Source organism: Acomys russatus, chromosome 4, assembly GCF_903995435.1.
Source record: "Acomys russatus chromosome 4, mAcoRus1.1, whole genome shotgun sequence".
Taxonomy (NCBI): domain Eukaryota; kingdom Metazoa; phylum Chordata; class Mammalia; order Rodentia; family Muridae; genus Acomys; species Acomys russatus.
In genome coordinates, this window is record NC_067140.1 from 58,231,373 (window position 1) to 58,373,835 (window position 142,463).

Here is a 142,463-nt window from a genome sequence, read left to right on the forward strand (position 1 = left end):
GTGCTGTCTCTCGTGCTTACTTTCAGTCCACCTTCATCCATGGATGCTGTTTTTATAGATTGTGGCTTCTCACTTTAAAGATGCTGTATAAGCCGGGCGCGGTGGCGCACGCCTTAATCCCAGCACTCGGGAGGCAGAGGCAGGCGGGTCGCTGTGAGTTCGAGGCCAGCCTGGTCTACAAAGCGAGTCCAGGACGGCCAAGGCTAACACAGAGAGACCTTGTCTGGAAAAACCAAAAAAAAAAAAAAAAAAAAAAAGCTGTATAACATTTTTTGAAAGATCACCTTATGAAATGTTTATTTGTGGACCAAACATACAAAATAAATGGAAACTATTAAGAGAATGGCTGATCACTATCTTTTAAGACTTTACTATTAGTATATTGGGCTATTAATTTAACCAACAATATATCTAAACCATCTAAACCTTTTTGTTTGGTTGGGGTTTTTTTTTTTTTTTTTTTTTTTTTTTTGAGACAGGGTTTCTGTGCGTAGCCTTGGCTGTCCTGGACTCGCTTTGTAGACCAGGCTGGCCTCGAACTCACAGCGATCCTCCTGCCTCTGCCTCCCGAGTGCTGGGATTAAAGGCGTGCGACACCACACCAGCTAGTCTCTTAATGTCCCCAGTGGCAAGGGAAATTTTTTTTTTTTTTTTTTGCTCCTTTTAGGTTGTTTATCATCAGTTTACCAGTTCTATTGCACTCTGTCAGGTGAGGACCACAAGCCTTCTGTCTAGCCGAAATGCACCGGAGCATGTCACTGGCTTCTAAAACTTCATCAGTGCCTACAGCAGGCAAGAAAATTGCAACCTCCACCGTCGTTAATGCTGCCTTTTAACATGTAACCTCATAATGCTTTTTCTGTTGCAGCCATCGCACTGTGTCGAAATCTGTTTACATAACTATTTTGCTACCGGTTTGAGACAAACTAGAGCATACGCCTAACACAGATCACGGAATTCCGAAATGTTTTCGCCAAAGAATCACCGTGCCTGCCTCCGGGGGCTCACGGGAAGAGAAAACCTTGGGAATTAGGTGTGGACTTCGATTTAGGGGCCAGAATACTAGGAGGATGCCGTAGGACCGCCCTGACCGCTCCCTCCGCCCCGCGTGTCTGCTCGTCCGCCAGCTCCCAGCCTACTAATGATGGGCGACGCCCGCAGCCAAGCGAGCACCGCCCGACTCACGCGTGCGCACTTCCTTCTCCTACCCGGGGCCGCGTCTCCTCGCTTAGTGTCGCCCCGCCCCGCCCCGCCTCGCCCTGCCCCGCCCCGCCGCGCGCGTCGCCCGAGGGGGGTGGAGCCTGGGCTGGGCGCCTAGTCAGCCACAGTCCCAGCCTGCCCCGCGCGGGCCAACGAGAGCCACCCCAGTGACTCACCTCTGCCGCGCTAACTCTTCGCAGGTCTTCCCTTCACACACACACACACGCTCACCACCGCCCCCCACCCTCTCCCCCTCAGTTCGAGATGGCGGCGGCGGCAGCGGCGGCGGGGGACTCAGATTCCTGGGGTGAGCAGAAGTTCCGGCCCGAGTGCGGGCTGTGGCGGCCCCTTTGGCTCCCACGCGTGTACTAACGCGACTCGCTCTCTTCCGTAGACGCGGACACGTTCTCTGTGGAGGACCCGGTGCGGAAGGTCGCGGGCGGCGGCACGGCCGGCGGCGACCGCTGGGAAGGCGAGGACGAGGACGAGGACGTGAAGGTAGGTGCGGGCCGGGGCTCCGGGCTACGCGGGCGGGCGGGCGGGCGCGGGCTGCGGGCGGACTCGGGGCCCCCGGGGCGCCGCCCGGGCCTGCGGGCCGTGGGTCCCGTGTGAGCGTCGGGCCGGCGGGGCGCTGGTCCCGTCGGCTGGCCGGCCATGTGGGCAGCAGGCGGCGGCTCGCCCGGCGGCAGGACTCGGCCGAGGGCGGGCTTGGCCCGGGCTCCGGCCCTTTGCTGAGGGTCCCCTCTCAGGCCTGGAGCCTAACTGGCGGCGAGAAGTGACAGCAGCAGTCGGGGTCGGCCCACGTGCTGGCTGCGCAGCCCCGAACCTCCCACCGGAACGGGGCCGAGCGCATTGGGAACTCGGCTTCAGTGTTTGTCCCATATGGGAAGTCGGGAGCCCCCGTCTCTGCCTTAGATTCTAGCTGAGGTCTCCCGGTGTCAGGAACTTGCGAGGGACCCTGAAGGCCGGTAGCTCGTTCCAGCGGTGAAATGCAGGACTGACTACCTTGGATTTTCTAAGCTAGGACGGGAACAGTGGAACAACTTTTAGCTCTTCCCTTCCCCCACCCTGTGGTAAGAAGGATGAACCGAGCGCTGAGGCACCCAGCGGGTTGGTGGACAGAAACCTGGGACAAAACTGAACTGTGGGGGAAAAAATGGAGAGTTAACACTTCTTCATCTACACTGGGACAGGCCTAGAAAAATACCAAAGATTTGGTGTTTGTGGTAGACCAAGGGCCAATGGTTTTTTTTGTTTTGTTTTGTTTTGTTTTACTTTTGTCTTGTAAATTCGAGTCTCTATTCACGGGCTCCCGCGGGCTCATGTCACAGCCTAGATGTCATTATCTTCTCTGATCATTAGAAAAACAAAAAACCCCCGCACAAAAGTCTCACCTCCATAATTGTAAGACTTACTAGGGAAGTCTTCAAAGTCTTGTTATATTTGTGCAGACAAAGTTTTGTGTGAAATGGAAAACCTTTTTTTTTTCCTTTGATAAATCTGGTACCTTGTAAATTTTTCTGCTGGTGCTCAAATTTTTGAGCTAGGTAATCATTGTGAACTTAATAGTACTGTTTGGATTTTTCATCTTTTCTCTGAAGTTTGTTGAAGTGTATGTCCACCTTACCAGACAGCCTGATTTTGAGGAATGAAGTGAGCTTTGCATATATTGAAACTAATAATGGCAAAAAAAATTGACTGGCTACCTTCATGCTCTGGTTACCTGTTCTGTACACTTGGGAATGGTTTGTTACCAGCCTTTTGTTGCCACATCATAGCAGATTGTCAGTTTTGAAATCTCACTTTTCCTAGGTAGTGGAAGTGAAGACATTTTATGAAGTTAACACGGTTAAAAATAAGGAATGGGAGTCGGTTCAAAACAAAAATAAGAGGGTGAGGGGATGAGGTAAACTGGGAACAAGTTCCAGAAAGTTGTTTCAAATTGTCTATAACGATGCCATATGATATCTACCTGCGATTATGGAATCTAAATGGTGCTGATCCTGATGTTCGTAATTCTTACCGCCCACAGTGTTCTCACTTTCCTAATGCTGTGTGTGACCCTTTAACTTGTATTTAACATGTCATCGTGCTGTGGTGACCCCCCCCCCCACCATAAAATTATTTTTGTTGCTACTTTATAACTGTAATTTTGCTGTAATGAATCAAAATGTAAGTATCTGATATGCCAGATATCTGATTTGTGACCCACGTGAAAGACTTTTTTGAGATCCACCAGTTGAGAACCACTGTAAGTCTAAGTGTTAGAGCTAATTTTTTTCTTTGAGGCTTAGAAGTAAGGTACTATAAAGACCACGCTGTCCAGTCACTCCTCCAGTGCACACTTACTTTGTGTACGTAATCATTTTTTTTTTTCCCCTCTCGAGACAGGGTTTCTCTTGTGTAGCCTTAGCTGTCCTGTATTCACTTTGTAGTCCAGGCTGGCCTCGAATTCACAGCGATCCGCCTGCTTCTGCCTTCCTAGTGCTGGGATTAAAGGCATGAGCCACCATACCAGGCACCATAATCATTTCTTTTATATAATATTTGAAGTTGATGTTTCAGATTGGAGCTGATTTTGTCCTTCATGTTGTAGTGTTGAAATTTGGTTTATCTCTGTCTTCATGGTACAGTGTATAAAAATAGTTTTGACTCCTGGGTTTTAGAATCAGATAATGTTATTTTGGCATTTTCTAGATTTGTGGTCATAAGCAAGTTATACTTTCTTAATATGTAAATGGTCATAAGGAGACCTGCATTACGTAGTTACTTTGTTGTTTTTTGCTTGTTTTGCTTTGAGACAGTCTCCTTGTGTAGCTCTGATGGTGTAGAGCTCACTCTACAGACCAGGCCTGCCTTGAACCTCACAGGAATCTGCCTGGCTTTGCTTCATGAATGCTGAGATCCAACATCAGAGTTACTTTGTATTTTAAATAAGCATTAAGTAATGCTACAATAAATACGAACTTTCAGTGATGTTTTCCTTTTTTCATCCTAATGGAAATATTTAGGCTGGTAAAATCTAATATCTGTGGTTTGCATTATGCCACATTTTATCATTTCTTTTTCTTTCTTTTTTCCAAGACGGTTTCTCTTTGTAGATTTGGCTGTCCTAAACTCCCTTTGTAGACCAGGTTGGTCTTGAACTCACAGAGATCCGCCTACCTCAGCCTCCTAGGGTGGTGGGGTTACAGGTGTGTGTCATTACACCCTGCTTAAGTATTTTTATAGTGTTTATATATGAATTTTGTGTGATCATGATTATTGAATGAATTTTTGCCTTTCAGAGGTTTGCTAGACTTAAAATTTGTCACCTTGCAGAGCATAAGTTATACTACCAAACTTCTGAATTCTGTTGCTTTAGTGTTTAATCTCTTTGTGGTAGTATGCAAGCAAGGCTTAGTTTTCATGAAGTCAATTAATCATAGTTCTTAGACAATTCAATGTATGAAATTTTAAAATATACTTTTGTTTGGAGGGGTGGCAAGTGCCTGTGGTAGCACCACTGTGTGTGCTCTATAGAGTAAAATTCTACACCTGGCTTGTAGACCACTTGATATTCATGGAGGAAAAGGATAGACTTTTTCCCAGTAAAGAGGTGAGACTGCCAGTTGTGATGGTGCACGCCTTTAATCCCAGCACTTAGGGAGGCAGAGGCAGGCAGATTGCTGTGAATTTGAGGCCAGCCTGGCCTTCAAAGAGAGTTCCAAGACAGCCAGGGCTATTATACAGAGAAACCCTGTCTCAAAAAACAAAACAAAAAAACCAACCAACCAAGCGAACAACAACAAAAAAACCAGGTGAGAACTAGTGGCTACAGAGATGGCTCTGTGATAAGAGCAGTGGTCTCTTCCTGAAGGCCATGATCAAATTCCTAGCACGCCCTGTCACCACTCCCTGTAGCTTTAGCTCCAAGGCGCCCAGCATCTGGCATCTCTGTCTTTGTATAAGATAGGTAGATACTTTTTTAAAGTGAGACCAAAGGAGCATGGGTACATATCCGGTGTATTTAATTTAATTAGACCTTTTCTTACTATCCTGACATGCAGAGGTAGTGGGAAGAATGGTTTACTTTGTGTATATGACTACAGTGATAGCACAACTTTAAAAGCATTTTATTGGATTCCCTATGTTCCAATTGAACAGGTTACAACTTAGGTTTATTCAAAAGGTGTACAGATTTTTAGAGGAAACTTCTGGCTTCTTTCAGCTGTCTCGGGGCTTTCCGCTCCCCCCACCCCCTTTTTTTTTCTTCTTTATGTTTTGCTTTGTTTTTGTGTTTAATTGTTTTAGGCATGATTTCATGTGACCCCAGGCTTGTTTCTACCTTTGTGTGTAGCCAATTGAATTCTGTGACCTTGAATTCTAATCCCCCTGCTTTTATGAATTTGAGTACTGGGGTTTCCGGGCATGTGCAACTACTCCCATGTTGTGCCAACTTGGGGATAGAACCCAGGGTGAGCTGCCACCTGAGGTACATCTTCAGTCCTCAACCATGTGTTTTTCTAGCTGCACTGTAGAATTTATTGCACAAGAACTCAGAGAACTGGCCCAGGTGAAAACCAAGCATTAAGCATTTACTTACTCATTTACTTTAAGGATCTATCCAAATTAATAGTGTAAATCTGGAAGTAAGGACATTTTCAAATATTTTAGCACTTCTGAAGAACATGATCTATATTTTATTTTATTCATTTTGTTGTTGTTTTGTTTTTGTTTCTCTGTGTAGCCCTGGATGTCCAAGACTCGCTTTGTAGACTATATTGGCCTCGAACACACAGAGACCCGTCTGCCTCTGCTTCTCCCGCCCCCGTGCTGGGATTACAGGTGTGCACCACTGCACCTGGCTCTTTTGATTATTTCTTATATCTTATTTTTGGGCCAGGACCTCCAGTTTGGATCCTCCTGCTTAAGCATTCCAAATTCTTTGATTATACGTGCTTGCCACTTCGAGATCTATGTTTTAGAAAAAAAAAGTGTGATTACAGTAAGTGACCTTTGCCAGAAAATAGGTATCTTTTTTTGTTTTCTTTGAAACAGTTTATCTTGTAGCCCAGGATAGTGTCAAATGAACTGTGTGTGTGTGGGGGGGGGGGGGGTGGTGGTGGTGGTGGTGGTGGTGGAACAAAGCCCCTGGGCTGGGTGGTGCACACCTTTAATCCCAGCACTGGGGAGAGGCAGGTGGATGGCTGTGAGAACAGCCTGCTCTACAAAGTGAGTCTAGGACAGCCAAGGTTACACAGAGAAACCCTGGTTCAAGAAACCAATAGATAGATAGATAGATAGATAAACTGTGTACCTAGGGACGGCCTGGAACTATGATCTTTTGGCTTGGACTTCCCGAGTGCTGGGATTACTGGTATGCACTATTGTAGAGGCATGTTAATTCAGAACATGGCTGTTTTGGCAAAAGATCACATCCAAAGGTGATCTAGGTCTATGTGATCCTGCTGGAATATAATCCAGGAGACAAAGGCAAACATCTGAGTTCAAGGCCAGTCTGGTATAGAGCAAGTTTCAGGTAAAGAAAAGCTTTGGTCCAGTCGTGGTGGCCTTTAATCCCAAACAATCAAGGTAAGGTTAGTTTGTAGAAGGAAACATTCATGTTTGAAAATGATGTTAAATTGAGTGGCTGAAAAAGTGAAGAATCAGAGATGATATGCCCAACTCTCAAGAGAGAGAAAAGGTAAACTACTTGAGGCAGTTTTACACTTAAAAAGAAAGAAGGAAAGAGGTTTGAGGCCAAGTAGAGCAATCCTAGGCCGATAGAGAAGCCAGATTAAATAAGTCAGCCAGGTGTGTAAAAGTTACTTTTACATACTACATGCCTGGTTTATGTAGTCCCAGTAATCAAACTCAAGATGTCTTGACACTACCAACTGAACTATATCCCCAGCCCTGTTTTGTTTAGGAGGTGGGAAGGGCAGTCTGTTTGTATATAGTAGGCTGGACTCGAACTCTCAAGCTTCTCCTGCCTCAGCCTTTTTAAAGCCTCAGCTGGAATTACAAGTGCATTAGCACTATGCTTGGCTAAAAATTTGTATCTTGATGAGAGTTGTGTGTGTATTTTTTTTTTCTTTCTCGAAACAAGGTTTCTCTGTGTAGCCTTGGCTGTCCTAGACTTGCTTTGTAGATCCGCCTGCCTTTGCCTCCCAAGTGCTGGGATTAAAGGCATGTGCCACCATGCCTGGCTGAGTATATATTTTTTTTAACTTACTGAAAATTACAAACATAAGTAGTTTAATAAGCTCTTCATGGAACACCTTTCTCTGCTCAACTGAATGACAAGAGTTATCATCCTTTTTTTTTTTTTTTAATTGAGATAGTCTTAGTCTGTGGCCCAGGCTAGTCTTATAACTAACTCATGGCAATCCTCTTGCCTTAGCCTCCCAAGTGCTAGGATTGTAGGAGTGAAGGAGCCATCTGGCCTTCAACCAAATTACTGTGAAGAAAATCCCAATTATTTCAGTACTGTAATGATTTTTGTGAAATAGCAAGTTTTGACTTAGAAAGCTTTGTTTTTGTGTGTGGGCACACATGCCACATTTTATGTATAGCAATCAGAAGATCACTTTGGAATTTGTTATCTCAAGAAGTATGTTTCTTATTGAAAAGTATTAAACAGTATTTATTTATTGTGTTTGTTGTACTGGGCCATTGCAAATAAGTTACTTGTTTAGTTTTGGTATTGGGGTTTTAAAGATTAATTTTATATGTATGTTTTATCTGCATGTGTATATGTGCACTGTGCGTGGTGCTCATGGAGGTCAACACATGCTATGGAGCTGGAGTTAACAGTTGTGAGTCAGGCCCTCTATGAGATCGACACGTGCTCTAAACCATTGAGCCGTCGCTCCAGCTCCAGCTCCAGCCTCAGCTTATTTATTTATCTATTTAGTCTGAGACAGGGTTTCTCTGTATAAGCCCTGGCTGTTCTAGAACTGGATTTGTTGACCAGACTGGCCTCTGCCTTTCCAGCACTGGGATTAAAGGTGTGTGCCACCACTCCTAGCCAGCTTTTTTATCTTGATCTTGCTTAACCAGGAATTTAAAGTAATTTAAAGTAGAATTGATTGGTAATCACTCTGAATTTGAGACAGGTAGACATTGAAATGGAACAAAACTGGATTAAATGGAGTAGAATTTACTGAAACAATTAACTTTGGTTTAAGAAAGATGGGGGGGTGGGATGAAGGGAGGGTGGAACTGGGAGGTGAGGAGGGATGGGGCTATGGTCAGTAAAGAAAGTAAATAAATAAAAATTTTATAAAGGTAGAACCTTTAGCTTTCTTTTAAAAACTGAATTTTTATAAGAAGGCTAACCCTGTCAGTTCTGAGGCCGTGTAAGAGCAGAAATTACATAATTTAGAGACTACTAAGAAGTTGGTTTTTCAGAAAGAAATTATGTTGTATCTTGTGGGATTGGGGATATAGCTCATTTGGTAGAATCTTTGTCTAGGATACAGGAAGCTCTGGGTTCTATTTCCAGCATTACATAAATTAGGCGTGTTAGTGGGGCCCTCTTACAATCTCAGTACGCGGGAGGATAAATTCAGGGTAATCTACTCAGTGTTTGAGGCTTCTCTGCCTTATATTCAGAAAGAATTTTTGCTGCATCTAAACCAATTTAGGGAAAAAAGAAGTATATGTTAGCTTCTGGGCTTTTGGTATGGGGCAAAGCAGTTTCAACTGCTCTTTTGAAGCTTTCCCATTTCATAATCTATAAATATGCCTTGCTGCAGTTGAAAAACATTCCCGCCTTCAGTATGTTCTCTCATTGCATGTGACACCTCACATTTTAGTATTATAAAAGTGGCAGAACCAGCCAACTGCCAGGTACAATATTAGAAAAATTTTGTTTTGTTTCTGTGTAATGGCTCTGGTTGTCCTGGAGCTCACCCTATAGACCAGGCTGACCTCAAATTCACATAGATCACCTGGCTCTGCCTCACAAGTGCTGGAATTAAAGGCATGTGCCACCACTGCCCAGCTCAATATTAGAAAATTTAAAAAATAATATTTAAAAGTTTTGTTTTGCTTTAGTACTTGGTTGTGTTTGGTTAGGAAATAGGTTTTGAACTTGAAAGCAGACACCTCAGAAATGAATCAAGGCCGGGTGTGGTGGCGCACGCCTTTAATCCCAGCACTAGGGAGGCAGAGGCAAGTGGATCACTGTGAGTTCGAGGCCAGCCTGGTCTACAAAGTGAGTCCAGGATGGCGAAGACTACACAGAGAAACCCTGTCTCGAAAAACCAAAAAAAAAAAAAAAAAAAAAAAAAAAAAAAGAAATGAATCAAATGATGTTGGGTGTACATTTGTAGGACATGAGTATTATGTACATGAGTAAATTATAAACAGCTTCTCTTCTAAAGAAGCTGGCCATTCTAGAAAGGCAACCTGAATGTTTTTGTTGCAGTCTCATAGTTCAGGCTGGCCTAGAACGCCACAGGTACCAGAGGATGACCATGAACTCCCGATCCTCCTGTCTCTGCTCTCCAAGTGGTGGAATTACAGGCGTAAACCACAAGGATACCTGAATCACATTCCTCAAGGGTTTCACGTTTGTTTCAGTAATGGACATTGAATCCAGGACCTCATGCATCCTGTGCAAGTGCTGTATCAGTTGAGCGATATCCCCAGCTTCTGGGAAACGTATTTTTAAAAGGATATTAATAGGTTGTATCTTGAACCACTTAGGTCTTATTTGAAGTGATGTCTTGGAACACTTTTGACATTTTATCTGAAAAACTTGGCAGCATTTACAAAGTCCTCATGTTTACAGAACAATCTGCCCAGTCTTGCTATAGCAGTTGTGGTAGACATTATATACTCTACATTTACTTTTCAGGAACTGCTAATTTCATAACTAAGGAACCAAAATTTTAAAAATTTCTGTGGAAAGCTGCCAAGCCCTTTCCAATAATGCCAGCTATTTGTGTGTGCGCCCTCCCCCTCCCCCCTCCTGAATGCTGGAAATAAAGGCAAGCACCACCACGCCCAGCTTTGCTCTCTTAAGAGAATTGATATGTCACTCGGGAGGCAGAGGCAGGCGGATCGCTGTGAGTTTGAGGCCAGCCTGGTCTACAAAGTGAGTCCAGGATGGCCAAGGCTACACAGAGAAACCCTGTCTCAAAAAACAAAACAAAACAAAAAAGAGAGAGAGAGAGAAAGAGAGAATTGATATGAAAGTTTTTTTTTTTTTTTTTAGCAATTTCAGGGCAGGTTTTTTGTGCATATATGAGGGTAAAAGACATGCCTTGCTTTTCATGGTCTTTGTGCATTGAGGCAGGTGTCAGGACTATGCCTAGAATTTATTTACAGGAACAGCTTCTTCTGTTCCTAATATCTATTCTGGCCTCTTGTGATAGCACATGACATAGATCCCAGCATTCTGGAGGTGGAAGTAAGAGGATCATGACTTTAAGGCTAGCCTAAGCTACACAGTAAGACCCCACTGCAAATAAAGCCCCGCCCCCTCCAAGCCAGAATCTGTGATGAGATGGAGAATTTTTAGGTAGCCTCCTGTTTGCTTGGATAGGAGCTGGGTTTGTCTTGTGTTGTGGGAAACCAGAGAGTGATAGGGACAGGACATAGTGATGATGTGGATGAACTACTAAGGGGGTGCTTCTCTGTGTTGGTGGATTCATCAAGGTGGTGTTTTTTACGGTACCAAACAGAAGCTTGAAGATCAGTATCTTTAAGTTTTTAAGCAAAATAAAATCTACTGTAGGCAACTAATATCTGGACATATTTTACATATTAGCATGTACCTTTGTTTTTTTTTAAACGAGATTCCCAACATTTAGGGAGCTTGCTCTAGTACTAATTGAAAGAGCAGATCTTAGAGGGTCTTAGAGGAGGGACTGGTTTTTACTTACTTTATATTCCATGACTCAGGGAAGTTATGTTCTGTGTCACTGGTTCATTCAGAGCAAGTCCCCGTAGTGTTTCTTACTGAGATAACATGTTGGCTATATCTGGGCCAGTTTTCTTTTTCTGTAAAATGAGATGCTGCCTACTTTTAGGAGTGTTATGAGGATTAACTTTAATGTTCCAACATGGAAAAACTCCTAGCATAACTGTGAGTGCAAAGTAAATAAATGCTCAATATGTGCTATTACTGCTGTTATCTCAGTTTTAAATCTGCACTTCCTAGAAATACACATGGCCCTCCTATCTGAAGCACCATCTAAGCAGCAGCATGTTAAAGACTCTGGAGTAAGTGATAGTTAACTCTTTTTAGCTCTTCGGTTCCTTTTGTACTACAGTTTTGATGTAAGAAGTAAGGTACAATAATAAGATAATACAAACATTTGATTTGTAATTTTTTGTTGTTGCTGTTTTGTTTGTTTGTTTTTATTTTGTTTTTTATGTTTTGTTTTGTTTTTTTGTTTTTCAAGACAGGGTTTCTCTGTGTAGCCTTGGCTGTCCTGGACTTGCTTTGTGTAGACCAGGCTGGTCTTGAACTCACAACGATCCACCTGCCTCTGCCTCCCACAGTGCTGTAACAGGCATGCATCACCAAGCCCGGTTTGAATGCTGGATGTACACATTTGTCTTAATTGATGTTTAGTGTATATGCCTGGATTGATTTAGATCTGTGATCTGTAGTGCTATAAAGCTAGAAGCTTGTATTTGTGTCATAGTTGTGGCATATTAGTCAGTCTTTGCCTCTTCTATTAGCATTGGGGCTTCCTGCTTTGCACCTTCCTTCTGGCTCATCTTTAAATGACGTGTCATACTGTACTTGGTGGTGGCTGAGACTGTTCTACCTATAAAGCTCAGTTTAAATTGAGGGCTGTCTACATGCTTATTAAATTGGAATCTTCATAATTCTATAGTCTTTAGGAATTGTGTTTGATAATAGGTTTATATGATTAGCCAGGCGGTGGTGGTGCACGCCTTTAATCCCAGCACTTGGAAGGCAGAGGCAGGCGGATCGCTGTAAGTTCGAGGCCAGCCTGGTCTACAAAGTTAGTCCAGGACAGCCAAGGCTACACAGAGAAACCTTGTCTCAAAAAGCACCCCCCCCCCAAAAAAAAGGTTTATATGATTGAGTTAGGCATAGAAAAAGTAGGGTGTAGGTCTACTTCAGAGTACTTTACCCAACTTAAGGATCCGGAGCCTTAAAGGTCTAATTCTTGACTCATCTTTAATACTTTAAAGTATTATGTAATTTGATTCATAAACTGTGGTTGTGTTGTAAACAATACAGCTTGAAACAGTGACCACTCTCAGTTTGACTAGAGTGGAATACTTGGTCTATTTGATAGACTAAAAACTGTTAAATAATGTGGTAGTATACACATGCCTGCAATCCCAGAATGCTGCAGTAAGGGAAGGCAAGAAGATCATGCGTTCAATGCCATTCTGGGCCACATAGGTAAGACACTGTCCAGAACTAAAAATAAGACAGCAACTGATTTTAAGGCTTATACATTTTAGCTTGGTTATCTTTTGTTTTAATTGGTGTGCTTTTTATTGCATTAGATAAGTGGATATAAATGCTTATATGGAAAAACAAACATGCTAGGGAAACATTAAAAATCCTGAAAGGAGGAACAACTCCTAGCAGACGTTAAACATACTATAAAACTTCTGTAATGAAAGCAGCGTGGTACTAAGTGGGGTGTTAGTTACATCTATACCTGTTTACTGAGGAGATAGAGGGAGGAGGATCACTACAAATTTTAGGCTAGCCTAGCCTATATGGCAGGTTACAGGAAGGCCAGGGCTGTATAGTGAGACCCTGTCTCAAAACATACAAAAAGCCTCCTGATAAATGAAGAGGTAATGGGTAGCTACACTAATGGGTAGCATAAGTTAGGAAGTCAGAAATAGACCTTATGTTCAAATTTTTAGTATTTAATAACAGTAGGGCAGACTTTTTCATAACTGATGCTGGGCAGCTTGCTAATTGATAAAACTATGAAATTAGATCTGTGGTTTCTTTACTCTAGATAAATCAGGGATGCAAATTTAAAAAATGAAACAATATACATTCTAGAAGAAAGCATGCAAACTCTTTGTTGTGAGATTTTCTGACAGTGCAAACCCAGAGGTAGCAATAGCCGATGACTCCTAGATTTTACTGTATTCAGGGGACAATTTCATTAAGAGAAGAACAAAGCAAAGGTGCCTAGTATCTCTGTTCCTGCTCACTAGTGTGCTGGAGATTGAGGTAGTACAATTAGAAGGATTAGTCACACTGGAGTGGGGGCCTGTGTGTCTTTGATCCCATCACTTAGAGGCAGAAGCAGGTGGATCCGTGAGCTGAAGGTCAGCCTAGTGTGTATAGTGCAACCCTGTTTCAGAAGCTGTTCTCAGGTGATATGGTGCAGGTTGTACAGTATATCCTTAGCCAGAACACTGGGGGCCAGAAATATTTCCAGTTTATGATTTTATTCTTTCAGATTATGAGGTGTATATGTATGTGTGTAATGATAGGTCTCAGGTGGGACCCAAGTAAGCGTTAGATTCTTTTGTTTTAGATATACCTTATACATATAGCTGAAAAATAATTTTATACACTTTTTTTTGTTTTTGTTTGTTTTCAAGACAGCGTTTCTCTGTGTTATCTTGGCTGCCCTGGACTCGCTTTGTAGACCAGGCTGGCCTTGAACTCATAGCAATTAGCCTGCCTCTGCCTCCCAAGTGCTGGGATTACACGTGTGTGCCACCACTGCCCCGCTTTATACACTGTTTTTAATGTTTTTTTCTGTTTTAACCAATGATCTTTCAATGGGTCAGAATTGGAATTTTCAGTTGTTATTATTTTTATTTTTTTTGGTAGTACTGGGGAATTGAGCCTAGGGTCTTGTACAGACTAGGCAGGCATTTTACCATTGAGCCATATTCCCTAGCCCTCTATTTTCTCACCTAATTTTGAAACAGGATTTCACTAAGTTGCCCAAACTGGCCTTAAACTCACTTTGTAGAGGTAGGCCTTGAACATCGGTCTGCCTCCCAAGTAGCTGGGATTACACTCAGCCTTGTGGCACTGGGCTCAATTTTGAAACATTGCAGATTTTTCGATTAGAAAACTGTAAAGAATTGATGATATATCTAACAGAAGTGGTAAAATTACTGTTCAAAGACTGGGTGTGGTGGCATGTATTCCTACCACTCTGGAAGTGGAGGCAGAAAGATCAGGAGTTCAAGGCCAGCCAGGGCTATGCTGGACTTCAACTATTAATGTTCAAAACCTAGTAACATAAATATATATATTATAGAGCTTGATTGGGGCAAGGGAAACCTACTTAGAAAAGCAACATGAGAGCTTACAGAATACTAGGAACAAACCAAAAGAGAAGCCTGTGAAACTTCTTACACTCCTGAAATACAAAAGTAGACTTGGAAAATGGGAAGATAAACCCTTAGCTATGGCCTTACTGCTATAAAGACTGATACCAAAAGAACAAGTTTTTCTATAAGATTAGGTTAACCATAGAGATCACATGAAAAAGAAAAGTATGAAATTACTAATGGAGGTTTTTGTCTTCAGGATAACTGGGATGATGATGATGATGAAAATAAAGAGGAAGCAGAAGTAAAACCAGGTGAGCCATTGGTACTCTTTCATTGTTTTAACCTAAATATATCTATTTATTTTTTTCTTTTACCTGCTCTTCCTCTCAATCAGATTATATACTTGTTAGCTTTCTGCTTGACTGCTGGATCTTGTAGGGAGAAAAAGAGGAGAGGAGATGGTATTATTTGAACAATCTTATCCAAAGGAAGTATCAGGGAGATACTTGGATCTTTGGGGATCAGATTTGAAAGGAAAAGGAAGAGCATCAGCACTTCCTCATTTTCAGAATATCACCATATGACTGGAAAAGTAGGGAAGGTTCATGACTGCCTTAGCTATAGACTAGAAAGTATTCAATATAATTGTAAATAAAATATTTCTTTCAGAAGTAAAAATTTCAGAAAAGAAAAAAATAGCAGAAAAGATAAAAGAGAAAGAACGGCAGCAGAAGAAAAGGCAAGAAGAGATTAAGAAGAGGGTAAGTTCTGTCAGTTTTCCTAAAATGCCTATAGAATTCATATTTTGTAGTTGTATAGTGTCTGAACTGGCTTTAAATAGTGCCTAGCAACTTGAAGGACTCTAAAGACAAAATGGACATACCATAAGATAGGAGAATCCTAGAACAGATTGGTGACTTTTGCAAAAATAGGATTCAAAAGTCTTTTTTTTTTTTTTTTTAAATAAAAAAAAAAAAAAATGTCTTTTTACATGGGTGCTCTATCTGCATGTACACATGCAGGCCAGAAGAGGGCATCAGATCCTAGTTTAGATGGTTGTGAGCCACCATGTGGTGTCTGGGAATGGAACTCAGGACCTCGAGACAAGCAAACAGTGCTCTTAATTGCTGAGCTGTCTCTCCACAGCCTCAGAAGTCTTATATATGAAAATACTTTAAGTTGCACATTCAGAACAGTTATATTATGCAGTGACTGCCCTTAAGTTTTTTTGCTTGCACTTATTTTTTCTTTCAGTGCTGGCATTGAATTCAAGGCTTCTTGCATGCAAGTGATCCATCCACCACTGAGCTGTATCCCCAGCCCACCTGCTGCTGTTTGTAGTCAGTTACACACAGTGAATGTACTGAGCAAGACATCAGAAGTCTCTGTTCCTGTGTCTTGAGTGGTTTTATTCTTGATTTGCAGCAGGATCCAGAAATATTGCAGTATCAATTCTTAATCATTTATTTTGTTTATTTGTTTGTTTGCTTTTTTGAGACAAGATTTCCCTGAGTAGCCCTGGCTGTCTATACTAATTTTGTAGACCAGGCTGGCCTCAGACTCAGGGATCTCCCTGTCCCTACCCTCGAAGTGCTGGGTGTGTACTACCATGCCCGGCTTTAATCTTTTTTAATAGGAAACATTTTCATAATTCAAACATAAAACAATTATTACAAAGCAATCCTAAGTCTTACTTATTCTTTCTATCCCAATGTAAACATTGTCCCTTATCTTTCCAAGGTTATCTTTATGTTTCTATATGTATTGTTTCCACATCTTTTTGAGACAGCTTTATAACCCAGGCCTTGAACTTGATTTCCCTGTTTCCACTTCTAAATAACTGAGATTACAGACCTACATCACTAACTGGCTTTCTTTTCTTGTATAGTTTCCACTTGCTTTTATGTACTCTATTGTAGAGATGTTTTCATATGTAACATGGAAATACCTTTAGTAATTTAATTTGGCTGGGAGAGTTCAAGACGGTTTTTCTGTGTAGCCTTGGCTGTCCTGGATTCACTTTGTAGACTAGGCTGGCCTTGAACTCACAGAGATAGCCTGCCTCTGCCTCCCTGAGTGCTGGGATTACAGGCATGCGGCATGTACCCCGCTACTTTCTGTTTAAAAAAAAAATCTTCGAGTATGAAAGTAGAGAAAATAACTAGTCATGGTGGTGCACTTCTATAATCCAAGTACTATTGGAAATCTGAATTAGAGGACTATAAAATTCAAGACTAGCCTGGCCTGTGTTGTGGGGCCCAGTGTTGTAAAGGCAATTGTGGTGGTGCCCACGCCTGCAGTCCTGGTGCCTGGGAAGCAGAAGCAGGAGGAGTGCTAACAGTTGTGTGCTAGCCTGGTCTTTGTCGCAAGTTCTAGTCCAGCCAGGGCTACATAACTATTATAATTAATACACATTTTACCTTTAAGCCCTGAAAGGAGATTTTTTTCACGATTGCATAAATACAACTTGATATTCTAGAAATTTATATATATTTCTAGATTTCAAGCTTAATGTATGTGTGTATAATACACACACACACACATTTATTCCAAGAAGTGTTTTAGATTTGTTCTGTTGAAGCAGGGAGCATGCATGTATCACACTTGGTTGTTAATGTGCTGGCTCCTGTAGTATTTTTTTCTTCCCCTTTCCTAGCTCCTTCTTCTTTGTTGATCCCTCCTACTGCCTCCTCTGTGCCAGTTCTCTTCCCCTTGTTCTACTGACAGCGTTAGAGACTCACCTGCTAGTTGTCTTATAGAGAGAGCATAATACTTTACCTATGTCTGATTACTGCTTCATAACTTCACTTAACTCTAAAATGCTGGTTATAAATAAAAATTTGCCTAGATTTAATCTTACGCTTGGAATCTTGGCATATGCATCATACTGCCTCACATCGGGAGTCGTGTTCTGCCTGCACTGTGTTTACTGATGCAATAGGTAACTGAGATGCGATGAAGACAAGCCTGGTTCCGTCATAAACTTATATTTTTCCTCACATTAGTTTTTTACTTACCTGTTATGGTATTATTGAGGATTATTTCTTAATTATTAAGAGACTTTTCATTTATGCTGGCTCTTGATTACTTTTGATAATGGTTTGTATTGGAAAGGGAAACTTAAGTTTGTTTTATCAGTGTAAAAAGAGATGTAGCAGTAAGTCACTGCTTGAGTTAGAAATGGTTGTGAGTCAACATGGGTGTGCTGGGACTTGAACCTCAGTCCTGTGGAAGAACACCTAGTACTTTTAACCACTGAGCATCTCTTCAGCCCCCATCTCAAGTTTCTTATTTTTAGAATTGCTTGATGAAAGAGAGGGGGCTACTCTCAGGATGTAAAGTGAATAAATAATAAGCTTTTTTTATAAAAAAAGCATGTAGAAATATTTAAGATGCTGATACATGTTTCTGTATTGTCCTAGAAGGGTTGTTTAGTGTCTGTGGCAGTATATGACAATGGCCTTTCATCTTGCTATAATCTCATCTACTCTTTAAAAAAAAAAAAAAGCCGGGCGTGGTGGCGCATGCCTTTAATCCCAGCACTCGGGAGGCAGAGGCAGGCGGATCGCTGTGAGTTCAAAGCCAGCCTGGTCTACAAAGTGAGTCCAGGATGGCCAAGGCTACACAGAAAAACCCTGTCTCGAAAAACCAAAAAAAAAAAAAAAAAAAAAAGATTTATTTGTGCTTTTTAATTTTTGTTTTTGTTTGGTTTCCTGAGACAGAGTTACTCTGTGTAGCCTTGACTATCTTGGACTCACTTTGTAGCCTAGGCTGGCCTTGAACTCACAGTGATCCACCTGCCTCTGCCTCCCAAGTGCTGGGATTAATGGGGTGTTCCACCACTGTCGAGCTTTATTTGTTCTATCTGCATGTATGCCATTATAAATGGTTATAAGCCACTATGTAGTTGCTGGGAATTGAACTCAGAACCTCTGGAAGAACAGACAGTGCTCTTAATCTCTAAGCCATCTCTCCAGCCCAACAATGGATGGGGAAATAAATAACCTTTACCTTTTTAGGTTCAAATCTGACCCCTGTTAGATGTTACTTCCTGTTACTATGGGCAAGTTGATTAACTTCTCTGTATTTGTTTTATCTGTACCATTGAACTAATATCTAAAGTGTTTATAAGAATGCTGAAATCCAGAAATCACTTTGTGCTTGTTTCTTCCCTCCCTCCCTCGCTCCCTCCCTCCCTACCCCCCTCTCGTTTTGTTTGTTTGAGACAGGGTTTCTCTGTGTAGCCTTGACTATCCTAGACTTGCTTTGTAAACCAGGCTGGCCATGAACTCACAGAGATCCACCTGTCTCTGCCTCCTGAGGGCTGAGATTAAAGGCGTGCACCACCACACCCGGCTTTGTGCTTGTTTCTTTATGTAAATGCTGACATAAAATTCATACGCTATGAAAATATACTGTATCCACCATAAGCCTGGCTTTTGTAAGTGAAATTCCTGTTTTGTGTTTTTGTTTTTTAGTTAGAAGAACCTGAAGAACCTAAAGTGCTAACACCTGAAGAGCAGTTAGCAGATAAACTTCGGCTAAAGAAATTACAGGAAGAGTCAGACCTTGAGTTAGCAAAAGAAACTTTTGGTAAGATAGTGGGTACAATGTTGAGCTACTCTAGATGAGAAATTCTGCCATCTTACTACTTGTGAAAGATCAAAAGCCATGTTTTAAAAAGACACATAGATTCTAATTGAAATTAGAACGAGTTTTAAGCTCTTGTTTTTATATTTGAGAAGTTTTCAGATTTTTGAGTAATTGTTTAGAGTATCATACGATTATTAAATATAAGGAATTGTTGTAACAGATACTTATAATCCTAACACTTGGGATGCTAAGACAGGAGCCTCAGAAGTGGAGGCCAGCTAGGGCTATATATAGCAAGACTGTGCCTCCCAAAGATATCAGTGGACCATTAAAGTGTACTCTTACCTAAAATTTATGAATGGATAGATTCTGCAGTCTGTAGCTGTGAAATAAAATGCCAAACTGTTTATGGGGTCATCCTGTTGCCATAAGTCTAGATAGGTCTTGAGCTTAGCACGTTGGTCCATTTAGAATATCTAGTTTTGGCTTTGCCTTCTCTTTAGGTTTGTTTCTTCTGTGATTTTTCTTAGCCTTTACAATACCCTCTGTGACAAAACATCAGACCAAAGACAAGCTGGGAGGAAAGAGTTTATCTTATAGCTTATATATTCCATCATCCAGGGCAGTCGGGGCAGGAAGCAAAGCAAAAGCAATGAATGGAGGATTGCTGCTTGCTAGCTTGTCCTTGTGGCTTGTTCATTCTGCCTTCTTAAAGAACCCAGGACCCAGGGGTGGCACTGCCCACAGTGAGCTGTGCTGTCCCACGTAAATCAGAAGCCAAGAAAATGCCGACCTGATGGCATTTTCTCAGTTGAGGTTCCCTCTAGGTTATGTCAAATTGACTTAGAACTAGCCAGTACATGTAAGAAAGGGTTTCTCTGTGTAATAAGCTGTCCTGGACTGGCTCTTTAGACCAGGCTGGCTTCAAACTCACAGAGATCTGTCTGCTGGGATTAAAGGCCCTGCTTCAGGTTTTAACACTGAGAGAAAACTGCTGGTTATTTTATAGGATCCCTATTTTTTATCCTTTCCCATCTTTGTAAAAAGTTTTGTCTTGTTTTGACATTCATTGTGCTTGTGTACCCTAGGATGCCTCTGGAAGTCAGGGAACAACGTGTGGAGTCGGCTCTCTCTTGCCATCTGGGTTCAGGCACTTGAATTTAGGCAGTCACACTTGGTGGCAAGTGTCTTTACCACCTAATCCTTTTTAATCTTTTTCTTGGGCAGATTTTTGAGAACATCCTTCTTTGGACAGCTAGTGAATTCTGTGGTCCCTTTTTTGGTATGGCTTTTGTTTTTGAGATAGGGTTTCTCTGTGTAGCCCTGGTTGGTCTAGAATTCACTGTGTAGACCAGAACTCAGAAGCTTGTCTCTGCTTCCTGAATGCTGGGATTAAAGGTGTTTTCTACCATGCCTGGCTGTCTTTTGTATTTTTACTGTTTTTCAAGTTTTTTTTTTTTTCCCCTTTCTTTCCTGAGACAGACAGGATTTCTCTGTGTAGCCTTGGCTGTCCTGGAATTCACAGATCTGCCTCTTTCTGCCTTCCTGGGTGCTGGGACCACTGTGCCAGGCATGTTTTGTTTGTTTGGTTTTGATTTTCTGAGACAAAGTTTCTCCTAGTAGTCTTGGCTGGCCTTAAACTCAGAGCTCTGCCTGCCTCTGATTCCCAAGTGCTGGGATTAAAGGTGAATGAGCCACCACTGCCTCTCAAGTATGTTTTTAGATGAATAAATAAATGCTAAGGTCTTTCTTTTTTTTCTTTAAACAAAGGAAATCTGTTAAATTGAAACAGGAATCAAATCACAAAACAAATCTCATGACAACAGAATTACGTGTTTTTAATTTTTAGTGCAGGGGTTTGAACTTGGGGCTTCACACGTTAGGCAAACACTACCTACCTGAGCTACATTCCCAGCCCATAGGTTTCATTAATTTATTGGTTGGTGGCTTTAGTTTTTTTTTGTCTTTTTGTTTTGTTTTTAATGTTTTTGGTGTTTTGAGGCAGGTTTTGCTAGGCCTTGAACTTTATTTTGAATTTAAAAGTCTCCTTCTGAATTCTGAGAACTCTAATAGGTCCAGGTTTTTAAAAAGCCCAGTAGTTAAAAAGGAAGTTTCATAGGGCTGGAGTGGTGGCTCCGTGTGTAAGAAGTCTGATGACAGCATGAGTTTATCCATATTGGTGGAAAGAGTTTGAAAGTTGTCCTTTGATTTCCACATGCAGGTCATGGTGTGTGTATGTACACACACACACTGATAATTCAACTTGGTTCATGAGCTTAAACATTTTTGTTATTATGGGGAAGGGCATGTGTGAAGGTCAGAAGACTGATTTGTACAGTCAGTTCTTCTCATCTTTACATGGTTCTTGGTAAGCTTTTACCCACTCACCCATTTCACTAGCCCCTCATTGATAAACTTAAAATGTTTGTATCTTTCTAATGTTTCAGGCCTTCTCTTACAGGTGTTAATAATACAGTTTATGGAATAGATGCTATGAACCCATCTTCAAGAGATGACTTCACAGAGTTTGGAAAGTTACTAAAAGATAAAATTACACAATATGAAAAATCACTATATTATGCCAGTTTTTTGGAAGCCTTAGTTCGAGATGTCTGTATTTCATGTAAGTGATTCTGATTTCTACCCCTTTTAATTCCAGGATTTAGGAGGCAGAGGCAGGCGGAGCTCTGTGAGTTCGAGGCCATCCTGGTCTACAAAGCAAGTACCAGGACAGCCAGGGCTACTCAGAGAAACTCTGTCTCAAAACTAAGTGGGGGAAAAAGACTACATGAACACCATACTTGGGGAAAGGGGTGTTGGGTTTTTTGTGGGTTTTTTTGTTTTTAAGTGTTTTAATGCTATGTAACAGACTTGAATGTTCTCCAATTTGAGCATTTGTGGTGAAGATGGCGGCAGGCTACTTTCATTGTTTTGTGGTAGCTTCCCAAAGAGACAAAGAGGCCACAAACACTGTTCTTTTGATCCAATTATCCCCTAAAGGAGTACAGAGTATCTATAGAAGGAAGGGACTCGGGGATCCTAGGGGCTTAGAGCTCAGTGTGACCCCCCGGGAGCTGTCCACTTTGCAAATGGAAGACTGAGATGCTGTCCAGGTTGCCCAGCTGAACTGGTTAGGATTGGTTGAAGATGGAGAAAAAGATCATGAATTAGGAGTTGTATTTTCTTTGAGGAATGATCAATCTAAGCAGAGGATTCTCAATGTGATTGATTTACCCACTGGTGGTTCTTCATTTCACATGTATTGTTTTTCTTTCCTTGGGGATTACTAACCAAACCCTAATATTTTCTGTAAAACTTTTGTTGTTTTAGTTTGTTTTTTTAATAAATAAAGGACATGTTGTCCGCTAAGTTGTTATAATTCCTGGACTAGAACATACCTGGGCAGAGGCTTGTCATGTGTGTTTGATTATTGCATGTTCATGTAGCTGCTGCTGGATGAACATAGAGGCGGTGCTCCAGGAGGCCGTGCTCTTCTGCCCTCTGTGTAGACTGAGGGAAGATGTTAAGAAGCAGTTTGAGCAGAGTCCACAGTTACAGTTCTTTATAGTCTTGAGTTCAGCATTGTGCTTTAGTGAGTTATAACGGAGCCTAGCCATAGACTGAACAGTTACCTGATTATGTATGAAGGAGAAATCATAAAGTTACCTAAGTTTATTGTTTCTGTTTTTTGAGACAGGGTTTCTCTGTGTAGCCCTGGTTGTCCTGGACTTACCTTGTAGTCCAGGCTGGCCTCGAACTCACAGCGATCCGCCTGCCTCTGCCTGCCAAGTAGTGGGATTAAAGGCGTGCACCACCATGCCTGGCCCCCAAGTTGGTTTTGGGTTTTTTTGTGTGTTTTTAAAGATTTTGTTTATTTTATGTATGAGTGCTCCATGTACATGTACGCCAGAAGAGGGCATCAGATTCTAGTACAGATGGTTGTGATCCACCACGGGTGTGCTGGGGACTGAACTCAGGACCTCTGGAAGAGCAGGCAGTGCTCTTATTCATTGAGCCATCTCTCCACCACCCAAGTTACCTAAGTTTAATACATACAAATGATTTTAATATGTTAGAAGGATACCCAATTTGACTATTTTTCAAAATGCTTAAAAATTGAAGTTAATACTATGTTTCTCTCTGTCTTTTAAAGTGGAAATTGATGACTTGAAAAAGATTACCAACTCATTGACTGTGCTTTGCAGTGAAAAACAGAAGCAAGAAAAGGTAAGTGCAAGCTGTGCCCACAAATGACTTACATTAGAGTGGAGTGTGGGCAGGCTTCTCTCCACATAGTAAGAGCCTATTTAAATTTAAGTTAGAACAGCAGCGTGGTGCCTGTTGCCTCCATTCACAGACATCATTCGTGGTTTTTTTTTTTTTTTTTTTTTTCTGAGACAAGCATTGCTGTAGGTTAGGCCTTTATAGAGGCTCTGGCATCTTTTCTTTCTCATTCATTCATTTGGTTTTTGAGACACAAGAGTTTTTCTGTGTAACCTTGGCTCTCCTAGACTCAACTTTGTAGACCAGGCTGGCTTTGAACTCCTAGCAGTCCACCTGCCTCTGCCTCCCAATGCTGGGATTAAAGGCATACGCCACTTGGTCATCTTTTCGAGGGCTTGCTATATGGCAGATGAAATGGCCCATAGCAGATGAAAGTTCATGAATTTAATTCTTTGTTCATTTTTAGCAAAGTAAAGCCAAAAAGAAGAAGAAAGGCGTGGTTCCTGGAGGAGGATTAAAGGCCACCATGAAAAACGATCTGGCAGATTATGGTGGATATGATGGAGGATATGTACAAGACTATGAAGACTTCATGTGACATTCTATCTTCTCCTGGTGTCTTCTTTCTGTTGCCCACAATCCCTTCAACATGTAGCACAACCTCCTTTCCTTTCAGTTCTGCCAAATGCTACAATCAGACGTGCAGTATCTTTCGTGCTGGTTATTTAACCCCTTGACACTCAGGTGCTAATGTGCAAATGAGGGAACTTGGATCTTGTTGCCAAGGGGTTAAAATTGGGAACCTCAGTTGCTACTAAATCATAGTTGAAAACAAAACAAAACAAACCTAATAATGTTGTCATTGTTGCTATCTGATTCCATAGCAGCAGTCACTAAATTGGAAACAAAGGTTGCAACATGACAAAAAGATTGTGTAGTATTTACCAGCACCATCCAGTAATACAGCCTTAACCATACCTCCTTGAACTACTTCATAACTTGTCAAGAAAAGCAGTTTGCAGCAAGGGCATGTGGGATGCACCTAGTATTAAAATTGCTTTGTCTTAAAATTGAGGTGAGGATATTAAAACATGTTGTGAAGAAGACTGCTTATCTCAGAGTGAAGATACTGTGGCTGAAGAAGTACTAGTTTGATACTTAAGATTTTAATGACCAAAACCCTCCATCTTTGAAGCTGAAGAAGGTAACCCTCTCCATTATTACAGTGCTCCACTGCAGTGGACGCTCCACTGCAGCGACTGCCTAGCTATTGACCAGCCAGTCTCTGTTGATGGAGGAGGACTTCAGAGGGGGGGGCGGGGGGAGCTCTGTTTCTATCTGCCTGATTCAAGTGTGAGAAACAAATCTTGTTCTTCTAAGCTACAATGGAAAAAACTTTTTAACAGGGTTTTGGCATTTCTTTTTCTTTATAAAACATGCTCAGCAAACTGCACCAGTTAACTACAGTTTGGTAAATTGTTATGTTAACAATTATGACATCTGCAATGTTTTATAAAGCAACTAATTTAATAAAATCACTATTGTGAGGACTTAAATTTTGTGTTACCTCCCAAGAGATAGTTGAGAGTATAGGCTGCCACTCTTGGGCTTCATGTAGTTACAGCGGTGAAGCAAGATGCTTGGGTCTTCAGTAGTTTAACTGTAGAGCAACAGAGGATGCTTCCTTCCTCCCCTTGTTTATGTGGAAAATATTTTGTTGTTTAGATGCTGAGGCTCAATTAAGTACCTAGAACTATTTATTTGGAGTAATGGAGCCTACTACTCAGGTTATTGCTGTGAACAAAAGTGGATGGTCATAAGTAATTTAACCAAATTTGTGATTAGGTTCCTCCCCGCCCCCCCCAATTGTTTTTAATTTCTCTTCTGTAGGCACTAGGAACCTCAAAGCTCTGTAGACTACCTTCTAAGTGGAAAGCAGGACCATCTAAATGACTTGAATTAATAGAAGGCCGTGACTACACAGCAATAATTACAGTAAATACTGTTGAAGGCAGACAAGGGCTAAGATTTCCTTAGCAGTAATAATGACAGACACTGAATAAAGCCTATTTTATTATAGAAAGATCAGTTTCTAACTCATGAAAATGTATCACCTGTTCCTTAACTGTGTAAATAAGATTAAATTGCTTTGAAACTGGAACCTGCAGGCACAGGTATTCTTTAATCACTACTGTTTTTAATGCAGAAGCCATTCTAAAAGAAGCTTTTGGTCTTAATACCAATTTCTCCTCCATTCCCTACAGCCACAAACGACTGGTGTGGTGTGGGTTATCTCTGGGCTTTCTCCTCAAACAAGGATAGAGATCTTCAAACACGTTACGACGGAACGGCCCTTAGAGCTGTAGAGGTACAAATACGCAACCAGGCACCTTCCAGATCTTCTAACCTGCGAGCATATCTTTAAGACAGCATCCTGTTTGAGGGTCCTTCAGAAGCATATTTACAATTTCAAAAAACTTGTGTTCATATGCCAACTTGTAATACAGATAAATATCTTCACAGTATGAGAGTAACTTCTTCAGGTTTTCTGTGACCCTGTCGGTAGGCTGGTGTTGTTTATATCTACACAAAAATATGTAAAATACAGGTTAAACATATTAACAGGGGATCAGCTCTGCCACAACTATCTGCAGAGGTTAGGGTGTTATAGCTTAGGAAATTGTCAAACCTAGTACTGGATCTTTATGAATTAGTTTCATTAAAAGTAATTAGTTCTACTGCAAAAGGCACTTTTACTAGGGTTTCTGGCTCATAATCAACTTTTTCCTTTTTTAAAAGGACAGCATTTCCATATGTAGCCCCCTCTGTCCTAGGACTTGAGGCAGTACAGTCAACTTTGAATACTTACTTCTTGGAAATGTCCTCAAATATATTGGGTCTTAGTAACTTCTGTTGCTTAAATTCTTCCAAGTAATTAAAGTCTCCTTTAAGAATCACTTGTTGGTAGAGAACTTCGGCCCAGTCAGGAACAAAGTCATAGGCCTCGGCTACAATAGAAGCCTTAAGGATAGAAGAGAAGGGGGTGCCTTTAGAGCCCATGCTGTGGGAAATTGAAAGCAGTTTAGGAAATATTACACAGGAGTGGTGATCACAGTGTCAAAGTATCAGGTTGTTTAGAGTCTGGCATCCAGTAACTTGTCTTCCTCATAATGGGCAGTAGATGCTAGGACACCAGTTCCTTTTAAGGGCTAGATCCAGTCTCTGGGCAGATTTGACTCGCTGCTAACCTACATGCACCATTCCATGAACACAACTGGAAAGAGGACAAGCCAAGGATATTTCTTTGAACCATTACTGCCAAAAAACATGATTCTCTAACCTTTGCTCAAATGACGTGCTAGAAATACACATGGAGAGTGTAGTAGAGCTCATGCCTAGCATTGGTTTGATCTGAATCACTACAAAAATACATGCACATCCATTTCAGATTGCCTCCTTATAGTGCTATTATAGTTTGCCTTGGTTCTGTCCCAAGCCCTGAGACCTCAGTCACTCACCCTCTGGGTACCAAAAGTAAGACCCTACAGGATGATGCTTGCAGCACTTGCTAGAGTGTTCTTACCTGGTAGAACCGCGGCAGGGCCATGATGCAGTCCATTAGCTTCTGGTGGCCTAAGTTGATAAGCATGGTGTTCTGGCCGCTGTTCAGAAAGTGAATCTGTAGTGTTATCAACTTGGTGAGTCGATTACAGTGCAGGGCCTGTCGCACACAGGAGTCCTGAGGGACAAGGGTGGAGAAAGCATAGGAAGGGAGAATTTATTGTTAATATCTCTTCTGTGCTCACATACTCTGACCTTTGCTTGACCTATTACACTCTCTTCGTTAGGAAGAGCCCAAGCTCAAGTAATTCCTACTACTACTGAGGCTAGGGGCCAGGCTAAAATAACACTGGTTACCTTGGCATAGCTCTCCGCTGCGTCCAGCATCAGAGTCAGGGCTTTAAGCAAGAGCTGTTTTAGTTGCGCTCCATCCTTGAGGTTTTCCTCTGTAGAGAAATGGATACGTGCTATAAAGCTGAGTGGCTCATCAGGCTCAGTGATGGCAGGCTAGATGGGAGAAACACCCTAGTGTATTTTACAGCAGGTGTGTTTCATGCAGGAAATTTATGCCCTTGTAGAACGTAATACAAGGGTTTGATGGATGAGACCTTAGGAGTTCAGTCCTAAGGTTCAAATGTTTCTATGAACTGCCATCTGCCACCTGGGCCGCTACCCAGAACTCTTACTCAAGACTGATGGGGTTAGCTTTAGCACCGCTGTGGAGGTGCTATCCCTGACTCACCCCAGGGCCGAGACTCAATCAGCTTCAGTTGGGTGCAGGCTGCTGCCTCATGGTTCTCCCCTATCTCCCGGCACATGCTGAAGCACAGGGCAATCATATTGTGTTTCTCGCTGTCTCCGGGGCGGCAGCGTTTGATGTAGTCTAGTAGGGCTGTCTTCAGGGTACCACTCTGCCCAGGAAAAAAAAAGTTTAAGGACGCAACCAGGGACCACAGGGGACTGAGTCTCTTGGCAAGGTAAATGAATAAGAATGAAAATAACTACAAAATCTTAAGCAAACAGGTGTGTCCTCATCGATGCAGCATAAAGTTACTTGTCAAGAAGGAAGCCTTGAGAGCACATCTGATGTACAATTCTGTTTGCTGGAACGCTGTCCTAAAGATGCAAAGTGTGAGGCAAATGTAGCCTGGATGCCCCCAATAAAGGCTAAGGACACCTTGTAGCTGTTAAACTGCCCTTTTTTTTTTTTCCCCCTCTCGGGGATTTTAACCCAGGGCTAAGCATATGCTTTAGCACTTAGCTATGGGCTCTGCTGCACAGGATTACCTTATCTGGGGAAATAGCATCAGTAGATACTGTAAAAGGAGAACTTCAATTATCTCTTATTTTCAAAGCATATGTTTTTGCTAAAATAAGGCATATATTATCAGTGGCTGCCTCTAGATGGTGAACACTGAGGACTTCTGTATTTTCTAAGTGTTTTATGGAGTATGTATTCTGTAATCAGGAAAAAAAGCTATTAAAATAACTTTAAATGCAAAGGTGCCTTAAAACAGCAGTTTAAAAATATAGGGAATCTTGAAGATGGCTTTGTGTCAGCTCTTGCTCCTTTGTTATCAGGACTGCCCTGAAAGGCCTAACAGTGGACAAAGCCAATCCCCCCTCCCCCATAGTGCTTTGGAAACAAAGGCTATATGAGTGACATGCCTCGTGTCATGCACATAATGGGGATAGAGAGGCTCCAGGGCCCAAAGAAGCCAGGCCTGTTTCCAAAGCTGCTTCCTGGCTATCATAAATAGTTCCTTCTCTGGTCCTGGCCTAGGTATTTTGCTTCCTACCTTGGTATTTTTGTTATATATATATTGGCCTTAATGTGTTTTTTCATACAATATAATTTAATCTTATCCACCCCCCACCCCTACCCCATTTCTCTGTGTAGACCTGGCTGTCCTGGAACTTGCTCTGTAGACCAGGCTGGCCTCAAACTCAGAGATCTTGCCTCTGCCTCCCAAGTGCTGAGATTAAAGGCCTGCGCCACTACCTCCCCCCCCCCCCCCATTCCCCTGTCCCCCAGCTCAGAAGAGGCACTTATTTTCTTCCTTTTCTTCTTTTAGTTTTTTCCAGGACAGGGTTTCTCTGTGTTATCATGGCTATCCTGGAACTTGCTTTGTAGACCAGGCTGGTGTCAAACTCCTAGAGATCTGCCTGCCTCTGCTTCCCAAGTGTTGGGATCAAAGGTGTGTGCCATCATGCCTGGCTAGAAGAGGCACTTTTAAAGCAGTAGCTAGTAAAAGGCTGAGGTGAAAGAGGACAAATATTTTCTTACTTTACATCAGTATCAGGACATAGTCTGAACTCTAACTTAAGTACTGGTGATGGTCCCTGATCTCCTCCCGAGAGCAAGTGAGACTCACATATCCTGGAGCTCATTATTAAACACCTACCGGATCTAGCTTCTTCCTCATCAGAACTTCAAAATAGTGCTTTTGGTGCAGCAAGTCAAATATATATGTCATCTCATTGTACCTTCCAATGCCGGTGAGGAGCCGTACCTGAGGGAAAGGTTACAGCTGCTGAACCTACACGTCAAGCTCCATGGGGGTACAGACTAATGGCTAGGCCGACATGTTTCAATCCCTCCCACTCACCCAGCTGGGACTTTTCTGGATAATTTGGAATGAATCTTTAGGATGTCCCTGGCTGTTGCCCCAGCTATATTCTTTAACAGAGAACCTACCAAGTGCTATGACGCCTTTCTGAGTGGGTGTGTCCTCATCACTCCTTATTCTACTTACTTACCTGCCTGGGTCAGCATTTGGGGAGCATAAGGGGCTTGAGTGCTTTGTTTACAGATTTTTGCCTGAACCTTGTTTGGGAGAGAAGCAGCTCTTCCTCTAGAAAAGTTGACTCCCCTGGCAAGAGGCACAACAACCCTGGGACATGGCGGGGAACATCTTGTTTTCTGCTCTTCTGGGACACTGATTTGGCAAATCAACCAGGAACAGAGGGTTAGACTTCCTGCCTGTTTATCCAGAGACCCTGTCAGCTGTGAGCCGAGGGCCCTTGTCTGTCTCTTCAAAGCTGCCTCAGGATGATGGTAGGTTTGAGGAGACTACTTACCATCAGTCCATATTCCTCGCTAGGAGCCAGGTGGTTATCTGTAAGCATCCGGGCAGCCTGCAGGACCCTGATGATGCCTTCCATGTGGCATGTAAAGGTGAAGCAGTGATGAGCCAGGATCAGCAGCTCTGTGGCTGGGTGGTAGGACATGAACAAGATGGACTTGTACTTACAGTTGATTTTTCCCTGGCAGGAACGTGAGGGGCCTGGCAGAATGCCCTGTCTAGAGATTGTTTTTATCCTCTGATAAATAGCAAAAACTGGAAGCAACAAAAAATTACCGCAACAATACAAAAGACTTACTGCAAGCCAGCTCCCCGTGGGGGACAGAGGGAATCCTGTCCAACAACTTCATGCCTACCAATGTGCGGTCTTGACAGAGAGCAGTTAGCTGAAGAAATGTCTGGCTTTCCTCTGCCGGGCTGAAAGGCTGCTTTTTTCCTGCACAGAAAGATGTGGAGATAGGCACTGAGTTTGCCATGAGAGAACTGGCAGAAGGACCATGGCACAGCAGCAATCGTTATTTCCGACCAAGAACTACTCTAACCATGATCATAAAACAGCAATAACAAGATGAATGTAAAGGATTTCAACAGGAATCTGGAATCTTGAAAGGAGCAACATACAAGCTTGTGTACAACTGTAACATTCAAATCTTTCATATAGGAAACTGAGAACACTGAGAGGTTGGGAGGACTGGAGAGTAGGGCACCTGTTCCCTCTGATGCGGTCAGTAGCTCTCGTGTCACCTCTTCAGCCACTAGTTCAGCCACAGTGTCTGGCTCAAGGCCCTGGGTGCTAATGAAGACCTGGGCTTGTCTGCATCGGTCAGGGCGCTGAGAAGCCAAGATTGCTCGGAGCATAGCTTCACTGTCCCTGGCAGCAACATCTGCATAGGAACAGCCCAATTCCTAAGAGGAAGATAACAGAAGTCATTTTAGAAGCAAAAAGTAAGAGACTGCATTCTGAAATGAGGACAGGCTACTGCTTGACCTTAGCAATCCCCGAACCTCGGAAGCAACAAGCAGTGGCCTCTAGTCTTGTCATTTCACCCTGCCAGGTTGCTGAACACTGATCGTTTCTAGCATAGAAGGTCGAGGACTGGGATGAGATGCTTACTGTGGAGCAGGGGCAGGACAATGAAAAGCTGCACTGCTTGGCCTTGTTTGCCTCACATTCTTGAACCCTTTTTTTTAAAGATATTTGAGACAGGATTTCTATGTGTAACAGCCCTGGCTGTCCTAGACTCACTTTGTAGACCAGGCTAGCCTTGAACTCAACACCGATCCACCTGCCTCTGTCTCCCGAGTGCTGGGATTAAAGGTGTGTGCCACCACGCCCAGCCCATTCTTGCACTTTTCTGTTTCTCAACCAGCACAGGGCTACACACAAATCCTGGCTGCTCTGGGATTTTGGTTTGTTGTTGTTGTTAGTTTTTGTTTTGTTTTGTTTTTGTTTGTTTGTAGTAAAGCCATGAAGGAGGAGACAGGGTCTCACCACACAGCTTCAGTGTCCCAAGTGCTGCGATTGGAGGCCTAAGCCAGCTATACCTGCTGCCTTCTGCCTTTGTATGCATCTCATGTTCTATGTAATGTTCGAGTCATAAAGCAAAATCTTAGGCATGAACTCTAGAAGGAACTCATGTTCAAATCATTTTTATAGAGAAGTTAAATATTTTGCCCTACCTTTCTGGGCAAGACTCAACTGGCCTAGCATCTTTCCCCAGTCCCCAGATGGGCCAAATCTTGACAAGAGGCTTAGTGCAAGTAAAAATTCCTTGTTTTCTTGTGGCTTTGGGGACCCAAGGTACTCTCCCACTGACCTATACCCTTATACCCTTCACGATGACCATCTGAAGAGCCGCTACTGCAAATATCCAAAGTCTGTTCAGACTGCCCACTTCCCTGTCAGACGGTGTTCAGTGGGGACCCACCTCTGGTGCGTACCTTGGCAAGTTCATACAGACAGAGGACCTGCCTGCAGCAGTTCTTCCCATGGAGGCACTTGCTTGTGAGAGCCTGGAGATTCTTTGCCACTTCATCTGTGGGTGGTGCCATCACAAATGACTGACTCTCCAAACTTGAAGCTGAAAGCAAACCCAAACCTGAGGGGAGCTCTAGGCTGGCCTTTCCCCTGCTCCCCATTACTTCATCACTCCGAAAAGCTCCCTGAATTGAACTCCCATGATGCCTCAGGGTTTGAAGCCACTCCTGACAGAGCCCTGCTTTATACTTTGATTGGCACCTTTCAGGAAGCCTCTTTCAGTCACCTCTGTTCCCCCTTCACCCTGCTCTGCTCCTACAGCCGGCCTCCATTCTCCTTGAAATCACTCCTCCACAATCTCACTCTGGGTTTAAAAGGAAATCTTAGGGCCAGGCACGCAGCTCAGTGCAGAGTGCTAGCCTAGGCCTCAGGCCTTTACAGTTCAACCCCAGCACTGTAAAAATCCCAAGCAAAGCCTTAATCTGAAATAGGAGAAACATTTCTTTACTTGGCAAAATATTTCTATCAGGAAAAAATAAAAGTAGACTATGTAACACTTTTTGTTCTTTCCTTTGTGTCTCATCATCTCATTCTTAGCCCCAGCTGGTAGAGCTCACTTTGTAGCCCAGGCTGGCCTGGAGCTCACTTTGTAGCCCAGGGAGTTTCCTGCTTCAGTTTCCTAAGAGGTAGTTGTGAGCTGCCACACCAGATCTACTTGTGTAACACAGAATTTTACTATCAATAAAGAGCCATTAAACTATGGTACATCCACTTAGGAGACTAATCTTTCTCCATTAGAGAGCCCACTGGTACATGCTGACAGGGGAAACATAGATTAATGTGATATGATCTAACTTTGTGCAGTGTTTTGTATGTGCTTGCACTGGCATGCAGAAGATAACATATAGCAACCAAGCAAGCATAGGACGCTCATTCTGGGAGCTGTGGTAAGATGGCATTGAGTTTACTTTTCACATTCTGCATGACTGTTCTTTGTCATCTGGTAGACACAAAGCATCACAAGATGCAGTTCACTCAGGCAAGTGCTTGCCTAGCAAGCATGGAGCCCTGGGTTCTATCCCAGTGTCACAAAGCCAGGTGTGCCGGCACAAGCCTGCAATCCCAGCACTCTGGAAGTGGGCACAGGGAGATTCAGTAAGATGTTCAAGGCCACTGCCAGCCATATAGTGAATTCCAAGCCAGCCTAGGATATAACAACAGAAAAACAGCTGAAGTCTAAAAACATACATACACACAAAGTAGGGTGTGGAAGAACATCTCTTGAACCCTAGCACTTAGGAGGACAAGCAGGAGGATCAGGAGTTCAAGGTCACCCTTGGCTACTTAGCCAGTTGGAGGCCAGCAAGGGCTGTGTCTCAAAACATAAAGAACAAACAACCCCCACATAATGATGGTAAACGAAGCGTAGCTCAGACATCCTCCTTAGCATCTTCTACGGTGGCCCACAGCACTCTGCTCCTCCCACTCAATTCCAGCTATAGAAAACCCAGACATGTGGTAGCTGCGTGAGGAACCTGAAGTAGAACTGCAAGCAAACTGAAGATGACCAGAACTGGCATTTCCGTAGCTAGAAATCTCTAGAAACCTAGAATTGAGCACTGAGGTGGAGGAGAGATAGACAGATACCCAAGTGTGTGCATATACAAGAATAGCTCTAGTGCCAGCTTGAAGGAAGTAAATTAACACCCACTCTCCTCTGCTCTGGCGTCCAGGCCACCTCTTGGTAGTGTTGGTAATGGCTGCAAAAGCAGCTGGGGTGAATCAGGGGTGGGAGGAGGTAAATCCATATTGCTTTTTGGAGACAGAAGCTAGGTTCAATTCCCAGTACCCACATGGCAGTCCTGGTCTAGGGATTCAATACCCTCTTCTGGCCAGTGAGGGCAGTGGACACACATGGTACACAGATACACATGTGACTGGTCTACATAGTGAGTTCCAGGCCAGGCAGGGCTACACAGAGAAACCCTGTGTCAACAAGGAGGCGAGGGGCTAAAAAAATGGCTCAGCAGTTAAGAACACTGGTTGCTTTTCCAGGGGACCTCAGTTTGATTCCTAGAATTCACATGGTAACTCACAACTACAACTCCATTTTCACTGGATCTAATACCCATACACATTATTTAAAAAAAAAAAAGAAGCAGCAGCCCACAATAAAGGTAGAAAAGAAAACAATAGCCCATTAATCAAAAAAGCAAGCAAGGAAAGGTTTCCGCTATTAATCTACCGAAATTATCCAAAAGCCAAAAGATAACCTTTACAGTTGTATAATTATAAAAGGAATTCATCATTTTAAATATTCTAAAATTAAGCCTATAGATTCAGATGGCTCTACTGGTAAATTCTACTAAACTATTTGAGGAAGTAACATTAAGTCAGCCATGGTGGTTCATGCTTCTAATCCAAGCACTTGAGAGGTGGAGGGGGGAGGATCAGGGCTCAGCATCATCCTTAGGAGGATCAGGGCTCAGCATCATCCCTAGGAACACAGGGAGTTAAAGGTCAGCCGAGGCTACACAGAGCTTGAAAGGGATTGAGGAGAGGTGGGGAAGATGATGTTCAGAAAATAAAAGAAAGGATAAGTTCCAATTCATGAACCCAGCATCATCTCAACTTCTGTTTTGTTTGTTTTTTGAGACAGGGTTTCTCTGTTACAAAGAGAACTTACCGCCATCTGCCTGTCTCTGCCTCCCGAGTGCTGGAATTAAAGGTGTGCGCCACCATGCCCAGCCTTATCCCAACTTTTTAAAAAGGAAAAAGAGACAAAAACTATTTTAAAAAAGTAAATCACAGTTGGGTATGGTGGCACATGTCTTTCATCCCAGCACTTGGGAAGCAGAGGCAGGATGATCTCCGGGTTTGAGGGAAGCCTGGTTTACAAAGTGCGTCCATGACAACCAGAGCTATGTAGAAGGGCCGTGTCTCAACCCAAACAAAAAAATATATTCAGAATGTTCCTCAAAAACATAAATACAAAGCCTTCAACAAAAGAGCTAGCCAATTATAGCTGTACTTATCAGAGATGGTAATATATCAAGAAGAGAATGGGAATGAAAGGCTCAGTATTTTTTTTAAAAAATCAATAAACATACCCAATCATATTAATAGTCTAAAGAAGAAAGAAACCACACGATCGGATCAACAGACGCCAAAAGGAACACAATGTAAGACTGAGCAGTGACAAGAATCTATCACCAACTAAGAGCAGAAAAAGCTGCTTCAGTTACCAAAACAGCAGCCCCAACCCTATGTGACTATCAGACGCAGTAATAAAGGGCGCTTCCCTCCCGAGATCAGGAGCAACGCCGTTTTAGCCCAGCCCGCAGAACAAAGCAAAAGCGGAGAGATGGTGAGACAAAACTTTCCCTATTTATACATGACATGTCTATGTAGAAACCCCCAAGAAATTGGTAAGAAAACACATAGAAAAAGCAAGTTCAAGAAGGTCAATTGATACATTTAAAACAAGCCTAATATCCTATTTCTATATGCTACCAATGTATAATTATAAACTTTTGAACAAAGATTTGATTTTTAATTCTGTGTGTGAGCATGCATGAGTGAGTTTAGAAGGTGTTGGAGCTAGAGAAACAGGTGGTTGTGAACCACCTAACTTGGATGCTGGGAACCAAATTCTGGTCCCTTGCAAGAGTGGTGTATGTATTTTACATCAACTTTTTTTTCTCTTCTTCTAGATCTGGCTGTCCTGGAACTTGCTACGTGGACCAAACTGGCCTTGAACTCACAAAGATCCACCTGCCTCTGCCTCCTGAGTGCTGGGATTACAGGTGTGTATTCACTCACATCCCTTGATGTTTATGGTTTCTTGTTTTGAGATAGTCTGATTATTGTAGCCCTTAGCTGGCCTCAAATTCATGGGTGACCCTGCTTCTGCCTCCCACTTGCCGGCAAATGGAATTCCTCTCCCTGACTGCTAAGCTAGTTAAAGGACAGGTGTTACCTTATTGACTAGTTAATTACCTTAGTGTAACTATGACATCCCAAAACGTCCCGTCTTTTTGGAGACAGCACCAACACCGCGGGGCAAAGGGGACAGTGTAGCCTCCTTTACTTACTGCTATGGACTTTGCGAAGAGGGACGCTAGGGCTTTCCAGGTCCTCGGGCAGCGCGGCACTTGGGAGGAGAGCTCGGATCTCCGAGTGCAGGTCTTCCACGCTGGTCTCTCCGGAGGCCAAGGCCCTGCAGTGCAACACGAGCGCGACGTCCTGACTGTAGAAGTGGAAATAGCGGCACACTCTGCTGGCTTCATGCACGCAGCCACCATCTAGCAGGTGTCCAATTAAAACGTTCAGTGCCGCCTGCTTCTTCCGGTCCAGTCCGCTCTCGCATGTCTCTTGGGATGGAAGACCATTAAGGTCTAAGTATTTGGATGTGTTCAGAGCGGCAAGCTTGGAGAAGGAAAACTCGCTGGCCAAGCTATCAAGAGAGACTTCAGCGGCAGCTGATGTCTGTTGAGGGAGGCGGGGCTTGGCTCCCTCTGCATCCCCTCCGAGGGTGTGCTGGGTGATGCGGCAGATCCAAATCTGCTTCTCCAGTTCCTCCAGCTCCTCCACCGGAACCGGCTCTTCTCGGGCAAGCCAGTGGCCCGCCAGGGTGAGCAGCAGGTGGCGCTCCTCAAGGCGGCCCTGTTCAGTGGGGGCCTCACTTGCCGCAGGGGCCCGGCTGGAGAAGAAGGAAGAGGCTGCCCTGTTTGAAACGGAGTTCTTCTTAAACTTTTCATGGCATTTTTTCCAGAAGTCAATTCTTGCATGTTTCAGGGACCATTGCTGAGTGTGTGTTAGGGCCTGCATTTCCTGGATTAACTGCAATTGAACAAAGTCCCATCATTACAGACGTTAATGCTCCCTAAGGGCATGCTAGCAAATCTAAGGAGCACAGACAAGCCTGGGCTGCAGGGGGCGCTGGATGCGATTATGTGGAAAGTTAGTATGAAAACAATTCTTAGAGAGCTGAGGACCAAGAGAAGGTCACCCTGCCTGTTCAGAGGCAGACAGCTGGAGCTTACTCCGAGGCAGTGCTCCTCAACCTTCCAACGTGATCCTCAGGTGGTGACCCCAAACATAAAAGTATTCTCGTTGTGACTCCATAACTGTACCGTTATGAGTCGTAATGTAAAGATCTGATAGGAGACTCCCCAAAGGGTTGTGACCCACAGGTTGAGAACGGCTCTATTACAGGCTACAGTTACATCAAAAACGTGTATTCTCCAATATATGCAAGTGTATTCACTTCTGAAACGATGTGTGGAGAGGGCCGCATTGCCTATGGATTGCATCTCATTGGTCTCTACTGGGAGTCTGAGTAACTTTAAAGATACACCTGTCCGGGGGCTGAGAGATGGCTCAGCGGTTAAGAGCACTGCCTGCTCCTCCAGAGGTACTGAGTTCATTCCCAGCAACCACGTGGGGATCTGATGCCCTCTTCTGGCCTGCAGGTATATGTGCAAGCAGAGCATTGTATACATAATAAAAAATAAATCCTTAAAAAGAAAAAAGAAAGATATACCTGTTCAATCATTAAGCTGTCCACAGGTAAGGCTGCCAGCTCTGCCACTCTTCTGGCCACAGCGAACTGCCCGTCTGCCTTTAGCTTCTCCAAAATAGATCTACACTCACGCTGAAAAGTCTCAGTGCTGTAGCTGGAGAAAACTGTGGGGCTGATAGCGACAGCTGTGTCCTTCAGGACTTGGCTGAGGACACTTAGCTTCTGCACGTCTGGACCTGTGTAGGAGAGAGAGGTGCAGTTACACAGCGGTGCTGTGGAAGTGTGACACCAGTGGGAGGAGAGGAGAAACTCGGGGCTTTCGTTTTCATTTTTGTTGTTGCTGTTTGTTCTTTTTGAGGCAGGGGAACACAGAGTCCATGCTGGTCTTGAACTTATTATGTAGCCAAGGAAAACCTGGAACTCTGGGTTCTTCTGTCTCTACCTCTCAAGTGCTAGATTACAGGTGGTGCCATGTATCCTGTAAAAACAATCTTCTGTTTTGACTGACTACCAAAGCTATAAGGCCAGTACCCTACACACTCAAAATGTTAAATTATACACACGTACATTCATACATATACATGACTATATATGGCATTAAGTATTTTCAGCGTATATATGTACGTATGTGTATATGCAGGTATGAGTGAGTGTGGGTATGAGTGAGTGTGTGTGTGTGTGTGTGTGTGTGTGTGTGTGTGTGTGTGTGTATTCCTTACAATGGCCTTAGTCAAAACCTGGTTAACCCTGCTCACCCTGCTCTAAGAACTGGTAAAGATTAGATTAGCAGATGAGATCAACTCTACTGTACGCGAGTGGCTTGTGTTAGGCTCTAACTGTGTCTCCACACTGACCTTCATCTCATGGTGATCTTCCTGCCTTAGCCTCCTGAGTGACGGGACAGTAGTCGTAACCCACCATGCCGGTCAAGCGGCTCAGATTGCTGCTCTTCAGCCTTAGAGGCTCAGGCTAGCTTGCTCGTACTCTCTCTGGTGTGTGTGTGTGTGTGTGTGTGTGTGTGTGTGTGTTTCTGTCTCTTATTTGTTTTGTTTTTCCAGACAGGGTTTCTCTGTGTAGCCCTGGCTGTCCTAGACTCTCTTTGTAGACCAGGCTGGCCTTGAACTCAGAGCTCCAGCTGCCTCTGCCTCCCGAGTGCTGGGATTACAGACGTGCGCCACTGCCCCTGGCTTCTCATTTGTTCTTGTTCCTATTAGACTTCAGGGTTATTTGCTCACTCAGTACGGGCATCACACGGCCGGAGGCCACAGGCCAGCTGGGATTGGTCTAGCTGGTCCTTAGGCATGGCTACCACAAACACTGTATTCAGAGTGGAGCGCGCGACAGCTACCAGCACGGGCATGCACGCTAGCTTTGCTGGCATCATAGATAAGACAAGTGGTTTTCTTGTTTTCTGAGACACAGTCTTGCTATGTAGCTTACGCTGGCCTCAGATCTTCCTGCCTTAGCCTGCCAGATACAAGACTTACAGAAGTAAAACACAGGCCGTAAGAAAGCAGCCTTGTGCTTGTAGCAATGCACTGCAGTCTGTTGCTGTGCTCCAACATTCTGACTAGAAGCAACTTGGGGAAGAAAAGGCTTATTTCAGCTCACACTTCCAGGTAACATCCATCACTGAGGGGAGTCAGAGCAGGAACTCAAGGCTGGAACCTGGAAGCAGAAACTGAGGCAGAGAGTACGGAGGACGCTGCTTCCTGGCTTGGGCTCAGCTGGCTTCCTTAACGCAGGACCACCTGCCCACAGTGGGCTGGACCCTCCCATATCAATCAATAGCCAAGGTAGGTCCTCACAGACATGACCGTAGGCCAATCTGATCGGGACAATTGCTCAACTGAGATTTCCTCTTCCCAGAAGGTTCTTGGTTGTGACAAGTTGACAAATCACACACAGTCACTAGCCAGTGGCATCCTATAGCGCTGCTTTTTTGTTTTGTTTTGGCTTTTTGAGACAGAGTTTCTCTGTATAGCCTTGGCTGTCCTGGACTCGCTTTGTAGACCAAGCTGGCCTCAAACACACAGCGATCCGCCTGCCTCTGCCTCCCGAGTGCTGGGATAAAGGTGTGCACTGCTATGCCTGGCATTCTTGTTTCTTTCAGTCATAGAATGTGGAGCCTACAACATTTGGTCGCGAGCCCAGCATTGTGTCAGTGCTCTTCACCTGAGCATCTGTGAGTTTAAGTGTGACATTTAACAGTGTGACGGGATGGCACTGTCGCCCAACAAGGACTTGAAAGACCCAAACAAGTACAAAGAGAGAGGCAACATCAGCTTGATATAGTCATAACAGTCCTACCGAATGCCAATGTCTGGAGGAATCCACCAAAAGAATAAACAAAAATTACCTTGAAATGTTCTTATTCCTGAAACAGGGTTGTGGCCATGAGCAATGAGGCTATGTTATAGTTCCCTGCCAGACAGGATGACAATGATGTGTCGATACAGAGGCTTATTGGTGTGTGTGTAACCATGTGGCAGGTGCTTGTAGGGACTGGCTGCACCCCAGGGGATGCTGCTGTTGCAGATGACCTCTTCACACCCAGGGTCGTCAGTGTGCTGCTATCTATCAGTACAGTTTAACATTCTGACTGCTCTCCAGAAATAATTCCGAGCTACAGGAGCCAAGTTCTTGGCACAGCTTCAGGTAACGCTGTCTTACCGTCATCAGGGAAAAGATGCTCAGTCCTGGCGAACAGCTGGAGCAGCTTCCGCAGCTCATACTGCGTCTCACACTGCTGTGGCATGAGTTTCAGAAGGAAACACACCTGATCCTTCATCCACGTGGCAGGTATGACAGGAAGGACCTTTGTCGCCGCTGTGTCAAGCTATGAGAAACAACAAAGGCTCAGAGAGAATGGTTTGCAGGAATAAAAAAGCAGAGCCCCCAAATTTGGGAACAAGAAAGCCACACTATTCTTAAGGCTTCCCCCCCCCCTCTCCCCCTCTCTCTCCCTCCCTCTCTCTCTCTCTCCCTTTCTCTCTCTCTCTCTCTCTCTCTCCCTCTCTCCCTCTCTCCCGCTCTCTCTCCCTCTCTCTCTCCCTCTCCCTCCCCCTCTCTCCCTCTCCCTCTCTCCCTCTCTCTCTCCCTCTCTCTCTCTCTCGTTTTGTTTTTTGAGACAGGGTTTCTCTGAGTAGCCTTGGCTGTCCTGGACTTGCTTTGTAGACCAGGCTGGCCTCAAAATTAACCAACATGTTTCACTGGGCAGCTTCCTAGAAGGAGGTCTGGGCCTCTATTTGAGCCCAGAAAAGTTCAAACTCACAGTATGAAGATCTTTTAGAAAGACTTAGAAAGGGGCTGGAGAGATGGCTCAGAGGTTAAGAGCACCGACTGCTCTTCCAGAGGTCCTGAGTTCAATTCCCAGCAACCACAGCTCTCTATAATGAGATCTGGTGCCCTCTTCTGGCATGCAGGTGTACATGCAGCAGAGCACCTTACACATAATAAATAAATAAATAAATCTTAAAAAAGAAGAAAGACTTTCTTACCTCCAATGAGGAAGAGAATTCCAAGTCCCAGGTCAGCCTGGGCTACAGAGCAACACAATGTCTCAAAAACCCTCATCTGAGTAGATGTTTTCTTTCTTTTTAAAATATTAAAGATATTTTAGTTTATTTACTCTGTATGTGAGAGCTATGTGGTGCAGGTCAGGTGTGACATTAGGCAGCTGGCCTCAACTTTCAAGGGACCTGCTAAGCCATCTCAGTAGCTCATAACAAAACAGCAAAATGCTTTCCTCTCACAGAAAACACAGAAGTGCCTTATGACATGCGTGGCCCTCTTCACTATCAGAAGCCACCCAGACTGATACACTGCGGCCACGGACAGCCCTTCCCTTCTTCACGTCCACAGCAGGGACCATTCACCTTTGCCCCACCCCACCAGGACATGGCCTGCAGTAGTACATCATGTGACACTTCTGTTTGTGGCAACTACAAGTCACAACACCACATGCCTGGCTTCCCAGGCACTGTGAAATGACACAAGTGACTCATCATCAGCATGTGGCACAAGCACTGGTCTGATGCTTCCCCGTCCCAGCCGGCACAAAGGTGCTCCAGTTCCAGCCTACCGTTGCCAGGCTTTTCTGGAACTGCGCGAGCTTGACTTTGGCTTTCTCATAATCCTTGAAGAACATACACAGTTCGTACATCTCCGTAATCAACACCAGTGGGGAGTCCTTTGAAACAGAGTTGGAATTGGAAAATCAGAACATCAAATGCTTACTGATCACAGATTCAGAATCAGATTAGATTTCACGGCAAATCAACAAATTTATTTCTGGTTAGTCTAGACTATCCACTAGGTGGCGCTATTGCCCCAACAAACATTCCTGGAGGCAAAAAGCACCAGTAACTACCTACACTTTTACTGGTCTCTGTGGCTTCAACCAGACTATTTTGGTGGGGCTGTCAGGCCAGAAAAGAGGAGTTTTGGATTAGGAAGGAGGAATATGAACTGTTAGTGAACCCACTGGCCAAAGCACTGGAGTCTGTGTGGTTTGAGTTATGTAAGCTTTAGTTATTAGTCTGTAAGACAAGGGAAAGGCCACTTGATAGCGTCCACACAATTATTCTTTTAAAGCACCATTGTGAGAACTTACTAAACCAACAATTATAAAGTACTCTGCTAAATAAATGTGGTGTATCTCAAAGGACCTTGGGCTTGATACCCAATATTAAACACACATGCACGCACACATGTATGCATGCATGCATGCAGTAGTTCTATAACCATTATCATTTTTCATTGACTTTAAAAAAAATCCAGGTCTGAGAATAAGAAAAAGCCAAGGAGGGCTAGAGAGATAGCTCAGCAGTTAAAATCACTGGCTCTCTTCCAAAGGTCCAGAGTTCAATTCCCAGCAACCACATGGTGGCTCACAACCATCTATAATAAGATCTGGTGCCCTCTTCTGGCATGCGGGTAGAACACTGTATATATAATAAATAAATATTTTAAAAAATAAAGAAAAAAAGAAAAGAAAAAGCCAAGGAGTGCTATGCTGACATGCTAAAGTTCTGTAAAGAGCTGAAATGCGATGCCGGACATGGTGGTACACACCTTTAATCCCAGCACTTGGGAGGCAGAGGCAGGTGGATCTCTGTGAGTTCAAGGCTAGCCTGGTCTACAAAGTGAGTCCAGGACAGCCAAGGCTACACAGAGAAACCTTGTCTCAAAAACCAAACAAACAGAGCTGAAGAGTGTGTGTGTGTGTGTGTGTGTGTGTGTGTGTGTGTGTGTGTGTGTGTGTGTAAAATACCTTAATGAAAAGTCGGAAACCTCGGATGAGAGTGTGGCTCTTCCGCCTTGTCAGTACAGTTCTCCAGATGATTGACAGGTCCTCCAGGCCCCATGGATGATCCTCCACAGGGACCTGGATGTGTCTCATGGCTTCAGCTGCAACCTTGTCCTCCACAGAGGTGACAATCCAAACACAGAGACAGGGAACAGCACTGGCACCCTACCATTGGATAAGAACGTTTCAAAATGACAGACCTGGGCCTGGATCACATAGATAAATGGGCAGGGGCCACAGGTGGGCATCCCCTGCCTAGAAGAGTCACTGTGTCTTTGCTCAAGTGGCTCAGCAAGCTTCCAAACACCACACTAACGGATGAACAGGCAAGATTGTAACTGTCCTGAAGCAAGGGGCAGTCAAAAGGCCATGAGGGTGGGGTGGGGTGGGGTGTGGGGGTGAGGGGTGAGGGGTGTGGAGGTAAACTATGTTCCACTTACTAGCTGAAAACTAAACACTGAAAATCTCCCTTACCCTCTAAGAAGGTGCTGAGGGAGAGGCGAGTGCTGGCCCAGCAGAGCACTCTGAGTGTCAGCCCTTGCTGGCCGACCGCATGCCCACGGCAGGCTTCCCTGGTGTAGGGAGCAGGGACGACACTTAGTGCACAGACAGCCTGAGCTCCTGAAGCACAGACACTTTCAGTGGCCTCGGAACCAAGTGCAGCAGCCTCACTACTGTCCCCAGCACCCACTGCTGTCCCCTCCCTGCCTGCTGCTTGCCTTCCTTCCTCCCTCCCTGCCTTCCTTCCTTCCTTCCTCCCTGCCTTCCTCCATTTTGATTCTGTGTGTATGAGCACAGGTGCGCTGCTGCTCACAGAAGCCTGACAAGGACAATGGGTTCCCCAGAGCTGGAGCAACAGGTGAGCACTTAACTCCGGTCCCTGCAAGAGCAAAAAGCACTCTCAACTAGACCTATTTTTTAAAAAATTATTTGTATGTGTGCATGTACACGTATGCCTTAGAGCATGTGTGTGTAGACTTCAGAGGACAACGTATGCCTATTGGTTGTCTCCGTCCACCATGTGAGTCCCAGGCAGCAAACTCAGGCTGTCAGCCTGGGGGCAAGCACCTTCACCTGTTGACCCATCTCACTGGCCCATTTTGTCCTTTTTTCTAGTTGTTGTTTTACTTTTTAAAAGACTTACTTGATTTACAATTACGTGTGTGTGAGTGTCCGTGCGTGGGTATGTGCCATTGGAGTTTGAGTTACAACTCGGGTCCTCTGTGAAAACGGTATTGTTCATAACCACTGAGACGCCACCTCGCTAGTCCATGTTTTGTTTTTCTGAGACCAGGTCCCATCTTATGGCCCAGGTCAGCCTCAAACTTTCCACTCTCCTAACTTAAGCACCCACCACGATGGGTGGCTCTTCTCTGCCTGTCCTATGGCTTCCTGGCTCCTTAGCTTAGGCTTCTGTGGCCCTCACCTGGAGACATGAGGCCAGAACACTGAGGATGGGAGCCCGCTGTTTCACTGCTTCAGCTAGGAGCCAGCACCAAGAGGCTGACTCTTTGGAGCACCGGTTGAGAATTTCAAAGAAATCACTCGTTTCTTCTCTGTTTCTCTGGCATTCCTGGGGGTATGGGGGGTCCTGATCGCCATCCACTCGGGAGGTAGACCCCGATGACAGTTTCTCAAAAGCCAGTTTCAAGTGGCTCTGAAGAACTGGACTGAAGTCCTGAAGAAGAGACTCCACCTAGAGAGAAGATTAAAACACACTCCATGTTCCTTTCAGTTAGAATGGGTGTGTTACAAAAACGCTCAGGAAAAGCCAGGCATGGTGGCGCACACCTTTACTCCCAGCACTTGGGAGGCAGAGGCAGGTGGGTCTCTGTGAGTTTGAGGCCAGCCTGGTCTACAGAGTGAGTTCCAGGACAGCCAGGGCTACACAGAGAAACCCCTGTGTCCAGTGAAAGGAGAAGCGGTGGTAAGTAAGGAAGTGCCCTTACCATGGCTCATACAAAGCAGACTGCCCACAAATCCACTGGTGAAAAAGCACCCAGGAAACTGGCTACAAAAGCCACTCGCAAGAGTGCGCCCTCTACTGGAGGGGTGAAGAATACTCATCGTAACAGGCCTGGTACTGTGACACTCCGTGAAATCAGATTCTGCTATCAGAAGTCCACTGAACTTCTCATTTGCAAGCTCCCCTTCCAGCGTCTGGTGCGAGAAATTGCTCAGGACTTCAAAACAGATCTGCGCTTCCAGAGACCAGCTATTGGTGCTTTGCAGGAGGCAAGTGAGGCCTATCTGGCTGGCCTTTTTGACAATACCAACCTGTGTGCTATCCACGCCAAAAGTGTAACAATTATGCCAAAAGATATCCAGCTAGCACGCCACATATGCAGAGAACGTGCTTAAGAGTCCACTATGAGGGGAAACATTTCATTCCCCCCCACCAAAAAAATTTTGCCCTTCTTTCTGTTATCAGTAGTTCTAAATGTTAGATATTTTTTCCATGGGGTCAAAAGGTACCTAAGTATATGATTGCGAGTGGAAAAATAGGGGACAGAAATCGGGTATTGGCAGTTTTACCATTTTTATTTGTGTGTGAAATTTTAATATAAATGCAAGCATTATGCATTTATTGCATTATGCAAACATTGCAATATGCAAACATTAATGCAAGCAAAATGTTTCAGTGAACGCATTTCAACAGTTTGACTTTATAACAATTCCAAATAAACTTGTTAAAATTAAAAAAAAAAAAAAAAGAAAACAAAAGAAAGGCTCAGGATGATTCTTTTTTGTTTGTTTTGTGTTTTGACACAGGGTTTCTCTGTGTAGCCTTGGGTGTCCTAGACTCACTTTTGTAGACCAGGCTGGCCTCAAACTTACAGCGATCCACCTGCCTCTGCCTCTTGAGTGCTGGGATTAAAGCCATGTGCCACCATGCCCAGCCTTCAGGATGACTCTTTATGATGCTGAGCTGTGCCAGAGGTGATCATGTGATGTTTCTGACTTGTGATAAAATCCTTTTATCTGGCCCAGGGTGGCCTAGAACTTGCAATCCTGCCTCCTCAGTCTTCCTAGTATAGACCTGAGCCACCACAATTGGTTGCTTTTGAGGGAATTTGAACAGATGTCCATGTTCAACCTGGAATCCTAGAAACTCCACACTATTGCAATGATTACCCCTTGCCGGATGGCAGCCTAGAGACTTGGCAGCCGGCGAGCAGAGAGAATGCTGTTCTGGGAAATGTGGCTTACCTCTTGCGGGTGGTGGTTATGGAGCTGGCTGTGGACCAGGAACTGCAGCCAGTCATTTGCTTTGGCACATTCCCTAAGGTAGGACATGCTCAGCCTCAGCTCATGCAGGGTGCAGAACTGTAGCACTAATGCCCACTGGCTGCTGGATTCACTGGACAACCTATAATTAAGATTGGGGGTGGGGAGCAGAGGAAAAAAAATCATTAAAATATAGCTCTAAAGCCAGACAAGGTGCATGTAAGGCAGAGGCGGAAGACAGAATAGCTTGAAGTTAAAGCCAGCCAGGCTCCACAGTGAGACCCGGTCTCAAAAACTGGAAATAAATAAGTAAATAAAGTATAGCTCTTGGAGGGACAGAGAGAGATGGCTCAGTGGTTGACAGAGCTTACTGCTCCTGCAGGGTACCCTGGTTTGCTCCTCAGCTCCCATATTGTGTGGCTCATAACTACATATAATTCTTTTCTTTCTTTCTTTCTTTTTTGTTTTTTCAAGGCAGGGTTTCTCTGTGTAGCCCTGGCTATCCTAGAACTTAGAGATCTGCCTACCCCTGCCTCCTGAGTGCTAAGATTAGAAGTTTGTGCCACCATCACCCAGACAATTGCCTGTAATTCTAATTTCAGGGAATTAACACCTCTGGCTTCCATGGGCACCTGCACATTTATATACAAATAGACACACACACACCTGTGATATAGATCTAGTCTGAAATGTGAAAATTAGTAAAAATTAAATAAATTAACCAGAAAATATTCTCTTAAAAAAAAAAAAAAAAAAAAAAAGCAAGCTGGACCAGTGGTGGTGCACACTTTTAAGCCCAGAACTTGAGAGGCAGAGGCTGGTGGATCTCTGTGAGTTCGAGGCTAGTCTGGTCTTTAGAGAGAGTTCCAGGACAGCCAGGATTATGCAAAGAAACCCTGTCTTGAAAAACCAAAACAACAACATGCCCCTAAACAAAAAACAATAAACAAACCAACTTTCAAAGGGAGTGGGCAGTATTACCCAGCTGCAGAACACATGCTGAGCATGTATGAGGCTATGATCTCCATTGTGGTAAAAATAAAAATAATTTTAAAATTCATAAAATATGTAAAAAGATACGATTTTAACACATACCAAATATTTATTAGACTATTTAAAAAAAAAAACTAGCAAGGTATGGTGCACACCTTTAATCCCAGCACTTGGGAGGCAGAGGCAGGCAGATCTTTGCGTTCAAGGCCAGTGGCCAGCCTGATCTACAAAGTGAGTTCCAGAGCAGCCAAGTCTACACAGAGAAACCCTTTCTTAAACAAAAAACAAAACAAAAACCCCATCTCTCTTAGGCTGGAGAGATGGCTCAGTCGTTAAGAACACGTGCTGTTCTTGGAGAGGACCCATGGTCAGCTCCCAACCTTTTGTAACGTTAGTGTCAAGGATCTGGCCTCTGAGGATACTGCACTTTCGCAGCACACAGACAAAACACTCATACACATAAAATTAATCCTAAAAACTGACAAGGCAGGACAGACTTCCAGCGCATCTGTACAGAGGGATCCCACAGGTAAGATGCAATTTCCGTCTGCTCTATGCTGGGTGAGAGAGGGGTGAGGAAAGAGCCTGGCACTGGAGGGGAGGCCAGGCCAGCACAGGATGGCACAGCCAGGACACTGGAGAAGAGGCTGCGGTTGCAACTCACGAACCTGCTGAAACCCTGCTGTTCAATGCTGTTCCACACGCCTTCTTCCAAAAGAAGGAGCAACTCTTCTGCAGTTGCCTTGTCACCATCAGCAAGCTTAGACAGCTTCTCGGCTGAAAGAAACACAGGCAGAAGGATCCACATGGGCACAGCGGTTTAGCTCTGTAGCCCCAGCTACCCAGGATGCTGGGCAAGATGCAGTGCTTGGGCTCTGAACCCCAGGTCAGCCTGAACAAGACAAAACACAGTGGGACTCCATCTCTAAATAAGCAAAAACCAGCGAAAAGGCCCCATACATTAAACTCATCAAGAAGGAACATGTGTGCACATGTGCACATGTGTGTCTGTCTGTGTAATGTGTATATGTGGTGCGTGTAGTGTATATGTGTGATGTGTAATGTCTGTGTGGTATGTATGTGCGTCTGGTATGTGGTGTGTGTGTGTACACTATGCATGGGACATGTGGTGTGTGTGTATAGTGTGCGTGTGGCATGTGGTGTGCATGTGTGTGTTCAACAGAAAAAGTCAGGATGAAAAAGAAAAAAGAAAAGAAAAAGTCAGGACATAGGCATTTTCATTAAAGTAGTGGGACTCAGGGTCATTCAAACTCAATTAAAATGACCTCTAGAAAGTGAGATAAACAGCCAGGTGTGGTCGTGCATACCTGTAATCCTAGCACTCTGGGAGGCAGAGGCAGGTGGATCTCTGTGAGTTCGAGGTCAGCCTGGTCTACAAAGTGAGTCCAGGACAGCCAGGGATACATACAGAGAAACCCTGTCTCAAAAAAAAAAAAAAAAAAAAAGGGGCGGTAGTGGCGCACACCCTTAATCCCAGTACTCAGGAGGCAGAGGCAAGTGGATTGCTGTGAGTCTGAGGCCAGCCTGGACTACAAAGCCAAGGCTACACAGACTGTCTCCAAAAAGAAAAGAAAACAAAACAAACAAAATAAAAAACCCAAACAAAAAAACCAAAACCAAGAACAGAACAAAACAAAAAGAGAAAATGAGATAAGTAATATAAACTGTGCAAGAAAAGGGAAAACTGCTGTTTCCACCTCAATCCTTTTTAACTGTGCCCACATTTCCTTTGGACAAAACAAGTGGCAGGCGCAAAGGTGATGTACCTAGAGACTCTCTGAGGAAGCTGGGGTTAACGTTTTCATTTCTACACTTGTAGCTCAAAATTACATTTGCTGTTTTCATGTCCACCCTGAGCTTGAGGCTGCCAAGGCCGAGCAACTCCAAGAAGCAAACGCAGGCGGCCCCGACGGAAGGGCTGTGGAAGCAGGAGAGCCCTAAGGTATAGGCCTCCTTGCCAACTTGCTGGATCCTGAAAAAGAAAGAACTCAAAATTATATCGGACATAAGCACTGTTTCTCGTGCTGGCTGGGGACAGGGCTCAGTGGGCAAAGATCTTGCTGCACAAGTGCGAGGACCCGAGAGGACTTGAGTTCGCACCTCCTGACCCACATAAAAGCCAGATGGCTCAGTGGGTAAAGATACCTGGTGCCAAGCCCAACTACTCGGGTCTGATCTCCTGGACTCACACATGGAGAGAGCCAACTAACAAGCGCTGTCCTCTAGGCTAGGGAGATGGCTTGGCAGTCAAGCGTGCTTCCCGCTCTTACTGAAGACCTAAGTTTGGTTCCCAGCACCCACCCCAGGCAGCCCACAACCCCCAGCTCCAAGGGACCCACACCTTCGTCTGAACTCCTGAATGCACATGTGCAACCCTCCCCACCTGACACCTAGGCATATAATTTCAAAAAGTTGCCCTCAGACTTCCATGGGTAAGTTGGTGTACATACGTGTGTACACACACACACACACACACACACACACACACACACACACACACACACACACACACACAGAGTTTTTAAAAACTGTTTCTCACCAGGACAAGGGCGGGCCCGGTGTGAATGGCAGACAGCTTTATGCTTGTCTTTGTGCCCTCCTTTCCCTTTCTGTTAATCCGAGTTCCAGGCAATCTTTTCTCTTGGGGCACCATAAACTTGTTTCCTTAGATTTACATTTTCTTTACTTTTTTTTTGTTTGTTTGTTTGTTTTTGGTTTTTTGAGACAGGGTTTCTCTGTGTAGCCTTGGCTGTCCTGGACTCACTTTGTAGACCAGGCTGGCCTCGAACTCACAGAGATCCGCCTGCCTCTGCCTCCTGAGTGCAGGGATTAAAGGCGTGCGCCACTATGCCCAGCTTCTTTACATTTTTTTAATTGGGAAAAATTAATAAGCATGAAATAGAGTGCACATTGGCAGTGGCAATGCTACAGTTGTGGATTTTTTTATTTTTCTTAATTAGACATTTTCTTTCTCCAGCAAGACATGGAGAGCCAACAACAACGTTAGTGGAACCAGTACAGTGCAGACTTAGGTGACACCAATAATTAACCAGCCCTTTCCATTTCATCTCTTCGAAAGGGAAGTGTGACCTGCTTATATTTCTGAGTTTCAGCAAAAGTTGTATGAGATAGCTCACAGCATGGCAATCCCCGGCCCACTCCGTCTCTGCACCTACTGGAATGAGTTTCTTTCCTGATTCCTCGGGAAGTATTTCTGCAGTAGGTCTTACTTTTTCTCTACTGGGCGTGGGTTACTAGTGAGAAAGATTATGAGCTTTGTGGTTGGTTCCCAACTGATCAAAGCATCTGTGTGATGTGGAAGGCGAAGCCTGGGCAGGAGGAAATAGCAGCATCCTTGTTCACTCCAGCCTAAACGCGCTAAGCCGGGCATTACGGATGACCCCACACAGTGCCAAGGTCCCTTCTGCCAATATGCCACTGAGGTCCACATCCCAGATACATCAAGTTCTAACCACAGAAATTAGGATGAAGACGCCACACAACAAGGCACAAGATGTGCTGCTAACAGCTGCTGCCTTCCCTGGCTAACACAGAAGAAAAAAAGAAAAAAATCCAGGAATCAGAAAAAACCTATGCCTGTCCTTGTAAAGATGTCACTGTGAAAAAGGATCATGAGAAGACAATATCCCAGGACACCTGCCACGTGGTCATGGGAGACACTGCCCCGCTGGTCTCGAAGAGCTCCTAGACATCCAATTGCCCTGGCAGGCTTCTGTCAGTCAATAACATCTGGTCTAGGGCAGTGGCTTTCACCCTTCCTAGCACTGCGACCCTTTAATACAGTTCCTCATGCTGTGGTGACCCCTAGCCATAAAATTATTTCATTGCTACTTCATAACTATAAGTTTGCTACTGCTATGAACTATAATGTAATTATTTTTGGAGGCAGAGGTTTGCCAAAGGGGCTGCAGCCCAGAGGCGGAGAACCACTGCCCTAACGGCAGACAAAACAGCCTGGTCCTGACGGGCCAGCACCACCCGTTAGGCCGCCATCTGTGACTTAATGGATGTAGCCGTGTTCCTGATTTGTGCCAGATGTGGCCAAATCAATCCCTGACTCTTCTAATAAAGGTGGCTGGTTTCCAAAGCTGTTTCCACAGAACAGCTGAGGTGTAGTTACAATACCGGCCTGAGCCAGCTGGTAAGTCTGCCTGGTGGATGGCTGTGTTATCTGGAGGGACAAATCAGCCTTGTATCAAGTAGTCTTAGCCAGCACACCGCTAGCTGCAGTGTCCTCCACGCCCTCCTTATCAGAGCACTGCCAGGACCGCTCATGGCACTGTAACTTCTCCGGGAGACATCTGTGCCTACGTTATCAAAGCCTGACACTGCAAACAGGCAAATGAAGAGATGGCAGATACAGCATGACTGTGGTGCCAGGAGCCCCAGTCAGCTTAGTCAGTCAGTGAGGTGGGGGTGGGGGCCATGTATGTGTGAGTATGGCGGTCAGGGGACCATTTGTAGTGGTCAGCTTGCTTCCACCACACAGACCCTAGGGATCAAACTCAGGTTGTGAGGCTTGGTAGCAAGGGTCGCCTGCTGATGCTGGCCAAATTTACATTCTCTTACTTCCATATTCCATATTCATATTCCAAAGCACTGTCGCTTCCACCTCCACCCAGGAGACTTTCAAAAGCACTGAGCTTGTGCTATGAGACAAGTCTGGGTGTGAACAAGCCACCCAAAAGACCAATACCACTTTAAAAAAAGATTTATTTTTAGCTGGGCATGGTGGCGCACGCCTTTAATCCCAGCACTCGGGAGGCAGAGGCAGGCGGATCGCTGTGAGTTCGAGGCCAGCCTGGTCTACAAAGTGAGTCCAGGATGGCCAAGGCTACACAGAGAAACCCTGTCTCGAAAAAACCAAAAAAAAAAAAAAAAAAAAACAAAAAAGATTTATTTTTGTTTTATATGTGTGAGTGTTTGTCTTAATGTATGTATGTGCACCATGTGTGCTCAGGGCCCAGGGAGGCCAGAAGAGGGCGTGAGATTCCCTGGCCTGGAGCCACAGCTATGAGCTGTGGGTCCTGGGAATTGAACCCAGGTCTTCTGGAAGAGTGGCCAGTGCTCTTAACTGCTGAGCCATTTCTCCAGCTCCAAGGCTGACATCTGAAAGCATGTTTTAGAGGACTCAGGTGTGCATTTTATATGTGTAGAAGTTTTCTAGCAAGATATACAAGGCATGGCAACCCTTTATTGTGGAGAGCCGGAGGCTGGACTTCTGTCTCCAGCTCCCACCTTTCTGGACTACTGAACCGTGGAACTGTACTACAAAACGAAGTTTAAAATGCATCACGGTGCTACTTATAAAACAAAGACACATTTAGCTGTCGGCTACATCAAACAGTTCTCCCAGCTCTGTATGAAGTGGAGCATAAAAGGCAGCTCATGAGCACGAAATGCATTATCTATGAAGTCCCTCTGCTATAGCTGGTGGTGCCTGAGCAACTGTCACATGACTTTAAAGCCTGTCTCTTTTGAGAGTTGTTGTTTTATTTTTTTCCATTAGCAAATACTGCACACAATAAAGCCAAAAACTTGAGATGAATAAAGAAAAAGTGGAAACAACAAAATCACCATCTAAATACAATCAGCTGTCCCCACCCACCTTAGTGACCTGGGACTGCCCAGGTCCAGACCTCAATTTCAGATCTGCATAGTGCTCAGCCCTCATCAGGGAAGTTCTCCCGGCAGGAGATGGTGATTATCAGAGACCCACAGCGATCAACTTGCAGAGAATTAGATACTTCAGGGTGCTCAGTCCCTAACTGGGACATCTATGTCACATCCCCTCCTATGTGGATGACTTTCCAGGTGCGGCAAGGCAGGAGGAGCACATGCATTCACACAGATGGTGACAGTGTGCATAAGACCAGCATCAGCTCAGCCACACAGTCCCAGCCTGGAGGAGGGGTGGGCATAAAGTCCCGCCACCAGCTGAGGGGCCTCTGACACTGCTGTGGGGAGAGGGAGGGTCAGTTTTCTTCCGAGCAGTGATACCCAGTGTACTGACCATACTCCTAGGCAGGCCTCAGGCTCAGCTGGAGTCAGCCAACCAAAGTGGGCTTAAGGTGAGAGAGGGGAACAGACACTCAGAATATGACGCTGTAGGAAGGTTGGGGGGATCTGGGAGGGACTGAGGTAAGGGGTGAATATGATCTAAAGGCATCATATGAAACTCTCAAAGAATATATTTAAAACAAAACAAAGGTAAACAACTAAACACTGTTAATGATGGATTGGTTCCCATGACTTTTTATAATGCATTAGTAAAACATAATGTGTTTTTAAGAGCAGAAACTAAGCTCTTAGCACTTACAGTTGCTTGGGAGTCTTACTCTTGAGTAACTCCTGGACCAGGAAAGTACCAAAGGCAAATGATGGGCGTCCATGATGTAAATAGTACGCATAATTCAGACATTCCATTACTGCGTATTTATTCACCAGGTCAGGGCTGGAAAAGTGTGGGAGCTGACTGGCTGTGTCTGGGAAAAAAGAAAGCTTTATCACCCCCTGGACTTGGCAACTGTGCGTGCAATACTTAGCTCTTCCATAGCAAAACTGCCTGCTCTAATCACTTTGTATGTTGTCCAAGGCATATATAAAATGTACAATTTATGTACCAGGCATGGTGGTGCACCCCTTTAATCTAAGCACTTGGGATGCAGAGGCAGGCAGATCTCTGTGAGTTGGAGGCCAGCCTGGTCTACAAAGTGAGTCCAGGACAGGCAAGGCTACACAGAGAAACCCTGTCTCAAAAAACAAAAACAAAAGAAAACAAGAATAGTTTTTCAATTTATAAAACAGATACACTAGAAAATTCTTTTTATTATTATTATTATTATTATTATTATTATTATTATTATTATTATTATTATTATTTTATTGCTAGAGGATTTGTCTCAGTGCTAGAGGGCTTGGTCAGAAAATTCATTTTTAGGTACTCAATACATTTGACACACATCTACTACATGTCAAACATTTCTGAGGTATTCCCATAAGCATAGATAGCATGCATTTTACATTATAAGCATGGAGACAGAGGCATCATATGAGATACTGACCACTGAGCTGAAACTCAGAAAGCTGAGTGCACAAAACTGGGAAACTTTCTTTCCTTTTAAAAGATTTTGTTCATTTTATGTATGAGTGCTCTCTCTGTATGTATGCCTACATACCACAAGAGGGCATCAGATTCCAAATAAATGGTTGTGAGCCACCAGTGGTTTCTGGGAATTGTACTCAGGACCTCTGCTTATAGCACTCTTACCAGCTGAGCCATCTCTCCAGCCCTGGGAGTTTTCTTATGTCCTATAGAGGATGCACGTGGACCTGGTATCTAATAACCGAGAGCTTTAGAATACCTTGTCTTCGGGCTGAGGCTGCAGCTTGGTTGGTACAGTGCTTGCCTCACATGCTGAAGCCCTTGATTAGATCCCAGAAACACGGGAGTCAGGTGTGGTGGAAAACTCATGTAATCCCAGCCTCACAGAGGGTCAGAAGCAGGAGCATCAGACATCCAAGACCAATCCGTACTACTCAGAAAGTTCAAGACCAGCCTGGTCTTATGAGACACCCTTCTCAAAAACACATCAACCAACCAATCAGGACCACCCTGTCTTCTTTCTTACAGTGACACAGGACAGGGACACTATTGCTAACCTTATTTTAAAGGAAACTGAAAAAAGGTTACAGCATATGCTCAAGGTCAAACAGACATTACAAGGTCGAGCCATAATCTACTGACTGTCAACACCAACACTCAAAACTCAGGATGTTATGTTGCACAACGGGGTTCTGAGAAGGAAGAGCTACAGACCCGTATCTGATCCCTAGCATGAGAGGTTCTAGAAACTCAACAAACTGACTTTCGATGTAGATGGTCTCAATTTGTTTCCAGCAAAGTGTCTTCCATTCAGAAGTACTTTACAATAGAAAGCACTGGGAAAGGGCTTGACCCTGTATAGAAAATCTTCTACGCTCAGTATGACCTAAATGCTTCCATAGCAAATCGGCACCGTCCCCCTCCCCATGACTTACCTCCTATTGCTAGTGTGTTGGCAGACTGCCAGCCAAACAATCTGCTAGGATCAAAGGGTGGCAAGGACTGGGGGAAAAAAAAAAAAAAGGAGACATCAATCAGACTCAAAAGCTTATTGCCCCTAAAACAAATGACAGACGGACCTCCAGGAGTGACTCACTTCTTAGACCTTTGGTAATGTTTGCCAGCACACTGCGAGGCCTGAACTTTGATCCCCAGAGCCAAATAAATTAAATGTTATTGCTCTGGGGTTGGAGAGATGGCTTAGAGGTTAAGAGCACTGACTGTTCTTCCAAAGGTCCTGAGTTCAATTCCCAGAAACCACAGGGTGGCTCACAACCATTTATAATGAGATCTGGCACCCTCTTCTGGTATGCAGGAGTACATACAGGCACAATACTGTATAAATAATAAATAAATAAATCTTTATAAAATATGCTATTGCTCTGAACATAAATTCTTTGAGCATGGCTCCCCCTTCAAAACAAACAAACAAACAAACCGGAAGAGATGATGAGAAGGAGCCTAAGGACCACTACTCAAGGCTGATCTCTGACCTCTGCATACAATGGCACACATGTGCACCTGCACACACATGGGAATCTGCACAAACACAAAAATGTGCACACACAGAGCTACCTGGGCACCAGGCATATTGGCATGAGCCTGTAGTGCCAGCATCCAGGTGGCTGAGGCAGGAGGATCACTTGAGCTCAGGACTTAAGAGGCCAGTCTGGAACACAGCAAGATGTTGCTTTAAAACAAACAAACAAATAGCCAGGTATGGTGCACACTAATCATCCCAGCACAGGGGCAGAAGGAAAGAGAGGATTAGGAGTTCAGGGCCATCCTAGACTACATAGTGAGTTTGAGGGCTACATAAGACTTTATCTCAAAACAAAAACCAAGCAACACCAACAAAAACAAAACAAAATTATGTAAGTCGAGTTGAAAAGACTTGAAATGATTTATGTTTGAAGTTGATTCAAATGCTATAGAAGCAAGGAACCTTTGATTGAGCCAACTCTGGGCAAAGTGCTGTGGCACTGAAGCATCTGACTTTTCCCAGTGCTGCTCTGCATGACAGAGACCCAGGCTCCAGAACATGAAGCCAGCATGAGACTGTCTTCTTCAGGAATTCTTCTTTTAAGACGTTGTGTGTATGAGTGTTGTGCCTGCATGTGTGTCTGGGCACCACTTATGTGTCTAGTACCTGGAGAGTCCAGAAGCGGGAAGCAGATCCCCCTGGAACTGGAGTTATAGACAGTCGTGAGCTGTTGTGTGAGTGCTGGAAAAGCAGCCAGTGCTCTTACCCACTGAGCCGGCTCCCCAGCCTCGTTCTCTGGGGAATTCCTTATAGAAAAGGGACCTGGAGAGAGCACTGGGTGGCACGACAGACTTGCCTGTTAGCACAGGCTGCTAATTTCACAACACTCCAGAAACAAGCGGCTCTCACTCCTCCTCTGTGGACCACACTTTCAAGCAGTACTGGTCCATCTCAAGAATTGTCATGTTAGAGTAGGGCGGATTTTATATCTCTAAAGAGCAACAGAACTTCTGTTGGACTGAAGACACTATGTACGTATACATAATGAAGAAAGCCTGCAGAACTGAGATATGGGCAAAAGATGCTTCTGACCCAGACCCCGAGTAGGCTTCAGAGGGTCTGAAAACCCCTTTGAAATAGAAGCAAACCCACAGGCTTCCATGTAATCCTCCTGGACGCAGGCTCGGAGCTCCCTCCTTCTTTGCTACGGTTCCTTATTTGAGCGTCTGTCTACTTAACAGGCAGCATGCTTTCTGTTTTCCAGGCACAGCCCCGGCGGAGGCACACAAGACCCAGCTCCTAATGCTGTACCTGAATGAGGTGGTAGAGCGTAACGTCAGAGGGCAGGACACTAGGAGCAGTGCACTGTGGGAAGAGGGCAGCTTTGAGCTTTGGGTAGGGTGCTAAGGCCATCTTCAGCAGCTGGGGGTCCACTTTCTTCAAACAGTTCTCTGTCTCTTCATTCTGAACGACCTGGGTGAGAAGACACAGTACAGCTGTGGGGGATGTCTAGCTAGAACACATTTGAGATTAAAAACTAGTCACTTCAGAAGATGACACTAAAGCAGCAGCCTGTCCTGGACTGGATGGCTGCCTATTTCTCTACTGGGTCAAGCCTCAGTTTCCTGCAGGGTTAGGAAGAGGAGCTAGATTGGTTGTTTTCAAGCCCTGCGTTGTTTGAAAAAGCCATCACTACCATATGTAACATTCATTAATATCTTAAAAGATCTTTTTTTTAAAATCTATTCCAGCTAGTCATGGTGGTACATGTGTAAAATCCCAGCACTTGAGAGGCTGAGGCAGGACAATCACTAAGAATTCAAGACCAGCCTGGACTACATGGGAAGTTTGTGGACCAGCCTGGACTATACAGTGAACCTGCCTCAAAAGCCAAACAAAATAGCCAGGTGTGGTAGTACACCCCTTTAAGCCCAGCACTCGGGAGGTGGAGGCAGGTAGATCTCTGAGTTCGAGGCCAGCCTGATCTTCATACTGAGTTCCAGGACAGCCAGGGCTGTATAGCGAGACCCTGTCTCAAAAAACAAATTAAAAACAAACAAACACTATCAAAACAGATGGCTCCCAGGTCCTTTCTTCTGCAGTGCTCTATGACTAGTTTCTGACAGGGGATTAAAAGCAGGAGTAAGTAGCTTAGTCATGTGAGGGCGACGCAGCAGTCTCGGGTAGTTACTCCAGGGAGAGACAGCGAGCAGTATTCCTTCCCTCTCACCAGTCACACTGTGTCTTCAAAAAGCAGACGGGCACATCTACACGTGGGCCCTCCATGGAGTGTGGAGGGAAGCTAGAAATCATGCTCTACAATAATGTTCTAAGAAGGGAAATAGCAAAGATGCATCACAAGCCACAGATCTAAAATACATGTACTCGCAGAAGTGACAGGTCCTGACTCTATCCTGGAGTTATAGAGAACATATCAAAGGGACGGACGGGGTCTCTATTTGTACCTTATTCCATTTTGGCTCAGCACACAGAATTGTGGGAGTCATCGGTTTCCTGCTCACAGGTCTCACAGGGCACTTGAAAGTGGTCAGACTTTAGCGCAGACTGAGGTTTAGACCATTCACACTACCTGTGCCGAGTTTAAAATCAACCCTATTGGCCACAACAAGTTCACACATCGCCCGTACCTGGCTGACACCCCCAGGAGCGTACATGGTAGTTGCGAGGGCCAGGAGGGTGTGCCCTTCCAGCAGCATACTGCTCACGCTGGCCTGGTTGGTGGGGATGAGAATCTGAGCATTTGCAAGGCTAGCCTGGAAGATCAGTCTGGGATCTGGAAATAAAAGATATAATCACTAAATTAAGAGACCTATATTTCTGAAAAAGAAAATTTTAACTAAAATTTTAGGCTTTTCTAAATTTAAAAGCAGCAAAAAGACATGGGGGGGGGTTGGGGGCAGAGGCAAACTCGTCTTCATAAAATGAAGATTTCAACAAAGAAAAAGGAAAGGAAAGAAATAGAAATTCTAAGCCCATAAACACAAAGCAGGAGACTTAGATGCCTCCGGTCAACTGATATCAGCAGTGATTTAAAAACAAAAACAAAACAGTGTCACTGCTCTTTGGTCATTGTGAATAGGACCCCGGGCAAAGGTACAACCTCACTGAACAACAATATGGCTTGACAGGAAAACCCTTCAACAGCCTTTGACTCAATACATTTACATGCAGAAACCTGCAAAAATTTCATGTTAAGATATATTCAAGACTATTACTTATAAGGAAAAACATGCAAAGACAAGCTTGTCAAAAAATGAGAGACTAGTAAGTTAAGTGGGGGCCTAGCATTAGAATGATCACTGCCCCTACTAAGGATGACAGGAAAGTCTTATTATACAAAGGCAGCTGGAAAACGCAGATGCCACCTGTGCTCCTCCACAAAGCAGGAGCTAATGATTCCTGCTGGAGAGCAACAGAAGAGCAGAAAGCAGAAAGAAGCTGGAAGGAGACATGGCAGTGTCACCGAGAGCCACTGTGGGCAGTCACGTAGAGCCCAGGCTGGCTCTATGCTGGTGGAGACATGGCAGTGTCACCGAGAGCCACTGTGGGCAGTCACATAGAGCCCAGGCTGGCTCTATGCCGGCGTTACCTTATTGGGAGTCACAGGTGGCTTCCTTCTTTGTTTGAGACAGGGTCTCACTATATAGCCCTAGCTGGCCTGGAACTCACAGAGATCTGTTTACCACTGCCTCTCGTGTGTAAGGATTAGAAGTGTATACCACCACCCATAACCCCAGCAAAACGGGGCGCTATATAAAAGGCATGTTGTCGATATTGCCTGATACATACAGTTGCTTGCCCTGTATCTTTCCCTGGAATTTGGGAAACACTAGCTAGAATGCTTGGGGGTATAGGGGCTTTCTTGCCTGGTTATAACCCAAGCAGTTGTTTTAGCAGCTCCCTTCCAAGGACATAACAGAGTTTCTTTTCCTTCCATTTGAAGCTCCAAACTGAAAACTGTGTGAGTTTTTATACAGTTCATACCTAAAGTGGAAGGGGAGAACGGACTCTACAAAATTGTGTTCCGACCTCCACATATGTGCCTGGGGCGTATGTACTTAGCACTAGGAAAGGCAGGAAGGAAAGGAAGGGAAGGAAGGAAGGGAGGGATGGAAGGGAGGGACGAAGGAAGGGAGGGAGGGAAGGAGTGAAGGAAGGAGAGAAAGGAAGAGGGAGAAGGAGGATGGAGAAGAGGAGACAGAGAAAGGAAAGGGGGAGGGAGGAGAAGGAGGAAAGATTCCTAGCAGGTATCTAGAAGGCAGATGGTGGCTGAGAGTGGGGAGCACAGGGAAGGAGGTTTAACTGCAGAAGCTCTCGGTGCCAATCCCGACTCCTCTTGGCAGGCAAGGGGCTAACTTTTTTTTTGGGTTTTATTTCAGTAGTAAAATGTGAGCCTGATGTACTGTCAGATGCTTGACTACAGCCTAAGGATTTACTTTTAGAGTTCCCAAGTTGAATAGCAGCCAACAGATTGGCTGTTTACCTAGAGGAAGTTTGTGTAATTAACACCAAACATAATACCTGTTAAGTTACTGGAAACTTGCCGACACTGAACCAAAAATTCAAGCCAAGGGTGAGCTTCATGTAGTTCTTTCTTTCCCAAAAAAGGACAATTTCCAGGACTAAGTCTATATTTAAAAACAAACAAACAAACAAATACCTTTGGGATTAGCACAAGGACCATGACTGTTCTGAGCACATTTGCTCACGTGATAGCCAGCATTAGAAAAGCAATCTTGTCTCTTCTTCTTACTCTTCCTGTCTCTGTCTCTCTCTGGGGTACCCCTCCCCCCTTTTCCTTCTCTCTCCATGTTCACTCAATAAACCTCATAAAAAAAAATAAAAAGAAAAGAAAAGCAATCTTGTAGTAGTCTAAGGCAGCATATGTATTCCAGGCTAGCTTGGGCTGCACAGTCAAAGCCTGTCTCAAAAAACCTGAACATCAGCTGCATCTGTTCCAGTAGTAGAACACTCGCCTGGCATGACAAGGCCTTGGTCGGATTCCGGCAAAGCCAAAAAAAGAACATCAACTCTAGCACCTGTAATCTCAGTGCTCAGGAGGCTGAGGTGGGAGAATGGCCATAAACTCTAGTGCATCCTGAGCTACAGAGTAAAACAAACACCTGCCATTCCCCACCGTGAGTGTAGACACACACACACACACACACACACACACACACACACACACACACACACACGCATGCACAGAAACACGCACACACAAAAGAGATGGGGCATGCATAATGATAATAATAGATACAAATATGTAAATATGTAACGCACGGGGCCATGCAGTCATGAGGACCAGAGTTCAGACTTCCAGAAACCCTTGTAGATGCAGCCTTGCCCAGAGCAAGCTAGCTAACAAGACCAGTTATGTATATTTACCTATATAAACCTAAGTTTTAAATTAATCCATTTTACAGGGCCTATAGAATTAAAGTAGTTCATTTTGTTTTATTTTTTAGAATTCTCTTAAAAGAATCAAGAATTCCAAGTGAGGGAGCTGAAGAGATGGCTTAGAGGTTAAGAGCACTGTCTGCTCCTCCAGAGGTCCTGAGTTCAATTCCCAGCAACCACATGGTGGCTCACAACTGTCTGTAATGTGATCTGATGCCTTCTTCTGACATGCAGGCAAAATACTGTATACATAATAAATAAATAAATCTTAAAAAAAAAAAAAGAAAAGAAAAAGAATTCCAAGTGAGTGCTACAATCTCTCTTTCAAGTTTTTTTAAAACAAACATGTTTTTCTTTTCTTTTCTTTTTTTTCGTGCAATGCTGGTGAATGCCCTTGCACGTGATAGACAAAGGCTTTGCCACTGACAGGCATCCTTGGACACATCATTTCATTCTAATCTCCAGCCATTTGAAAGGCTAATAAGATACTATGTGAGATCAATCAATGAAACCCACCCGTGTCTTTAGCTGTACATAACCCTGTGACAGCAGATGTGCCAGGGGCTGGAGTGTGAGGGTCAGTTTCTCAATCCTCAGCATTCAGGGGTCAAACATGGCAGCTGGTGCCTTTAATACCAGAATTTAGGAGGCAAAGGTAGGCCTCTGTGAGGTGGTGGCCAACTGTGTCTACTTAGTGAGTTCCTGGGCCACACAGTGAGACTTTGTCTTAAAACCAAACAGAAATGAGTGCTTCGTGCAGGCAGGCAGATGGCCTACACCTGTAGGCCCAGCACCTAGGCAGCAGGGCAGGAAGGTCGAGACTTCAAGCTTATCCTAAGCCCCTGTGCTGGCCTCCACTCTGCCCAGGTCCCAGCTCTCGGCACTCACTTGTGATAGTCGAGGTAGACGTACAGAAGATGCTGCAGGCCGTGCTCCAAGCAGTAGAGGATAAAGCGGGAATCAAAGTCCCACCCTTGCGAGGAGCTGTAGCTTTGCACGGGCAGGGTGCCTTGCATTACACCCCCAATCCGGCTCAGTCTCAGGAGGAAGAGTTCGAAGTCTTCCAGTTCAGATGCAAGAAAAACTCCACTTCTGTGGGGCGGGATTGAGACGAGAAGTTAAAAGTGCGAGGTTCAAATCAGACACGCTTCCACAAACTCTGCTGAGAACCCACAGCAGTTAACACACCAGCTGCTAAACAAGGCTGGAAATGTGAGGGGGGAGGGGGGACTGCTGCTGACGTGCACTCAGGTGACCACGATTTGGTCACTGCCCATTGGCAAGATGGCCTAGTAGGTACACGGAGGAGGAAGGGGATGCAGGCTATCCTTATAAGACTTAATAGGCTGTGTCCAGACAGTGGGGTAGGAGGGCTCCACCAATCAGAAGCCTAGGGGAGGGGAAGAGGCAGAAGAGGGAGGGAGGGTGGGAATGGGAAATAAAACTGAGGGGATAGCAATCGGGATGCAATATGAATAAATTCTAATTTTAAAAAAGGAAATCTGTACATAGGATTTTGTTTGTTTGTTTGTTTTGTTTTGTTTTTCAAGATAGGGTTTCTCTGTGTAGCCCTGACTGTCCTGGACTCACTTTGTAGACCAGGCTAGCCTTGAACTCACAGAGGTCCGCCTGCCTCTGCCTCTGCCTCCCAAGTGCTAGGATTACAGGCATGCACCACTGTGCTGGGCAAATACTACTTTTTAAAAATTTACTACTGAACACATGGTAACTGCCATACAAAAAGAACACGGAAAACACAGTCAGTTAAAAATAAACAGCGTGGGCTGGAGAGATCGCTCAGTGGTTAAGAGCACCACCTGCTCTTCCAAAAGTCCTGAGTTCAATTCCTAGCAACCACATGGTGGCTCACAACCATCTGTAATGTGAGCTGATGCCCTCTTCTGGCCTGTGGTTGTATATGCAGGCAGAGCACTGTACATATAATAATAAATAAATACATCTTTAAAAAACAAACAAACAAAAAAAACAAAAACAAAAACAAAACACAGTATATAAGGGCCAGAGAGATGCCTGGTGGTTAAAGCCTAGGCTGCTTTTCTGGAGGACTTGGGTTCAGTACCTAACACCACATCACAGCCATCTGTCACTCCAGTTCGAGGATCTGACGCCCCCCTCTGGCCTCCGTGAGCACCAGAAGCACATGTGGAATACAGGCAGACACAAGGAGAACACTCATGCACTTTCTCTTTGGTGAAATATCCAGAAATTGGTTCCAGTGTCCCCTTTCTGCAGAGCTAAGCTCTCCTCTTGCCCCTGCTGTGTTCCTGGACACTCATCTGCCCAGCCAGGAGAGAAGAGTGGGAGGAGACTGCACCACCTCTGCAGGGCACTAAGGCAAACAGTTTGATCATAGGAACTCTACAAGACCTTTTAGTAACTAAGAAGAGCATTATGCAATGAGAAGAACAGAGACCAGCAAACTAGATGTTCGAGGACCCTGTGCCATGAGAGAGAGGCTTGCTCTTCACTTCCTGGATCTGACTCTGTATGTGCACGCTGTGAGGCCAGCAGAGCCTAAGTATATCCCCGGCAAGTACGACTGGAAGGTGGAAGAAACACACGATGTGCACACCTAACTTTCCTCACTGGAAGACAGACTAGATCAAGCCACATAAAACCTGTTGTTTTTAAAGCATCTGTCCTTAATGTCATGGGTGGTGAACAGAGAGAGGTTAAGAACTCTGGCTGCCCTTCCAGAGGTCCTGAGTTCAGTTCCCAGCAACCACATGCTGGCTCACAACCATCTATAATGAGATCTGGTGCCCTCTTCTGGTGTGCAGGCATACATGCAGGCAGAATACTGTATAGGTAATAAATAAATAAATCTTATTTTAAAAAAAAAAAAGAGTGGAGACAGAGGACACTAAATCTTGCCTTCTGCCACTTGCTCCACTTGCTCCCCTGACAACTCTACATCAGAGGACACTACGTAGCAAGCTCCAGGCCAACCTGGGCTAACTTCACAAGACCGTGTCTCACAATAAACAAAACCACAGAAGGCGTAGAAAGTTGCAGGGAGAACCTCCATCTGGAATTTGAGAATCTGTTCACCACCCATGACATTAAGGACAGATGATTTAAAAACAACAACTTAGAACAAGACCCTTTAAATGTTCTGTTATGAAGCCACACTGCACCGAATTTGTGGCAATTTAGAGGGGGAAAAAAATCACATGTGTGCAATCACACACCTTGAGCAGAGCACAGGGCCTGCAGGCACCACGTAAGTGCTCTTCCTTTCGCCGGTATGTTTTTATTTTCCCTCCTTTTATTCTCCCCACTTGCTTTAACCCTTCAGTCACCTGGCCAGCTTGTCTAAAATCTCATTCCTCATGGAATTGTTGCAGCAAGTGTTCTGATCAATGACATCAACACTCAGACGGGGCCACTTCTTCTGCTGAGGTGACACACTTTCCTGGTTCTGAAATTCTTCCAGCCACAAGCTAATGCTTGACCAGTCATGGCGAGCCGTGAGGTGTCTCCACAGGGCTTCTGGGGAACGCGCTTTGTATTCTGCACGAAGAACAAAGCACCTTTTAAAATAGGGTGAATTATGCCTACTGACTTGTAATTCAATTCAGAACTGTTACTGACTACTTGCGTTCATGTCATGTGTGATTTATTCAAGCCCTCTACTCCTTTATAGTCTTATTATTTTGATTTGTTCACTTAATAATCAAAACTACAGACGGGAACAGTGAAGGCAGGTGTTTCTCACTATGAATGAAGTGGGCGCCGGGGGTTGTCAACTCTCATCTCTGTAAAGTAAGAGATGTAGGCCACACCAGCAAACATGATTTTGATGCTATGACTTAGCACTGCTCGCCCTGTTAGTTCTGCTCCGGAGCCTGGTGTGATACTAATCCCCAATTCCCACGAGAAGCTCAGAAACTGTTTGGAGAAGCAGACTGTCACCGTGAAGGCAGAATGACAGCCTTTAGTCTGACAATACCCATTCACTGAGCCTCAAGACTTTTTTTTAGCACCACACCATAAATCCATCACAAAACGTTATAAACAAGAAGTCTTTTGTTTTGTTTTGTTTTTTGAGACAGGGTCTCTCTGTGTAGCCCTGTCTGTCCTGGACTCACTTTGTAGACCAGGCTGGCCTTGAACTCACAACAATTCACCTGCTCTGCCTCCCAAGTGCTGGGATTATAGGCGTGCACCACCACTGCGTGCACTACCACTGCCCACAAGCAAGAGGTCTTAACGTAATGACTGAATTTTACAGAAAGTGAACCTCCCCCGAAAGAAACCCTAAGGTGGAGACCCCCAAATATGAAAACATCTCTGCCTAATTCAATCCCCACTTGATATGTCAGATTTCTTGTTTTCTTATACTTGCCTTCTGGACTCAGCCTGGGGAGAAGGATACGTTCCTGTGTCTGTTGGTCCCACCAGTGCGCCCAATTCAGTGCAATTCTATGGTCCTGTTTGTTAAACTCATCTTTTGGATCATGTTTGAGGAATGTGTCCAAGACAGACTTGGGCTTCAAACAGTCTTGTTCCTTTATCCAGTACCTAAAGTTTTGAAGGGAAAAGCCATTCCTTCAGATCTGCTGAGAGCAGAGTACAACTCTGATGACAAGTGTTAAAGTGACAGCAATTTTTTTTTTTTCGAGACAGGGTTTCTCTGTGTAGCCTTGGCTGTCCTGGACTCACTTTGTAGACCAGGCTGGCCTCGAACTCACAGCGATCCACCTGCCTCTGCCTCCCGAGGGCTGGGATTAAAGGCGTGCGCCACCACACCTGGCTGTGACAGTAAATTTCTAATGCCCTCCTTTTTTTTTTTTAAGTTTTTTTTTTTCCCGAGACAGGGTTTCACTGTGTAGCCTTGGCTGTCCTGGACTTGCTTGTAGACCAGGCTGGCCTGGAACTCACAGCAATCCGCCTGCCTCTGTCTCCTGAGTGCTGGGATTAAAGGCATGCCCCACCACTGCCCAGCCTCTAATGCCCTTCCTTAAGACACACATTTTATCTTGCTGGGGACTAAATTCTTAGTTCTGTAATTACTACAAGTGGAATGTGACCCATGATCCTCTTCCATTATCACCTAAGGGACTCATGGCCCTACCTGGGGAAGGACTGTGTCTGCACATTTTCCAGGAAGTGTCCTGAATAAAGCTTTTCAACTTGATGAACAAAGTCTACAGTTCTTCTTTCTTTTTCAGAAAAACATTCTTTTTCTTTTAAAATTTCAACCTTGAATAAGAAGCAATTAGAGCAATGACCACACAAAAATCAAGAACATTTGCAAAACAAAAGGCACAAGATTAAATGCCATTTAATAACTGTATTCTGGGTTGGAGAATGTAGCTCACTGGTAGCAGGCCTCAAGCCGTGGGCTTGATCTGCAGCACCACAGAGGAAGATGGGGAGAGGGGGAGAGGGCGGGAAGAAGGGAAAAGGGAGGGAGGGGAGGAGGGAAAAGGGAGGGAGGGGAGGGAGGAATTGTATCCTGCACTAACATTTTTTTATTCCACTGTTTATTTTGTGTATGCACCTATGTGTGAGTGTGTGTGTGAGTCAGAGGACGCCTTGATGGAGTTGGCTCTCTCCGTCCACCAGGAGGGTCCCAGGGATAGAAGCCAAGCTGTCGGGCTTAGCAGCTGGAGCCTTTATCTGCTGAGCATCTTTCCAACCTTGTAATCAGTACTTTTTACATTAATATACATTCACATAATTCTTCCATTACAATAATGTCAAATACCAAAATAGTCACAATCATTAAAAAAGATTGTGCGAGGCATGTTGGTGCAGGTAATCCTAGCACTTGGGAGGTAGAGGCAGATGGATCTCTAGGAGTTCGAGGCCAGCCTGGTCTACATAGTGAGTTCCAGGACAGCCAGGGCTACACAGAGAAACCCTGTTTCAAAAACCAAAAACATAAGCCAGGTGGTGATGGTGCATGCCTTTAATCCCAGCACTCAGGAGGCAGAGGCAGCTGGATCGCTGTGAGTTCGAGATCAGCCTGGTCTACAAAGTGAGTCCAGGACAGCCAAGGCTACACAAAGAAACTCTGTCTTGAAAAACCAAAAAGAGAAAAATAAACCAAAATATAAATAAATAAATATTAAGTTTATTTATATATTCCCTAAATACTAAACTTATTCATTTTAAAGTTAAAAAATTCATCAAAGTGGTCTAATAAAAGTGTAACCACCACTGGGTATGGTGGTACAAGCCTTTAATCCTAGCAGTTGGGAGGCAGTGGCAGGCAGATCTCTGTGAGTTCCAGAACAGCCTGGTCTACAAAGCAAGTCCAGGACAGCCATGGCTACACAGAGAGACCCTGTCTCAAAAAAACAAAAAACTAACTAACTAAATAAATAAAAATTAAAAAAAAAAGAAAAGAAAAAGAAAAACCAAACCAACCAAACAAACAAAAAACACCAAAAACAAAACAAACAAACAAAAGGCGGGGTAGGGGGAGGACCAGCCAGGCATGCCTGTAACTTTAGCGTCCAGAATGCTGAGGTGGTACCAGGATCAGGAGCTGAGAGGCCAGAATCCAAGATTCTGTCTCAAATGAAAACAAAAGCTACACAGTTTCACCTTTACTTACCAAAAAGTCCCGTAGACTTTTATCAGTTGTAAAAAAGCATATCTTGAGCAACTCATCTTCCACATTGAAGCCCTAAAAAGAAATTTTAAAAACTTACATGTGTGCTAAACCACTTGAACATAACTATGTTAGATACAGAATGCTGGACTGTGACATGCATCCTGCTAAAAGGCATGCCCATTTCTACTCCGGGAATGTTTCCTTTCTACATCAATTGGATGTACTGATTGCTTGTCCTCAAAGCCCTTAATGATTTTTCCAGAGCGAAGGCAACACTTTAAGGTAATGCCAGGCAACCAGAGGACCAAAACTACAACAAACTACTATGGTAGTTCACTTGAAAACAAAGGTTGACAGAAACGACAAACTCCTCTGCACTTTCAGAAAGCCACTCTGGGCAAAACTGCAGCCCAGAACGAGGACCCGGAGGCAGATTCTAGGACTTCCCTTCTCCACTGAGCCCCTACGCCAGGGCATAATCCAGTGGAAGATCAAATGGAGAGGTAAGAGTCCCGTGAAGAGCACAGAGCATCCACCAGCAAACCTCAGGCCTGTGCATGGCACGTGTGCAGTCTTCCACGAAAAGCGCTGGCTAGGGTGGCGGGCTGCATGTGTGTAGTCCAAGCACTTGAGAGGCTGAGACACGAGGACAGCGAGTTCAAGGCCAGTCAGGGCTACACAGCGAGACCGTGTCTAAAAACAAAACTAAGAGATGCCAGCTGTGGCGGCTCATGCCGGTAATCCCAACACTCAGAAGCTGAGGCAGGAGGATCACAAATGAGTCTAAGGCCAGCCAGGGTTGCAGAGTGAATCCTCGGCCGTCTTGGCCTCCAGAGAGGCTCAGAGACAAGTAGGTCATTACCACTCACCATGTTCCTCAAGAGTGTGGAGGCTTTTTTTACGTTGCTCTTTTTCAAACTGTCAAACGCCAGATCCAGGCCTATCCTAACCAGCTCCTCCAGCCGCTGAGCAGAATGGCCGGTAGCCCTGAAGAAAGCCTGCGCCTCTGGGATTCTGTTATTTAAAATGGCGTCGGCAATAACTTCCTAGGAAAAAGAAGAAAAATGTAAGTTTAAGCTCCTTTTAGATTTCTTATTACGATTATCAATACAGAATGTATACATACATTAGATACCTACTGAGGGGTCTTTGATTGAAAAATCTACTTCTAGGCAAGGTGTGGGGAATAGGAGCTACCTACAGCCCAGAACCTCACAACCATGAAAACAATGGCTCAGTGGTGCCCTCTTCTGGAGTGCAGGCACACATGCAGGCAGAACATTATATACATAATAAATAAATCTTTAAACAACAACAACCGTGAAAACACAACGAAAGCAGTTACAGTGCTCACCGCTGAGGGCTGAGGTATCAGCACAGGAGGCACAGAGGGAATGGACTGAAATGAGAAGAGCGACCACAGTGGGGGTGGGAGGCTCAGGACATGTGACTCAGCAGAGATGACTGATCAGAAGACAGGGATTCCCAAAGAAGGGAACATGGAGTGTAGACACAAAGTGAAAAGTACTATGGGAAGCCTTCAGAGACTCCAGGTCACTCAAAATAATAGGGGAGAGCAACGGATGAGACTCAAAAGAACAGCTGATTCCATCAAGAGCCTGTGCAGTGTGAGGTGCAGTCCTCAAGCTCACGTGGAACCACAAGACTGTAACATCAAGAGGCCATGTTTTTTATCAGACGCTTTAGGTAGCAGCAGGGAATGGACTGAAAGGTCAAAGACACAGCTGAAGGTCAAGATTACGAGGTGTGGAAAGGTCACTGCAAAAGAGACCTAAAGTGAAGATCTGAACCCAGAGGGAACAGAACAGAGGCATTCTTTCTTGTACACCTGCAGGCCAGAAGAGGGCACCAGACCTCATTATAGATGGTTGTGAGCCACCACGTGGTTGCTGGGAATTGAACTCAGGACCTTTGGAAGAGCAGACAGTGCTCTTAACCTCTGAGCCATCTCTCTAGCCCCAAATGGAGGCATTCTTAACGGAGGCCTTCATCATCTGAAAATCATGTTAGCCGTGTGCAAAACTGTGTGTGCACATGCACACAAGGGCTCTGGAGATAGTCGATAGCTTATGTCACAGAGAACTGTAATCCCTGTCAAAACACAAACACACACACACTCACTCAGCAGGCTGGGGTCAGGGAGGAAGAGGGAGAGAAAGAGAGAGTTAAAAATCAGTGATCTTGAGAAAGAACTGAGGACTGCTGATTGTGCTCTAGCAAACACTAAAGGGAGGAACACAGGCAGAGAGGCCTGTAAAGCAGACAGACAGAAAGTAGCCAAAAGTTAGCAAGAAAAGCAAGCCTCTGGGTGGAGAAAGGCAGTGACGCAGTGCTCCCGGTCCCTCTGCCCTACAGCAGCAGTACTGAGGACATGGCCAAGTCTCTGCGTTGTCCCTTTCACTCTGCTGTCCTCGGCATCTGCATCAAGCCACTGGCTTTGCCCGCCCCCAACACACTCTCTGTAGAGGGAGGGACTCTCCCAAGTCAGACAGACGGCACGCAGTTTTAGCTAATTACTACTTTGAAAAGAGAAGCAAACAGATGGACAGATGGAAGATTTAAATGGTGAATGTGTCTGTTAGAATTTATAATAAGTAAGACTCAAATCAAGCACACACCCTGGTAATGATGTCACAGAAGATCCTCGAGGTCTAAGTGTCAGAAGTAAATTCCATTTATCCAGAAGTCACAAGTACCCTGGAGAGGATGGTGCCCTAGGCCTACAAGGGAGGCTGGGGTTGGAGGGGTCATAAGCTTGTGTCCACTCTGGGTTACAAAACAAGCTCAAGGAAGCCTGGGATGGTGAGACCCTATCTCCAAAATAAATAAAACAAAACCAACTTCCAGGCCACACCAGTGGGGCAGGACTGCCAGGAGACGGGTTCAGAGCTGGTCCTGTGGTAGATGTGGCGTTCTGAGGGCACCTAGAGGCACAGGATTAGGAGGAGCTAGAGACAGGGATTTGAAACCATGCTTGGAGAGCTCACATCAGTAAAACCTGGCCAGACCCCACATCACAGCATGCACATTCTGAATTCTGTTTCTTCTGGTATTTTCTTAGGCTATCTGAACCTGAAAATCAGATATGATGAATATTCATATTTACCTCAAAGCTGAGTTTCTCCCAAATTTCACCCTCCATTACTGTGAGGACATCTTCATTCACAGCATACTCATCTATGGCTTCTGCCGGCTTCCAAGGAAACTTTATCATAAAAGTCCGAAGTTCATTGATGTAGCTGGTCCAAACGTCCACTCCTTTCTGTAGATGCCCGTCTAGCTCTTTATAAGCCATCAGTGTGCCAGTGTGCGTGCCAGTGTGCCAGTGTGCGTGTGTGTGCATCAGTGTGCCAGTGTGCATGTGCGTGCATCAGTGTGCCAGTATGCGTGTGCGTGCATCAGTGTGCCAGTGTGCGTGTGTGCATCAGTGTGCCAGTGTGCGTGTGCGTGCATCAGTGTGCCAGTGTGCGTGTGTGTGCATCAGTGTGCCAGTGTGCGTGTGTGTGCGTGTGTGAGAGACAGAGAGAGGCGGAGAGAGGCAGAGACAGAGACAGAGAGAGACAGAGAGAGAGAAAAAGTGTATATATGAATGTGCATAGACATATATGTGTGTGTGAGAAAGTGTGTATATGAATGTACATAGGCAGGTGTGTGTGTGTATGTGTGTGTAAACAGGCATGGGGAAAAAAGGAGGAAGAACACAACACAACTTGTTGAAAGGAACTCCGGAAACTGTCAAATTTCAAAACAAGCATTTTCAAAACAATAAGCCTGAAGCTTTACTTCCATTGCTACAGAGTCTTCTTTATTTACTCTTCTACCATTATCCCAAGATCTTTCTGCTTAGTGTTGCACCCCTCTCCCTCACTCGGCTTTCTTCACAGCGGTGTGTCCAAGGAGCCCAGCTTCCCTGTTTTGTTCTGCCCATGCGCCCGTGCCCACCCTGGCTGCTGTCCTCACCTTCAGTACCATACGCCCGTGCCCACCCTGGCTGCTGTCCTCACCTTCAGTACCATGCGCCCGTGCCCGCCCTGGCTGCTGTCCTCACCGTCAGTACCATGCGCCCGTGCCCGCCCTGGCTGCTGTCCTCACCGTCAGTACCATGCGCCCGTGCCCGCCCTGGCTGCTGTCCTCACCGTCAGTACCATGCGCCCGTGCCCGCCCTGGCTGCTGTCCTCACCGTCAGTACCATGCGCCCGTGCCCGCCCTGGCTGCTGTCCTCACCTTCATTGTAAAGGAAAAGCTCCTTTATTTGTTTGTTGAGGAAGGACAGGGTGAGGTGAAGCAGCTGCTCTGCAAAGTGTTTGCTCTGGGTCTCAGAGTCACTCTCTCTAATTGCTGAGCAAAGTAAATCCAGGGCTGGTGTCATCTCTTCCACCTCTAAGAACAAATGAGGAAATTAGCAAGGGAACCCTACACCACCCCCTACATCAGCACATCCAAAATGTCAGCTGCAGGACTCTTACACACACAGGTCCAGTGTCTCACCTTCACAAGCTCGCACCTTTAGGAAGGCTCACTGCTCGCAAACCTCAGTGCCTGCAGGCACCAATAAATATTTACCAGGACTTTGCCCACTTGGTGCTTTATGAACTCATTTTATTTCTTTTCGATAACTAAGTGTTTACTCTCTTTCCGGAGACTGAGGTTCGGAGAGAGCAAATCACTTCTCCAAGCTAATTTTGGAAGTAAATGAAATGGCAGAGCCAAAAACTTGAGCCTGTGTGATTCCAAAGCCACTCCAACATGCATGTGGGGGACAGGCGTGTACCATGCCCTGAATCCCCTCTCTGCGTTTGAGGGCCCTGCTTACCTCAACATTCCCTCAGCTTTGCAGTTGCATGCGTGTGAGAATTGTGAGAACTGTGGCCAGGGACAGTGGGTCAAGCTTCTATGAAGACAAAAGGGGATTAGGAGTGTAGCTCAGGGCACAGCACTTGCCTAGTGTACGCAAAGGCCTAGGCTTGATCCTCAGTGGGAAAAAAGAAAGAAAGAAAAAGAGTGGGTAAGGGATAGAGGAAGGGGGGAAGAAAGAGGGGATTCTGTTCTCTTTCTTTTTCTTTTTGGAGACTGGGTCTCACTATGTAGCCTTGCCTGACTGGCCTTGAACTCACTACGTAGATCAGGCTGTCCTTGAACCCACAGCAATCTGCCTACTTCTGCCTCCCAAGTACTGAAATTAAAGCCCTGTACCTGATTTTGTTTATTTTGAGACAGGGCCTTATTATTCAATCCCAGCCTCCTTCAAACTTAGCAGGTGGCACAGACTAACTTTGCACTTGCAGCCCTCCCTCCCTCCCTCCCTCCCTCCCTCCCTCCCTCCCTCCCTTTAGAAATGCTGGAATTACAGGCATGCAACACCAGGCCTGATTGAAAGACTGCCTCACTTTGTTTTCTTTTATTGTTTTATTTTAATGTGTCTGAGTGTTTAGCCTGCCTGTATGTCTATGCACCATGTGTGTGCCTAGTGCCAAGGGAGCCCTGAAGAGGAGGGCATCCGCTCTCCTGGACCTGGAGTTACAGATGGCTGCGAGCCACTGTGTGGGTGCTGAAAATGAACCCAGGGCCCCTGGAAGAGCACTGAATGCTCCTCTTTACCAGCAAAAAACCAGTAGAAAACAGTAAGAGGGCTGGAGAGATGGCCAGTTCCCAACACCCACATCAGGTGGCTTATAAACATGTCTAACTAGTACCACCAGGTTCCTCAGGTGTCCCCAGGCACCTGTACAAAAATGCAGGCACATATGCGCAAGCAGGCACACACACACAAGCAGACACACACATATACACATAAATTATAAAAGCAATAATAATGAGAAAATGTCTAAAATGCTAAGTCCGTACATTACTTACGTTTTAAATATGAATGGGATGAAAAGTGGTGCAGCTGATCAGGAGCAGGAGATTTTGAAGACGGAGTGAGAAGATTTTCCTTGCTCTTCAAGAAGAAATCTACTGTGTCCAGCTGACGGTTTTCTATGCCAGCCTAAACTCAGAGAGGAAAAAAGCCAGGTAAGATTTTCCCTGTATGGGCTTGGAGGAAGCAACTCATTTTTTTCTTTTCTTTCTTTCTTTTGTTTGTTTGTTTGTTTTTTGTTTTTCTGGTTTTTTTCTTTGTTTATTTGTTTGGTTTTTTGATTTTTCGAGACAGGGTTTCTCTGTCTAGCTCTGGCTGTCCTGGACTCACTTTGTAGACCAGGCTGGCCTTGACCTCACAGAGCTCTGCCTGCCTCTGCCTCCTGAGTGCTGGGATTACAGGCGTGCATCACTACAGCAAAACAACTCATTGTTAATGATCCTTCTGTGACTCCAGTTCAGAGCTACTGCACCAGCAACGCCTCGGGTGCTGCAGGCCCTTTGTGGACAGGGGCTACGAGCTGGTCCTATCCACCACAAGTTGGCAACTTGCTCAACAGTCTTGTGTCCAAAGATTTTGGCAATCTTTACTCCCAAACCCCAACCAACCTTTCAGCTGGCTGTTTATTGTTAAAAATAATCAGAAGAGGAAATATGTTGTATTTTCAGGATAAAAATGTTTGAGTTAGATAGTATGAGCATTCTTGGACCCTCTTACTCTGAGCTAGTCACACAGTAGTACTGCGAGCAAATGTGGGGCTGAGGCGGCCCTTCGCTTAACAACGGAAGAGTTTTAACTCAGGCACATTCAGGGCACACGCTTGTATATTCAAAAGAGAGGGGACAGTGGATGTGGCAACACATGGGACACCAGCACTGGGGAGGGTCAGGCAGGAGGACCTGAGTTCCAGGACAGCTTGGACTACAGAAGGAGACCTTGCCTCAACAAATAAAGATAACCATAGAAGACGGAAGCTGTTGGTCTGTGGAATTCATCTTAACCACTCTTGGTTTTTTCCCCTCATTTTCTCAGTTTGTTTGCTCTCATTTAAGCAACTTTGCCTCTAAAAGTTTAAGATCTTCAGAAGCAACATTTGTACGCAGTTTACTTGTGCTCAGTAGAGGGATGTGAGATTTTACACGTACATGCAACACAGATGTCATAGATTGGGTGTGAAAAAGAAGACTGGAAAAGGGGCTAGAGATGGCTCAGGAGTTGAAACTGCACTCGCATGGCTCCTCACAATTGCCTGTAACAGCAGCTCCAGGGGTATGATGCCCTTCTTTGGCCTCAAAGGACACCTGCCCTTACATTCACATACCCCTACACACATACACACACACACATAAACACATACCCACACACACACACATACATGCGTGTACACACACACACACACACACACACACACACACACACACACAAATTAAAAGTAATAAAGTCTTTAAAAAGTTGGAGGGAAAGGCCTAATGTGTTGGTGTGCTTAAATACAGATATATTCATAAATATTCTTTCATCAACATTTTTGGTTTTTCGAGGCAGGGTTTCTCTGTGTAGTCATGGCTGTCCTAGACTCACTTTGTACACTAGGCTGGCCTCAAACTCGCAGTGATCCACCTGCCTCTGCCTCCCAAGTGCAGGGAACATTTTTTTAAAATCACAATAAAAATAGGAAATTTTATTGCAGTTTGTAGCTGCACTGACCTTAAATTCAAAGATATTTGTGAAAAAGATTCTAAAATAAACTGAGAGTTATTAAATACATCATATATATATATATGACACACAAACAACACACACACACACACACACACACACACACCACTTGCACTCAGAATTCGGGAGGTAGAAGCAGGAAGAGCAGGAGTCCTCAGTCAGTCTTAGCTGCACAGCAAGTCTGCGACTGGCTGGGATATTCTTACCTCAAAACAAACAACAAAAGCCTCTCAGAAATGCCCTGACTTGTACTCTAGTTCCTTTCTTTATTAGTATACTGTGGGCACTGGATTGGCCACTCTGTGTCTATTCTTAATCTGAGAGAGAGAGACAGAGAGAGGAAATAAAAATTACTCAGTTGTGGGCAGTTCATGTGATTGTTTTATAAAAGAATGTGTGTGAACTGTAAAATGATATATAAATTCAAATTATATCTTCTAAATCTGGATAGGAGTAAAGAAATAAAAGGTCATAAATATCATGTCTACTCTGTTCTCCACAGCTTGATTCTTGTCATATTAGCTTATTATTAGTTTATTGTTGTCTCCATTTCTATCACATTACCTTTCTTAAATAGCATGTTATGATCTCATATCGTTTTTTTAAATTTTTTATTTATTTATTATGCATACAGTGTTTTGTCTGTATGTAGGCCTGCATGTACACCTGCACTCCAGAAGAGGGCACCAGATCCCATACAGATGGTTGTGAGCCTCCATGTGGTTGCTGGTATTGAACTCAGGACGTTTGGAAGAGCAGTCAGCGCTCTTAACCCCTGAGCCCTTGATCTCCTATCTTCAGAGCCAGTAAGAGTATTAAGAGTTAAGAAAATAGACCTGGACAGATGAGAGGTGAAGATGGCTAGAACACACGGATTCTTTCAGTCACTCATTAACACAGGCACATGATAGCCAGTGAAGTGGGACAAGTGCCATGCTGTTACCTCTAGAGCATGTATAGGGATGGAGCAGCGTCCCCAGCCGTTGAGGTGGCAAAGGGAGTCCACAGTGCTGGCACTTCCGTGGATCATCAGTCTGTTCAGAAACTCCTCTTGAGTTAAACCAAACAAAATCAGGGAGAGACCATTTTCTGCGGGAAAATAAAAGTCAGCATTAATAAATCAGTTGGGACGTAGAGGTTAGAATTATGACTTAGAAATTGATTTCTAGCCAGGCAGTGGTGGTGCACGCCTTTAATCCCAACACTCGGAGGCAGACGATGGTGGATCTCCGTGAGTTCATGAGAGCGACTGCCAGGACAGCCAGAGCTGTTACACAGAGAAACCCTGTCTCAAAAAAAAATAAAAAAAAATTGATTTCTAATTAACCAATATTTCAATACTATAGCTAAAATACATATGTTGGGCTGGGTATGGTTGTGCATTTCTTTTACTTCAGCACTTGGGAGGTAGAGGCAGGTGAATCTCTGCAAAATCTCGGATAGTTTGGTCTACAAAGTGAGTTCCAGGCCAGTCAGGGCTATATAATATAGTGAGACCATATCTCAATGGAGAAAAAAAAAAAATCTCAGGCCAGGTGTGGTGGCACATGCCTTTAATCCCAGCACTCAGGAGGCAGAGGCAGGTGGATCGCTGTGAGTTCGAGGCCAGCCTGGTTTACAAGGTGAGTCCAGGACAGCTAAAGCTACATAGAGAAAGCCTGTCTCGAAAAACAAAAAACAAAAAACAAGAAAGAAAGAAAAAAATCTCTGTGTGTGTTACTCTGTGTATTAATTACTTTTATTACTGTGATAAAACACTATGACCAAACTTGGAAAGAAAAGGGCTTATTTCACATTAAAATTTGCAATCGTTCATTTCATAAAAGGAAGTCAGGGTAGGAACCTGGAGCAGAGGCCATGGATAAGTGCAGCTTACTGGCTTGCTCCCCAGGGCTTATTCAGCCTGCCTTTTTTTTTTTTTTAAATGTGTGTGACATTTTGCCAGTGTGCACATTATGTGCATGTCTGTTGGGATTCCCTGGAACTGGAATTATAGACGGCTATGCGACCATATGGGTGCTGAGACTCAAACCTGGATCTGAACTCCTGAGCTATCATCCCACCCCTCAGCCTGCATTTTATACAACTCAGAAGAACCACCTTCTCAGGGGAGGTACCACCCACAATGGGCTGGGCCCTCCAGATCAATCATTAATTGAGAAAATGACTCCAGCCAGACTGCTTGTAGGCAAGTCTGTAGCGCATTTCCTCAGGTGAGGGTCCTCTTCCCAGATAACTTTAGCTTGTGTCAAGTTGACAAGAAAAGCCAACCAGGACACAGCCTGAATTACTATGGTGTTAATTAACTGCTTATTTTTCAATGTTTTATTGTATTTATTTATTATTGTGTGAGTATGCATTTGTGTGTCAAGGTGCATATATTTGGAAGTCAGAGGACAATTTACGGGGATCAGTTCTCTGCTTCCACCATGTGGGTTCCCAGGATGAGACTCAAATTATTAGGGCTAGTGGCAAATGCTTTTACCCAACAGGCTAGCTTGCCTGCCCAAGACTTTTCTATTTAAAACACCGACCACAGCCTAATTTTTATAAGAACAATGCTTTAGGGCTTGTAGAGGAATGTTAATTCAGTCATGGCTGTTCTGGCAAGAGATCACATCCAAAGATCTGCCATTATATATGACCCAGCTGGAATATAAACACGCCTTTAATCCAGGAGACAGATGCAAACAGATCTCCGTTCAAGGCCAGCCTGGTATAGAGCACGCATGTTTGAAAGTGATGTCTGTCTCATTGAGTGGCAGAGAAGGTGTGACAAAATAGGAGATGTCCAACTTTCAAGAGGAGAGGGAAAAGGGAAGGTACTTAAAAGGCAGTTTTACTGGGACAGTAATGGAGAGACCGGTCGCAGAGAAAGAATGAGAGAATGAGAAGCCAGAAGATTAGATTGCTGAGTTAGTTTGAGACCAAGCAGAGCAATTCAGAGGCTGAGAGAGAAGCCAGATTAAGTAAGTCAGCTGGGAGAGGAGTTTGAGCCAGAACAGCTGAGTTGAACCACCCAGTCCAGAGCTCAGAAAGAACAAGTAAGGGTGAGCTTATTAAGCAGTACGTTTCAGAGGCTGAAAACATTCTAGGCCTAGGATACATTGTATAGAGGCTAGAAGCTTCCAGGACTAGGATGAGACCTGATAGGCTGTGGTCAGGGCCCCACCAGTCAGAGGTCTTGGGGGTGGGGGAAAGAGGGCAGAAGAGGGAGGATAGGTGGGAACAGGAAGATACAAGGGAAGGGATAACAATCAGGATGCAAAAAGAATAAATTATAATAAATGGAAAATTTGAAGGAAAAAAAAAAAAAGAACCCAAAACAGATATACAACAGTCTCCCATAGAGAACCAACTGTCTGTAATTCCAGATCTAGGGGATCTGACCCCCGTTTCTGGCCTCTGCTGGATCTGGAATTATAGTCAGTTTGTGCTCATGTGTGTAGGTGTTTTGTCTACATGCAATGAGACAATGTTACAAAGAGTAATAGCAACTTTCCTCCCCAAGTAAGAACCACTTAGCAGGAAGACCAGGCACATGCTGGCACCAAGGCAGCAGAAGTGACCTACATTAAGAAGTCACCTTTAATCCCAGCACTCGGGAGGCAGAGGCAGGCGGATCACTGTGAGTTCGAGGCCAGCCTGGTCTACAAAGCGAATCCAGGACAGTCAAGGCTACACAGAGAAACCCTGTCTTGAAAGGAAAAAAAAAAAAAAAAAAAAGAAAGAAATCACACCTTGCACTGGCAAGAAGGCTCAGTGGGTAAAAAGACCACCAAGCCTGAAGATTCTGAGTTCAATGCCCAAGGTCCACACGGTGGAAGGAGAGACCCAACTCTCCCAAGTTGTGCGTGACCCCCACATGAGTGCACGCACACGATGCACGGACACACTCGAGTATGGGTGAGAAACTCGTAAGTATAATTTTAAAAAAGTAACCACACAGCTCAGCAGTGTATTCTAATTGGATACAGCATGCTCACCTGTCAAAATGAGGCACAGCTGCTGGTCTCCGCCGCTGTCTACAGGCGTACACCTCTGGCTAAGAGAACAACACTGCGTGCTCTGGGTCTCCAGGTCCCAGAGGATGACGGTGCAGCTGGTCCCTCCTACTGCCCAAGTAAACAGGGCAGTGAATCCTGTCACAGACAGACACCTGAGCTCTGAGGGCTGCTCTTGTTCACTTGGGTGCACTGTCTCGCACAATCTCCTTGGGTCACTGATCTTGATGTATTCCTTCTGCGGGAAAGCACACTGGCCACGCGTGACATCCCCTGGGATGAAAACGTGGTTTGGCCCAATAGGAGTATGGTTACCAGATCCTGGGGACTCTGAATGCAAAACGCCCTGGAACCACGGAGCACAATAGGAAACCTCTGGTTTCGAGCTTCTCATTGTTTCATTCAGGGATGACAGCTGGGCCCTCCAAGACCTGGAAGACAGGCAGCACTTAGCACCCATTACAGTAAGGGTCCCAAGTCAGGCACAAGCCAGGGGAAGACACGTTTCTAGAGGTATCTGTCCAAGAACGCAAGGCAGGCAGGTCATTCTGTGTCCAAAGCAACTTGTTCTACACAGGACGCAGCAAGCTGGCTAGAACTACGTAGCAAGACCGTGTCTCCACGTAAATAAATAAATAAACAAACAGTATCTGTCATGTAGAGACTTTTCATGAAAATATAATGTCAGGAGAAAGGACAAAATCCAAAAACAAAAAGGAAATACAATAAATAATCCTTTTTCTGTTTTGCTGTTGTTTTTGTTTTTTGAGACAGGGTTTCTCTTTGTAGCCCTGGCTGCTCTGGACTCACTTTGTAGGCCAGGCTATCACAGAGATCCGCCTGCCTCTGCCCCTGTCCTCCTTCCCCCAGGTGCTGGGATTACGGGTGTGTGCCATTGAGCCTGGCTTACACTAACCCTAAAAGTTAAGTGTTTATACCTATCAACTTGAAAGGACGCCTTTGTCAGTCTCACGTTGTACATAGAGTTAGCAAGGTCATCTTCGTCTATTCCCATAGGCCCTTCAAGAGGAAGGTCTTCCAGGGATCCTTTACACAGTAGGTGTCCTGGGTGTTGCCTACATTGAAAAAGAATGATAGCCATATCAAAAAATGATAAACAATCCCAAATTTGTGTCACAGGTACTTCTGGGTTTGTATGTGTATATGCATGTGTATGTGTGCCTTTTATTTTGTTTTTGTATCTTTTTGTCCTATTGATTTTATTTTTTTGGTTTGTTTTGATTTCTTTCTTTCTTTCTTTCTTTCTTTTTTGAGAGACAGAGAGAACACGCAGTTGAGTAGGAAGGGAGGTTGGGAGAATCTGAAAGGAGTTGAAAAGGGGAAGAAATATGATCAAAATATATTGTATAAAATTTTTAATAAAAACTGGACATGGGCCCAGCAGTGGTGGTGTGCACCTTTAATTCCAGCACTTGGAAGGCAGAGGCAGGTGGATCTCTGTGAGTTCTAGGCCAGCCTGGTTTACAGAGAGAGTTCTAAGACAGCCAGGGCTATACATAGAAAAACCCTGTCTCAAAAAACCAAACCAACCAACCAAACAAACAACAAAACAAAAAACAAAAAACTGGGTACCGGCTACAGAGAACAACAGCATAGATATTAAATTGATTGTCAAGACTGTCGTCTCTCTAACCTCCTTGTAGAACAGCGATAAAGTCAGCATCAAGATTTTGACTCTATAGAGTGGGGTAGGGTGGTGCACGCCTGTAATTCCAGGACTCAGGGAGGCAGAGGCAGGTGGATCTCTGTGAGTTCGAGGCCAGCCTGGTCTACAAAGTGAGTCCAGAACAGCCAAGGCTACACAGAGAAACACTGTCTCAAATAAATAAATAATAAAAATAAAATAAAAGAAAAAAAGGAAGGAAGGAAGGAAGGAAGGAAGGAAGAATTTGACTCTATGGGCTAGAGATGGCTAGTGGTTAAGAGCACCAACTCTTCCAAGAGACCTGGGTTCATTTCCCAGCAGCCACATGGCAACTTAAAGCTGTCTGTGAACTCCCATCTCTGCAAGCACTGCACACACATGATGAATGGACATACATGCAGGCAGACCACCCTGACATACAAAACCATAAAATAATAAAAAGTCTTAATAATGAAAGGAATCTTGGGCTGGAGAGATGGCTCAGAGGTTAAGAGCACCAACTGTTCTTCCAGAGGTCCTGAGTTCAATTCCCAGCCACCAAATCAGGGCTCACAACCTGTCATGAAGGTATACATGCAGGCAGAGCGCTCTATACATAATAAATAAATCTTTTTTTAAAAGAGGGCGGGGGGGTGTGACTGTATGGAGCCACTCATCTTCAGACGTGGGAAGAGCATCAGTATCCAGCAAGCTACAGGCTTGCTGATTTACAGGAGCTCTTAAGCCTTCCTGTAGCCTTACAAGCATAACCCACTTTACAGAGGCTCAGGAGAAACGCTGGACCAAGGCAATTCAACCATAAAGCTTGTGGTTTACAGGTTCTTTTTCTTTTTTTACAGTTATTTACTTATTGGGGGAAGGGAGGGTTCAGGCATCCCCCCAGCCCCCAATGCATGTGGAAGTCACATCTCGCCGGAAGCTAAGGTTTTTAATAACTCATTATGCCGCAACAAAGCAGGATTTAGGCCAGGATCGGTGACTGAGCACGAACCACAGTACATGTGTGAGCTAAGATGGGACAGTTGTGTGGAAAGAGGGTTTGTGCATCTGAGGAACAAAGAGGGCTGTGGTAGCCGGAGTGCAGCAAGTGACAAGTGTGGTGGCCTGAGGTGAGGCTGGCAAAGCTGGCAGGAGACAGGCGGCTCAGAGCCTGTGGGCTGGTAAGGAAGTTTAGCTTTCCTCTTGAGGAGAGAAGCGCAGCTGAAGAAGGTTGAAGCAGAACTACACCACAGCCACAGACAGAACACAGTAAGGAGGGGGGGAAGGCATTCGTGTCCTTATGGTCTTTGGGGGCGTTGGACTTGCCGCCATGTTGATGTTTGTCAGGAGGATGAAACATCTCACGCTCAGATGCGCGACGCGGCTGAGCCAGCGATGACAAGACACGGTAGCAGTGCTGCTCGAAGTACTCTGGAGAGGATGGGTTTAGGGGTGAGGACAGGCAGTTTGTTAAAGCAGTTCAGTAAGCAGACAGTGGTGTGGCTTGGGGGTAAGAGAGTGGAGAAAAGAGCACAGCCCGGGGAGGCCCTCGGGAGGAGCACAGCTGCCCGGGGAGGCCCTCGGGAGGAGCACAGCTGCCCGGGGAGGCCCTCGGGAGGAGCACAGCTGCCACGTGCAGACCTAGCACAGAAGAGAGGTGCAAATACAGAGAAGGAAGAGAAATAGGGAAAAGTCCCTGGGGAGGAAGGGGACCAAAAGCTAAAGGAGAGCGTGGTGGACATTTGATGGCTCCTGTTTCTTTTAGAACGCAGGAGGCAAGGTCCTTCAAGAAGAGAGAAGAGAGTTGGGCAATGGTGGCACATGACTTTAATCCCAGCACTCAGGAGGCAGAGGCAGGTGGATCGCCGTGAGTTCAAGGCCAGTCTGGTCTACAAAAAGTGAGTCCAGGACAGCCACGGCTACATAGAGAAACCCTGTCTGAACCAAAACAAAACAAAACAAAAAACCCCCAAAAAACAGAAACAAAAAGCAAGGAAAAAAAAAAAAAAAAAAACCACACACACACACACATTTCTGTAAAGGTGGGTACGGAGGTGCAGAAAAACTTTGTCTCAAAACACTACAGAAAAGGGGCTGGCACAGAGTGTTCCTGCAGTTTTCTCACAAAGGTAGAATTGCTTGGTTGCAGATGCTGAGGAGGCAGGGCCAAGATCTCACCCCAGGGTGATATTCTGGCAGGCCAAGTGCTACCATGGAGCGGGAGAAAGGTTTAGAGTGCATGCAAGGAGCTGAGTAAAACAACGGGCCACAAAATCCCTGCTTGAGAAGTGGGAAGTAAAGACAGGTGAAGAGAGACACGCAGAAGGTCAACGGGTTGGAAATCCCAGTGACGTCAGAGGGCAGCTATGAGTGAGCCAGCTAAAACTTTGGGAAGTTGTATTGGTCCATGTAGAGTGGCGATCTGCAGGACGAGTGATTTCCAATGCTGGCTAAGCCCAGAGGTTGACTGTGAGAATGGACAGCTAAGGTAAAGTGGAAGGAAAAGTCACTCACGTGATCAAAAGGGCAAGACTCAGCAACTGGGGAGGCTGAGCCAGAAAGATTACCCAAGCACAGCTCTGGGGGTCACACGGAACAACACAGCAAGGTCCCATCCCAAAAGGGAGAGAAAGACTGAAAAAACAAACTACCAGATGAGTTCCCAAAGAACATTTACAAACTTTATCGGGGAAAAAAGGGGAGGATAATATAAAATATAAGCACTACACTCCGCTCAGGGGCAGCAGTGCCACAAACAATTGGAAGAGAAGAAAAGCCATGAAGTAAGTATGACAAGAGCAGTCTGAATAAATTAAGGCCCCTGCTCAAAGATTTAAATACAAGGCCAGGCATGGCGACTGCTCTTGCCATCCCAGCACGCAGGAGGCTGAAGCTGTGAGTTCAAGAGCAGCCTGTATTAAACAAACAAACTATCAAAACAGTAAACCAGATCACAACATCCCCCCTAATTGAAATTCCATTAATGACTACTTGATTTTAGAACAAAGTCAAAACTTAAATATGCAAATAGCCATTTAAAACAAACTGGGGCTTGGAGTCTATCTCAGTGGTAGAGAGCTTGCTTTGCTGAACCACTGAGGCTCTGGGTTTGACCCCTGGCACCAAAGAGAAAGCATGACAGCTGTACAGATACCTGGTAGGTATCTAAAAATAAATTGATCCCTTCTTTATGAACCAAATAATAAGCAATAAAACTCACAGAGTGTTCCCAACTACTCACGGACGTGTGTTACTCATATCAAGGTGAAGTCAAAAGACTAAATGGTTTTGAATGGCCTATATATTTTTATCTTAAAAATGTATAAAGCCTAGTTCCAGATCATCGAGTTACAGAAGATTATAAGATCAGCAGCAGCAGGCAAGCCATCAGCATGGCTGAGGTCCTTAGCCACAGGTTCAGTTCCTCAGAGGGAAACACCATGGAAATCCCCAGGTGGAAAAGCCAGCTGATGTCTCAAAACATTGCACACTCCTATAAGAGGAACATGAGTCCCAGTGCAGCCAGAATCCCAAGCCACAAAAACAGCAAATCCAACAGCAGGTAAACACCGGTCTCTTCTAATCTTAATTGGGACAAGAAGCGAGGGAGTGATACATAAAAAGTAAGGCTTTTTAAATTGTACAATCCTGATTATTGATACAGCATAACCTCTACATAAGTCCACTTAAGTCGAAACCAAACCTTTGACAAACAAGACCGAACAAAATACAAAGGCAGCCAGCAGTCATCAGTCATTTATACATATTCATGCACAGTAGCAACCTTACTATAGGGACCATAATAAGATCTAACTGCATAGAAAAGGATGCATAAAACCAAACAAAACAGGGCTGGAGACACGGCCCAGAGGTTAAGAGCACTGTCTGTTCTTCCAAAGGTCTTGCGTTCAATTCCCAGCAACCACATGGTGTCTCATAACCATCTATAATGAGATCTGGTGCCCTCATCTGGAATATAAGCCTACATGCAGGCAGAACACTGTATACATAATAAATAAGTTTTATTAAAACAAAGAGAAAAACAACTGATGAGTAGATTTTAAGGCTTCTATGGATCTATTTACCTCAAGTGAGAAATTTTAGTCACTTGCCTACCTGAAATACAAATTTAGGTTAAGAGCAACTGCAGTATTAGATGAGGTGACAAGCACCAAAACATCTAAGTCCTGGGACACTTTCAATGATGTAAAGGAAGAAATGGCGGCTGGCTCCTGCTGCTCAGGATCTTCTTGAAGAAGAGCCAAGTCCACTCGAGCTACATGCATGCCGGTCACAGTGTCAAAAACATCTGCGTTAGAGTTAAAGAGGCGTCCGTTTTATAAATATACAGGTCCTTTTAAATCACAGGACTGTCTTGATTGCTACAACTTGTAGGTATAGCAGGAGGGCTGGAAACCGAGGCACTCTCCAAGGAAGTAAACCAGATGACTCAGAAGCCCGCAGCACCACAAGATGATGCACACAGCTCTTCCTCTCTACTGCACACCCGCACTGTTCTAGACTCCGAGACACTACTATTCCCCAGGGTATTGGCACATTAGCCAATACCCAAATACTATCTCAACATGTAACCAGCACTAAAAGCTGAGATGTCTAGTTTTCTCATAAGCCACCAAAATCTAAGTTATACTTAGATTACAACTAAATGTGAATATTAAATGTTTTTTCCTTCCTTTCTTCCTTTCTTTCTTTCTTTCTGTCTGTCCTTTTTTCCTTCCTTTCTTTCTTTTTTTGAAACAGAGCTTCTCTGTGTATTCTTGGCTGTCATGCAACTCCATCTGTAAACCAGGCTGGCCTTGAACTCACAGAGATCTATCTGCCTGCCTCTGCCTCCTAAGTGCTGATAAAAAGCTTGCACCACAACCATTGTGCTTGAATACTAAATTTTCATCAGAACCATCTGACCTATACTTAGACCCCACGGAGTGACAGCTGAAACACTAAGAGAAAGTGGGCAGGAGATAAAACTGTTAGTAAACTGCTCATCTAGCTCGATGAAGCCCTAAGTTCGATTCCTCACCACCATATAATCTGAACATAATGGCTCAAGCCTGTTTTCTCAAGACTTGGGAGGCAGAGGCAGAGTCAAGTGTTCAAGGCCATCCTTGGCTAAAAATAGAGTACAAGTCTTGTCTTGGCTTTTTTGTTTTTTAAGTCTGAGAATTTAAGTTTTTCTAAATAACTTAAACTCTCTAATAGCTGAATCAACTATCAGCTTTTAAAACTAATTAAATAAAATTAAATATCCATATGACTAGACAATTCCAAATGTTCTGCAGCCTCACATACCTGATGTCTACTGGAGTAGACAGTAAAACTTTATAATTTGGCAATACAAATTAAATCAATTTAGTATTTTATGACATTTTTGTGGGGAAAAAAACTCAATACATTTAAAATAGAAAAATCATCCATTTATGGGACCTGATTCAGAAGGACTGAGTCTGAGGCTGGTGTGGGCTGGGCTGAGTTCTTAGTTATAGGACTGTTTAAAAAACCCAAAATAGAAGGATGTGGTGGTGCATGCCTTTAATCTCAATAATCAGGAGGCAGAGGCAGGGCATCTCTGTGAGTTAAGAGGCAGTTTGGTCTATATACTGAGTTTCAGAATAGTAAGGGCTACATAGTAAGACCCTGCCTCAAGAATAAATACATAAGCCAAGCATGGTGGCACACGCCTTTAATCCCAGCACTCAGGGAGGTAGAGCCAGGTGGATTGCTATGAGTTTGAGGCCAGCCTGGTCTACAAAGTGAGTCCATGACAGCCAAGGCTACAAAGAGAAACCCTGTCTTGAAAAACCAAAAGAAAAAAAATAAAAAAGGATAGAAAATATATAAATAAACAAATGGCCAGGGATTGTAGCTCAGTGGTAGACTAGCACACACAAGGCCTCTGACCCTAACCCCAAACCATAAGGAAAGGAAGAGCACCCCTTTGTTTCATAAATAAGTCTCAAAAAGCACTTAAGAGGTCACTTCTTAAATCTTCAAGATAATTTTACTGCCAGATGCAGGGTACAGTATTTTCAAAAACTGTTAAAACTTATGCAAAACATTCATTAAAATGATTGAATTATCTGGGTGAGGTAACACATACTGGTAATCCCAGTATTTGGATATTTGAGGCCTCAAAACAAAAACAAAAAAAGAAGAAGAAACCTGATGGACTCACCACTGGACAAAATAAGGGAGTGATATTCATGTGGAAATGACATGTATCATATCATAAGCAATCATGCATGTTACAGGTACTTAAGTATAGTTTGGCTGGACGTAGTGGGGCACTCCTTTAATCCCAGAACTCAGGAGGCAGAGGCAGGTGGATCTCTGTGAGTTCAAGGCCATCCAGGTCTACAAAACTGAGTCCAGAACAGCCAGGGCTACACAGAGAAACCCTATCTCAAAAAAAAAAAAAAAAAAAAAAAAGAAGTATGGTTTCAATAAATGGATAAAGGATACAAATATGGGCAAGATTATTATGAGACTAAGGATATTTGTATACATTGAAATATATAAAGCAGCTGGGTGTGGTGGCACAGGTCTTTAATTCCAGCACTCAGAGGCAGAGGCAGGTGGATCGCTGTGAGTTCGAGATCAGCCTGGTCTACAAAGTGAGTCCAGGACAGCCAAGGCTACACAGAGAAACCCTGTCTCGAAACAAAATAAAACAAAACAAAACAAAACAGAAAAATATAAAGCAATATATGTATTTTATGAGAGTTTTTTCCCCCTGAAAATTCTCACTAAAATCTAACTACTCTCCTTTTGCTCCAGTTCCCTCAATTAAAAATGCAAATGGCTCATCTTTGTATGTAGTGTTTTCCCCAACACATTAGTCAATATGTTTACAGTTAAGGATACAGATCCAGCCAAGCGTACTCAGAACAAACAGAAACCTCCTGCAGAGCTGTACGTCAATAACACTGTCCACCGTCTGTGCAGGCAAGGGCAGCAAGAGGCAGTCCAGCGCTCTCAACCCAGACTCTCTACCTGGAAATACAGTGCGTAGGAGGAGACATCTATTGATGAGCAGTAATGACGTGTTGCTGTAAAATGACAGAATTCTCAAGGACTTGAAGGAAATGCCTGCGAAACAAAAGGATGGTATCTTACTGTTGGTAAATGTGATCTTATAAACACAGAAGAAAACAGATAAAACAAAAAAGGAAACTGCACTTATCCAACTTAAGGCAGCTACTGCTCATTTCTGTACAGACGCCAGGGGTTAGGGGGTAGGAGGGAGGAGGGAGGAGGGAGAAGGAAGGAGGAGGAGAAGAGGAAGAAGAAGAAGGAGGAGGAAGAAGAGGAGGAAGAGGAGGAGGAGGAAGAGGAGGAGGAGGAAGAGGAGGAGGAGGAAAGATGGCTGACAATGTCCTGGGGTTCTTTTTGTTTAAGGCTGAAGTCTCAAAGCACATCAAAGGTAGTTTCCAAAAAGCCAAGTTACCCATGAAAATCACACAAAAACAATTAGACATTTTCTTTTTCTTTAAGAAAAAGAAGGATTCTTCGGCCGGGCGTGGTGGCGCACGCCTTTAATCCCAGCACTCAGGAGGCAGAGGCAGGCGGATCGCTGTGAGTTCGAGGCCAGCCTGGTCTACAAAGTGAGTCCAGAATGGCCAAGGCTACACAGAGAAACCCTGTGTCAAAAAACCAAAAAAAGAAAAAAAGAAAAAGGATTCTTCACAGTCCAGGGTGGGAAGGGTGCTACTGTATCACAATTAGAGACCCAGGCACTTGGACTTCTGTTCCCTCCTATAGCTTATTAGGCCGACAGTCAACAGCTATGCTACCAGTCTCTGCACTGCCCAATAAAATACATGACTCATCAATCCACGGATCAGACATGATTCACCGTGACTAGCATCCAAAGATGCAGGTGAAGCTAATTTAATGTATGTTAGTTCATTACATAAAAAATGTCATTCTGACATGTAATCCATACAATTATTATTGTTGTTGTTGTTATTATTTTGGTTTTTAGAGACAGTGGTCTCTCTGTGTAGCCTTGGCTGTCCTAGACTCACTTTGTAGACCAGGCTGGCCTCAACTCACAGCAATCCACCTGCTTCTGCCTCCCTGCTGGGATTAAAGTCGTGTGTCACTTTGCCCAGCTTGCTTTTTTTTTTTAATGAGCTATTTTACTTTCCTTACAGTAAAACTTTAAAACCTGATATGTAAAACCAGTCTGGTGGTGCAGGACTATAGTCACAGCTACTCAAGAGGCGGAGGCAGGAGAATTTTAAGTCCAGGGCCAGCCTAGGTAACTTGGTGGCAAAAAAGACCTGGAGACTTAGGTTAAGTGGAGACTTGGCTCAATGACTGGGTGACAGCCTAGCGTGTTGGAGGCCATAAGTTCATTCCCCAGTATCCCTCTAAAAGAGAAAAAAGGGGTTTTTTTTTTGAGGCGCAGTCTTACTATGTATGCTAGGCTAAGCAGCAAACCGAGAGCCTCGGGCTTCTGCCTTGCAGGTGCTAGAATTACAGGTGTCTATTATCACTTCATTTCACAGTGACCTTTAAAGTAGCTTTTAGGCTTCGGATGTAACTCAGAAACCAAGGGCTTGCCTAGCACTTGTAAAATTCTAGATTTGGGGCCAGGTGTGGTGGCGCACGCCAGCCTGGTCTACAGAGCGATTCGTGGACAGCCAGGGCTACACACAGAGAAACCCTGTCTCAAAAAACTAAAAAAAAAAAAAAACAAAAACAAAAACAACAACAACAACAACAAACAAAAAACCAAACCAAACCCTCTGGATTTGATTCCAAGCATAAATTAAAAGTACAGTTTTAAGCTGACGTGGTGGTGCACGCCTGTAATCCCAGCACTTGCAAAGCAGAGGCAGACAGATTACTGTGAGTTTGAGGCCAGCCTGGTCTGCAAAGTGAGTCCAGGACAGCCAAGACTACATAGAGAAATTCTATCTCAAACCACCCCCCACCCCCACCAAAAAGTACAACTTTAATCATATTAACCACATTTCAAGTGCTCAACAGTGGCTAGTGGCTACAGGGCTGAGCAGTGTAGACCGCCCTCTCAGATTTCCCCTCTATCAGAACTTCTCATAAAAGACCATCATTAGCTGGGCATGGTGGCACACTCCTGAAATCCCAGCACTTGTGATGCAGGAGGATCACATGTTTGAGGGCAGCCTATGCTATACAGTTAGGCTGTCTCAGAAAAGGAAACAAAAGCCACAAATGTAAACATGACACTTACTGACGTCTTGATCTTCAATGAGCTTTCGCAGTGTCCCCCCACAGCAGCTGTGCAATAAGGCTGCGTCACACCTTCCGTCTTTCAAGTCAAACTCATACAGGCGCAGTTCATAGTCTTCTCTGGCAGCGAGAAGTCTGGGCTTGTCTGTTGATGTGCTGCTGTGAGACTCCTCCCATACGAAGCTGAGAAAAGAGTTTATTATATTTCTGTACCCATAATCCCACTGACCACGACAGCAGGCTAAAAGGGCAGAACGGGACGGCTTAGCTTACCGGCAACACCAAACCTACAAGCCAACCTAAGGGCATGGAGAGTACTTCAGGACTCTTCTCTTCCCCTCTCCTCATTTTCCCCTCTGTCCCTCTACATCATCTAAGAGTGGGGGTATGAAGTGATTGTTTGTTTGTTGAGACAAGGTTTCTCTGTGTAGCCTTGGCTGTCCTGGACTCGCTTTGTAGACCAGGTTGGCCTGGAACTCACAGAGATCTACCTGCCTCTGCTTCTGCTTCCGGAGTGCTGGAATTAAAGGCGTGTGCCACCATACCAAAGTGTATTACTTAAAGTTGGACTGAAGAGATGGCTCAGAGGTTAAGAGTACTGGCTATCCTTCCAAAAAACCTGAGTTCAATTCTTAGCGCCCACATGGCAGCTCACAATTGTCTGTAATTCCAGTTCCAGGGGATCTGACACCCTCTCACAGACATGCATACATGCAAGCAGAATGCCAATGCACATAAAATAAAAGATAAATTATTAAATAAAAATGTATTACTTATAAAGTAAATATATTACTTATTATAATCAGTAAAATGGGCTTATAAAGCTGGTGATGACTCAGTGGTTAAGAGCACTTGCTCACAACTCTCAGTAACCGCTGTTCCAGGGGATCAGACACCCTCCTCTGGTCTTGGCAGGCCATCAGGCACATGGTGCACATACATACATACATGCAGTCAAACATACACAGGAAATAAATGACTGCTTTAAATGGGCTTTGACTGAGTTGAATTATTTCAGATTTTAATTTTTTTGTCTTGGGGTTTTTTGAGACAGGGTTTCTCTGTGTAACCTTGGCTGTCCTGGACTCATTTTGTAGACCAGGCTGGCCTTGAACTCACAGAGAGCCGCCTGCCTCTGCCTCCCAAGTGCTGGGATTAAGGGCGTGTGCCACCATGCCCAGCCCATTTCAGATTTTAAAAACTGATTATGTACAACTGCACTTTGAATACTCCAGAATTCTATGGTATAGAACAACTGCCCCCAACAGAACTTGAGATCACGGGAATGCTCTATTTCAGACAGCCACCAGCCAGTGGGCAGACATGGCTAGAAGTGCTTCAACTGTGGGTACTGAAGCAAGGAGGTAAAAAAAAGTTCCTTTTAACAGCCACATGTGACTAATGACCACCATACTAGACAGCACAGTCACCAATTCTGGCTAGTGAGGACAGAGAGAGACTAATTGGATTAAAATACACTTTAAAATAAATGTGGCAGGCGTGGTGGCAAACACCTTTAATCCCAGCACTGGGAAGGCAAAGACAAGCAGATCTCTGTGAGTTTAAGGCCAGCCTGGTCTACAAATCAATTTCCCAGACAGTCAGAGCTGTTACACAGAGAAATCCTGTCTTGAAAAACCAATAAACACAAACAATCATAAGGGCTGGACAGGTGGCTCAGCGGCCACAGAGCCAGCTCCACAAGCCTGGGAATGGCAGTTTGGATATTCAGAACCCACATAAAAGGCTGTAATGCTAGCACTCAGGAGGAAGAGACAAGACATCTTGGGGACAAGCTAGCTATCTTGACCAGTTGGAGACTGAGATTCTGACTCCAGAAATTAAGAGGAAGGCCAGTGATGGCCCAGCAGGGAAAGGCACTTGCATGTAAGCCTGGCAACCTGAGTTGGGTCCCTGGAGTCCATGTGAAAGCGATCGCACAGAACCAACCCCTTTGCTGACCTCACAATCTGTGCTGCACCATATGTTCCCGAGCACACACACCCCCACACACAAACACTTCTAATAAGAAGTAAGGTTTAAAAATCATTTTGGCGAGAAATCTAGGAAGACACCCAATATCTACATTAGGCCTCTACATGCACACATGCACATGCGTGTGAAAATAAAGTGGAAAGGTCCAGGGCAGGCACATACTCATTGTCTTAGCTACGCAGAAGACTGAAGGAGGGGGGTCTCTTGAGGCCAGGAATTGGACAGCTTAAGCGGCACAGCAAGACTCTATCACTGACACTCATGAGCCAGGTTTGGTGGCTCAACAGGAACCACATTCTTCAGTGGCTGAGGCAGGAACATTGAGTTTGGGGCCAGTCTGGGCTACAAAGAAAGACCCTATCTCAAAATCAGTCAATAGGGCCCAACATTGAAAAGACTGTCGCTGAAAGAGATGAGGCCAGGAGATGGTGGCACACACCTTTAATCCCAGAACTCGGAGGCAGAGGCAGGCAGATCGCTGTGAGTTCGAGGCCAGGCTGGTCTACAAAGTGGGTCCAGGATGGTCAAGGCTACACAGAGAAACCCTGTCTTGGAAAAATAAACAAACAAACAAAAAAAGAAAGAAAGAAAAAGAAAGAGATGAGGCTAACACTCTGATAGAGTTTCAACGTCTTTTAAAAACTCCATTTTCCTATATTAAATGGGGTGACTATTAGGTCCTTTTTAGAAAGACAGACAATTTGCATTTCTGCCCTTTATATAACAGGAATGATTTTTTTTTCACCACTGAGAATTTGGGAAATAGCCTAAACATCAAATATAGAAAGGGTTAAACAAAGTAAAATACTTAAAGGGAGAACACTGTGCTATCCCATTAAGATCATTAGCACGTGAACAATATTACCCCATAGAATTTGATGAAAAAGCCAGGCGTGGTGGCGCACGCCTTTAATCCCAGCACTCGGGAGGCAGAGGCAGGTGGATCTCTGTGAGTTCGAGGCCAGCCTGGTCTACAAAGCGAGTCCAGGACAGCCAAGGCTACGCAGAGAGACCCTGTCTTGAAAAACCAAAAAAAAAAGAAAAAGAAAAAAAAAAGAAGAATTTGATGAAAAGAACATTATGATATGCTATAAGCTAAACAATATAAAGCAGATCTATATGCCAAATGTGCTGGTGCAGCAGTGTTTATTTGTAATCCCACTACTTGAAAGACCCGAAGAGGAGAAGAGTTAGGAGCCAGTCTGGTTTACGCAGGAGACCCAGTCTCAAAAAACAAAAAAGGAGAGGTAGCCCAAAGGGGAAGAGCAGTGGCTGCTTTTCTTGAGGACCCACGTTCAGATCCCAGCACCCACACTGGGCAGTTCACAACTGCCTGTGACTCCAGAAGTTCTAACACGCTCTTCTAGCCTCTGTAAGCACCTAGACACTCCTAGACACGCACATACATGCACATAAAAATAAATCTTTAAAAGACAAAAAATTAAAACCTATATGCCTTGAGAAAAGCAGAAAGCAAACCATAACTTCTAAGATGCCGTTTTTTTTTTTTTTTTTTTTTTGCCCTATACCACATTTTAATTGAATAAAAATTCAGTTTGATTAGACATTTTAGAAGGGGCTGGAGAGAGAGCTCAGAGAGGAAGCACAAGGTCTGACCCCAGCACCCACAGAAAAGCTGATAACATGGCTCCACAGAGAGGTGGAGATAGGAGATCTGCTAGCCAGACAAGAGTGTAGCCAGCTCAGCCCACCCATAAGCTCCAGATTCAGTGAGAGGCCTGGTCTCCAAAAAAAAAAAAAAAAAAGGCAGAGATTGGTATTAGAGAAGCCGCCCTATGCTGACCCCAGCCTCCACATGTGCACGCACAGGCACCCCACACACACCAAGCATGTGAACAGAGGAATACAAAGGGAAAGCTGGGCACGGTGGTGCATGCTTATAGTTTCCAGCACTGGAGAGGTGGAGGAAGGAGGATTAGGAGTTCACAGCCATCCTTGGTTCAAACCCAGCCTGAGTTCCATGAGACCTTATCTCAAGGGGGAAATAAGAGATGGGTTCAGCTGGGCGTGGTGGCGCACACCTTTAATCCCAGCACTCAGGAGGCAGAGGCAGGAGGATCGCTGTGAGTTCCAGGCCAGCCTGGTCTACAAAGTGAGTCCAAGACAGCCAAGGCTACACAGAGAAACCCTGTCTCAAAAAACCAAAAAGAAAAAAAAAAAATGGAAAGAGTACATTATTATAATTGTCACTCTACCTTCTCAGTCCACGGGCGCCACATGCCAGGCATGGCGACACAAGCCTGAAATCTCAGCATTAGAAAGGGTTAATAAGGGGGTTGGAGAGATGGCTCAGAGGTGAAGAGCAGTGGCTGTTCTTTCAGGGGTCCTGAGTTCAGTTTGGCTCACAACCATCAATAAGGAGAGCTGGTGCCCTCGTCTAGCGTGTAGGTGTTACATGCAGGCAGAACACTGTCTAATAATAAATAAGTATTTTTAAAGAAAGAGTTAATAAGGCAGGATTGTAAACTGCAGGCCGGCCAGGCTATATCTTGAGACTGTGATTCAAATATGGGAAAAAGTGACCCCAGAGCACTTGCATATGTGTAAAGAGGGGGTGGGGGCAATTATTTCGGTGACAAAAATGGGTATTTGAGCCGGTTGGTGGTGGCGCACACCTTTAATCCCAGCACTCGGGAGGCAGAGGCAGGTGGATCGCTGTGAGTTCAAGGCCAGCCTGGTCTACAAAGTGAGTCCAGGACAGCCAAGGCTACACAGAGAAAACCCGTCGAGAAAAACTAAAAAACAAAACAAGCAAACAAAAATGGGTATTTGGAATGATTTTAAAAATAAGCCTCATCTGGCATCTTCAAAGAGTCAGCATGGTAGAGCAGGTTGAGGCAGGCGTATCTCTATAGGTTCGAGGCCAGCCTAGTCTATTGAGTTGTAGGACAGCCAGGGCTACATATTGAGGAGGAGCAGCAGCAGGAGGCAGAAGACAGGCTTAGTACTCCTTTCTGTGACAATCTGGATTCAGACCTGTGCTGAGGGGGCTATCGAGGGGTGGGACATTTCTGCACACCCAGAAAGGGAGGGAGGGAGATGCAACAACGTGAGCTTCTCACCTAGGGATAGGAAAGGTTCCTAGAGGAATGGGGCTCCATCCTGAGGCGTTTCCTCAGTTGTCAGTGCCCTCCCACCATACCCAGATTGAGAGGAGAGCTCAGGATTCCCCTCCGGAGCAGCTCAAAGTTTCAAACTCCTCCCTCACTCTGCAGCTGTCGCGCAACACTTACTGTCTAAAGGGGCCGTGGAGGCAGCAGCTGCTTCCACCCCTACTGCCCGGCGCCAGGGAGAGCACTCGGAGATTGCCCGCAGCGGTCAGGCTCCCCAGGGCCTCCTGATCGCGGTGCAGCTGCGCCTGCGATCCCAGCTGCGCCGTCTCCTCGGCAGGGATCTGCACCAGCAGCATAGGTAGAACCCTCTCCATGGCCCCGGCACAGCCGGAGGAGTTAGCACTTCCGGGCCCCGTCTTGGCAGCCATCTTGGCCCGGGCGTTCCTTCCGGAGGCGTCACGGACTTGCGCAGTGCCTCGGACCTTGTGGCTGTCATCTGAACTGGGAGGCGGTCCTACGCCCGTTATTGTCTTAGCTTGGGTTGGGGCGGGTCTAAACTGAATCTGCAAAACCACACCTACCATCGCTAAACTCAATTCAGTTAACGCTAAATCTTTTCTGCTGATTCTACTGTACTTGCTACCAAAGCTTTCCGAGGCTGGTTCCTCTTACCCGGTTGGAACCCGGTTGCCGGCCCCTCTTCACTTTTTGTGCTATTGTTTGGCTTTCAGGCCCTCCGGTAGTGCGGTTTTCTTGATAACAAGGACTCTTTGAGACAGGGTTTCTCTGTGTATCCTTGGCTGTCCTGGACTCACTTTGTAGACCAGGCTGGCCTCGAACTCGCAGTCATCTCCTGCCTCTGCCCCCGAGTGCTAGGATTAAAGGCGTGTGCCACCACCGCCCAGCGATAATAAGGACTCTTAACAGTCTAGAACGAAGCGGGCGTGGTGGCACATGCCTTTAATCCCAGCACTCTGGAGGCAGAGGCAGGAGGATCCCTGTAAATTCGAGGCCAGCCTGGTCTACAAAGCGAGTCTAGGCCAGCCAAGGCTACAGAGAAACCCTGTCTCAAAAAACCAAAAATCACAGTCTGGAACTATTAAGGACCCCTTTCCCCTAAAAATGAAAGAAAAACCAGGCCTCAAAACAGACACCCCACTCAGTCCTGTCGGCTTCCAAGAAATCTACCCCCACGTAATCTTGGAACGCTATCAGATGTCTGGGATTCCAGAGTTAGGAAAAGCCGGCAGTCTGCTTTACCTCCCACTAGGAAGTTTTGACCAGCAGTTTACTCAGAAAGCACTCCCTAGGCTGGCTGTTCCTTCTCCAAACTACAAAAACTGATTTGTAGACCTTGCATGGTGGATTTTTCTGTACTCTTGGCTATCTATCTGCAGGGTTTGGCGGTGCCAACCTTTCAGACCAATAGTTCTTCTTTTGAGGTCGAATATAACCTATTCTTTGTGGTCCTCCACCGAGGACTCTTACAATCATGAAGATTAGCATGAATATTGAAGTCAAACGATATTCTTTGTAACAGACGGAGGAGTACAGAGCGGAGATGGTGAAGGAGGTCACTTTTTAGTTTCTTCTCGGGTTAATACATACAATCTGATATAGGAGAGAAAGGGGAGAGAGCCGAGAGGTCTGGAAAAGGAGTTTGGGGGAAAACCGAACAGTACCTTGTCAAGTTGATTATTGGACTTCTGAGCCCCTCACCGGCTTGCCAGTTACTAGGACCCCTTTCACAAGCTGACCTCTGTTAGCATGCCTTGCTGTCTCAGTCAGTCCAGAGCCTCTCTCTACTCCAGTCACTCTCAGCTCACCTCATGTCTCCCCACAGTATTTATAAGGAATTGATAGTATATGCCCATTCCTGCCCAACCTCTGTGGAAGCCTGGAAATCTCAGAGACCTGGGCCCCACTGTGATCTTCCTGCCTGAAACCCAGCCTGGCTCATAAAAGGTACTCCAGTGATCCCTGATGAACTCAGGACTTCATTTGACAAAAGGCAACCAAGTATTTCCTTTGCCAAGGAAGATACATATATGCAAAACCCGCAGCCTTAGCTGGACTGTTTGGTTTACATAAAGTCTGGCAACACTGAAGCAAGGTCTCAGATTAGTGTTTTATTAAATACAAGGCCTTGTCCCTTATAAGGAAGGATATTCTTGACATAGTCCCCCCCACACACACAAAATAGCCTTCATTGTAATTCCAAACTTACAAAGAAGTTTCAACATATCATTTGATATTTCTTTAATTATACCTAAAGTAGTCATGCCTTGATTTTAGGCAAATCGCTTAGATTTTAGGAAAGGATATGACAAAGCTTGTGGCAGGGTCCTCCAATATAACAAAATATAGGAAATGTCTTCAACTGCATCGCTGCAAACAGGTGATGTAGCTCCATGTCTGATATTTCAGCTTCTCACATGTCGGTTCCAGAACTAATAAATCAGTAGGTGCAGGCAAGCCTACAAAGAACAAGAGTCAGCTGCAAGCACAATTCCACCTTACAAATATTTATGGCTGACTTCATGCTTGGCTCCTTCTAGTAGCTGGTAATATCTGAGGACAGGGATGAGCTCTGTTATTTCTCTTATATTCTGGAGTAGTCTCTCAATTCTTTTTTGAATAAATTAGTTATTCAACATTTCAAATTACAGCTCTGAAAATAGCATCGACAAATGACCAAACATTGGGAACAAATGCAAAGGTTTGGCTGAGCAGGCCACAGGACCCTAATGACTCCTGGGTTACTTGGCAAATACTTGAGTATCTAGAATGACTTTAATTTTTTCATGTACACACACACACACACACACACACACACACACACACACACACACACACACACACACTCCACAGCAAACATTTGAAGGTCACAGGACAACTTTTAGGAGTCACTTGTCTCATTCCATCACTTGAGTCCACCTGCTGAGCCATCTCGCTGGCTTTTTTTTTTTTTTTTTTTTTTTAAACAGAGTTTCATATCTCACTGTGTAGCCCTGGCTGGATTGGAACTTGCTATATAGACCAGGCTGGCCTGGAACTCACCTCCGACCCAAGTGCTAAGATCAAAGGCATGCATTACCATGCCTGGCCCCTAGAGTTATGTCTACAACACATAAATTTCCCTGACCACAGTTTACAGGAGATTAAATACACAGACCTGGACTGGCCTTGACAAGGGGTGTGACTTTATTTCTTAAGCACTTACTCCATTCTGGCTTCCAGCTGCTGAACTAATTGTTTGTCCATGTAATGGCAGAACAGGGGAAGCAGGTTCCTGGGGAAGGCTAGAGGTTCTGCCAGGGATGCTGGGGGCAGCTGAACTATCTCCCAGACAATCAGGATCACCAAGTCTGTCCTGAGGCACAGAAAGGAATGCAGGAAACTGATATCATTCTTCCATCACAGCAGCCGTTGATCCCATCCCATATAGCAACTGAGAGGCCACATCTGCACTTGGGAGATACCTGAGAATGCCTACCCATCCTCCTTCCTATGGTTCTTAACTCTAAGGAGTTAATAGTAGGAAATGAAATGGCTCAAAGCTACATTGCAGTAGACAGATCTGTTCCACTCTGAATGTATCTTTTTTTTTTTTTTTTTTTTTTTCTTTGAGACAGAGTTTTTCTGTGTAGCTTTGACCATCCTAGACTCGCTTTGCAGACCAGGCTGGCCTCAAACCCACAGCGAGCCACCTGCCTCTGCCTCCCAAGTATTGGGATTAAAGGCATGCACCACCATGCCCAGCTCTAAATATATCTTCTTTAATTACTATGACCCTGTCCCCTTGGGAAACCAACATTCTAGGACACCATGTAGGGCTGGGAGAAGATACAGTTCTGCTATTTCTTCTTTCTTGCCCAGCTTCCCTCCCTGGTACTTGAGTGTGTTATTAAGGAACTCTTTCGTTGGGCTCACTCTACACACCCAGGAGTATTAGAGTGTATTGACAAAAGGCCTTTGTGATCTTACCAAGCTGCACAGTCGGCGCTGGGTTGGAGGGAAGACTCCAGGGCCACCAGCTGCTCTCCGTGACTCAGCAGGGCATAAAGCAGAGATATCCCAAACTACGAGTGATAGACAGTTCAAGACAAGATGTGTTCACCGAGGCGTTCATGCTTCTCTGGCTTTGCCATCTTCCTCCAACAAAAGGACAGGCTTGTGTGTCCAGATGGAGACTAACACCACGGGAGCCGTCAGATTTTACAGCTGAACCCAAAGGAGTTGCTGCTCTAAACTCCCCACAAGTTTTTTGAGAGCTGACTGAATGGAGGAAACAGTCAGCACCTGGACTCTGGTGCAGGTAGTCTGTGGGCCATACATTCAGAGGGACTACTTTAAGCAGAGAGGTACAGATGAGAACACACAAGAGAAGGCCCTGGAGCTTGACAGACTGCTCTTGTGGGCTGGGTGAAGTTCAATGGTACAGGAAGTGCTCGGTGTACAAAAGCCCTTGTTTGGATGCTCAGCACAGAGAGAAAGACTGCCATCTTTCCCTTAAAAGAACCTAATATTATAAATACATGGGGTGTCTCAATTTGTTGTTGTTGTTGTTTGTTTGTTTGTTTGTTTTGGGTTTTTGAGATAGGGCTTCTCTGCGTAGCCTTGGCTGTCCTAGAACTCACTTTGTAGACCAGGCTGGCCTTGAACTCACAGCGATCCACCTGCTTCTGCTTCCCAAGTGCTGGGATTAGAGGTGTGTGCCATCATGCCTGGTCTTCTCTCTCTCTCTCTCTCTCTCTCTCTCTCTCAACTTCTGATGTGAAGCTCATACCACCAGCAGCCACAGGGAGTCAGTCTATCAGATGTGTCATTTTCCCTCCAATACAGGTCTCAGGTAGTTCAGACTAGTCTTGAACTCACCATAAAGACAAAGGCAACCTTGAAACTGTGATCCCCGTTTCTACTTTCCCACTCAAGTTCCTACCACCACACTCAATTTGGATGGAGATCAAACCCAGGACTTTATGGGTGCCCTATATGCACTCTACCAGCTGAGACGTACCCACCAGCCAAGACGTGTACTTCTCTTTTCTAAATGCCAGGAGGTGAGAAGTCCTGGGTTTTTATGTCATTCCCTCCATGGCGTTCACCACAAGCCTCACCACAGGTTCAAAAGCAACAGTGCCTGACAGTATGGAAAGAAAGGGGCAGAGACGGGGAAAGGAAGGGAAGCAAAAGAGGAAGTGGGGGCAAAGCAGACCCACCCCCACCCCACTACCACACAAGGACCTGGTTATTTAATAAGCTCTTTTCAGATGACCCTCTGCTCAGGGGAGGTTTTTGCTTTTTGAGAGAAGTTTGGAATGGCTTAACACTTGCTACACAGCTTAAGCTGATCTTGAACTCGTGAGCACTGGGAGCACACCATGACCCGTTCTCACGAGACCTAGAGAAGTGCTGCTGCGGATGAGACTTGTGTAGAAACGAGACCCTTCTCTGACTGCTCCTTTCTAGGGGTGTCGTTTAGAAGTTGTCTATGGGAGGTCTGTCCCGGTGGCAACACGCCAACAGAAAGATTAGCAGTTCAAGGTTATACTTGGTTACAGGGAGATTTCTAGGTCAGCCTAAACAATGTGAGACCCTGTCTCAAGAAAATCAAAACAAACACAAAGCCATCTGTGGAAAGAAAGGTGTTTCCCTCCCCCCACCCCCTCACCCCCTATTACCTGATTCTGAAGTACCACAGAGACTGGCCGCTCTGAGGCTTCAGGTGAAAGCAACATTAAACCTTGCAGTCCATGGAGGAGTTGGCGGAAAGTCAAATGACCGATATATTTTTGCAGAGGTTTGAACAGCATGTGCAGAGCCTGCAAGAAGATCAAGAAGTGTCTCTCCCAACTCTACTTGTAAGTCCGTCTCCTCATACTTTGTCTCCAGTCCCTTCCCTATCTGACCAGCTTTAGGCATCTTCCTAGTCAGGTTCTCTTTCCTCACAGACAGCACCTGCAGAAAGTTATCAGCTGTCTCCCTACAGGAGAGAGGCCTTGTGAGGCCTAATCCTGCTCAGAACTCTATTCCTAACAGTCCTACAGTACTGACCTCTTATTTTACAAGGGCTTTCTTTTTCTTTCATTTTTTATTTTTATATTATTATTATTATTATTAATTTATTTAGGTTTTTTTGAGACAGGGTTTCTCTGGTGTTATCTTAGCTGTCCTAGACTCACTTTGTAGACTAGGCTGGCCTTGAACTCACAGCGATCCGCCTGCCTCTGCCTCCGCCACCACACCCAGCTTACAGTGGCTTTCTATAGGAAGTAGATAGGAGACTCACACCTCTCACCAGGGGACCCTTATCTCTTCTCAAGCTCATAGCAGACTCAGACCTGTACAGCCATCCATCTGTTTACTTTTGCTCATCATACCTGAGGATGACCTGCTGTCCTAGGGTTGGTTGTTTCTTCTGTCACTTCCTTACTTAGGGGTGGGCAGCATCTCTAGGGAGGGAGGGAGTGGAGGGGCCAAAAGATCCTAAACCCACCAAGACAGTTCTGTTTTCTATTTGTCAACACAGCACCTGGTCAGCCATGTCCCTCCAGATCAGGAGGGGCAGATGGTAGATGACATACAGGAGAAGGCTAACGGCTTGGTCACGGCGCAAGAAGGGGAGCAGCCGGGCCACCAACATCTTCCCTTTCCTCACAGACAGCACCTGCAGGAAGTTATCTGCTGTCTCCCTACAGGAGAGAGAGGACCGTATTGTGAGAGTTGTGCCAGGAAAGAAGGCTTCATGGCTGACTTTCCTCTTCTGAGGTAAGGCGAGACTCCCTCATACTCACCCCAGGTTGCTCTGCTCCTGGGTCCTTAAGGCCTGGAAGAGTTTCTCAACCTGGTTGCTCTGTTCCCCTGAGAGGCAGTGCTGTGGAAACCCATCCTTCCGGCCCTCTTCTATCTTTAGTAACTGAAGGAACATCTGGGAATTCGGCAGTGTCGGGGAAGGGATTAATTGAGGTGTTCCTAAAAACCTGGCCAAGAGCACCTCCCAGTGAGCTTATCTCACCTTCTCAATCTGGGACAACACTCGAAGCCTCTGGCTGCTTGACGTTCCTGTATCCTAGGCACAAGAGTCCCTGGCCATCAGCCACACCATCAGTGCAGCTGGAAAAGTCTGACCACACAGCTCCCTCACTCTTACATTGCAGTCAAAACCCAAATGAGAGTGTGTTCTAGACAAGGCGTGTGGGGTCGGGGAAGAGGGCACGGGGGAGGGGGAGGGGAGGCGGGGAGGGTGACAGGAAAAGAATTCTGGGATGATCACATTCTCCTACCTGCTCTTGAGTTCCGTGAGAGACAGCATCAATAGCTCGGCGAGGGCTAAGACATGTTGATACAGCTACCTGGCCCAGGGAACCCTGGATTCGGACCACTGCAGAAAGAGAGCCAGGATGCAAGCAATCCTCTCTAGGGACACCTGCCCGCCCAGGTATCCAGCCGCATCATCCGCATCCAGCAGCCTGGCCATACCTGACTCATAAACTCCTGCCTTTTGGATGTAAGGCGTGACCAGCTTGTGAGACTCAACCCTGTTCCTGTGTCCAAGCAGCTCTTTGTCTGCCTGCCTCTTCTCCAGCTTCCGATAGTACTGCTGAGAGTCCGGGGAACAGGAGAAGTGTGGGGGGAGCTCATAAAGGCATTTCTAAGGCTCACAAAAGTGGACAGAGGCGGACACTCCCACATTCCCCAGGGTAGTAAGGAAACCTCTCAAGGGACAGAGACAAACCTGGGTATTTAGAAAACAGTGAATAACCCCAGTTGACCAAAGTGTAGGAGACTTGAAGGGATGGAGCTTGGGACACTAACTTTAGAAAGATGGTGACTGTGCCAAGCACCTAAACAGATGTGGCCTCTATGGGTTGAAGAGAAGGTCAGAGAAAGCCCAGGAGTCCTAACTCAATCTGGCCAAGGTCAAAAGCCGGGCCTCGGGGCCCTGAGTTCACCTGGTAGTAATAGTCATCCAGGCGGGGGTTCTCGCTCTGCAGCTGAACCATCTGCACTTTGATCACCCAGTCCTTCTCTTTCCGGGTCATGAGGTTGGCGTAGGGGTCTGGCTTCAGAGACCAAGACTTCCGGGCTAGGAGACTTCAAGCCAGCAGAGACATCTCTTTAGGCCAGCCCCGCCATAGTTAGTGACTTCCCAAGGAGAGGGGAAAAGGCAGTGGGGTGTCCTTGGAAGGACTGGAAAAGGCGCAGTGTTGGACAACAGTGATGGTGGCTTGGGGGGAAGAAGGCTGTCACAGGAAGGACCCAGGATACATCCAGGCTGGTCCCCTCCCGCCTTCCTCCTCTCATCTAGACTTTACCTCGATTCTTCTCTCCGCTGCTGCAGTAGGATCTGTAGGTGCTGAGGGTGGAGCTGGGTCAGATGACTGGGGAGGCTTAAAAGGAAACCAGCTGAGTGGAAACCTTCTGCTCTGCACCCCTCCCCCTCCCATCCCTTCAGCTCCGGTAAGCTCCAGGGAACAGCAAAGGCAGCCCTATGCATCTACACGCCCCCCCCCCCCCAATCAAAAAGCAGGGAAAAGTCACACTCCCCATTTCTCCATCCCGAGATAGGATTCTCTGTAATCGGTCTGCAGACTACCTGGGCACACCAGGCAAGCTTTCGGCTTGGTTGTGAGCAGCTCTGAGTTCTAGGCTCAGTTCTGTCAGGATAGCCGACCTCACTTCTTTAAGTTTCTTGGGGCTCTGTTTCTTCCTCTGCGAGAGAGCAGAGACTGACTGGACTATGCTTCTGGGAGTTTTGTTAGTGAATCTCTCTAAGTGTTGGGTTTTTTTTTGTTTGTTTGTTTTTTGTTTTTGTTTTTTGTGGCAACTGGTAAAAGGCAATGGAGGTGGTCCTTGGTCACCATGTCTTGTGAACTGTAGGAGGAACTCAGCTTGCCCTGACAAAGCCACCTGACACTGGTACCTGAGTTTAGGAGGCCATTGTGTCAGTGGGCTGTAGAACAGAAAAGGATCTGGCGAAGGCTGTTGAGGTCCAAAGTGACACGCTGGAGACACAGGCTGAAAAGGAATTGGCGATAGATAGTTCAAGCGACAGGGGGACACTCCAGTCAGAGAGGAGAGAATGCTGCCTAGCTCAGGCCATTTCCTGTCTCTGGGTTCCTCACCAGCCTTTTGCCCCTCAAAATTTTCAGCCAACGTTTTGCTTCGTTGGGGAGCCCTGGAGGCAGCTGTGGAGACTGCAGTCCCTGGCTACATGGGGGTGGGGAGGACATGCTTTTGAACACGCCTCCTGCGTTTGTGTTCTGTCTTCAGCTATTGAGGGCAGGCCCCTCTGCTTTTTTCCCTCCTCAGCAGAGCTTAATTACCTCACAGCTCTCCCTACAGGATTTCCTGGTCCCCGGTTTTCACACAATTATGTAATTCGTGGATGGCACGTGTCTTTCCTGCCCTAAGTCCAGTGCTGATCATCCTCTGAGGTATTTGATAATGGTGGACTGGGGTCTAGCTTGCCCCATCTAGTATGAGTGGCAGTTCCAGGAGCACTTACTAAGGCTGTCCTGCACCACCTGGCATTTGCCAAACTCTTCCACATGATGTGGCCACCCTCCCCACATCAATGCCTCACTGGGGGCCCTCCATCTCTAGGCCAAGAAGGGCAAACAACCTCACGGAGGAAGCAAGGGACACAGTACTTCCAGGAACGGACTACTCCGCATCACTCAGTCACCTCTTCACAGGATGGAGACAAGAGCAGACTCACCGGCCACAGAAGATGCAGGGAGGTTTGTGACATCCCCAAAGCACTAGAGGCCCTGACTCCAGGGGAACTGTGCCGCTTTCTCTGGAACAGAAAAGTGGGGGGGGGGGGACGGGCAGATTCATGTGGACCCACTACTCTGTCTTCTTTTGTTTCCATGGGCACAAGGCTGGGGCAGCAAAGCCAATCATTTCAACAGCCAGGACAGTGACATCCTGGCCTTTCCCCTTCATCCTCAAGGCCAAACAGGCCAGGATCCTTCTTCCTCCTGAGATGACGACTGACATTTTAGGAGTAGGTTGCAGGAGGCCTGAGTCACCTCACTTATTACTGGGAAATCCTTATCTTTCTCCACTGGTCATGTGAATTTAAGGGCGAAATCCTAGACACAACGCCAAGACACAAGAGCTAAGACAAAGGTGACTTGCCAATAGTAAGGTTGTTGTGTCCACACATTATGTGTAACTACACATGGTACGCTTGTACACAGCGTGCATGTGGAGGGTAACCTCTGGTGTTGGTCCACAGGACTCTCTCCCTCTTTTCCTCATCAGCCTGGAACTTTGCCTGGCTGGGTGAGCTGGCTTTAAGTTTCTAAGGACCTCTTGTCCCTACCTCCCATCTCCCAGTGGCTGACATTATAGGCACAAGCTGCTGGATCCAGGCTTTTTGTTTTGGTTTTTGGAGACAGGGTTTCTCTGTGTAGCCTTGGCCGTCCTGGACTCACTTTGTAGACCAGACTGGCCTCGAACTCACAGCAATCCGCCTGCCTCTGCCTCCCAAGTGCTGGGATTAAAGGCATGTGCCACCACGCCCGGCTGGATCCAGGCTTTTGCCACTGTTCTGGGCATCTGAACTCAGGTCCTCACATTTTCAAGGCAAGAGCTTGATGCCAACTGAGCATCTCCCCAGCCTTGTGGAATTTTGTTGTTTGTTTGGCTTTGGGGTGTGTGTGTCTGTCCTATCTTGTCCTGTCCAGGCTGGTCTATCCTGTCTTGTCCATTTGTCCTGTCCTAGCCTGTCTATCCCGTCTGTCTGTCTCTCTATGCTGTATCTGTCTATCCATCTGGTTTTGCTGTCTGTCTCTCTGCCCTGCCCTGTCTTGCCATCAGTCCTGTCTGTCTGTCTGGTCTGGTCTAGGTCTTTCTGATCTTTTCTGGTCTGCTCTATTGTCTGCCTAACTGTCCTGTTTGTCTGTCCATCTTGTCTGTCTGTGAATGGGTCTTTCTATGTAATCCAGAAGGATCCAGTCACGATGATCCTTCTGTTCCTACCTCAGGAGTCTCAGTGCTAGGACTGCAGGTGTGCGCCACTGCACCTTGCTTAGGACCTGGTTTTAGGTAAAGGACAGCTGCAGAAACTTAACCTTGGAGACAGAAAGAAGGGGGGAAGGAAAAAAAGCTCTAACTCAGCATCATACCTGGAATAAAGCCTGTTAATTCATAATGGGTCTTAACAAAGAAGTCGCGGTGATAAGGTGATAAGAGACGTATTGGGTGACAGTCTGTGAACGTCTAAGTTTGGGACCACTCTCTCTATCCCTACCTGCCATGGTATGTGGGCATTTTGGATGGCACTCAGTATGGCTGGATCCCCAAGGTCATTCCCTTCCTCCCCGACTTCCGGGGCCCGATCTGAACACACGTCTTCCTCTTCATACTCCTCCCGTTCCCCTTCCTGCAGGTGGAAGGCAGACACTAAGATGCCTTCGGGAGCCACAGGAACCGAGAACTTGCCTGGTCTCTGGTGTAAGTACAGACCTGGAGAAGAGATGGAGACACTGGCGTGAGAACTCTCACCTAGACAGGCCGACACTCAACAGAAACTGCTCGGAAGCCATTCTCAGAACCATTTTTAAGTATCGCCTTGGTGCTGTTCCTAGCCTTGCTGCCCCAGGACATCCCCAATGACCAACAGCACCTGGCAGCTACCAAACCCCTTTCACTTTGCACATATCGTTTCAATGGTCTGGATGGAGACCACAGGCTTCTCTCTCCACCTGCTCCTCCTTAACACCAACATTTCTGTTGCCTCTTTAAATGGACTAGTCTCAGGTGTCCCAACTCAGCGTAGCTTCACCTTGCATGCCAGATACTTCACCCGTGCATCTACTGAACGGTCAGAGAAGTCAGGAACATTACTGAGAGTTTTCCCACAGGGGCAAGGAAAATAAAAGCCCAGAAAAATTTTCCTCAGTGACAAGTAGAAGAACGTTCACAGTCAGCCTGGTCTGTCTGTCTCTTTCTCTCTCTCTCCCTCTGGCTTTTTTGAGACAGGGTTTCTCTATGTAGCTTTGGCTGTCCTGGACTCACTTTGTAGACCAGGGTGGCCTCAAACTCATAGAGATCTGCCTACCTCTGCCTCCCGAGTGCTGGGCTAACAGGCGTGCACCACTGCACCGGCTCAAGCCTGGTTTCTTAACCATACTGCTGTGTACCTCTTGCCTGTGTTACCTCTGGATGTTGTATGTAGACCCAGCCCATTTGCCATACCTTCAAGGCATTTCATCTCGGCAACCTAGCTGGCTTCCTTCTCAGTTGTGTCCTCCACTGATAGAGAAGCAAGGGAAACCTGGAGCAGAGAAGAGACCCAGAGACATTCTCTTCCTCAGCCAGGAAGGATGGATGGCCTAAAACATCTCTGGTCTCCTTCCAGCACGCCTGGGTGGATAATTATTGAGCCCGCCTTCAGGAAGTGAGATCAGCATAATCTCCCACCCCCATCCCATCAGCTCAGCTGACAGAAGCGAGGCATCTGGCTAAGCACGGAAGAACACAACCCGGCCACCACTTTCTGTTCACGATGACACCCTGCTGCCAATACCCACTACCTATTGCTGCTGTCCCTCTGACAGGTTAGCCCGGGCCAGGGCCTGTGTGCTGTCCCTCCCCCAGGTTAGCCTGGGCCAGGGCCTGAGTGTTGTCTCTCCCCCAGGTTAGCCTGGGCCAGGGCCTGCTTGCTTCTCCTAGCTTTTGAAGGCTCAGCTCTGCCTCCTGCTCACCTGTTAAAGGGCCAGCATGCTTCACTGCTGAGGTAGTGGTGAAGTATGAGAATTCTAATAAACAAACCCCTTCTGTCAGGTGTGGTAGCACAGGCCAGGGAGCCCAGCACTTGAGAGATGGAGACCAGAGGTTCAGGAGTTCAAGGTCAGCCTCAGCTACCTAGGAAACTTGAGGCCTGCCTGGACTTTACAAGACTGTCTCCAACAAGAACAAAGAAAGGAGAAAACTCTTAATTGAGTATAGCGGTCCACACCTGTAATCCCAGTGCTTGGGAGGCTGGGAGAGGAGGAATGACTTGGGTTTAAGGCCAACCTGGGCTACATAATGAATTCCAAGTTGGTTTGTTCTCTAGAATTTGGGCTTGTCTCAAAGATCAAAAAATAAAAGCAAACCAAAGGAAATCCCTCTTGACTGGGGAAGAGAAATAAACGGTATATTTAATCACTCATGTCTAAGGGCTGACATTTGGCAGCAAATGATTAAGAAACGGTCTCCTTTAAGAAAGGGTTAGGAATTTTGTGAAGAACGCTGCTTCCATTGGATGTCTAGGTTTTTACTCCAATCTAATTAGAGAGGAATGTTCTGGATGCACCCTGGGGAGGTTGCCTCTGGGAAAGGCACCTGATGATGCTTGAACCCCACTGGGTTGCATTGGCTAGCTTACTTACCCAGCTGTCACTGATGCCCTGTAAATTCAGAAGCCCAACCTGAAGGGTGGGAACACCTTTGCTACTTTAACAGAAAGGGCTGGGACTGTGGGTATGCCACTCCCACTGCCCTCCACTAGTCTGTCTTTCCAAGGCTATTAAAACTATCCTAGCAGGTAACATGGCCTGCTCACTGTGACTTACAAGCAAAAGAAATTGCAGAGAATATGGTTTGAATTAGAATGTGGCATCACATGCTTTATTAAACTGTCTCACTCTTTTTTTTTTTTTTTTTTTTTTTTTTTTTTTTTTTTTTTTTTCGGTTTTTTGAGACAAGGTTTCTCTGTGTGGCTTTGGCTGTCCTGGACTCACTTCATAGACAGGGCTGGCCTCAAACTCGCAGTGATCCGCCTGCCTTGGCCTCCCGAGTGCCGGTATTAAAGGCGTGCGCCACCGCCGCCTGGCAATTGTCTCACTCTAATATAGTCATTCAAATGGAACAAACAAGTACAACTTGAGCTTTACCTCATGCAGAATGTCTCAAACACACTCCTCCCTGGATTCGTGCGTGTCCCTTATGTGAGTTTATTGGCCCTTAACAGTGTATTTTTCTGTTTTGTAGCTACCGCACTGTTGTGATTATTATTATTATTATTATTATTATTATTATTATTATTATTAAACTATATTGTATATTATACTATTTGTTATCGCACGTGTGTGGTCTAGAGATCAGACTACGGCTTTATACGTGCTAGCCAAGTGCTTTGCTCCCTGAGCTACATTCCCAGCACTTGGGAGGCTGCAGCAATAAGACTGTGTCTCTAGTCTGAGGCAAATGAGTTCTTGTCTCAAAGCAGGGAAATGGAGGAGGAGTAGAAGGGAAGAGTAACTATATCGAAAGATTCTAACAGGACCACAGCCTGGCACAGAGAGGCCTGACAACCGTCTGCCTAACAACGAACCAGTGCACTGCATGACTGATCCCTGTAGGTGAGAGTTATTTTTACATGGCATATGTAGTGATGTGTACGTTGCCTTCCCCTCGCCTCAGCCTCCTTAAGTACTCACGTCATTTCCGCTGGCCTGAAATTCCTATTGCAAAGTTACTCCCAGATAATTCGTGCTCTTTGGAGAACCTGTTACTTAAGTTGCAGTGGCTGCTTTGGTGTAGGTACAGGGGATGTGAACTTGGGTCCTCCTCCTGCAGCAGCCAGCCTGTTACCAACAGAGCCAGCGCCCCACCTCCCACCCCACTTATATTTAATTCTAACAGCTAAATATAATCAGAATACAGGATAGAGCTCACGATGCCTGCTCCCACAGAAGTGAGGGAGCAGACAGGGAGCTGAGTCTTGTGTTGCACTCTGCAGAGTCAGCAGTTTGAGAAGACTGCTGGGGTGGTTTGACTGATAGTCAGTGTTGGACATCTGACTACTTGGTCTCCATAGGGTTGTGATGAGGGCCATGCAGAAGGAACAGCAAAACAGCTTTAGAACTCAGGAAATGCAGCCCAATAGGGGGGCAGTGGGGTGGGGTGGGAGTGGGGTGGGGAGTTTCCAGCCCCTCACTGGCAGTGTCATTGGCACTTACAACAGTGCTTGATCCTGCTGGAGCAGATTAATGATTTATCCACAACCCTCAGAAGGACTTAGAGACGTAGATTGTTGGTAATGTCCACCACCCTTAGAAAGAATTTGGAGATGTAGCTTATTAGTAAAGTTGGGTTAAGATGTTTTTGCTAGTAGCTTTCATGTAGAAAATCTTAGGGAACAATTTGAAGTTCAGAAAGGCACATTCTTTTTTTTTTTTTTTTTTTAGACAAAGTTTCTCTGTGTAATAGCTCTGGCTGTTCTGGACTCAGGCTGGCCTTGAACTCACAGAGATCTGCCTGCCTCTGCCTCCCAAGTGCTGGGATCAAAGGTGTGCGTGCACCACCACACCCAGCTGAAAGGCACACTCTTAATAGTTGAGCAAGGGAATTTTTTGAAGTCAGGGAATAAGAACGAAGGTAGCCTGACTAGCAACAGCTGATGCACCTCTCTTGCTAAAGCTGGACTGGTGCTCAAAGTGATGATTAATTTCTTGTACCCATTTTGCCTCAGCTTCCTGAGGCAATAATAATTATTAATAAATAATTAAATAAATAATAAAAAGTTATTAAGCAGATGTGCATCCTGAGGACTTAAAGTAGAAATGACTGTTTTTTTTTTAAATATAAAAGTTTAGATTTGTGCTTCTTTTTACAAGTTTTATAAGATTACTTTTTAAAGATAAATAATAAAATAACCGATCCTTTCTTTGTAACTGCAAATTGCAGCCTGCCAACAAGAAGAAACTGGCGGGAAAATTACTTTGTTTGCTTACACTGTTAATCTATAACAAGTTGCTTAGTTATGAAGGTGGCTGGGTTTTTGGGAATAATTTGTTTTATATCCATAATATGTAAAACATTTGATCATCTGAGGGTAGTAGAGAGCATGGTTTTCTGTGTATATTCCCTGCAGTTGTTCAATCAAATAGAATGCAACCACATTGGGATTTTTGAATAGTTAAAAGAGTTTGCTGGGATACATAAGCTGTGGGATAAAAATATACTTGTTGGACCTTTGCTTCATCCACAAAAAATGTGTGTGTGTGTGTGTGTGTGTGTGTGTGTGTATGAAGTTGTTAGAGCTTGTTGAAGCTTGTTTCATCTAGTGTGTGTGTGTGATTCTTTTTGTTTTTTGTTTTTGTTTTTTTGAGACAGGGTTTCTCTGTGTAGCCTTGGCTATCTTGGACTCTCTTGATTTCCCCCTCCCCACCTCCCTCCCCATTTTTTTTTTCAGCCCTGGAAGGTTTCTTGCCAACCCTAAAAAGTTTTTCTGCCGGCTCGAAGGAGTACTTCACCAGCCCCAGAGGATCAAATTTTGTTTCTTAGAGACAAGTCTGCTGAGTGATCAATTGCGGACTTTATGCCTCACCTCAGTTTACCCTGGATGTCAGAGCTGGTCTTTGGCAGGGTTGTTCCCTCATGGAAAGGAATGCAGAACCTGTTGTCTGCACAGGAGGCAGGAGCAGAGAAGAGATTACTAGCCTGGTGACCTTTGCACTATCTGTGTGCCTGGAGATTTTCCAGCACCGGATCCCTCCCAAACCCAGATCATAAATTTGTTTTTCTCAGAGTGTATCTTTATGTATTTTACCAAGAGTTTTGATGAAGTCAGTCTGATCAGTATTTAGCTTACTTTGCTCCTCTAGGAGATTTATATATGTTATGTTGAGCATGCAGGATTGAGTTAACTATCATCAGAATTGGTTCCACTAGAGCGTGCTGAGCTTAAATACACCTAAAATAAACAATTCAGGGTCAGACTCCCAAAGTTTGAGCTAACACCTGCTACTGAGTCCTGCTGAACTAAACCACCTTCTTGTCTTCTGCAGTTTGTCTCTCGGCTGTCTAAGATGCCCACAAAGTGTGTCACTGAGGACAGGCTTTGAGCTTTCAAACGACTTGTGCCGTCCATACCCAGTGGATCTCCGCCTCTTGCTTACAGTCTGAGGTGTGAGCTTTCGGTCCTGCCTCCATTCCTTTACTCTGCCATCCATGGTCTCTAACCCTCTAAAACCACAAGCCCAGATAAATGTTTTCTAAGTTGCTTCGGTCATGGCGCTTTATCGGCAATATAAAGGTGTCGCATCCATCTCATCTGCAGCCAGCAGAGTACAGAGTGAGAAGGTGAATGTGGGTCAGGCGGTGGCTGGTGGGACCAGAGGGTACTGATCATCTTAGAGCTGTATTTTGCCCTCATCAGGTGGCCAGCTACACCCCTCGTGCCTTTCCCTCGTTCTGTTGATGTTTGGGCTCAGGCACTATTGGAAACGTAAGTCTATGGTTATTTTTTTTGGCTGGTACTGTTATACCCAAATTGTGAGAGACCCCTGAACAGACCACCCAAGAGCTGAGTCCCAATGCAATGACAAGGAAGTCTTTATTGCAGGCTCAAGCCTGGGCCATATACTTCCTATGCACTGACACAGCAGATGCAGGGAAGTGGCCCTGATTCTCAATTGAGAGGTTTTTGTTTTTCTTTTTTTAAATAGGTTTTAGACAAAGAAATGGGTTTTATAGTATACGATTGGACAGAAAAAATTGCAAGCAGGGAATTACAAGCCTTTGCGTTTCATGGTTGGGTAACAGTTGTAAGGGGCAAGTTGACCTATAGAAAAGATTGGTTGAAGCAGTCATGCCAGACCTCAAATGGCTAAGAATGTATCTGGCGGATGGCATTAGGAACTTTGGCCTGGCTTCTCCTAATTGGCTGTTGCTATGTGACAGACCATCCACTGGTCAAGTTGACCAGCAGAGAGTATATTTGGACTCTGGGTGCTTTCTCAAGGTGAGCTGATTGTGTTGTTAGGGGAATGTTTTTTTCAGACTACTTTGTGTTTTTTCCTGGAATCTGGGTTCAGCCCTTGGCCAGGTTTAACACAAAATGGAGTTTCTTTTTCAAAATGGAGTTTGTCTGGTCCTTACAGTACCAACCTTGTACTCCTCCAGGGACATTTGGACCAGGGAATGGTTAACCCAGAACAAACTGTTAACAGTGGATAGATGCAAAGCTAGCGATAACATGTATGTACAGATATCCTTTTATAATATGGAGTACAATAGGCTGCTTATAATACAGAAATGAAAGTGCCCATATCAGTCCTTCCTGTTCCTTAGTCACTCATATCTATAAGCTCTGTATTATTAGAAAGGTGGCATCCTGACACCATGAATTCAGTTAATTAGCTGTTGTTCAGCATCTGACTGGCAGCCTGGGTTCTGCTTCAGGTTCGTTGGTCCAGGTGCTGTTGCTTCCAGCAAGAACAGACAGACCTTGAGATCAAAAGTCCTAAGGTCCCGAGTCTTGCTCAGGAGTGGCTCAGAACACTCACGAAGACGTAGGAGGCCTAGGCTCTAGACCAGGTTCCCAGTCTTACTGGGAGAGGTGTTACAGTCTAGCTCTTTTAGAATGAAATTTCTGGTTATCAGATGGCAATGAGACTCAGGAGCTCCATAAAAAAACATTATGATACCAAAGTGTTTCAGCCCTTTGTATAGCTGCTGTGCTAAGTATGGCAGAGGAAGCAGGTGGATGTTTAAAACTGGCCAGCAGGCAGGTCTGGTGAGATGCAGGCCCTGGCAGGTGCTTCATTGGCAGTCAGCACCAAGCTGGCAGTGATTCCACCATCGTTGCCTGACCACCAGGCATCCAGCAGCAGTTATTCCCCAGAGTAAATGGAGTCTCAGATGATCAGAGCCAGCCAGGCAACCTTTATTTAAACCCTGGGGCAGTGCGGAAGGGTTTGTGGGTGAGTGTGCTTGATTTGCTTGGGCTAGAGGTGAGCAGATAATCTATGTGCAGTGGAACAGTATCTCATTTACATCTCATTTACATGCAGTACATTGGGTCCTATCACAAGAAGGAAAACACAGTACTTAATTATCCTATGGGTGGGGGAAGAACTTCTAGGTAGGATTAAAGGTCATTTGCTTAAGGCTAGGATCTCCTTAGCATAGGGTGGGATATTTCTAAGAATCCCCAGGTGCTTGCTGAACAGGTTTCTTTTAATATATTTTATTAATTTATTCATATTACATTTCAATTGTTATCCCATCCCTTGTATCCTCCCATTCCTCCCTCCCTCCCATTTTCCCCTTACTCCCCTCCCCTATGTCTGTGACTGAGGGGGACCTCTTCCTCCTGTATATGCTCACAGGGTATCAAGTCTCTTCTTGGTAGCCTGCTATCCTTCCTCTGAGTGCCACTAGGCCTCCCCATCCAGGGGACGTGGTCAAATATGGGGCCCCAGAGTTCGTGTGAAAGTCAGTCCCCACTCTCCACTCAACTGTGGAGAACGTCCTGTCCATTGGCTAGATCTGGGTAGGGGTTCGAAGTTTACTGCATGTATTGTCCTTGGCTGGTGCCATAGTTTGAGCAGGACCCCAGGCCCAGATCTGCCCATCATAATGGCTGAACAGGTTTCTTATCAGGAAAGGATGGGCCTGTAATCTTCTCTGAGGGGCATGTGACCCACCTTAAAGGATCTGGGAAGGGGGTCCCAAATCAGGAGAAGAGAGAACCCCACTGACAAAGGGAGTCCATCATGGGAGACGGAGCTCAGTTGGCCAGCTGGACAGGCCAGACTTGGACCACTCCAGCAGTGCCCCACAGTCAGCCTTGTTTATTACCAGTGAGGGAGCTCTCCAGTACATGCACATCCGAGCATATCACTCACAGCATCAAGCAGTTATGACTTGGTGTGAACATCTCTGAAACATTTCTGTGTGTGAAGTAAGTGGAGACAGAATGCGAGTGGTGGCGGCGGCGGCGCCCACCTTTAATGCCAGCACTCGGGAGGCAGAGGCAGGTGGATCACTGTGATTTCAAGGCCAGCCTGGCCTATAAAGTGAGTCTAGGACAGTCAAGGCTACACAGAGAAAGCCTGTCTCAAAAAACCAAACCAACCAAACAAACAAACAAAAAACAGAATGCAAGCGGGATCCAAGGCTAGAAGACATTTAGTCTATGTTGGATAAGCAGACTCATTTCTCCATAACCCCTAGACTTCACTGCTTCTGCGGGGGGGGGGGGGGGGGGGAGGCTGGCACAAGAGATTCCACATGTGTTATTGACTTTGAGATAAGATGTCTACGTGTAGCCAGGCTGACCTCAAATTTGCCAGCTTCTTGCTTAGGCTTTCCATGAGCTGGGATTATGAGCAGGAACCAACGTGTCAGGATTGAGCTTACTCTGATTCTGAAAACTCCCTCCGTGGTCTCTGAAAAATGTTCTCTGAAGACATCGTTGATTATCTGGTGGTTTGACCTGGATTGTTCCTTGTTACTGGTCAGATGTGACTCCACACTTTAGCGGTGGGAGGTGAGTGACAGATATCAAGGAGTTGGTGCAAACCAACAAATAACCACAGGAAACAATTGCTTTTTTGTTTTTTGAGACAGGGTTTCTCTGTGTAGCGTTGGCTGTCCAGGAGTGACTTTGTAGATCAGGCTGGCCTCGAACTCATATCGATCCACCTGCCTCTGCCTCCCGAGTGCTGAGATTCAAGGCGTGCACCACCACACCCGGCTAACTTTATTATTTTTTAGAAAGACTCTTTTACATATTTTGTTTGTTTGTTTCACAAAAGCCTGAGAGGTATAAAATGTTACATTTCATCAAGAGTCATCGAAGATAACAGAATTTCCCATAACCTTAGACAGTGAACTGTCATGTAAAGCAAGAAGACAGAGGAAAACAGAGCCAAAGAATCCAGCTGGGGAGATGGCTCAGTGGGTAAAGGACTTGTGCAAGTGTGAAGCCCAGAGCCCTAGGCCTCACATAAAAACCTGGCAGTCATGGCAGTGCTGGTAACCCTGTTAAAGACACGCTTGCTCTCTGTGTCTCAACGCATGCAGTTAATGGATTGGGAGGTAGTGGTGGGGTCCCTGGGTTAGGCTTGCTAGGGTTTACCACACTTGAGTGGTTTCTCTTAGCTGGAGCTGATTAGTTCCAGAGTCAACAAGAGACCCTCCTGAATAAATGACGTGGAAAAAGACCAACAGAGAAGTCTCAGCTCAGCCTCAGGACGCTATAGGGGTGCACGCAGCTGTATGTGTACCTACCTGTATGCACACATTTGACCACACAGACATACATATGTGAGGTGGGGAGAGGGAAAGGAAAACATGCATTAACCTCATATTTCCCGAGTGTGGGGTATGAAAGGAGTCTGCCTCCTGAGGAGCCGGGATGAGAGAAGGAGCTATTTTTGTTTTAATAGATGCAGAAGCGTAATGGTCAGTTAGCTGGCCAGCACATGCCTCAAGGGACTGACCCCAGGGACAGAGGATGCACCATCCATTCTAGCAGAGCTCTGAAACAAACCATTTTACATCAGAGGCCAGACAGGCTGTAACCTAGATGTGAGAACAGAGTGGAAAGGGTTTTTAGTTTGTTTGTTTGTTTGAGACAGAGTTTCTTTGTGTAGCCTTGGCTGTCCTGGAACTCACTTTGTAAACCAGGCTGGCCTCGAACTCACAGAGACCCACTTGTCTCTGCCTCCCAAGTGCTGGCATTAAAGGTGTGCACCACCATGCCCGGCTTCGGAAAGGGTTTTTAAACCAGAAGCCAGATGAGTCTTACTTGCAGAAACCAAACAAGAAAATGCAATGACTCAATTGGTCAGGAGAAAAAGTCCTCAAAGGAAATCACCTGGTACCTTTGCAGGCTGGCACTCCAGAGACCTCTAGTGCAGGCAGTGATCAGGACTCTTTGCTAACTCAATGACTTATTAGGGAGCCCCAGAGCCCTGATAACCAGAGGTCAAAGGGCAGAGGCAGGACCTGAGTACAGCAGGCTTTGTTCAGAATCAGCAGTCTGAGAAGGCAGTAGGTTAACACTTATCTCCATGCAACAGAGTCCGTGGAGGTGTGGGGCACAGAGGCAGTCAGTGGATTGTTCTAGAACTTGGCCTTTCCTCGGGTCATGTGGCTGGCAACGTTTCTGAGACTTGGGATGTCTGGGCCTGTCTTGCTGTCATCCCTGGAGCTCTTCCCTCGTTTCTGTGGATGTTTGGGCTCTGGAACTTCTCGAACTGCTGAGTTTAGTTCCTTTCCACCCTATCAGGGGCATCTGGACTTTCGAAGGTGGTTAACTCAGAACAAACTGTGTGTGTTGAGATGCAGAGAACAAGTGTGGTTTTTTTTGGTTTTTTTTTGGTTTTTCGAGACAGGGTTTCTCTGTGTAGCTTTGGCCATCATGGACTCGCTTTGTAGACCAGGCTGGCCTCGAACTCACAGCGATCCGCCTGCCTCTGCCTCCCGAGTGCTGGGATTAAAGGCATGTGCCACCACGCCTGGCAACAAGTGTGTTTTTAAAATATAGAATATGGGGCTAAAGAGATGGCTCAGAGGTTAAGAGCACTGTCTGCTCTTCCAAAGGCCCTGAGTTCAATTCCCAGCAGCTACATGGTGGCTTACAACCATCTCCAATGAGATCATGTGGACAGAATACTGTATAAATAAATAATGTTTAAAATATAGAATATGAAAACTTTCCTATCTACCCCACTCTGTTTCTTATCATTACAAATATTCTTTTTTGTTTGCTTGTTTGTTCTTTTTTTTTTTTTTCCCCCTGAGACAGGGTTTCTCTGTGTAGCTTTGGCTGTCCTAGACTTGCTTTGTAGACCAGGCGGGCCTCGAACTCAGTGATCCGCCTGCTTCCCGAGTGCGCCACCCTGCCCGGCTTTGTTCTTTGTTTTTAAGAGACAGGGTTTCTCTGTCTAACAGCCCTGTCCTGTCCTGGAACTTGCTCTACAGACCAGGCTGGCCTCGAATTCAAGAGATCTGCCTGCTTCTACCTTCCAAGTGCTGGGATAAAAGGTGTGAGCCACCACTATCTGGCTATTACAAATATTCTTTAAATAAACTCTTTTTGTGCTGTATCACAGTGTCTTGCTGGGTGTCATGGCACATGCCTTTAATCCCAGCACTGAGGAGGCAGAGGCAGGTGGGTCTCTGTGAATTTGAGGTCAACTTGATCTACATAGCAAGTTCTAGACAAGCCAGGGTTACATAGTGAGACCTTGTCTCAAAAAAAAAAAAAAAAAAAAAAAAAAAGTTACTTGAGCCAAATGTGGCCAGCTCTAACCTAACCCAGCACTTGGAAGGTAAAGGTTAGAAGATCAGTCTGGATTACAGGAGACCCCATGTGACACACACACACACACACACACACACACACACACACACACACACACACATTTCTAGCAGCCAACGATTTTGGCTAATAGTACCATAGATAGGGAATTCACAAACAGAAATGCAGAGTATGCATAAGCTGTTCAGCATCTTTAAAGATTGAAAGTAAGACCATTTTCAGCGGCAGGAGCCATCTCTGCAAAGGGGCGGAGGGAGATGAGTATAGCTCTTAGTTTAAGTGGGGAGGTATAACTTGCTACCAAGCCTCTGGAAGCCGCTTCCTGATACATAGGACGGGCTATAATAAGGAAAACCTTATGTTCCTAATAAAGGATTGGGTAGAAAGCATGGTATAAACTGGGTGTAGTGTGGAAGCCCACAATCCTGATACTCAGGTGGCCCAAGCAGGAAGACTGAGCATCCACTGCCTTCCATAGTGAGAACCCATCTTTCAAAAAAAAAAAAGTATGGTTGTGGGAAGGAGTAAGCTTTGTCACAGGTGGGAGCAGTCTTGGCGGGCTTTACCCTTGGGCACCCCATGAATACCTTGTGACAGACTGAGTGGAGCCATCCTGGGTTTAAAATTCAGGAAGCAGACCTGGGAACTCCACCTGGACTATTGTCTTTCTAATGGACCCTCACCGGGAGAAGGAGCCGGTCCTTCCCACGTGACTGAGGGAGTTGGGGAAGGGAGAAAAACAAAGTCGGCTTCAGGGAGAGCATGCAGGCAGCAGCGGACAAGCTGGATCAGCACGCCGGCCAGAGAGACACCTAAGGATCCGTCCCGTGGAACGGCTACCAGAAGGTTCACTCTTTCGTCCCTTTAACCTTTTTCCTTCTTTTATAAGCTAGTTGGGTTGCATAATAAAGTTTAATTGCTAAGAAACAGAGTCAACATATGGTGTATTCCCATAATAAAATAGTATGAAAATGTGAAGACACAGTACATATCAATGCTGTCATAGAAACAGATGCATTATCTGTGACATATGGTTACATAATAAAAAAAAAAAATTTCAGGGCTGGAGGGATGGTTCAGTGGTTAAGAGCACTGCCTGCTTTTCTAGAGGTCCTGAGTTCAATTCCCAGCAACCACATGGAGGCTCACAACCATCTATAATGTGATGTGATGGCCTCTCCTGGCATGCAGGTATATATGCAGATAAAACACTCATATAAATATAAATAAGGCCCGGTTGAGGTTCAAGGCTAGCCTGGACTACAGAGTGAGTTCCAGGACAGCCAGAGCTGATACACAGAGAAACCTTGTCTCAAAACAAAACAAAACAAAACAAATAAATAAATAAACCTTTTTAAAAATTGCAGAGAAATGTGTGCAGATTGATTAATTTTTGTTAATGTATTCACACACATATTTATATGAGTAGATAAAGTCCAGGTGTAAATATGCCTGTGTACTAGGCACGGATATCTTGGAAGGTAGAGTAACATATGATCTTAATATAATTTAAACTATCTGAAATTTTATTATGGCTGTAAATTTTATAATTAGAGAAAAGGGGTGTAGGGATGTAGCACTGTGGTAGAGCTAGCACACCTGGGGCTCTGAGTCTGTCTTCCGCACCCTCAAAGAAAGAAGAAAAGTCTCAAGGAACAACAGCTATGAAAAACAGAACAAAGAAGAAACTGTTTCAGCCAGGCAGTGGTGGTGCACGCCTTTAGGCCCAGCAACTCTGGAGGCAGAAGCAGGTGGAACTCTGTGAGTTCGAGGCCAGTGTGGTCTATAAAGTGAGTTCCAGGACAGCCAGGACTATATAGAGAAACCCTGTCTTTAAAAAAAAAAAAAAAAAAAAAGCCTGCTGCTGTGTCTCTGCCAGCCTGCATCACCGTCCAAAGGGGAAAGTTCACTTTCTTCTCTTTGGTTCAAAGGTCCTCAGCTGGCTGCTCCTTACTCGCTCCCAGCAGAGTTAATTACTGTCTTATATCACGACCCATTTACAGGTCTACAAACTACAGTCCTGGAGCTCCTCTGGGGGGAAATTTCCCCAGTGGCTAGCGGGTGGCAGAACTGTTCAGTAACTGAATGACTGCTGTGGGCACTGGCGTTAGATGAACAAGTTAGGACAGATTGTGGAAGTATTAAGTACAAGCAAAGAAGAGAAAAGGCAAAGCTGTGGACACCTTTGTCCTGGGCTAAAGGACCCCTCTTGTAACGCCCAGGCCCCTTTTAACACTGTATAAACCTTAAGTAGGACACAAATAGTTTGGCCCATTTGTAGTGTGGTATCTATGACATAACATACATAGGCATGCTACCAGGCCTGGTCCTTCTCTGGCTGTGTTGGAGCCACATCACCAGGGCTAACCCAGCACAGATGAGCGTGGTGAGAGGAGGGGAGGACCCAAGGTTCTAACAAAAACAAAAAAAACCAAAAAACCTCCAACCGCCCTCAGGCGCAAAGCAGGTGATTGACGGCTTCCAAAAGAGAGTACCCAAAATGCCCTATGAGGCCAGAGCCTGCTTGGTCAAAAGGCAAACTAGTCTTGGGAAAGACAAACATTTACGCTGCACTAAGCTCTTGATAACCAGGTCCTAACCTGTGTGCTTCTGGTAAGGAGGGCTGAATTAGCTTTCTGTTGCAGCTGCAATGAATTTCTAAGAACTCATTCACTCCAAACAACTTGTCAGAGCTGGAGAGATGGCTTTGAGGTTAAGAGCACTGGCTGCTCTTCCAAAGGCCCTGAGTTCAATTCCCAGCAACCACATGGTGGCTCACAACAATCTCTAATGAGATCTGGTGTTCTCTTCTGGTGTGCAGGTGTACATACAGGAAGAACACTGTATACATAATAAATAAATCTTTAAAAACAAAGCAAAACAAAACAAAACAAAAAACCAATTTGTCCTACTTCTGTAGGCCGGAAGTCTAGCACAAGTCTCATGGAGCCAAAACCAAGATGTTGGTGGGGCAGCAATGCTCTCTCTGTAGACTCCGGGGGAATCTGTTCTTGACTTTTCTGCCTTCTCCAGGCTGCCTTCCTTTGACTCATGGCTTCTCTGTCCTAACCCTGCCTATTCATCTCTCTGATTGTGCTTCTATAAGTTTCCTTACTAACCATAGTCACAAAATAGCTCCCTTAATAAAAACAATTTAGATTTATTTATTTTGTGTCTTGAGTGTTTCGCCTGCATGTATGTATGCATGCCAAGTATGTCTCTGGTGTTGGCTGAGATCAGAAGAGGGCATCAGATCCCCTGGAACTGGAATTACCGAAGATTGTGAGCCACCATGTGAGTGTTGGGAATGAAACCTGGGTCCTCTGGAAAAGCAGCCTGTGCTCTTAACCACAGAGTCATCTCTTCTTTTAGGGATTCATGTAATTAAAGTAGATTTGCTTAAATCATCCCCAGCAATCTCACCTCAAGGTTCTCAACCTTAATTTTATCAGCAACATCCCGTATGTCTTAGATAACAAATTCACAGGTTCCAGAGATGAGGACAGACATATTTGCTGGGAATGGGGGAGCATTATTCTGTCTCACAGGGTATAAACTTAAAGTAGAAATGGCCTAGCCGGGTGTGGTGGCGCACGCCTTTAAGCCCAGCACTCGGCAGATCGCTGTAAGTTCGAGGCCAGCCTGGTCTACAAAGTGAGTCCAGGATGGGCAAGGCTACACTGAGAAACCCTGTCTCGAAAAACCAAAAAAAGAAAAAAAGAAAAAGAAAAGAAAAGAAAAACCAATACACAAACAAACAAATAAATAAATTAAAGGCAGGGTGATAGTTTTTTGTTATAAGCACTCTCTGATATATAATTTTCCTACAAAGAGACAAGTTTTTGCCTGGTGTATTCGTCAGGGCTCTCTAGAGGGACAGAACTTATTGAATGACTGTATAGACAGGCTGTGGTGCAGCTTGTCCATCAATGGCCACCTACCAATGGAAGAGGCAAGAATCCAGCAGTTCAGTCCACAAAGTGGGATGTCTCAGCTGGTCTTCAGCTTACACCAGAATTCTGAAGAAGTAGGCCCCAGCGTCAGTGAAGAAATTGACTTTCCAGCAAGAGGGAGAGCAAGCAGGCACAGAAGGTAAGCCTCCGCCTTCCATGTCCTTTGTGAAGGCTACCACCAGAAGGCGGAGCCCAGACTGAAGGTGGATCTTCCCACCGCAGAGGATGCAGATTAAGCCAGGCAGTGGAGGCACATGCCTTTAGTCCTAGCACTTAGGAGGCAGATCTTTCAGCCTAGTCTACAGAGCTAGTTCCAAGACAGCCAAGACTACACAGACAAAACCTCCCTGGGGCGGGGGTGGTGGTGTGGTGGTGAGAATCTAGATCAAAAAGTGATGTAAATGATTTAATTAAGAAAAAAATTCCTCGCAGATGTACCCATCCACTTGGGTTTTAGTCAAGTTGACAACCAAGACAGCCATCATACCAGGTTTCATTTTTTCGGCTGACAGTTGTCAGTGTTTCCCCCCTCCCTTATACCTGGCTGCTTGAGGCAAAAAGCCTTGCACTGACTAGCTCAGTTTCTCTGGCAACCAGCTGGACTGTCCTCAAGATAGCCCAGCTGTTTTGGACACTTCAGAATCGGTCTGAGAGCACTTATGGGAACCATTCCAATGACAACATCGGCTGGTATAACTACTGTTTCCGAAAGCTTTGCTCCAGTTGTGACTATTTCAGATAATCTGTGCCAGTAGGAGGAAGCGAGCCGGGGCATATAAACCTTAGTACGCTTTACGTGACACTGTAGCTTTTCTCACTCCAGACTGGAGGAAAAGAACTACTTAGAAAACTCAGTAAGAAGGCAATGATTGGTGCAATATGAGACCCGTGATTTGTTTTTATGTTGCCTGTGCGGCCTGTGATTGGTGGAACCGAAAGCTGTGCTATATGATTGGTAGAAGTACTATCCTTCATTTGCAAACCACACCCCTCCTAGGTATATACCCAGTCAGTTTAGCTCACTTTTTGAGTAGGTCAAGAGACACTTTCTTGTGCTGCTCTCCGGTGTTTTAACGTTATTAGCCTTAATAGAAGACCTCTTCTGCCTGGTGTAGTGGTGCACGCCTTTAATCCCAGCACTTGAGAGGCAGAGGCAGGCGGATCTCTGTGAGTTCGAGGCCAGCCTGGTCTACAAAGCAAGTCCAGGATAGCCAAGGCTAAAACAAAAAAAAAAAAAGACCTTTTCTTTTCTTACCTTCTTGAAGTCTTTGTGGGGAGAGTAGGTTGAGCTAGTAACATTGTTTTACTTTGGTTTCTATTGGTGTGATAAAAAACTATATCAAAAAAACAACTTGTGGAAGAAAGGGTTTATTTCATCTTTGTTTTTTGTTTTTTTTTTTTTTAAACTCCCAGGTAACAGTGTATCACTGAGGAAACTCAAATCAGAAACTGGAGCAGAAGCCAGGGAGGAGCATCTCTTATTTGCTTGCTTTCTGTGGCTAGCTCAGATTGCTTTCTTACACAACAATCTGCCCTGGGTGGCACCGCCTCACTGGCCCTGAGCTGAGCCCAACCACCTCCACCTTGCCTGCAAGCAATGTGATGTAGCATGTTCTCAATGCAGGCTCCTCCTCACACATAACTCTAGCTTGTGCCAAGTTGATAAGAAACCAGCACAGGAAGCTGTGAAGAGGAGACAGTGGTAGTAGTGGTATGACTGTGGTGAGGCGATAGCTGAAGAGTTCCAGAGAACAGCAAGCAGACAGAGATGACAAAGGATGGAGGACGCATACTGAAGGTGAAAAACTGAGTTGCTGAAGATGAGGGCCTGGGAGCCCTGGTCACTGGAAGAGAGTTCCAGTCAGCTGGCAAGATGGAGACTCCTCTAGCCAAAGGCTTAGGAACTGTAACACTGGCTGCTGGGGGCTGCTGGGGTTGCTGGGGGTTGCTGGGGGCTGCTGATGGTGTCGCAGCTGCAATCAGGAATTTCATTAGATGCTAAGTGCATGGCCTTTGACAATCAAACCCTAGAGCATTAAGCTTCCAACATGAGCACCCAGCACTCTCAGTCTCATACTTCTAGAGTCACAAGGTTTAAGTCTCTAGTTCTCAGAGCCTGGCAACTGTGCCCATTAGTCTTGGACATTTGATAGCCTGGGACTACCAATGTTGGAAATGCCATTCCTCACCTCTGTCAGAGCAGAGGGACTCCAGGCAGCTTACGGATAACAAAACAACATTGAAACTACCTGTCTGAAGTGAAAATAAGCAAATTCAGCGAACATCTATGAGATTATCCCAATTTTGCAGAACTTCTTCTCCCTATATATGTACTATTCCTGTTTTCATTTTCTTGTTTATAAAGGAAAATGCCTACCTTCAAGACACTGGTGTAGTCTGGGTGATCAGTTTTACATACTTATTAGTTAGGGTATGTATGAGTCATCTGGATGCCTCGTTTAAAGGGGGAATTTGCTACAGCTTGTCTGAGATGGACCCGACAGACTGCATGTCTAAGTGCTTCTAGGTACTATCGGTGCTGCTGTTGGATCATGCTTTGAAGGCAGGGGACTGAGAACAAAATCTGGAATTGCCCTCTTGTTTCTAGAGGATGGTCCGCTCAGGTGCACTTGTACTGTTCCTGCCACTCTACTGTGATGCCTTACTTCTCCTTCTGTTCAAGCACTTCATGCTTTTTGAAATCTAGTGATGATATAAGTATCCATGATTTCAGAATTCATATTTCTGCTGGCAGTGGTGGCCCAGCAGTTGGGAGGCAGAGGCAGGCAGATCTTTGAATTTGAGGCCAGCTTGTTCTACAGAGCAAGTTCTAAGACAGCTAGGTCTACACAGAGAAACCCTGTCTTCAAAAAATATAAAAAGTAAATGAATAAATAAATAATATAAAAATAATAAAATAATAAATAAATAAAAAGGAATTATTTGTGTGTGTGTGTGTGTGTGTGTGTGTGTGTGTGTGTGTGTGCGCGCGTGCGCGCACGCGCGCGCGCCTACAAAGGCCAGAATGGTATGTCAGATCCCTTGGACCTGAAGTTAAAGGTGTTTGTGAGTTGTCTAGTGTGGGGGCTGGGATGCAAATCCCATGCAATCTCCAGCTCCAGGGTTTACCTTTTGTAGCCACAATAGTTAATATACCATAGATATATTAAAGTATGCAGTGAATAATAATATATGAGCACACCTGTAAAACTCTAAAAAATTAATGATTTTCACTCCCAACAATTCCTTCTGTTTCCTAGAAACCACCCACCTGCTTTCTGTCACTACAAGTCAGTTTATCTTTTTTTCTTTTTATTTATTATTTATACAGTAGTCTGCCTGTATTTGAGCCTGCAGGCCAGAAGAGGGCACCAGATCTCATTATAAATGGCTGTGAGCCACCATATGGTTAGCTGGGAATTGAACTCAGGACCTTTGGAAGAGCAGCCAGTGCTCTCTTTTTTTAAAAAAAAGATTTATTTATTATGTATACAGTATGCATCAGATCACATTATAGATGCTTGTGAGCCACCATGTGGTTGCTGGGAATTGAACTCAGGATCTCTGGAACAGCAGTCAATGCTCTTAACCGCTGAGCCATCTCTCCAGCCTGCAGCCAATGCTCTTAACCTCTGAGCCATCTCTCCTGCCTCCTTTTGTAAGTTCTATATAAACAGATACATATGAAATTATTTTATCTGGCTCTTACGGAGTTGTTATTTGATCCGTGCTCTTGCATCATTAGGTTGATTTCTAGTTTGTTCCTGATAGTAATTCCACTGACAGATCTACATCACAATGTATCTGTCCATTCACTTGTTGGCAGCTATTTGGATTATTTCTGGTTTATAACTTTTACAAAGCTGCTGTGAACATTCATGTTCAAATCATTGTATAACACATGCTTTTGTTTTCTCTCTGGAAAACACCCAAGTACAGAGGCTAGATCTAATGGTCTATTATGCTTAATTAAAAAAAAAAAAACTTTTTTAGACTTACTTATTTTGCTTTATTTGTATGAACATTTTGGCTACATGTATGTGCATACACCATGTGCATGCCTGTTGGATCCCCTGAAACTGGGGTTGCAAATGGTTGTGAGCTACAATATGGTACTAGAAACTGAGCCCCGTCCTCTGCAAGAACAACAATGTGCTACTAACTGTTGATCCATCTCTCTAGCCTCAAACTTTTGTTTGTTTGTTTGTTTGTTTTTCGAGGCAAGGTTTCTCTGTGTAACTGCTCTAGCTGTCCTGGAACTCACAGAGATCTGCCTGCTTCTGCCTCCTGAGTGCTGGGATTAAAGGCATGTACCACCATGCCCGGCCCCCAAATTTTTTTTGTTTTAAGTAAATTATTATATTATTTTTCAAAGTATGGTACGTGTATTATTTACAGTGATACCAAGGGTGCATGAAAATTCTAGTTCTTCTAAAGAATTCTTACCAATATTTACTATTTTGAAGTGTTGACTGCAAAACCCTTTTTAGGAAATCATATAGGGAAAAAAAAAAAGGCTACCAGTTTACCAAGTAATTATTCCCTTGGGAGACAATACTATTAAATTGTCATGTTTGTAGGTTTCCAAAGTGGGTCGGTCCCTTTAGACACACAGGGATCTTGTCTTGCCTTTTTAAATTTATTTACTTGTTGTGGTTCAGGCTTGATGGCAGCTAACGCCCATTCTTGTCGTTTAAACAGTTTTCTTTCCCTTTCATTTTCATTGTCCAAACAACTCTAAGTGGAAGTCGAAGAAAACACAGAAATCCTCCATCTAGAAAGCTGAAAATACTCCTCTGGCTCTGGCTCTTCTTTTTTGAGACAAGGCCTTGCTCTACTGTCCAGATTGTCCCAAAATTCATGTCTGAAGCAGATCATCTCTCAGCCTCCCCATACCAGGAACTGAAGTGTGAGCCGCCTCTCTCAGCTTCCACACTGTGAATTATTTCTTTCTGCTTTAAAAGTTGGTTTTATAAGTGACTAGAATAGACTCTGTCTCTAATGAACTTAAGTTTAGTATTTTTCTGTGATATAGTGAATCAGAAACAAAACAAAACAGCTCTGAAGTTTTCTATTTTCCTAAAACATTCTTAATCCCAGCATTCGGGAGGCAGAGGCAGGTGGATCACTGTGGCCAGCCTGGTCTACAAAGCGAGTCCATGCAGGACAGCTAAGAATACACAGAGAAACCCTGTCTCGAAAACCAAAAACCAAAACCAAAAACAACACACCAAAACAACAACAAAAACATTCTTCTAGTACAATTCAACACAGCGTTTAGTATAGCTTAACATTAATATTTTGGGTCTTTAATGTGTTAAATGAGTTCTTCTTTTAGCTGCATGGAGAGAAGTAACTTAACTCAAGTATTCATACATTAAAAAATTCTGATATTTCAGAGTTACAGAAAGGGATATTTTAGCATTAATATAACATATAGCAAAATAACATTAATAATTATGATCCTTAAACATTACTGGATAAAACTACTACACGCTGTGTAGGTATTGTAGGAGCGCGTGGGTCTCTGTTTATTATCTCATTAAGGTTCGTGGAGAATATTCTATTTTCTCTAGTTTAGACTCGAGCTCCACACTGAAGATTGTTAAAGGTTTTAAAAATATGACAAAGAAATCCAGAAATTATGCTGCTGTCCTCCTCGGGGAAGCCAAGCCCAAAGTCGCTTCAGCTGAAGACATTGTGATTTCTAAGCTCTCTCTCCATGTTCTTAGGCTCCGTGTCCTCTTCCTACTGTCCTTCACTAAGGCTGCATCGGTTAGGCTGCTTGTGGTGGTCGGGACTCCAGAACCCAGCTGGTCACTGCCTGGCTCTGTCCTGTGCTTCTGGCCAGGAGATTAACTTCCCTGTTGGCTGATGTAATACACATTCTGAGTGAAACTATTTTAGCCTTTGTCTACCGATAAAGCAGGAACCCCAAGAGAATGCCTCTCTATCAGGCAAATGAATTTCTTCGTGGATTCACTTTACTTGTTTGCTCAGTATTCCAATAGCACTGTTCTAAGGCAGTACTACTAAGAGAATGGTCTGGAAACACAGGGTTAAGCCATTGTCTCTCCCCAAAACCCACCAATAGAACAAAGAAACTTACCTAAACTTATCAAGGGTACCCGAGGAAATTCTCCCTCCAAAGCTCTCAAAGGAGAAACCTACAAGAAGCAAGCAAGATTCTCAGAGCTGTCCTTGCCACAGGAGGGTCCTAGCACAGGGAGTCCCGAAACACCTTTGTATTCCTAGGCTGGGGTTATAAATCAAGGTTTGAGCTCTGGCAGTTAATGCTCCTAAGTGTCTTGGCTTTACTTTTCAAGAACGAAAACTTCAGGTCCTAAGTCTTTTTCTGACTGCGATACTGTTGACAATTAAACGAATGAAGGCGCTCCCAGCCAGAAATCCCTGGGATGAACGACCGACCAGATACACCAAACTCAGGAGCACGCCCTAGATCACAGAGTATGGAGGGTACAGCCCAGGCCATTTCAAGTATCACGGGACTTTATAAGAATATGAAACTGAAAATGGGAAAGTCCCTCTCTAACCTTGTTCGGCGTCGCCAGCTAGGAGACTGGTGACGGCCTCCAGATCTGAGTCCGGATTGGCTGAGAGCTCAGGGGCTATATAAGAGCGCGCACCTAGCCCAGCCCGCATTTCTGTCGTCCCGAGCAGGTCAGGATGGCTCGCTTGGCGCTCCCGATCTTTCTGGTGCTTGCCACCCTGGCCGGATTGTATGCTATCCAGAGTGAGTACCCCCATCTCCCGCCTCTTGGCGTTTAGATTTTTCCCTAGTTCTCCTTCCCGAAGGAATTGGCCAGGGCTGGGTCTCCCGGGGAAGGGGTGAGGGTCTCGCTGCCCCGGTCTTGCTGCTTCCAAGGAGCAGGGTGCTGCGGACGGTTTTCTAGATGGTCAGCGCTGGAGGTGGGGGAGGCTTCTCTTTTGCTCTTTGCCTACCAAAGTCCCTAGGCTCCCAGAGCGCAGCAGAAGGGTGGGCCTGCCCCGAAGGTGCGGTGTGGAGGGTCACGGACGCATGGAAGCCTAGCCGGGACCCGGGAAAGCCAAACCGCTACCGTCAGGCTTTGCACTTGAAGAGCGCCTCGGATCCAACCCGGCCAAAGTCCAGAGATATGGGCGTGGGTCCTAGGCTCCGCGATGTTTCCAAAGCTTTCTAACAGTTATCGTACTTTGTATCATTAATGTTGCTTTTAGTAATAACCATAAAGGCTGCTGGGTATGATAGCTCACTGCAATGCCGAGGACTTTGCGTGCTTTTTTAAGTTTGAAAATGCGTCTCTCAGATGTGGATCGGGATTTTATGTAACTTATTCAGCAGTCGGGATTGGAATCGAGGCTGATCTATACCATCTGTGGTAAAGCAGGCCTTTTGGATGTAACCCTCATTTGTTTCCTCAAGTGCCCAGGCCTTCCTGGGTCACAGTCTGTAAGCAGGCTGGGCTGCTGGGCCCCTTGGTGCTTCATACAGAGCTTACTTTTTGGCATGGCGCCTGGATCTTTCCGTGATACACAAAGCCTCAATCTACTTTCAGTTTTGAAAAAGTGAAAATTTGTCTAAGTGAGGGAGGTTGCAAACTGTGGCGAGAGGATAATTCAGTATGGTTACTAAGACTCTTGAGAAATAACTCCACAAGTCATAGAGGCAGAAAAGTAACAAAGGCCAGATTCAGACGAGGTTCAACAGTTGTCTTGATTGTGGAAGAGGATTTCAGGCAGGCTGAAGCAGGGCTCTGAGCGCTGTGGCATATGGTATGTTCTTGTTACTGAAACTGCACATGCAAGGAGCTCTCTGGTTTATCTTCACTTTAACTTTACAGGAAGAAAAGTTCAAAGCTTCACTGAGACCTTTACCCCAGCTAGCCACCGTTCCCAGAGGTCTTCCTTTAGTAGCTGCCCTTTAGAGGCCATGCACCCTGGCTGTACATGTATTTGAAAGTGTATTATAAGGCAGGTGTGGTGACTCATGCCTGTAATCTCAGCCTTGGGGAGGCTGAGACAGGAGTCTGAGGCCAGTTTGGGAGGCAGTAAGCTTAAGCAAGCAAGCAAACAAGCAAGCAAACAAATGCAAGGGAAAACAAAACAAAAAAAAAAAGAGCCAGTGAAATGGCTCAGCAGGTAGAGACACTTACTACAAAGCCTGAGTTTGGTCTCAGATCCCACTTGGTGGATGGAGAGAACTGACTCTTAAGTCCACACACGAAGTGCAGCGCACGCGCACACACACACACACACACACTCTCTCTCTCTCTCTCTCACTCTCTATTTCAGTAAAACAATTTTTTTAGAAAGCAGATATACATTAGTGATACCTTGATGTCAAATCTGCTTATTCTACACAGTAGTACATCTTGTCTTATTGGATGAGAGGCAGAAACAGAATTTATAGGCTGGTGTTACGACTCAGGAACTAAAACTACTTGCCCTGCCACCTGACCACCCAAATTCATGGAGCCCACAAGGGAAGGAGGAAACTGTCCATTGTCTTCACAAGCACACCTGCAGGAGTGTGTGTGTGTGTGTGTGTGTGTGTGTGTGTGTGTGTGTGTGTAAGTGCACACACACACACACACTCCACTTGAAGGAGTTTGTAGTATTTTCTTTCCATGTCCCTATAGTGTGAGGTAATTATTCCCAACATGTTTAGTTCCAGGACTCACTTGAAAGTGCTCACTAGAAATGCACATCCTCCTCTCATGCCCAGCCTTTAATCCCAGCACTGGGGAGGCAGAGGCAGGTGGATCCCTGTGAATTTGAGGCCAACCTGGTCTAGGACAGCCAAGGTTACACAGAGAAACTCTGTCTCAGAAAACCAAAAAAACAAAAACAACAAAAGAAAAGAAAAGAAAACAAAACAAAACGACCCAACACCAACTCAATCACTTAAAGTTTTGCCAGCTTATGTAGATATTTAAATTTTGTTTGTTTTCTAGTTCACGAAGCCAGAGGCCTGTTTTGGAATGCAAACTCCGGGTTGGAACAGAGAGGCTGGTACCCTGGATTGACTTGCACAGGAGCCTAGTTAGGGAGGAGATATTCCTAACAGCTGCCATGGGTAGCTCCACTTGCAGCGCCGTGTCAGACAATATGTGTTAGGAAGTCTAGGGAGGAGCAATAAGCAAAACGGAAGGGGATAAAAATAAGAAAGAAAGAGGGGCTGATGTAGCATACAAGAACATGCGTACGTTGATGTGGATACTGCAGACGGTGTGAGAATGAGACATGGAATTTGAAAGTAGGTGGGCCATGGGATTTATTAAGGGAACAGACAGGGGCTGTTCTTGAGAGCCTGGAATAAAAGCTTCTTAAAATATCCAGCACAGGGTCCAGTGACAGAAATACTGCTACAAGCCAGGTAGGAAAAACAAAAAGCATGTGCAGGATTTTGAGGAAAAGATACTACATTCTCAAAATGCGTTTTTGGGGAAGCAGACCTCTTGCCCAGGGTAGAAATGGAACTGGGAGAAACAGATGAGCAAATGTGACGTGCGGCATGGCATGGACTGAGGTGACTCCGAGGACAAGGCCCAGTGGTTGTCATTTGTCTTTCCCTGTGGCCCTCAGGTCCCCCTAACGTGCAAGTGTACACCCGCCACCCGCCGGAAAATGGAAAGCCAAACTTCCTGAACTGCTTCGTGTCCAAGTTTCACCCCCCTCAAATCGAAGTTGAACTGTTGAAGAATGGAAAGAAGATGGAGAAGGTAGAACAGACGGATCTGGCCTTCAGCAAGGACTGGTCTTTCTACCTCCTGGTCCACAAAGAAATCATACCCACACAGTATGACACATATGCCTGCAGAGTCCAACACGTCACTCTGAAGGAGCCTATGACCGTCACCTGGGGTAAGCTTTCAAGTTCATCTTTGGTTTCTCAAAGCTCCATCTGTGTTGAGTCACAGCTTAGAATGGCTTTTGCTATTGTAAAAATCTGCATACTGAGATGGCCAGAGAATAACCCCAGGGGACTGATGAGTGGTGCCTGCTGACTTACCCAGCATGCCCCTGAACCAGCAGTTCACTGCTCTGAGTGCAGGAGCAGCAGCAGCGCCTGCGGTCCGTGCCCTCCCATACCTACAGTTCTGGACTGCATCCCTGCCTTGGCTAGATGCGGGTGTGTGTGTGTGTGTGTGTGTGTGTGTGTGTGTGTGTGTGTGTGTGTGTGTGTGTGAAGGTTGTAGACAGGGCTGGATCTCTGGGTAGTTCTTAACAAATACTCCAGGCTCGCAACAACAACCAACCTTACTGCTAACAACACCTGGATGTCTGTTAGTACTTTCTAGGATAAAAGTAAAGATGTTTTCTTTTTCTCCATTTTCTTTTTCCATAGACCGAGACATGTAATCAAGCCTCGTGGAGGTAGGTTCCTTGACTGTAAGAAATGGGCCCTTGGGAGGGGGGAGGCTGGGGGTGGACCACATGCCTAGCATTCATAAGGCTTCTAGTTCTCTTCCCAGCACTGCAGGAAGAGAAGTTTGATTCACTATCCTAGGAGCTGGTGTAGACAGCGCTAACATGATAACCACCACTGTATGGAAGACATTGATCAGGGAAGCTTGTAGGTAGCCGGAGAAGAGTTCTTTAGGGTGACATTCCTTTATCCTGTGGATCGGCAGGAAGGAGGCATGTAGTCTCAGGTCTGGTTCTGCCACATCACTAAACCTCTAAAGGGAGAACAGTGCCTCTGAGTATGTGACAAGGGGAGGCTGGTGGTCATCCACACTACCTGCAAGGGTTTGGTCAGTCTGCTGTTTTCACCCTGAGAAGGCCTTGGACAATGAACCTCCTGCTCTCTTTGAGTAGCAGTGGCCTAGCTCTTCACTCACAAGAGTGGGGTGACAGCATTCCACAGGTGCGCTACCCTTCCAGTCTCTTGTTCTGGACCATTATAGATGTATTAGAAGCAGGCCTAGGAGAGTGAGAGGGAGCTGGAGTGTCTCTGTTACAAGGAGCTTTTCAGTGAAATCCTGCTGTCCAGGGACCTTGGGGCCAAAAACTCATTCAAATCTAAAAAAGGAAAATGGGGGGGGGGGTGGAGAGAATGGATGATCTGCCCAGACAGGCAGTTACCAAATGGTGGAGTCAGAACCCACTTCCTTTAAGAAAGTGGTTGTCTAGCTGGGCGTGGTGGCACACACCTTTAATCCCAGGCATACAGGCAGATCTCTGTGAGTTCGAGGCCAGCCTGGTCTACAAAACGAGTCCAGGACAGCCAGGACTTCACAGAGAAACCCTGTCTCAAAAAACAAAAACAAAGCAAAAAAAGTGGTTGTCCAATAGACCCATTTGGTGGTGAGATCTGTAATACAATACCATAAATGTTCCACTAACTTTCTCCTTCCCCCCTCCCTCCATCCTATCCCTTCCCTTTTTATTTTTAGGTCTGAAGATTCATTTGTACCAGCTTAATTCCAAATTCAAATTTTAATATGCTATATAATTTATGTACACAGTAAGAAGTAGCAATGTATACATCATCTTCTTTTTAACTTACTTTAAATACTGTATGCATGCCCCCCCCCAAAATATGGAGACTAACACCCTACATATCTGAAATAATAAAGCACCAATAAGTATTTTAATCAGAAACTTTATGAGAAAACATTTTGATAATTTGAAAGAAAAAATGTTAATAAACATAGTTAAAGACAGTAGTTTATCACGTATCATACTCTCTGTAGGTAGATGCAGTTATTCATCTGTGGTCTAACACAACATAAGGGATGTTCTTAAAAATTTGATAATTTGAGATATTTTCTTGTTGGTGAAGCAGAGGGCCTAACTGAAATCTGTCACTGTGCCTAGCAGCTTAGCGGCTCTCCCCCAACTGTGGTTACTTCCTCTTTGTTATTTTTACTCTGGCGGGGTGGAAGGGTTTTTGTTGCCAGAGTATTACACGAAGTAGTTCCTAGGTAGCTTTAAGTGTCTGCAAGTGTGCATGTGGTTTTCAAAACCTACAGAGCCAGTGAATGTCTTGGGTTTCCATAGAAGCAGGTTCCTGAACCGAGGTCTAGAAGAAAATGACTAAGAAAGGACTCCAAAACAGAGGTGGGAGGTGGGTAATGAAGGACAGGGATTGGGAAGCAAGGGGCCTAGGGATTTCAGAAGTGTTGGTCCCACCAGGAGCTCTAGAGCTACACACACCTTCAAGTTTGTCTTGGTAGTTCTTGGTAGTGTGCACAAGCCTACTGCTGGCGCTACAGGGCTGTGTGATAGGATAAAGGCCCAGATAGTTTGGGGTACAGGTTCTGGTTATTGGTAGCAAATTTTGGCTCTTACAGCTGGATGTAGGAGGGGCATCGGTGGCTACTGAGCTATTGGGCCTGCAGCATACCCAGTCTAAAAACCCAACTCCCAGGTTCAAAGTTTCTAACGGCTAATGTTAAAGTGGGAATCCTAATCTTATGAAAGTACCATAACATTCCTGACTTGAGCTTTTAATTTTGATACCATTTAATTGTGTCCTTTTGTGGTTGGAGGCTTAGTCCCCAGAGTGGTGATAATGAGAAGTGGGGTGGGGTGGGGGAATCTAGTGGTCCTGAGAGGCTCCCAGGGGATTCTGAGTTCTGGGAGGTTTATGGTAAACACAGCAAGCCTGGCCTCTCTGTGCCTTCTGCTGGTCTAACATGTAATCATTTGCTTGCTCCATTCTGTTGGTGTGAAAGAGGAACCTTTGGCACAGAGCCTGTACTTACCACTTAAAACCTGAAACCTCGAAACTCTGAGTTAAATAAATCTCTTCTACGGAGCTTGTGTCAAGTATTTTGTTAGAACAATTAGTTACTGATTAATAGTAACCATAACCCAAAAGTGGGATAATTAGTCTTGTATCACAAAGGCTATTCATTTATGTTTGTGTGTGATACATGTTCATATGTCCATCACGTGCATACTTGGTGCCCATGAACTTCAGAAGAAGGTGTCAGATCCCCTGAAACTAGTTATGGATGGCTGTGAGCTACCATGTGGGGGCTGGGAACTGAACCTAGGTCCTCTGGAAGAGCAGCCACTACTCTTAACTGCTAAGCCTTTATTATTTATTATTATTTTAAAATTATTTTTTGTTTGTGTGTAGGGGTTTGCATGGGTGTGGAGGTGTGCATGTGTGTATGCACATGATTTCGGTGTGTATGTGCATGTGTATACATGTGTGTGTGAGTGTACATATGTAGGGGTGTGCACATGTGTTTGTGGGGTTGTACATGTGTGCATGGATCAAAGGCCAGAGGTAGTTGCTACTGGATGCCTTCCCCGGTTACTATCAGCCTCAAGCTGGTAAGTCTCAGGGATCCTCTACTTTCCACCTCCCCAGCGCTGGGGAGGGCACACAGCACCACACCCAGCTTTTATATGAGTGCTGAGGATTGAACGCAGGTCCTTAGGCCTCAAGACGAGGCATCTCCCAGGCCCCCCAATAAATGACACTTACAGGAGGTAGATGGGCCCAGAAGACAGCAATCTCCTGGGACAAAGTTCTTTGGGTGTAGTGTTTGGTTTTCCGTCTCTTTCTGTGTGAAGAGTTTAGTCTTGATTGGCTAGTGACATTTTAGTGGGGCTGGAGATGGCCATTACCATTGGGCTTACTCTGTGTGGCGGACTTACTCCGTAAGAAGCCCTAGAGAAAAGATTCCTGGCAAGGGGGCATCCCAAGTGCCTTAGCCCAAGGAAGCTGTCATAGCACAGCTGCAGTGGCCGCCTAGGGACTCAGCAGAAGGAAAGAAGATTGGACTCCTCCAAGGACTGCTTCCTGCAGCAGCAAAGAGCTGGGAGAAAGAACCCCCACCCTCCACCCTGCTAAGATGCCTTAAAAATACACTTGTTACCTTAAAAATGATCTCGGGGCAGGCGGCAGGTAGAGAAATGGACCCTTCCCACCCATTCTGGTGGAAACTTTGTTGGTACCCAGGGTGCCAAGAAGGACCATATTTTCAACTTCCTGTCTCCACTGGTTAAATGTCGCGCCCGCCTTGCCAGCAAGGAAGACGCCACAACAGGATCCTTCTGAAGCACGCTTTATTGGGGATACATCATGATGCCTGGCTGCGCAGCTGACAGCTAAGAACGGAAGACCCAGAGCACAGAACTGGCGCTGCTTATATAGAGCAAAGGGAGGCGGGTGTAGATTCGATTGGTTCGTGTCTCAAAGCTTCATTAGCATGGCTTTTGGCGGGCTTCACGCATGCGCATAAGAGTTGTTTTTACCACTGCTGAGTTCAAGAAGAACCCGGAAACTGGCGCCATCTTGCAATGGCGAATGTCGGCTCCTGACAGTTAAACTATGAGCAGTAAGCCTGAGTGGGCTGCTTTGAGCCCCAACAATGGCTCTGATTCATTGTTCTGGTATTGTTGGCTCTGTGATGCTTTTCTGAAATAGTAACAATCTAAGTAAAATTCCCCAAACAAAAATCCCAAACTACACCTTTTGAGTTGCCTCACACTTACTTATTTCAGCTACATTAGCCTGGCACAGCAAGTGGTCAACAGAATTTCAAGAAATAAAACAATGGGATTGTAAACTCTGGTTATAAAGACGTGTGTATCTGTAGGCTGCAACCTCTGGCCTCCAGTTTCTGGACACTACAAGTAATGTCACCATCTGAGCCATCAGAAAGTGTCCTGTTAATTTTCTTTTTTTCTTTTCTTTCTTTCTTTTTTTTTTTTTTTCTTTTGTCCTGTTAATTTTCAAAGCCTCACTGGGAGAATGTGACTAGACAGCAGGACTGTTGATCTAACATCTGTGGGCGGGTAGGAGTGGAGAACAGTTGCTCTTCCCCTTTCTGGTAAAGGGCTCGGGCTAAAGAGGAAACTAAGCGGGGGTGGGGAAGCTCCTTTTGCCACTGCCCTGGTGATGTGGCAACCTGCGGCTGAGTAGGCAATTCACAAACAGTCAAAGTATTTTAGGAGGCAGTGGCAGCAGGGAGGCGGTCTAGAGGCAGGAGTGGAATCCCGGATGGAATCTGCACCTTATCAACCTGCTTTGCACCCTCCACTCTGCAACTTGGGGTGTCCCGGACACAGCCTTCTCCCTGCTTATCAGCATCTACACAGTCTTGCCAGTTCCTCAAGTCCCTCACTTGGGATCAAAACAAAAGCATGTTTACATCATTACACAATTAGTTCTACACGTCTCCTTGTTTATCATCATCTGCACAATCTTGCGAGGTCCTCCTGCCCCACCCAAAAGCTACCCTGGCAGGGATGAGATGGGTAGGACAAACACCCAGGTCTCAGGAGGGCTGCTGGGTACCCGGGTGGAGATGAAGGGATGGTGGGCTCTGCTTACTGGGGCTGTCCAGCCTCACGGGAGGGAGGGTCCCTCTCCTGGCTGGAGTGGGGAAGTATAGCCATCGCCTATGGTAGTGAGACACAGAGTGTAGAGAGCCCACCAGTCGTATTACCTGGGTCGATAGGTTGCTGCTTGTGATGGAGTGCCGCTGGGCACTGCACACATGGCTGGCCTCCACTACCTCCCTTCTTAGGCTTTCAGTCGTCCACCAGGTTCCATGGATTATATCCACATGTCTACTGTAACACTGTATTGTGCAGTATTCCTGCCATTGTGTTTGAGATATAACTAAAAAACCACACAGTTAGAACATTTAAAGTATGTAACTCATCGAGGCTTAGTATATCCATCACCATGATTTTAGAACATTTTCTTCTCTCTTTTGTTTTTTGAGGTAGGGTCTAAGCTGGCCCTGAACTCATTAGAGATCTTGCCTCTGCCTCCTGAGTGCTGACATAAAAGGTGTGTGTCACCATGTCCAGTAATTTTGGAACATTTTCTCACCCTCCCCACTAAAATCCTGTTCCAGTTAGCTGGCTCTCCCCATTCTTCCTAAACCCTCCAGCCCCCCAAAACTATTAATCTTTCAGTCTTTTGAATTTGTCTAGTTTTTTGTTTGTTTGTTTGTTTGTTTTGATTTTGGTTTTTTTGAGACAGGATTTCTCTGTGTAGCTTTGGTTGTCCTGGACTTGCTTTGTAGACCAGGCTGGCCTTGAATTCACATCAATCAGAGGCCTGCCTCTGCCTCCCAAGTGTTGGGATTAAAGGTGTGTGCCACCATACCCGGCTCTCAACCTATTCTTGATATTCCTTTTATTAAAATTGTTTTATTTACCTGTGTGAGGGCATGTGTATATGTGGCAGTGATAGGACATCTTGCTGCCATGTAGGATCTGGGATGGAACTTGGGCAGTCAGTGGTCAGACTTGGCAACAGTCCCTTACCCACTGAAGGATCTCCCCTGCCATTTAGAGACTGTGATAACCACACCTCACCCTTTTTTGCTACAAGGTCTGACTATGAAGTTCAGGCTTGCATAGAACTCACAGCAGTCCTTCTGCCTCTGCCTTACAAATGCTAGGACTAAAGAGCGCAGCACCATGCCCAGGCTGAAGCCAAGTCTCTCTATAGCTAATGCTGGGACTAAAGAGCGCAGCACCATGCCCAGGCTGAAGCCAAGTCTCTCTATAGCTAATGCTCAATCTTCATCTCATTTCCTAGAACAAAAGTTTAAATATACACTACATAGTTTTTCTTTTAATTTTTAAAGATTCATTTATTATTATGTATACAGTGCTCTGCCTGCATGTACACCTGCAGACCAGAAGAGGGCATCAGATCATATTATAGATGGTTGTGAGCCACCATGTGGTTGCTGGGAATTGAACTCAGGACCTCTGGAAGAGCAGCCAGTGCTCTTAACCTCTGAGCCATCTCTCCAGCCCCTACATAATTTCTATTAGAAACTCAGACATGCTGGGCGTGGTGGCACATGCCTTGAATCCCAGCACTCAGGAGGCAGAGGAAGTCAGATCACTGTGAGTTCAAGGCCAGCCTGTTCTACAAAGCAAGTTCAGGGACAGCCAAGGCTACACAGAGAAACCTTGTCTCGAAAAACCAAAACCAACCAACCAACCAACCAACCAACGCACTAACCAAAAAACAAAAACTAAAAAAACCCCAAAACCAAAACAAGCAAATAAAAATCTCAGACACATAAAGAACTTTCTTTCTTTTCTTTTTTTATTATTTTCTTATTTTTTTTTTTTTTTTTTTTTTTTTTTTTTTTTTTTTTTGTCTTTTTTTGTTTTTTGTTTTTCGAGACAGGGTTTCTCTATGCCACCTTGGCTGTTCTGGACTTGCTATGTAGACCAGGCTGGCCTAGAACTCACAGCGATCTGCCCTGCCTCTGCCTCTCAAGTGCGAGGATTAAAGGTGTGTACCACCACGCCTGGCATAAAGCGCTTTCTAACAGTGTTACAGTCTATGTACAAGTGTTAGTCTGTGTGTGTGTACGTGTGCCACATGCATGCAGTACCCTCAGAGGCCAGAAGAGGGCATGGGATCCCCTAGAACTGTAGTTAGAGCGAGTAGTGTGCGGCCATCTAAGAACCCAGATCCTCATGAAGAGCAGCCAGTAAATATCCTTAACCGCTGAACCATCTTTCTAGGCCCTAAAGATTAAAAACAAAACAAAACATGGTTTCATGTAGTCCAGGCTGGCTCTGGACTCCTTACTCTTCCTTCTCTGCCTCCCAAGTGGTGGGATTACAGGTGTGCACCATCAGTCACCTCTCTCCTTCCCCCATGTGGGTGGTCCCCAGGATGAAACTCAGATCATTAGGCTTAACAGCAAATGCCTTAAAACACTTTATTTTAGCAACAGAAGTAAAACACCATCCACACTATTGTGCTAGCATTTAAACAGTGTGCACTCCTCCTCATGTAAATGGCTTTGGGTTCGCCTTCTTCCTACTGCCACTAGGACATGAAGTGGAGGAGAGGCACAGTTTCAAGAGTAATGGTCTCAGCCGGGCATGGTGGCGCACGCCTTTAATCCCAGCACTCGGGAGGCAGAGGCAGGTGGATCACTGTGAGTTCGAGGCCAGCCTGGTCTACAAAGTGAGTCCAGGATGGCCAAGGCTACACAGAGAAACCCTGTCTCGAAAAACCAAAAAAAAAAAAAAAAAAAAAAAAAGAAAGAAAGAAAGAAAGAAAGAACGAGTAATGGTCTCCAAATTGAAATGCATAACTAAGATTTTCAAATATGTATTTTCCACTCCACACCACATCACACCACGCACCTTATATAACTATCAATCTTATTTATTTTTTTAGCTTTAAAATTACATTTATTTATTTAGTGTTTGTGTGAAAGTGAACATGTGAATGGGGGCCCGTGGACACTCCAGGATATTGCTCCTCAGGAGCCAGTCACCATTTCTGTGGTTATTTTTACATTATTTGCTTTACTTACTTACTTATTTATGTATTTATGTATTTATTTATTTATTTATTTTTGAGTGTGTCTGTGTGGATGCACATGCCACAGCATGTATATGGAGGGCAGAGGACAACTTGAAGCAGTCAGTTCTCTCCTACCATGTGGATCCAGGGAATCAAACTCAGGTTGTCTGGATGTCACAGCTCTTGGGAGACTAAGACAGGAAAGAAGATAAGTTCAAGGCCTGGTTGGGCTACATAAGTGAGAACCTGTCTCTAAAAACAAAGAGAAAAAAAAAAATCACATTGAGCCCTGGGCTCAATCAATCCTCAGAAACAAACAGGCTTTGGCCATATCTTCTGTAGTTGGTACCTGTGAGTTTCTCTTAAAAAATACTGACACTTTGGCTGGAGGGGGAAAAAAAATGGCCACCATCATCACTATTGTATTTACGTGTGCTTGGTGCTTAGGGCTGGATTTTCCACGTTACTGCGGGAACTGTGAGCTGTTAGATTGAAGGATACTTTAGGAATGTTAAACAACACTATCTAGATTGTTCTGACACTTATTCTTAAGCCAACACTGTCTGCATTTCCTGATTACATGGGGGTGTAAGGAAGCCAGTCCTTTCTGACTTCTTTTGCCAGAGGTGAAGTATACGGTAGGCAGACAAGTACAATGTCTAGTGGCCTGAAAGGGCAGTCTGCTGTGTACACTGGAACTTCAGACAGTGGTTTACAATTCTCTGACCTGCCGGGACAGAAAGGAACTACTCACCTTAGTCATATAGGTTGTCTGTGTTCTAACACAGGGTCAGCTAATCACAGCATGTTGTTATGAACAAGCAACAGCCTGGCTGGATCACAGGCCTTGGAAAGCATATTACGCCACAGCTTTCCTCTTTTACAGAGAATCTTATAGCCCGTACAAAGCAACCTGAACCTCTGGATGGAAGGAGGCGTGGTTTTGGCAGTGCTTTCTCTCTTTCCCTAATAAAATGTGCAGGGAAGCGTTCTCCCCTCTTACAATTGCTCACAGCAGCACTGTCTCTACATGGAAGCTCAGCTGGACCAGTAACGCAGTGCCCATACCTGCAATGTCCCTCTCCCACTGCACTCTGGGTGTTTACTTTTGTTTGTTTGTTTGTTCGAGACAGGGTCTCACTATATCACTCAGGCTGAGCACAAATTCACTCTGTAGCCCTGGCTGGCCTTGAATTAGTGGTGATTCTCTTGTGTCAGCCTTCTGAGCTCTGGAGCTACAGCATCTGTCACCGCCAGTGCATTCTTAGGATGTTGCGCCCACACCAGACCTTGATGGCTTGGCTTTGAACAGGACATGCAAGATGAATATGACATATGTCCAATGTTTTGACATTATGACATGATGTTTGTCATCCGCAGATGTGTTGGGTCATACACATGACCTGTGGGCTCCAATTAATGACTTAACTCCTTCTATTAAAATGTTTATTAAGTACAATTTCAATGACCTTAGCATCCTAATGGTGTCTCTAAGCCTGCAGGGCCCTCTCTGTGATAGTAGGCGGCAGCGGCAGTACTCACTGGCCCAGATCTTTTTCTTTTGGCCTCCTTTAGCTCTCCTGGCAGCCAGACACACACTAAGCACCAAGCAACATGTAAGAGAGGCCTTGGTCTGCATTCAGTCCCCGAGCTTATATACCTACAAGCCTGCACTGCTCAGGTATTCTGGCTAGGTTTAGCTCTGAGGCTCACAGAAAGATGCGGATCCCGCCGGGCAGGAGGACTTGGGCAGGAGGAGCAGTTTTATCATGTGTACATTCACGTGCACACGGAGGAAACACCCAAGTGTAGGTCAGGGGATATCCTTGGCTGCTGAGCCATGCCTTCCACAGTTGAGACAGGTTTCTGTTTGTGTAGGTTAGCTGGCCTGCAAGGTTCTGGAGATTCTCCTGGCTCCACTTCCCATCTTACGGTAGGAACACTGAGATTACAAATGAGCTGCTGCACTTGGCTCCATGTGGGTTGTGGGGATTCAAACTTAGGTCCTTACCCTTGCAGGGCAGTACTCTTTACACAGAGCC

The 142,463-nt window shown here is 45.2% G+C and overlaps 4 protein-coding genes across 4 annotated transcripts; 2 read left to right on the top strand and 2 right to left on the bottom strand.

Moving 5' to 3' along the window:
* Window positions 1-1,442: 1,442 nt before the first annotated feature.
* Window positions 1,443-24,490, top strand: Eif3j (eukaryotic translation initiation factor 3 subunit J). The gene is made up of 8 exons (XM_051144515.1): window positions 1,443-1,507; window positions 1,595-1,698; window positions 14,705-14,759; window positions 15,118-15,209; window positions 18,927-19,041; window positions 21,503-21,664; window positions 23,195-23,268; window positions 23,732-24,490. The coding sequence occupies exons 1-8, from the start codon at window positions 1,465-1,467 to the stop codon at window positions 23,861-23,863; spliced, it is 777 nt and encodes a 258-aa protein (XP_051000472.1). The 5' UTR covers window positions 1,443-1,464; the 3' UTR covers window positions 23,864-24,490.
* A 1,117-nt stretch (window positions 24,491-25,607) lies between these two features.
* Spg11 (SPG11 vesicle trafficking associated, spatacsin) lies at window positions 25,608-95,599 on the bottom strand. Its single transcript, XM_051144516.1, has 40 exons — window positions 95,316-95,599; window positions 90,068-90,249; window positions 87,712-87,936; window positions 84,946-85,138; window positions 80,123-80,260; window positions 79,167-79,615; window positions 76,124-76,269; window positions 73,461-73,593; window positions 71,832-71,987; window positions 70,714-70,889; window positions 68,456-68,632; window positions 67,587-67,658; window positions 66,096-66,223; window positions 65,367-65,542; window positions 64,321-64,531; window positions 61,886-62,089; window positions 60,119-60,225; window positions 58,225-58,370; window positions 56,888-57,049; window positions 55,029-55,095; window positions 53,308-53,473; window positions 48,734-48,939; window positions 47,615-47,723; window positions 45,936-46,095; window positions 44,152-44,421; window positions 42,690-42,890; window positions 41,499-41,606; window positions 40,088-40,253; window positions 37,436-37,650; window positions 35,985-36,732; window positions 31,854-31,993; window positions 30,620-30,818; window positions 30,211-30,348; window positions 29,908-30,041; window positions 29,232-29,339; window positions 27,569-27,737; window positions 27,184-27,272; window positions 26,849-27,004; window positions 26,135-26,286; window positions 25,608-25,848 (listed from the first exon to the last, which is right to left on the bottom strand). Exons 1-40 carry the CDS (start codon window positions 95,561-95,563, stop codon window positions 25,668-25,670), a joined length of 7,311 nt encoding a protein of 2,436 aa, XP_051000473.1. The 5' UTR covers window positions 95,564-95,599; the 3' UTR covers window positions 25,608-25,667.
* Window positions 95,600-98,354: 2,755 nt separating this feature from the next.
* Window positions 98,355-107,505, bottom strand: Patl2 (PAT1 homolog 2). The gene is made up of 14 exons (XM_051144517.1): window positions 107,349-107,505; window positions 106,402-106,616; window positions 104,860-104,940; window positions 104,062-104,156; window positions 103,454-103,528; window positions 103,091-103,232; window positions 102,618-102,738; window positions 102,422-102,519; window positions 102,154-102,207; window positions 101,933-102,066; window positions 101,671-101,830; window positions 100,820-100,960; window positions 99,123-99,217; window positions 98,355-98,508 (listed from the first exon to the last, which is right to left on the bottom strand). The coding sequence occupies exons 1-14, from the start codon at window positions 107,362-107,364 to the stop codon at window positions 98,355-98,357; spliced, it is 1,581 nt and encodes a 526-aa protein (XP_051000474.1). The 5' UTR covers window positions 107,365-107,505.
* A 23,888-nt stretch (window positions 107,506-131,393) lies between these two features.
* Window positions 131,394-132,609, top strand: B2m (beta-2-microglobulin). The gene is made up of 3 exons (XM_051144905.1): window positions 131,394-131,406; window positions 131,736-132,014; window positions 132,499-132,609. Exons 1-3 carry the CDS (start codon window positions 131,394-131,396, stop codon window positions 132,510-132,512), a joined length of 306 nt encoding a protein of 101 aa, XP_051000862.1. The 3' UTR covers window positions 132,513-132,609.
* Window positions 132,610-142,463: the final 9,854 nt, after the last annotated feature.

Excerpts from the sequence above, each read along its gene's own strand:
- Patl2 (XM_051144517.1), bottom strand. Across the intron at positions 103,233-103,453 it reads CAGCGGAGAGAAGAATCGAG|TCTCCTAGCCCGGAAGTCTT; the intron begins GTAAAGTCTAGA and ends GCTGGCTTGAAG. Across the intron at positions 102,520-102,617 it reads GGCAGGAGTTTATGAGTCAG|TGGTCCGAATCCAGGGTTCC; the intron begins GTATGGCCAGGC and ends CTCTTTCTGCAG.
- Eif3j (XM_051144515.1), top strand. The coding sequence starts at position 1,465 with ATGGCGGCGGCGGCAGCGGCGGCGGGGGACTCAGATTCCTGGG. Across the intron at positions 14,760-15,117 it reads GGAAGCAGAAGTAAAACCAG|AAGTAAAAATTTCAGAAAAG; the intron begins GTGAGCCATTGG and ends TATTTCTTTCAG. Across the intron at positions 23,269-23,731 it reads AAAAACAGAAGCAAGAAAAG|CAAAGTAAAGCCAAAAAGAA; the intron begins GTAAGTGCAAGC and ends GTTCATTTTTAG.
- Spg11 (XM_051144516.1), bottom strand. The coding sequence starts at position 95,563 with ATGGCTGCCAAGACGGGGCCCGGAAGTGCTAACTCCTCCGGCTGTGCC. Across the intron at positions 85,139-87,711 it reads GAGTACGCTTGGCTGGATCT|ATGTTTTTGACACTGTGACC; the intron begins GTATCCTTAACT and ends ACTCTAACGCAG. Across the intron at positions 67,659-68,455 it reads CCACACTCTTGAGGAACATG|GGCTTCAATGTGGAAGATGA; the intron begins GTGAGTGGTAAT and ends ATTTCTTTTTAG.